Raw genomic sequence first — 121,896 nt, 5'->3', positions numbered from 1 at the left:
AATGTGACGTTATTTAATTTATAGAAGAAGCTTTCTGAATATGGAATTCTCTCTTCTTGGTCTGTCACCGCTGTCGACAGTTACAGATATTCGGATGCACTGGAAATAACAAACAGTTTTTTGATTCATCGATTGTCGCTTACTACATAAAAAAATTCACAATCACGAAATGAGGTTATAACACGTTTATTCTATCTAATTCCAATTTATGATTTATCACTTTTTGTAGTGGACGAAGAATGAGTTTGAAATTCGATTACAATTATTTGGTCGGTTCGTTAGTTCATCGATGTCACCAGTACGTTCAATTGGAATTGCACGTTATTAAAAAAATTCGTTGTTTCAGACCGTAACCAGCTGTTCCGTAGCTGAGGATCTCGAAAGGAAATATAGACATGTAAGTATTTGATCTTCGTGTTGGGATATATTAGACACTTTTCTCTCGCGTGCTGAGTCCCAGGGCTTCTGCATGCTTCTTTGCCTTCAGTCTGAGGTCCGCGATGCTGGAGTTCTTGGAGTGCAGTCGATCCTGATGAACCGCTGCAAGGGCCGCAAGACCAAGGGGGTACTGCGGGTGGCAGAACACCAGGGGAGACGAACTGGACGACATTGCGGCCGCCGCCGCAGCGTACTGAAAGCAGACAGTTGAAACCTGCAGGTCATAAAACATTTTCAATGTATTAGCGTGGCACGAACATCTTCGTTGTCTGCTCATGACAGCACAGGCAATTATATCATATGTGAGACGTAAGATAACATTCAAGGATCACACATATTCCAATACACCCGTAAGTTCTGCATAGGCTAGTGAATCAGTGACATACGGGAGGAGTGATAAACTAGAAAAGTTCGCGTCTTTGCAAGTATTCTTGGGACATATCTTAAGATCTATCTGAGTTCCTACACTAAATGTCACTGTCTCACCTCGAAAAATGGATGTAACAGCAGCGCGTGTTGAGAAGGGTGGGATAAAAATCAAGCGCAGACTTCCGGAAATGCAGACGTATCGACTACAGCAGTGTCCATCACAACGTCTGTCCAGGCTACGATACGGGGAAAGGTGAACAATGACCGCGTCAATATCAAATCTACATTACCAGACGGAGTAAAAACAGTAATTCGAAAATCCGAAAGAAATACGGGTGAAAAAGCAGGACCGTGACCCTTTCTTTGAGGACTCATTCCAATACTTTTCTTATAGCCTAATGGAAACGATGGGAAAATCTCAGACAGGATAGGAGGTTTCAATTAAATAAATAAATAAATAGACAAACACATAAATATATAAATGCATAAATAGATAAATAGTTAAGTAAATAAGTAGGCTAAATAAATAAATAAGTAGATAAATAAATAAATACATAATAAAAATAAACAGATAAGTTAATAAATAAGTAAATTAATAAATTAATATATAAATTAATTAATTAACAAATAAATAAATAAAAATAGAGAAAAAAACTAATTTAGAAGATAGAACTAGTTGACTACATAAAGATCCGGCCCTTCGCTTATTATTATTATTATTATTATTATTATTATTATTATTATTATTATTATTATTATTATTATTATTATTATTATTATTAGTAACCAGTTTACGTAAAGGAAGAATTATTAAGATTAAGTTATTGGTTATAAGACAGATGGGGCGGGCATGGTTGCTACTTTAGAACTGAAGTATGATGATTTATTTATGTGATAATGAATAATCAAGACTCGTGTAAATTTAATCAAAGATGTGTTGTTAAGGTAAAAAATTAAGAATCTCCGACAAAATGTTGGCTCTGTAGAAAAAAACATCTAGCCTATGGATAAAGAGTCTGTGTATATTTGTGCACTTTATTATTACTATTATTATTATTATTATTATATATATTATTATTATTATTATTATTATTATTATTATTATTATTATTATTATTATTATTATTATTATTATTTGTAACCAGTTTACGTAAAGGAAGAATTATTAAGATTAAGTTATTGGTTATAAGACAGATGGGGCGGGCATGGTTGCTACTTTAGAACTGAAGTATGATGATTTATTTATGTGATAATGAATAATCAAGACACGTGTAAATTTAATCAAAGATGTGTTGTTAAGGTAAAAAATTAAGAATCTCCGACAAAATGTTGGCTCTGTAGAAAAAAACATCTAGCCTATGGATAAAGAGTCTTTGTATATTTGTGCACTTTATTATTATTATTATTATTATTATTATTATATATTATTATTATTATTATTATTATTATTATTATTATTATTATTATTATTATTATTATTATTTGTAACCAGTTTACGTAAAGGAAGAATTATTAAGATTAAGTTATTGGTTATAAGACAGATGGGGCGGGCATGGTTGCTACTTTAGAACTGAAGTATGATGATTTATTTATGTGATAATGAATAATCAAGACACGTGTAAATTTAATCAAAGATGTGTTGTTAAGGTAAAAAATTAAGAATCTCCGACAAAATGTTGGCTCTGTAGAAAAAAAACATCTAGCCTATGGATAAAGAGTCTTTGTATATTTGTGCACTTTATTATTACTATTATTATTATTATATATTATTATTATTATTATTATTATTATTATTATTATTATTATTATTATTATTATTATTATTAGTAACCAGTTTACGTAAAGGAAGAATTATTAAGATTAAGTTATTGGTTATAAGACAGATGGGGCGGGCATGGTTGCTACTTTAGAACTGAAGTATGATGATTTATTTATGTAATAATGAATAATCAAGACTCGTGTAAATTTAATCAAAGATGTGTTGTTAAGGTAAAAAATTAAGAATCTCCGACAAAATGTTGGCTCTGTAGAAAAAAAAACATCTAGCCTATGGATAAAGAGTCTTTGTATATTTGTGTACTTTATTATTATTATTATTATTATTATTATTATTATTATTATTATTATTATTTCATTACTTGTTTATTGTAACCAGAATATACGGGTATAAGTAACCACACAAATGCAAAGTATTTTTCTGGACACACTCTCACAGATAAAGTTATCAATGTGGGTAACAGAGAAAATAAAATACATTCATCTAAAGTAATAAAATTGAACGTGTAAACTTAGCCGCCAACACATGATACATATCGATACAGAAAGAATTTCCGGTGGAGTAATGCACTTCAAACCTAGACTACGGGCTTCCGAGAAGTTGAACTCCCATTCATAACATAGAAGGATTCCTGCTGAGAATGAGCAGGTCGGCTGACCTATGATGTGGATGGTGGAGGTGGTAGTGATAACAATTAATCGATGATTATGATTATAATAATTACTTTAATATGACTACTAGCCCAGATCACATACAGATTGCTCATTCCTATGTTAAAATCGGTTGCACTTTGAAGATAACAACCGCTAGGATCGCCACCCGTCCTCCGTAAATGAACACGAGATGGCAGTACAGTCGCTAATGCAATTCAAATGGGAGTTATGACGTGACTCCTTATGTAACAACTAGATGGCAGCATAGAAAACCTGACAAAAGCTGTTAAAACCTATAAAACCTATAACGCCGAGCAATCTGGGTATATATATATATATATATATATATATATATATATATATATATATATATATATATATATATATATATATATGATCTAGGCTACTACTGTTGCACATCCATGTAAAAAGTACGCACTAGTCAAGACAAGATAAGAGACGATGTAAACAAATTCCTCTCTTTCTTCCCAAGAGCACGTGACACTCATAACCAGGGTTGAGAAGTTCATGAACTACAGAGTAGTATTTCTACTTAGTATATATTTAGCTACGCCCTCATACACGTTTGATATTAGATGTTTCTGGGTCTGTGGTGTGGGAAGCAATGCATATTGTGCCCGTTCACAGAAACCTTCAAAGAAGACAAAATAAATTTAAGCATACCATCTCTTGATAACCACCGTAACGGTAAGGAATTTTAAAATACTACATTTGTTCGGATCTAATTTCTGCACATTTAAAGGAAAAAAAAATTCTTTCAATCATATCTTACCATAATACATTGCTCTCTTAAATTGACATAGCATATTGGGAATTAAATCAATGTCCTTCCCAAAACACGCCATGAAATGTTTAATGTAAAACAATTTTTATCTCGAAAAGGAAGCAAAAACGAGCAAAGTTGTATCAAACTTGTTGTTTGAAATATTTCAAAGAACAACCCCCTGAAGTTAATGACGTTACATACGCTTCACTCTGTATATAAAATAGCAATACTATTCTGGAGTGCATGAGTTCACAACCCTCTTCATCACTGATAACGACCTGTCAAGCAAACATTGTTCGTTAAAGTATACAAAGAGTAAATAAGTACATTTTGTCTTTGTTTGATGGATAACAAAATACTTTAGCAATTAATATTTGAGGAGAAAAATTCGCTCCGGCGCCGGGGATCAACCCGGGTCCTTGGTTCTACGTACCAAGCGCTCTGACCACTGAGCTACGCCGAATTCAATCCACAGCACCGGACCGAATTCTCCTCCTTCAATGTTTCCCTTTGTGGCCTGACTCCAAGTTCGGCATAGGCCTATATGTTGACGTGTATGTCCAATGTCAACTGCCACAAAGGGAAACATTGAAGGAGGAGGGTTCGGTCCGGTGCTGTGGATTGAATTCGGCGTAGCTCAGTGGTCAGTGCGCTTGGTACGTACTGTAGAATCAAGGACCCGGGTTCGATCCCCGGCGCCGGAGCGAATTTTTCTCCTCAAATATTAATTGTCAATATTACAGATATTATTCTGTAGGACAAATTAATAAATCTATAATATTCTCACAGCTGCAGTGCATATATTTGTACAGATTACTGTGCACGTAACTGCGGAATCCCGGCCAAACAAGTCACTCAGTTGAGTGCGCTCCTAGTATAATGGCAGTTGTCAATATTACAGATATTACAGATATTATTCTGTAGGACAAATTAATAAATTTATAATAAAATACTTTAAGTTATATGAGGATCAACGTTTCAAAATGTGTTTTTTTTCTTGAAGTGAAAAAATCCGGTCTTCTCCGACCAACATGTCCTTGTTAACATCACACTAACACGGGAGAAAATTAGTTTTGATTCGTTATTGTTGGAGAGTTGAATTCTACGTTCATAGAATGTAGAAAAATACTACATATTTAATTTTTTAAGGCTAGAAAAAACACATTTTGAAACAATGTTCCTAACATGAGAACAAAAATTTAAAAAAGGAATTTCAAATAGGTGTGATGAAAAGTATTATTTCTCTAAAAAATAAGGGAGAACCACCAATTCTACATTAAAAAATAAAACCTGTAGCCAATTATCTTGCACTGAGATTGAATGAGAACTGTAAGGGGCCGTTACAATTTGCGTTTCAACCATTGAATTTCAATAATTGAAGTTGAAGTGGAAAGAAAAGAAAATCCACAAAACTTGAAGTATTTTTAACGAGGAGATTATTAGGGATGGTGATGTTCTGTATCACCTGGTGAGCGGCGGTGAGGATAGCCGGGTCAAAGGCCGAGAAGGCGGGGAAGGGCAGGCGGTCGTACGCTGTGGGCAGTCTGAGCGATGGCACGTTCACGTAGGGTGCGACCCTGCACGGCTCCAACGGGGTGGCGATCGGCGGACTGTGGCTTGTCAGCATCATTCCGGCAGCTGAAAACATTCAACATGGTAATAACATGTACGTACAAAATAGCACAAAAGATTATGTGAGCATGAATGCACCTCCTTGCTCTATCTACGTAACTGACAGATTTACATTAACGTTTAAACATGTATAATGCAATTATTTCGGCCTTAAAGTGATAGATAGGGTAAAGGTTGTTAATATTGTGATACTAATAATATTATGATAGTTCTTTTTGAGAATTTTTTACAATTTTACTGAGCGAGAGAAGGACCGGTTTTGTGCAGAAACTTGTCCACGAACATTCCCTTAATACGTTGACGCAAAAAACCGATCTTCCTCTCGCTCAGTAAAATTATAAAAAAAATCTCAAAAAGAACTATCACAATATTACTCATATTACAATATTACCAACCTTTACCCTAAATAAGTTTTCTATTGTAAATTTAGTTCTGCGCATAATAACTATCCACAATATCTGTGAGGAATGATACTAAAATTCTAGGGGGTTAAATTGGAGGAGATTGGAAAATATATCTGAAAATATACAGGGCTGCAGAGTTAGGAATGACCGTTAATATCTCAGAGACAAATATTTTTAGGAAGATACGCTTATATCCTTTTTTTTTCTCATTTTATTTAACCCTCTACTGCATACCCTTTTTTTGAAAGCTTTGGTTGTATACCTGATGTTACTAGTCACCCCACAAATTCTTTTGGGCTTATTGTGTACAGTGATTTTTATTTTGTATCATATTCTTTATGGATATGTTATGCAAGGATTTTTGGATTATAAAAAAATTAATTTGAAGTTGAAAAGACACATTAACTTCACAAAATTACTAAATTACAGAATATCTGAACTTAATGGCTATAATCTTTTCGCTGTAAGAAAAATCCTAATGTAAACAATAGCACGTGACTGAAGTGAGGCTTCATTGGCCGCTGTTTGGCGCCATAGATTCTCAGTACGTGTTCCCGCCTACTGTTGTACATTCTGTTTCATGTTAAACAATTCCCGTTCCTCGTCAAGTAGGTCTAACCTCACTACTATTCATTCGTTTGTTTAGGAAACATTTACTTTATAATTACTGCAATTAAATTATTTTTAAGTCATGTCTTCACAATGGAGGATACAGAAGCCATACTTCAGTACCACGTGCTTACGTGAACAACTACGAGCTCTAGTGACGCCAACTTGTTACAAGAACAGACTACCTCGGTATTACTGCTGGTATTCATCCGCGTTCATAGTGCATAACAAAATATAAAAGTAGCTTTTCTTTTACACAGCGTTTTACACATGAGTGAAGTTAAATGTTTCATCGTATTTAACAACTAGAATTCAATTTTTTATTTTCAAATAATTCCAAATACGAACTATATTTTCCTGCGTCGTGTGAGTGTTTCGACTGGGAGCCAATCACGGGCATGACAGCAACGTGCTTATGTTTACATTAGGATTTTTCTTACAGCGAAAACAGTATATAATAGAAATTTCAGTGCTTAAAAATTGCTGATAACTGATTAATTATAAAATTGTGTAATTATTTTTATATTTAAAACATAGACATTTCTGACAATAAACTGTTTTCACACATGAGTTTTAAAAATTTATAACAAATTGTTGGGATATATAATATAGGCCTATTACAGAATGTTTACAAATTGAATAGTCTACACTATTTTTAGAAGAGACATGTTTCTAACGCTATTACATAATTTGAAAATAATCTTAGTATTATTTTGAGGCTTACAGAATAAGAAGACCTTAATTTTGCACATTCAACGCAGATACCTCTCCTGTGCTCTGAGCATGTAAGTTTCGAGGGTGGATGAGTAACTTTGAGTATCTTCCAAGTTCAGTACCTGGCTATATCAGCCTCATCATCTTCTGATTCCTGGATGATCGGAGTCCACTTCCACACTATCTTCACACTTCTCGCCAATGTCATCACTATCATGAACTTCACAGTTCATATCTTCATCAAGCCATGCCCCGGCACGTACACCAGTGTTTATATCATCACTTCTTACAGCCATCACTAACACAATGACAAGAAACGGCTAAGAAACTTCGAAACGTGCCTGTATACAATACGATTATTTAGTCCTGACAGTCGCCGGCAATGTGCGCATAGGTCAGGAGAGTCCATTAAGTTACGCCAAGGGGTTTTCAGGTTAGTCTGTCGTTTGCTTTCAGAGCAATCGGCTGTCACGCATGCGGTAGAGCATTGTGTTTCCAGTACAGTTAAGCTGTACTGCATTTCTTTACTGACCGCTCGCTCCTATCTCTCCTCCGGAACTCTCCCCACTACTCCTATTACTTCCCCTCTTTCGTATCGCTGAGATGTCAGGACTAAATAATCGGTCTGTACCTGGGGTTACTGACCAGCCCACGAAGCTCGTGAAACGTGGTTTGAAGCCCACAGTCTACTGAGGAGTGGAAACTACTCTAAGTAATGAATGAATACCTGTGACTTGAGAACTTGAGAGAAATACAAAGATAAGGCTGGCCTCACGTTCATATTCCTCAGCAGAGTGAACGATCATCGAACCATTACGGAGGTAACGTTTTCAGTACAATGATACTCCCAGCTCTTATAGCTGTCTTGCGAAACCGGATTTCGCTACCTAGCGTGTGTGTGTGTGTGTGTCTGTGCGTGCGAGCATGCGTGCGTGTATGTATGTACGTACTTATGTAGGTCTATATATGCATGTATGTATGTATTTATTTTATTATTTTACGACGCTGTATCAACATCTAGGTTATTTAGCGTCTGAATGAAATGAAGGTGATAATGCCAATGAAATGAGTCCGGGGTCCAGCACCGAAAGTTGCCCAGCATTTGCTCATATTAGCATTTGATCATATGGGTCGAGGGAAAACCCTTGGAAAAAACCTTAACCAGGTAACTTGCCCCGACCGGGATTCGAACCCGGGCCACTTGGTTTCGCGGCCAGACGCGCTGACCGTTACTCCACAGGTGTGGACTGTATGTATGTATGTATGTATGTATGTATGTATGTATGTATGTATGTATGTATGTATGTATGTATGTACGTATGTAGGCCTATATATGAGCCGTATGGTGTAAGTCAAGAATGGGTAATGAGGGTTAAAGTAAACATTCTGTAAAATACAGCGCAAAGTAGCAATTAATATTCACTTTATTTAAACTAGCTTATTAGTAGTCAGTGAAAAACAAGAACGACATATTAATTGCTACTTTGCGCTGTATTTTACATAATTTTTACTTTAAACTTCATTATCCAATTTTGACTTACACCACTTTTGCTCTGAACGGCTCATATGTATGTATGTAAAGTTAAATTTGACGGGGAATGGAACGAGCCTAAAGATTGATGCCATGAAGTTAAGATGATAATTTAACTATTGCTTGAACGCTCGGTATTTGGCATAAATTCTCTAAATTTCTACGGGTACAAGCCTATACTGATGTATTGTATGTATGTATGTATGTATGTATGTATGTATGTATGTATGTATGTATGTATGTATGTATGTATGTAAAGTTAAATTCAATGGGGAATGGAACGAACCAGAAGACTCACGTCATGAAGTTAAGATGATGACTATTGCCTGAATGCTCAGAAGTTGGCATAAATTCTCTAAATTTCTACGGGTACAAGCCTATACTGATGCATTGTATGTATATAAGTACATTATAGCCTACCCAAAATAAGCAACGTTTCATCATAACTCCAAAGATGAATGAGATGTAAAGCTGTGCCGATGGTTTTAATGTAATTGCTAACAAGTTATCGCAGAAGGTGTTACGTTTTGTGTGCATGAGCGCGCATGCATATTTATGTGCGTGGGGGATGAATGTGGGGTGAACACAACGGTGGTCTCAGACAAAGAAATTCCCCCCGACATTTTAAACCTCTTCTTTTCATTCTGTCGACTAAAGTGTCGCCTATATTTTTATTCTACACGGTCAGGTTGAGGAATGCCTCGTGGGATTATAGAAATCCCCGGGCGTACAGTCCGCTACAAAAATGTATATATTCTTTTCATATACCTCCATAGAGAGAGGGGAAGAGAAAGAAAAGTGTCTTGTTCCTCGACTAACATTTGTCTACATCCTGAGTAAATAATGAGAATATTTGTGGTTTGATAGGAAGCATAAGAAGGAGTATAAAACTAAAGAAATACAAAACCACAATAATAAAAAAATAAACAATGTCTTCTGAAAACTAAACTCATATTTTACGTTTCACGATATACTGTAACTTGAAAAGAATATTTTAATTAGTGACAAACGGATTGCCTGCTATCATTTTACATTATACAGGATGTTCTGAAAAAAAGTTTCCAATATTTAGAGAGGAGGTATTATGCATCAACACAAGAAATGGAAGTCCCATAAACATGGGTCTTAAAATGAATATCTTCTGAATAATGACTAATGAGAAAATGTTTACCATTACTGCAAGAACAGCATATCTTCCACTGTGAGCTCTTTGGCAAGAAACAAATGAGGAAACAGAATATAACCGTTTGTCACTATGTGTTAGTTTCGTATCTGTTGAATAGGAGCATGTTTTGTTTCTTGCCAAAGAGCTCACAGTTGAAGACATGCTGCTCTTACAGCGATGGTAAACATTTGCTCATTTCTCAGAAGATATTAATTTTAGGACCCATGTTTGTAGGATTTTTATTTCTTGTTTTGATGCATATTATCTCCTCTCTAAATATTGGAACATTTTTCAGAACACTCTGTATTTATTCTCTTCCTAATGCATTGATTATACTCAGAATCCGAAATCTTATTAATTTTTTTTGTAGATCAATAAAATAATTTTTTGTAAAATCTGTGCAGGCTAATCCATATACGACTATCAGTATATGCTGATCCTGAAAATAAACGGGAGGGATAAATAATTGCGTAATTTATTATTGTTTAGTATTTATTGTCACGTTCAAAGCCATAATTATTCTTGTATTACAACTAGGGTTGGGTAAATTCCCGGCTATTTTGCCATCATCAGGAATATTCTCAGGGAATATTTTTTACGTTAAAAATAATATTTTTTCATTTCACCTGAAATTATACGGTGTCACAAACATCTAATATCTTTTCCAGAAGCTGCTACTAGTAAATAGTAGTAGAGCAAGTAATTTTTCAGCCATCAGCGTAACTCAATTGGCTAAGGTGCTTGCCTGACGATCCGGAGTTGCGCTTGGGCGTGGGTTCGATTCCCTCTTGAGCTGATTACCTGGTTGGATTCTCTCCGTTGTTTTTCTCCAACCGTAAGACGAATGTCAGGTAATTTATGGCGACTCCTCGGCCTCATCTCGCCGAATACCATCACGCTATCACCAATCCCATTGACACTAAATAAGCTAGTAGTTGATACAGCGTTGTTAAATAACCAACTAAAAAGAGGAAATTCTCGTCTGTTTAAGCGGAATTTGATAAAAATTGTTCACAAATCCAACAATAAGAATAAACACAGTTAAAAGCGAACACGATTTAAGTAATAAAATTATAAATGACAACCTGTGTGATACAGGGGTCAGCATGCTGGTCTCTTACGCAGAGGACCCGGGTTCGATTTCCGGTCGGATTGAAATTCCTGGTTTTTCAGGGTTTTCCCTCAACCTTGAGGCAAATGTCAGGAAATTCGGGCCTCAACATCCCTGAATATCACCGGCCTCATTCATCATCGAAATCATATTCGTAACAAATAAGTAGGCTAATACAAATACAGTCGCCATCTAGTTCACAACAGAACCAGTCTCAACAATAGTACACAGGCCTTCGGATTTCACACAGAAGATTAACTCGCGATATGACCAAAGATGTTAAAGCGAGTATAAATAACAGAGAGGAAAAAAAAGATAAATGAACAATTGAACCGAGCGAGGTGCTCAGACGGTTACGTTTGAGACTCACATTCGGGAGGTCCCGGGTTCAAATCTCGTGTGCGGTCAATCTGTCTGGAGTTTCATGGTTTCACTCAGTCACAATTGTAAATACCATATTGAAAATTGACATACCATAATTCACCACCGCCTTGTTCACCATAACATTTACTGTACATTAACACAATCAATTTATAACACACGACAATAGAAACTGAAACTCAACAATAGTAAACGGCCAACTGATATACCCAAAGATCCTACACACGCGATATGACCATGCATGTTAAGCGTGTATTTATGAACTTAACAAAACGGAAGTATTGGCGTTTATGAAGTTATGAAGGATTTAAACATTTTAGTCTTTCCGTCCTTACTTTTGTAACTATTTTGAATGAATGAACACTGAACAGTCATAAATTGCGAGATTTACTAGCCAAATGTCAATGTGGCACAAGAACGTTGCTCATGGCAACACTGTATATAGCCTAAATAATAGAACGAACACATCATGTCTAATCCCTGTGTGAGAGAGTCAAATTTCTACTTCTGTGCTGGAAATCGAACCCTGGTTCACTTGATTTGCAGCTATCACAAACAAGTACATTTTTATCATTACTATTCGTATTGTAATGGTCATTATTATTATTCCATGATTTCGACTGTGCATGCAAGCCACGCACGTCATGTTGACATTGGAGATCTTTTTCAGCTAACTACGTGAATTATGTCTGTTTACCAGTTGGACGTTAAGCAAGACAAATAGAAATTCGATTGGCGCGCAAAGTAATAATGTTATTTTTGACGACAGATGGGTCCAGCTACGATAATCTAATGTAACCAATTTAAATTTGGATAATTAGTTGCAGTTGATTTTACAAACAGACGAAATTCAATTGTCAGACAACAGTGCTGTGTAATCGAAATGGAAACTAATTTGGCCACCAATCCGATGGGTGATGAGTACGAAGCCTTACGATGAGTTATTTCGTTCCTACACAGACAAGTGCGATGTTTTCATGCAGCCCTGCACGTGTGGAATAGTTATGGCGCAACTATCCATACAGCCCGTGAGACTAGGTTCGATTACTATACAGACATAGGAATTTATCCCCCCCTCATGAGGATAAGGAGTGTATGATTTGTTGTAGTCCGTCCCGCTTTGTTTCGCGTAGGAACGTAATATCTTCCTGTGTTTCTCAGCCATTCCACCAAATCGTAAGTATTTTAAGTTTTTTTTAGTTGGTTAGTTGATTATGTAGAGTCATGGAATTGGTGATAGCGAGATGGTATTCACCATGAGATCATCTGACATTCGCCTTATAATTTACGAAAACCTCTGAAAAACTCAAACAAGTAATCAGCTCAATTGAGAGTTGAACCCACGCCCGAAAGCAGTTTCGGATTAGTAGGCGAACGCGCTACCATCTGAGCTACACTAGTGGTTAGAGTTGTCTTAAATAAAATCTCAAAGCCTTACTGATCTCTTCATCATGTCCAGTATCTCCACACCTGTGGAGTAACGGTTAGCGCGTCTGACCGCGAGATCAGGTGGCCCGGATTCGATTCCTGGTCGGGGCAAGTTACCTAGTTGAGGTTTTTCCGGGATTTTCCCTCAACCCAATATGAGAAAATGCTGGGTAACCTTCGGTGCTGACCCCGGACTCATTTCACCGGCATTATCACCTTCACCTCATTCAGACGCTAAATAACCTAAGATTTTGATAATGCGTCGTAAAATAACCTACTTGAAAAAGAAAAATATGTTCGTCTAGTGAGCAGAGCAAGTGAAATAAGAAAATTCTCACCACGGATATAAAATTGGATCCGAGATTGTGGGCTTTCATAGAGACTGTGTCGAGAAAAATAATAGTGGGTTTCCAATCGTGGATTAGTTATTTCAGTTAGTTAGAAGAGTAGGCGAACTTTCATGTCTTGGTTGACATAGCTCTGTTAATAAACTCTAAAGTAGCTCGATACATCGAAGATGTAATAAATTAAGATCGTTCAAGTCATTTCTCCAAATTCTCAAAAACACAAAAATCGCATAGGGATAAGTCTGGACTGTATGGGGTTGTAGTAATGTTTTCCAGCGAAGCTTTGAAACTCATCTCTTCTTGATCTTACAATGTGAGCTTGAGCATAGCCACTCTTCTTCTCGAGTGTACGTAGCCTATAGCTCTGGGCATTGATAATAATTAAATTTTTCCACTCTTCAGAAATTACATTAGCAATGGGCCTCGGTAATAAAAAAATAACATGACTATCGCTACATTCTTCTGCAACTTGAATTTTTCAGGGCGAGGAAATCAATGTGTTTCCACTCCATGCTAGACGGACGGGAGTATGGCTCGTAAAGTCATATTGGTGACACAATACATCACGGCTCGTCACCTGTCACATTGCGATGCAGGAACTGGTCACCTTCCTCCTGATATCGCCTGAGGTTCTGTTGGCAGATTCTCATACGTTCGGCTTTCTACTCAGCAGTTAAAGAGTGTAGGACTCACAACGCGCAAATTTTGTGAACTGCAGGTGTTTGTGAAGACTTTTATGGATTCTTTCCTGACCGATATTCAGTAATAAACTAAGTTCACTTATCGTTATCCTCCTATTCTTTCGAACAAGAGCATCAACATTCATTCATAGTGTTCTGCCAAAGGGCAGGTCTTTCACTGCAAACCCAGCTTTCTCTTGTTTTCTTCTTACTCTCCGCATATGATCCATATATCTTAATGACGTCTATCATCTGATTTTCTTCTGCTCCGATCTCTTCTTCAGTTCACCATTCCTTCCAGTGCGTCCTTAAGTAGGAAATTTCTTCTCAGCCAGTGCCCCAACCAATTCCTTTTTCTCTTTCTGGTCAGTTTCAGCATCATTCTTGCTTCACCCACTATTTCCAACACAGCTTCCTTTTTTATTCTGTCTGTCCATTTCACACGCTCCATTCTTCTCCATATTCACATTTCATATGCTTCTCTCTTCACTTCGTCGTAATGTCCATGTTTCTGCCCCATACAATGCCACACTCCACACAAAGCACTTCACCAGTCTCTTCCTTAATTCTTTCTCCAGAAGCATCAGCATCTTGGATTTAATTTAACATGATAGCCTTGAGCGCTTGTCTTGGTCGTGGATTGTCTTGTAGAGATGTTTGGTAGGAACGAAACCGTGCACACGGATCCTTTACATCTGATTTCTCTAGGCATGTCTCTCCATATACTGTAACCATTCTGCGATAGATTTTAATACATGTACGCCCTTTTGTAGTCAAAAAACAAACTGCAGCACGCTGTTCATTTTTGGACGCTTCCATCTTGCACCATTCGCTTTTCCTTCTTCATTTATTCGGAGTAACAATGACAGGTATGTCAACTGTCAACCACACCTACCAGTAGGAAGTTTATAACCACTGTTGCCAGTACCTCCAAAGCTAGTCGATATTCCTATTGCACATAGCAAGCCTAGGCCGACTTTCATTTGAACTAAAGATATAAAACACAAGTTGGAAACCGAAAATTCTTCAGAATAATTACATTTAGTTGTCAATTGACTACAAAACATATGTCTCAATGTACACAATAAGTTCAGGTGACAAATAAGGCACTTTTTTAAAGATAATTTCGCACGTATTCCTGTTTTTACAAGCACACTCACGCTATGTGTGAATAAGTACTATAAACGCTGCTCGCTGCTATAAATAAACTAAACCCATTATAATACAGAGAAGAGTAACTTCACGCTCTACCACGAGATGGCAATGCTATCTCGGGCCTTCACTTGATTACATTAAGTGACGTAGCCCATCTCTCATATTGCTAAATGACTTTAATCGAATTTAAAGGCTGCTGATGTATGTGAAACAGATTTAAACGACTGAAAAGTGCCGGCGGAATTGCTCCCGCGTGGATTCTAACGCCGTCATCTATTTTGCTACTGCTTTATAATAGAAGGCTTTGAACGACCCTCTAGGGAGTCGAGAGAACTCTAATTGTAGCGGTCAATGTAACAAGCAGATAAATCCATTTTTCAAATCTCCACGGTCATAAAATTATCGTAGGCAAGTGTCAATTTTATTTATTGGTAGTAAGCCCCCTGCACGGTATCCTTCACGCAATGCTTTTAGGGGTCTGCAGTGTTTGCATTCATACTCATTTCGCTACTTGGCTGTCAGCAGACTTGCAATGAAAATGAACGCGAGTTCGTTCTTGTGTGGAAGCAACGGGGCTTTGTGTTTGTCGTAACTTCCAGAATTTTACAATCAAAGTTTACTACAGTGGTAATGCAGCCGGAACGTGAATCTCACCATTCACTTTCTTTTTACGCCGCGGTTCTTGAACTGAATATATTTTCGGAGACAATACGAGAAATATTTTGTAGTACCGTAATTGCATCTCTGATAGGAAAATGAAGTCCTGTTATGTCAAAAGAAACTATATAATTTTTCCCTTTACTATAGGCACATCACATAGGTAAGTGTATAAACAAAAACCATAAGAAAATTCGAATAGGCCTAATATGTATGGATAAATATATGGATGTATGGTACACTAAAATTTCTACCAAGGGAACTATTAATGATCTTAAGTCGAAATCTCCCCTCGAACTGCGTGTAGAGTCAGATCTCCACATCATATGGACAATAAAATAATTCTTAAATTTACTAAAAGGGGAGATCTATAAAAAAGGGGAGATCTATAAAAAAGGGGAGATCTATAAAAAAGGGGAGATCTATAAAAATGGGGAGATCTATAAAAAAGGGGAGATCTATAAAAAGGGGAGATCTATAAAAAGGGGAGATCTATAAAAATGGGGAGATCTATAAAAAGGGGAGATCTATAAAAATGGGGAGATCTATAAAAAAGGGGAGATCTATAAAAATGGGGAGATCTATAAAAAAGGGGAGATCTATAAAAAGGGGAGATCTATAAAAATGGGGAGATCTATAAAAAAGGGGAGATCTATAAAAATGGGGAGATCTATAAAAAAGGGGTGATCTATAAAAAAGGGGAGATCTATAAAGATGGGGAGATCTATAAAAAAGGGGAGATCTATAAAAAAGGGGAGATCTATAAAAATTGGGAGATCTATAAAAAAGGGGAGATCTATAAAAATGGGGAGATCTGTAAAAAAAGGGAGATCTATAAAAAAGGGGAGATCTATAAAAAAGGGGAGATCTATAAAAATGGGGAGATCTGTAAAAAAGGGGAGATCTATAAAAAAGGGGAGATCTATAAAAATGGGGAGATCTATAAAAAAGGGGAGATCTATAAAAAAGGGGAGATCTATAAAAATAGGGAGATCTATAAAAAAGGGGAGATCAATAAAAAAGGGGAGATCTATAAAAAAAGGGGAGATCTATAACTTAAACTTGATTAATATATTTCAGTATTATTTGTATTTATCCTGGGAATAATGAACAGTTTGACTCGTAGACATTTCGTTTTTCAGCATTAACTTCCCATGATTGTATGAAAAGATTCGAAGAGAACGTCAGGATGTAGACCTTCGGCTCCCCCCTCCTACCAATAATGCATAACACAATGTCAATACGGCGATTGCTGTCGTCTGCGATACAACGAACTTTTTTGTTGATTTTCGAGTTTCGTTATTTTTTTCTGGTTATTATATGCTTATTTAAGTTGTGTTAAGTCTCGCTAAGTGGTTTTATATTTTATTTTATCAGTCTTAGTATTTATTTTATTATTGTTAATATTTTGTTTTATTATTATTATTATTATTATTATTATTATTATTATTATTATTAATTAATTTGTATTACTATCTTTGTATTATCTCCGTCACGGTTATTCTTATTCTTATTATTATTATTATTATTATTATTATTATTAATAATATTGTTACTGTTATTTCTATCATCAACATTATTATTGATATCTGTAAAATTTATGTAGACTCTACTGGACTGTACCCGAGCACGAGCATATGCTCATTTCGGGTATCTATTCATACGTACCATCTATTCATATGTACTATACTCCGTTCACTCTTAGAATGGATCCTAATGTAAACAAACAAATTGTATCCATCCGCCAAAACCGGACCTGTACATACCACACCAATAAGATTGTTTTCCATTTGTACGTGGAATTAGGCTGTGCACTGTGTCCTTCTCTATGAGTACAATGCCTTGCGGCCACTGACACGTAGTTAATGTTTAAATAAGGATCAAAGCTGAGAGCGAACAGATAATAGTTTTTCAATCAAACTTCAAGTTCACAACAGTACAGTTACTATGAAAGTCAAACAATGTGCGTAATGTACGGGGAGTTTTTAACATGAGTGCATTAACAGTTTTCTTGTGAGTGAGAAATAATGACTTCTGGATCTTCTTTTCATATATCGCACAGCAACGACCAAAAGTATCTTGTGGTTTGCTAAATTTGAAAGTGTAACATCTGTTCAACGGCAGTTTCAACGAGAGTATGGAGGTCGGAGGGCTCCGGGTTACAAGTCTAATATGAACTGGAACGGGCTAGTCCTAAAGTTAATGTTTGGTGCGCGGTAAGTCGCTATAATCTGTAGGGGCCGTTTATCTTCGCAGAGGAAACAATTCGATCAGGATCATACCTAGACATGTTGAAAAACTTCTTCGAATCACAACTGCAAGTGGAAAACAACAGGATGGTGCACCACATCATTGGGCAACAGACGTCCGTGATTATCTGATGACAAATTTGGTAACAACTGGTGTGGTCGAGGAGGGCCAATTATATGGCCTCCAAATTCCCCAGACCTGACACCATCCGATTTCTTTTATGGGGTTCGTGAAAAATGATATGTATGATCCCAGAGCAAAGATTTTCTCACCTTTTGAAAAAATTACCCCTGAGATGTTAGACCACACATGGGAGGAATTAGCATCAAGATATGAACTGTGTCGTATTCGCAATGGTGGACACTTGAGGTCTTATTTGGACAAAACTCCAGTTCTTCTAGAATGCATGTACACATTATTTAACAATAAATAGCAACATTTCTCATTTTATCACGTTTTTATTTTATGTCTTCCCAAACGGATCACCCTGTACTTCTGTGAAACGAGCCATTTACAAGGCTGAAAAGAAGCGTTATGAAGCAGGAATGATAGTTATTGTTCGTCTATGAACTCGTTCATTATTTCCAGTACCGGAGTCAGAATCAGGGCTAGAATCTTATTTCAGGGACTTTCAACTTGATTTAAACAATATTATGAATGAATAAAATATCTCACCTTTATCAACATAAGGGGTTTTTTCCTGGGGATTTAATATCATTTCATTTCAGGCATCTTTCTAATTTTGGTAATAGCAGGTCTTTAAATTATAACGATGGCATTAATATCTCTAAACATCTGAAATGACACTCACCTTTCTGCATTTGACTTTCGTGTTTTCTGCACTTTGCTCGCCTGTTCTGGAACCAAACCTAGCGAAACAAGAACAAAATATCAGAGTACTCACACTTGGAACATAGATATCAACATTATGGTTATACTCGTATCAACAAATTTCAACTCTATTACCGGTTTCTTAAACTTTCTTGACAATCCGTCTTAAGTTCTTCTTCCCTTTAAACATATTTTGTAGATCATCAGAATACTTTATAAGTCATAATTTTAAATACATCTGGCAGATTTTTAAAATAATATAAGAATAAATAAGGATCTACATATACAGTACTTAATTTACTATTTGCTGATTATCAAGTTGTGGTTAGGTACCTCGGATGTAGAAGACGCTAATTACGTGGGTAGAAAACTAGAGGATGAATATTCAAAATAGGGACTGAAAATTAATTATGGAAAAACAGAGTATCTAAGCTCTAGGGTTTTCAGCGCATATATAATCGTAAAATATATGTACTGGATATATATTGATGTTACAATAAGTTAAGTACAGAGACATTACTATGACGTGATGCGAGAAAACGGCGGGTTACTGGCGGCTCGCTCCCTGCGCGGTCTGCGATGCGCGGGCAGTTAAAGGTGCGGCTCAGTCGCCATATGGCATTCGCTGTAGTCACAAGTTGTGTTGTTACAAAAATCTTGATTTTTCAAGTGTACAAAGTTAGTATATAAAGTTTAGTGATTATTATGTAATGCCTACCAACAAATACTCATTGCGTGAACGTGTGTAGGATATGTACAATACGTATAAAAGGCAGAAGTTCGTTTGCGAAAACAAGACGTAAATTTCGAATAAAGTTTCCAAATAGACTACTTGTGCCTTCTGTCGAAATAATTAGAAGACTCGTTAAAAGATTTAAAGGAACAGACTCAGTGAACAATCGAAAATCAAACAGAAAACTTAGTGTTCTTACAGACGAAAATTAAATGAGATTGATGAAAGATTGAGGGCCATTTTCAGCAACGACTGTGAGCATGGTAAGTCCAAATTATTGAACATTTATTGTTAGTACTGTTATGTATTGTAGAAGTGCCGGAGAAATGGTTATGCGCTCGCCGGAAACCACGCTATAGTGAGGGTCACATAAGAACAGTTCCTAAACAGCAAATATTGCTGTCTTGTCAATGTTGCCAACTGTTACCAGATATCACACGATCCTACGTACTAAATGACTTATTTACTTACCATATTTTATGTTGGAAGGTTATTCTAAATAATTCAATAATTTATAACATATTTTCGTAGGCAAACTATACGAGAAAGGGATCAACAAATCAAGTATTTTGTCTGGCAATACGAAATTCATTAGTTTGGCTAAACAACTGACTCACGGGACCTAACCTAAAAGTATATTTTGTTTGACCACATGAAATTATTAATACTAACTCCGAAAACTTACCTGACTATAGTCTTGAATTATAACCACAACGCAACACATAAAATAACTATTATGTATTAATATTAATATATATAATTTATTTCCAAGAAATAGTCTGCCCAGGCATCCTGGGTTGCCAAAAACACAGAATAACACACATAAAAATAATAACGATTACAGTAAAATAGATGAGTCAAATTGAAATGTGAACTAGGAGCTTAAATTTAAGAAATAATAAATTTGTACATATATTGTAACAATCACACACTAACGGATAGAAAGAGGGGGGGGGGGATTATGATATTCAGTATAAATGATTTTTCAGAATCGCCACAGACCCTTTAATGCTAGAAGTTATTATTTTTGGAATGATGTCATGGATTCCAAATGTTTTGATAATGTTTACAGTTGATCGTGGGATGGTGCCCCTCGCTCCGATCATTAAACCATGTACTTCCCAGGTGCCTTCCATCTGATATTTTTCTCGAAAGTACGGAATAGTAGGCTGATAAATTTGTTGTTTCTCTTTGTTGACCTCAGATGGTTGGGTCTGGCTCATCTCAAATTTAACAGTATTAATTAATTACAATTATATTCAAATTTCACTAGCTTCTAGTAACCGGCTCAGAAATCTAGTTCAATTTTAATTTCATGGAACTCCAGTACCGACAAATACCAGTTACAAAATCACTACTATTTGTAGTATTTGTCAGTATCGAAATTCGAAACGAAGTTGGCAAAAGAAAATTCAACCTGCAAACTAGAAAATCACCACAATCCACTAGCATATGTAGTAATGGGGGAAAAATGGCTAGGTTTCACCCTTAGAGTATGAAGTAAGCCGCCCCGGACTATAGCAGTGGGCCACGAGTCATCCTCCGTTTTCTCGCATCACGTCATGCTAATGTCCCTGTATAAAGATTTTGGGTCATAAATGGTAGATTCTCCACGTGTCTTCATGATATGGCGTGTTCTTGGAAGCACGTTGAGATCCAATCATCTCAGATACTCCGATAGTAAAGACAAATATTTTGCTTCACAATTTCCTGTGAACAGAACAAATCTACTAAAGATGAAGCTCGATGTTGATTTGTAGTCCAGACAGTGAAATCGTTAATCTGTTAACTTCATCAAGGATTGTTATGCAAGTTACAGATAAGAGCAACAGAAAAAAGAAACTTCTTGAGACAATCATTATTTCTTGCTCTTACCATGAAGTTGTAGGTTAAAAGTTAGTAATCTCCTAGCATTCGAGGCTGTTACTTAGGTCGGGTCAAGCAAAGGGGACTAATTGAATCAATACAATGTATCACCCACTAATGGATCCATCCCCTGTACTCCATGTAAGTAGTTGGTGGTGAAACAATTAGGGATTAAATATATCCTGAGGGGGGATGAAGATCGCAAGCATGTTCCAAGGGAATCCCTGTGTATACTTCCCAATGTGACAAGAGTTCCTGAAAGGGTAATTTGCCTTCTAGGTATTGTGTCTTCCTTACTTTCAGAGATACTATTCTCTTGTGAGAAAGACGAAAGTTATTATTAACTTCATTATCCAGAGAAATTCCCCTCCAGAGATAAACGTGAACGTAAAGAGTTTCAAATTATAGAAAATATGCAAAGACTTTGCAAACAAAAATTATTTAATAACAATATTATAAGCTGACAACCGAGTAATAGCCTATATGTAAGATCAACTCAGAGAATTATATTTAAGTTAAACACAACACAATTTTTAAGATCTCTACTGAAAAGTCGAAGATAATATCAGTTCATGAGAAACAACAATTACGATCCGAAGTATTTGAAATAAGTTATTTAAGGGTATATGCACGTGAACGACTATAAATATTATCAGAAAATGAAGGCTCTAAATTTTTAAAATTTTGTAAGGAAATTAACTCACAATTAATTGGACAAAAATTGCAAGGTACCACAACAAGACTTATTAGAATTTCAATATCTGATAAAAGTATGAAAAAGGTTGGTAATAATATTTTTCAAACCAGTTTTATCAAAGTATGGGAAAAAAAAAAAAAAAAAAAAAAAAAAAAAAAAAAAAAAAAAAAAAAAAAAAAAAATCTGCAGTTACATCATTTGGTAACCATAACATTTTTATGGTCTCTCTGACATCTTTAATATTATTCCTGCATGTAATAAACACTTATTTCTGAAAATCAGACTACTCTCAGACATGTAGAGTTGTTCATTTTAATACAATTAATTTTTTATTTTTCCTATATAAAATATATTAAAATTTATATAATGTTTTGTGACCTAATTTTTCTATTTTCAAAGATATGGGCATTATTGTAGTCTACCTTTAGCATAAATGCATGTTAAATCAGTGTACATAATTTCAGAATTCTATCTCTAATGGTTGTGGAGTTATGAAATAATATGTGTGAAAATTTTCAAATTTTGGAAAATTTAATTTGAAGTAAAAAGTGAATTCTAAAAAATATTATCAGTAACCGTTTTTATACTTTTATCAGATATTTAAGTTCTAATAAGTCTTGTTGTGGTACCTTGTATTTTTTTCCAATTGCGAGTTCATTTCCGTATAAAATTTTAGAAATTTAGATCCTGCATTTTCTGATAATATTTGTGGTCGTTCACGCACATATCCCCTAAACAAAGGTATATCAAGTGAAAATTTATTTAAAGTCGATTGATTTCGCGACAGCGAGATGAGTTCAAGAATTCGCCATTAAATTACCTGCTATTCACCTTACAGTTGGATAAACTCGCGGAGAAAACGAACCAGGTAATCCGAACCCATGCTCGAACGCAGCCTCGGGTATATAGGCAAAACGCCCGACCTATGCCGATGGTCTCCAAAAATAACAATAAAAACAAAATAACAGAACAAGTGAGATATTTTAAATATCTAAGTTGCAATATATATATTTTTTCATTTGCGACAATTACACGCCTCTGGAACTCTCTCCCTGACTATGTCAGAGACTGTCAGACAATATCAAAATTCAAATTTAAATTAAAAAATCACATTCTACTTCATGGACTTGCTTTTTGAACACCTGTCAGGTTGCGCAACTTCGGCGTAACCCATGATATATAGTAAATATTGTAACTATGCTATTGTAAAATTGACAATTAATATGTAATGTAGTAATGTATTTATTATTATTATTATTATTATTATTATCATTATTATCATCATCATCATTATCAGTTATCACTATCATCATTGCTATCTTTGTTTATTTTCTTGTATTAGCTCGATGAGAGCTCTATAGTGTTCTTTTGACCCTGTCAACCCTCTATAGGGCTTTAATTTAATTTGTATTATTTTCACCAGCGTCTGTATTTCTTTTTTGTATTTATTTGTGCTATCTGGTAGGATGGAAGAGAAGGCCTTACGACCTTAATCCTGTCAGATTAAATAAATAAATAAATAAATAAATAAATAATAAGTAAGTAAGTAAATAAATAAATAAATAAATAAATGAATAAGTGAGTAAGTAAGTAAATAAATAAATAAAAATAAAATAATAAATGAGGTGCCTGTAATGTTCAAAGTATCTGTGGAATAATAAAAAATAGTAAGTAAAGAAATGAAGACAATTTTACTTGTAGAAAGCACGGCAGCAATGTTACTGCTTTAAGTTATAATGTAGTTCGGAATCCTGGATTCTAAGGGGACAAGATAAAAGCAAAACAAGAGCTGAAACTAAATTTCTACGTTCAATGAAAGGCTACACTAAGGAAGATAGAATTACTAGTGAAACTATTAGAAAAGCAAACATTTTGAAATGGATTGTTCAATCTATAACTTATCCTACTTTGAATTGACTATAAATCTTGTCAAACATTTAAAACATTACACCATTACGTCATTTTCAGATGCTGAATCGTGTAATATTTTATGAACACCTGTTTCATGAGGAAGGATTGAAAAGTGTGGTATACAAACTATTTAAAACAGTTTACAGTTTATTCAATTTACATAATGTGCGCTGAAGTTATAAAAGAGTTGATTTTTAAGCTTATGTGTTCACACTCTCGGTATACTCGTATTGTAGGATTAGTTGGACAACTTTAACGTGACATGCTATGAGGGTTATTCAGTCATGACATTACATGAATAATGATCAACAAATTGACATCATAAGGTAATGTATGTTAAGTAGAATTATGATTAAAAACAAATGTAAAAGTAAACCAAGGAAAAGATGGCATCAGTGAAGCAAAAAAAGGTTTTTCTGTTACCTAAGACAGGGGTTCCCAACCGGTGTGTCACGCAGCTCCATGGAGTATGTCGCGAAATTTTGGAATTAAAAAATAAATTTTATGCCATCCAGAAAGTCTCTTTACAACGCATTCTTTATTTGCAACGAAGCCCTTGATATGATACATTTTATTTTGAGACAGACTTTACCAATGAAACGTGAACACCTGCAACAATGCTGAGTTCAGTTTTTCAACCATAAGACCACGCATAGAGAAACTCTGTGCAACACACAGACTTCACATTAATTTAAATAGGCGAGTTTTCAAAAACGATAATAAAAATCTTCTATCGCACATCCAGCATAGATAAGTTGATATTTTTGACACATACCTTTGTTTTTTTTCTAATGCCACTCAAGTTGCTGCTTGTTCGTTTAGAACTCTCGATTGCGTGTTAACATCGATTTATCTACAATATTGGATGTCCGACATTACACAGAAGTTGTTATCAGTGCTCTTTTTCTGGCGGAACGCGCTGGAATGGCACCATTTTATTGTATTTTTCATCATGGAAGCGATATACTGTTCTCCAACCAGGAGATCAACCGTGAAAGGAATGTGCTTACTATTGCGTCATCTATTGGAGCGAAGTAGATAGATAATATTATCGTTATAACGTCAGTTTAAAAACCATGCGCTCTCCTGCATATGTTATTTCCTGTATGGAGGGATTAAAAGACCAGGAGTTTAACAGTGATCTAATTTTGTAACTAGGGTAGTATTAAATATGTGTGTATCAGTGTTATTGTTTGTGCTGTGAGAGTTAGCCAATAGAGATATGAGTACCCACGTGTGTGACCTTATGGCATCTTATGACATCAACATTCATTCACAGCATCACCCCGCTGTCTCTCATTCCCCAGAGACTTTCTCATGGTTGGAGTGCAGTATGTGTGAATAACTATGTTTTTAATATAATTCTTATTTGAATAATTTCAAGGGAAAAATTGTTCCGGGGCCGGGTATAGATCCCGGGACCTCTGGTTGAACGTACCAGCGCTCTGCCAACTGAGCTACCCGGGTCGGGTGGAGTTCCCAGGTAGCTCAGTTGGCAGAGCGCTGGTACGTTCAACCAGAGGTCCCGGGATCTATACCCGGCCCCGGAACAATTTTTCCCTTGAAATTATTCAAATCTGCTTTACAGGAAGCTTTACCTGAAAGATTAGATTTGCAATTCTTCTTTGAATTCCGCTTAGATCTTGGAAATCTTAGTTGGACGAAAAGGAGGTTATAGACGACAAAATTAGAGCAGAAGTTTAATATTTTCCACACAGTTCAGAACTAATTTTGAAAATTCTGACACCCTCTCTTTCCGTCCGTTATAAAATATTTTACACAGAGTTCGACCATCTTTTTCTCCAGAAGAAAAGTAGTGATTATTATTATTATTATTATTATTATTATTATTATTATTATTATTATTATTATTAAACTCAAATAAGTGTGTCGCGATATCATGGGCGTTCAGTAAAGTGTGTCGTCAGTCAAAAAATGTTGGGAACCACTGACCTAAGGTATGAAATTAGGTAGTGTTACTAAGATGAGTTGCAACTGACCTGAACCCTGGCTTCGCTGAGGCCCAGCCTCTGGCTGAGCTCCTCTCTCATGAAGGCGTCCGGGTAGTGCGTCTCGTCGAACAGCCTCTCCAGTTCGTTGAGCTGCTCCAGCGTGAAGTTGGTTCTACTGCGCCGCTGCTTGTTCTGCTTGGGGGTGCTAGTGCCGTTGTGGTGGTGATGGTGATGGTGGTGGTGAGTGTGGTTCATGTTCAGGTGGTCTCCCGTATTCTCCTTCCTTTGATTCTGTTCCAAAACTGTAACCAATGATTCAAGTGTTTGCAGAAAGAGTGGCGTAATCTGCTTTGCCGAAACTATCAATATAATGCAGCGATGAATTCCTTGCGCCAATGTAAAATCACTTTGTATAATGTCGGCTCTTACACCTGAAACGTTAATATATCGGTAATTCATGCTTATATTATGTGAAGAAACTGATACAGGTAAATCCTATTTATCTTCCTAACCAACTACTCCCGTCAAACGCTAGTTGAAGAGGGAGAGTACTTTTGCTTCTTTCCAACAGGATTCTGAGACAGCACTTACAGACGCCTAGGCTATTAGGTATATCGAATTACTTCATATAGTGTTCGAGGATAAAATTATCAGCAGGAATTTGTGACCCTCTAGATCAGAGGCGGGCAAAATGTAGGAAGCAATTGATGAAGTCTGCATGGACAACAAAATGACAAAGTGGGGAGAAAAAAAATACAGCACTGATATCTATGGTTGGTTTTGTTTTTTGCTTGGAGGATAGCCTGACTTCAGGGCGATCACAGAATTTGATTTTGCCTTAGATCTTCCTCTATGACTTTTATATTTCTTTGTAATTCTAAGTATCTTCAAAAAATAATTAATATACCAGAACTCTGGAAAAGCTTAAAAGTAGCATATGGATAAACATCGCCTCCATTTTTCAATGGGAACTGCAGCGAGTGACGTGTCAGTTCTTCAACAGGCGCGACAAATGTTCTTAACATGAAGCCAGACATTTTCAGTACTGATTTCTTAATTTTAGTGAACTCCTTCACTGCGTAACCGGAGCATGCAAACCTCTCGGCCGAGAGCTGGATTGCCGCATTACGGTTTGTCTACAATGTATTTACTCACTAGTTACTATCTATTCCAGCCGTAGCATGTAGCTAAAAGATTCTCACCATGCATGACGGAATTCTATTCCTGGCAGATTCTATCAGATTTTGGCGGACAATTGGGTTGTGAATCAGATTTTCTCAACGTATTTCGATATCTTTCTTGCAGTATTAGCTTCACTACAGTTCCATTACTGAAATTTTATTACACATCATCGTCTTGTCCACACCTGTAGAGTAACGGTTAGCACGGCTGGCCGCGAAACCAGGTGGCCCGGGTTCGAATGCGGCCCTGGCAAGTTACCTGGTTGAGGTTTTTTTCCGGGGTTTTCCCTCAACCCCAATTGAGCAAATGCTGAGTAAGTTTCGGTGCTGGACCCCGGACTCATTTCACCGGCATTATCACCTTCATATCATTCAGACGCTAAATAACCTAAGATGTTGATACAGCGTCGTAAAATAACCTACTTAAATAAATAGAAAAAATCGTCTTCTATAGTTCTGTTACACCATGTCCCAAAGTGACTTCTCCGATTTCACAATACTTTTTCTCTGTAACTATTAATGCAATCAGAGGCAGTAGACAGGTAATCTCTCCAAGTTTTGTCTGACATCTTACAAGCTCTCGAAATGTGATCCTTTGGTCCCGGCACACATCTACGCGGTATTCCAATTCCTAACACATTCTGTACACCATCCATCGTCTGCTCCGCCGTAGCTGTGATACTACGTCTTAGCTCTTGCAGGTTAGTGGCCTAAGGAGGAACGTAAACATTGTCCTTAACGTACCCCAGAGGAAAAAATCACGGCAGGATTGGGTCAGGAGAGTATACTTTATTTTTTTTCATGGAGTGCAGTTTCATAGAAAGGACTTTGCCGACAGACCTTCTACTGCCCCCTACTAATTGGTTGTCATAAATAAATGTCTTCCTTACTATGACGGAAATCTTGTCTTCTCTTGTTAGTAACCAATCACAACCCTCGTTCAGAAGAATTGACAGGTGCCCGTCAAATCCACGTGGAGGCAGAGTTGCCGCATCGTTTCCGAATTCAAAGAATCCCGTCAGTTTCACTGCATAATTTCGAAGGTCATCAGGATTGTGACAACTGTGCAATGTTGGGATTAGGGGACAGGATGGAATTGTCAGAGCTGTTGTGTAGAAAGTCATAAATCTGTAAATGGGTGTTCAAAGGAACCACCGAACTGCACTCCTTGAAATAAAATAAGGTATACGGAGGATACCTTATCAACCTTTGGTCTTTGGCAGTGGATTGATCAAGCCAAAATTCAGGGGTTGTGGAAGACAGATGGTGCACCATCTTGCTGAAAAATCAACTTGTCTTCCTGCATTCAGAACAGAATGATGATCTGCAAATTTCAGCACACAAAATGCCCTCTAATTTTTCGATAGTGTCATTTTCTTACATTTACATTTTTCAACAATAGCCAGCGCATGCGCATATAGTAGCCGTACGCTTAATAAACTAGGAGATATCAGCTGACAACTGAGATTGTGTCACTATAAAACCATATTAAAATCAGTGCAGTTATTTTGGCATACGTATACAAGGTGAACCGTAAGTAATGTCATTAATTTCATGGGACTATTCTTTGAGATATTTCAAATAAAAAAGTTTCATGAAATTTTTCTGGTTTTGCTTCATTTTTAGACAAAAATTGTTTTATACAAAACATTTCATAGCGTGTTTTGGGAAAGTCATTGATTGAATTCCCAGTATGCTCAGTCAATTTAAGAGAGCGGTGTATAATAATAGTTATATTACCGGTTGTTCTGTATGGTTGTGAAACTTGGACTATCACTTTCCGAGAGGAACAGAGGTTAAGGGTGTTTGAGAATAAGATTCTTAGGAAAATATTTGGGGCTAAGAGGGGTGAAGTTACAGGAGAATGCAGAAAGTTACACAACGCAGAACTGCACGCATTGGATACTTAACCTGACATAATTAGGACCATAAAATCCAGACTTTTTTTAGATGGGCAGGACATGTAGCACGTATGGGCGAATTCAGAAATGCATATAGAGTGTTAGTTGGAAGGCCGGAGGGCAAAAGACCTTTGGGGAGGCCGAGACGTAGATGGGAAGATAATATTAAAATGGATTTGAGGGAGGTAGGATATGATGGTAGAGAATGGATTAATCTTGCTCAAGATAGGGGCCAATGGCGGGCTTATGTGAGGGCGGCAATGAACCTCCGGGTTCCTTAAACGCCAGTAAGTAAGTAAGTAAGTAAGTGTATAATAATAGTAAATGATTGAAAGAACTTTAATTTTGTCCTTTAAATGTGCAGAAATTTGATCCGAACAAATGTACACTGAAAAATTCCTTTGCAGAATAAAATATTACATTTGTTCCGATCAAATTTCTACACATATAAAGGACAAAACTAAAATTCTTCAATCATTTATTATGATAATATTCTGCTCTCATAAACTGACTGAGCATATTCAATGTATGGCTTCCCCAAAACACGCTATGAAATATTTCATATAAGACAATTATATCGAAAATGAAGCAAAAACCAGCAAAACTGTATTAAACTTTTTTTCTTTGTAATATGTTAAAGATTAATCCCCTAAAAATAATGACATTACTTACGGTTCATCCTGTATAAAAGAGTTCGTCTCCATGGTTATTGCGGTTACCATGGTAGCCGTTGTCTCTGACTAGCGACGGAAAGCAGCATAAATTTACGAATTATTCGGTAAACGATCGAACAATTACTTCTTTAGTTCTCTCTATTCCTCCCTCAGTCACCCTCCTACCTTTCATTCTGTCTGTCTGACCCCCCTTTTCGTCCCCTATATACCCAAGAGATCTGTAGCGAGAAAACGACATTAGGTAGATTTTTCAAATTGCTTTCTTTCCCCAGTAAGTGTCATCTACATTTCCCGATATTCACCATACAATAAATACAACTAATCTACTATTCGTGTCCCAATTCTATAACTCTTGTAATGCCTATGTTGTATAACTTGATTATTTAAACTTTATTTGATCCACATAAAATACTGAATAATTTTATACATTCCAGTTCCTTTTTGTCCACTGAATATAATAGTATTTTTAAGAGTTTTGTCGTAAAGATGAGTATTTTCACTGGACGAAAAATACAGCACATATGAAGGGTACACGGGAATAACGATCAAGGTCCATTTTAGAAAGTTTCGAGAAAAATGACTTTTAAAGTTTGAGCACTTAATACTTTCTTATGTGTGTATTTAATACAAATTGACGTAGTGGAATGTCAAGAACGATGATTTCTTATTACTAGCTAGACCACATGATAGTACTTCCTTTCCACTATAAGATGGCATTATTAACTCAATTTCGATTTTTGATAGACCTTGATCGTTTTTCCCGTGTACCCTTCATATGGAGTAAAAATTAGTATTTTACCGTTGAGCTCATTGGAGCTGAGTTATTTTACAAAGTGTCACGAAATGGCGTTCTTGCGCTCATAATTTACCCATATTCGTTTTCTGTGTTTCTTAAAATAATATTTATGTACCACACTCATTTTCATTTTTTATTTAAATAAACAATGATGCACAACCGAGTGAGTTGACTCAGACGGTAGAATTTGAGACTCGCATTCGGGAGATCACGCGTTCAAACTCTGTGGCCGACCAATCTGTCTGGGATTTTTCATGATTTTCCTTAGTAATAAAGGCAAATGCCAGATTTGAAATTTACATGCCATGATTCATCACTGCCTCAATTACCAATACAATAAACATTAATCAATATCTATGATCAATTACATGAACACAAGCCGTCTACAACACACTATAGAAACGGGAACTCAACAAGAGTAAAAACGGTCTAATGGTATAGGTACCTACACATTCTAAACACGCGACATGACTACAGATGTTAAAGCATATATAAATAAACTTAACAAAGAAAGAAAAAGATGCACAGTGAGGTCAACATAAAAAATTATTTTCGTACACAATCCACTCTATATTGATATTAATTTGGAGTGATTTATTAAAGGATGCATTCAAGACTAATTTAGAAAAATGTTAAACGAAATATCTTTGCACCAAAAACGAATGTTTTCTAAACCAAATGATTCTATTTTAATTATTTGCATATAGGCCTAATAACAATTAATAAACATGTTAAAGGAATTATTCTTGCAACAAATGAGTGCTCTCTGGACCAAAATGATCGTATTTTATTTATTTAACTACAATTTCAATTAAGTAACTGAAGTTTTTAAAAATAAATTTATAAAATTATTTATGATATATAATATTAACAAATGTGTGTATTTTTATCCTTTATTTCTGTCGACTATGTTCATGTTTTTATTGAATATCACTGGCTTCTGTCTGATTGTCAATTTATATTAAATGTGTTTTTTTCTCTCTTTTTCTCTTTCTTCTTTTTTTTTTGCTCTTGTGTGTTATTTATTGATTTGAATTAAATTACTTACTGTATTTAGTAAACTGTCCTTGTAAATTTTATGTTATATTATTGACTAAGAATACACCGTACACGAACGAGCCTGGCTCTTACGGTAGTGGCTAGAAACATTTTTGTTTTATAATTTTAATTTGTACTCACTAGCTAGCTAGTTAAATAAACGATTTATCCTTCTATCAGACACGGATGCTCCCTGGACCAAATGTCCTATTTTAATTCTGTGGCCGGGAGGAAAAAGGTCTTAAGTCAATTTTTTGTGAAAATGAGATTTTTAGATATTCTGAAAGCAGAAACAGTTCTCTACAATCTGGTAAAATGGCTAAAGTCAAATAAGAATCCTGACTGGATTTATAGAGCGTTACCAAATGTCCTAAGTACTTTTTGAATCGAGCACCGCAGAATAAAGGCCTTAAGAATATTTAATACTTCATTCCTTACAGACCATCACATGTTTACTTTCCATGCTTCCCTATTAAAAAGGTCTAAATTGTATTTTAGCCATTTTATCACATACTGATATCCTTTCCTTTAATACTTTAAGCACCAGGGTAAACAGTCCTATAATTGTTTAAGACCCATTTTGCATTCCTAATAATTCACATTTCTCATTTATTTTGACATGAAAAAGGTCTTATGTTTAAATAGTCTCTTTTACTCAGTTTGGATTCTAGTCTTAAAAGGGCTTAAGTGCGGCTATTTTTGGAAATAACCAAGAAAATTGTTAAATGAGCAACATTACCTATTTTAGAAGAAATATAAACAAATAATATCCAGGAAAAACCTCTTAATTAAAAAACTCTATAATTGATACCAATTTCAATCTTTCTACTGCTTTCCTGAGAAGTATAAAATTGTTACTTAAGATCTTTTTCCTCCCGGCCACAGAATTATGTAATTACTTTATATTTATTTCTAACATGTGCAGCAAAGCTCACATGTATGGCTAGTGAACAATAAAATTGTTGTTGTTGTAGTGCTACTGTACAAAATAAATGAAAAAGTAGGCTACATAAAAAAATATGCTCTTTCAGATGATATTAAAAATGTGTAGAGTATCATTTAGAGATGTTCTCGATTACATCATAATTCGTAAGACAATAGTCGCAAAATATTTTGTTTTCATAAAAATATTCCTTTCTAAATACAAAGTTTGAAATGTCTGAACTTTTTTGCCCAAAAATCCCATTATTCAATTTTAATTGCAATTGTGGTCTACATTTCAAAAAAACCTGTATAATATAATTATTCTACTCAATCATAAAGCTGAAACCGGTCTTCGAGTCCAGACCTGGACTGTTGAAAGCCGCTCAAGACAAGCGCCGCTGCGTTACCTCGCCACACAACAAACAGACCGCGAGCGATATGGGTCCAGGGTGATATTATGCGAGCGGTCATGTGTATGAAGTGGGTACTTTCGGAAGTAGCGCCCTGCTGATTTATCGCGCCGCCGCCTAGCAGGGCCAGCCCATCAGTCACCCTCCCGGCCCGGCCGCCAGCCCGAGGCTCGCCCGCTCGCCCGCTGTACAATCGTCCTTGTTGTAATGAGATTTTTTCTCCACCAATGTAACGAGATTTTTTAGGGTGGGATGTTTTTTTAGGTTGAAATGTTAAAGGGGAGGAAAGGGAGATGCGCTGTTTTATTTCACTTGCAGTTCTCGTTTTCGTCCTCAAAGCATCCTGTGTAGAAAATGAATCTTAATGAGGGATTGTGGAAATGCACGGCGTCCTTCTTCTCTGTTAGAATTGTTATGTAACTATTCAATATACATTTCTGTTCCAAATCCGACTAATTTAAAGGCTTCATTTTATCATTTAATTATTTTGAGATACGTAATAGTACATTATGCAACGAGTCTATAATGGTAGTAATTAAGACGCGAGTATGTTTGTTTATGAAACGAGCGCAAGCGAGTTTCATAATTTTCATACGAGCGTCTTAATTACCATTATAGGCAAGTTTCATACGACTTTTTAGGCTCGATCACATTTCTAACTTGAAATTATTCATAAGTATTCATGTTATGGTTATGTAAATGAGGAGCGGAACTGACCTGAATTATGAGATGTGCGCAGACGCGAAAGTATTGATTTTTTCCGAGGCACGAATGTTATTGACCTTGAAATAATCTAGAGAATAACATGAAGATTAGTCTTGATATGAGCTGAAAATTGATTTAGTATTGAAAAACGAGATGACAAATTGAATTTATTTGAATATTATTTACAATTAACGCTAATTATTATAGTAACAGAACATAACCTTCTGCGACAGTATTGGATTTCCAGCCTCCGTGACTTTTCGCTAATTGTCTTTCGATTGCATATCCGAGAATAATCGATACTTGCGCTTTTATAATGGTACAATGGTGATTTCTCATTGGCTGAACAACTGAATTATAATGAATAGGTGTACTTTAATGGGGTGCATTAAAGGGCTCCTACCAGGTGTATAACTACTACATTTCGTCATGGTCGAGCATAAACCTGTTTAATTAATAGACGAAGAGGTACAAATATGGAATACCATTTTTTTTTTTCGTTTTCGAAACTACATGTTTTGAATACTGAACGTAAAGTATCGTCCTGTGTATTGCTAAATGTACCTGAGAATGGTACACCGGACTTAGAAGTTCGTAACATGTTATAAAATGTTATAAAAATTCTCAAAATTTAACATATTTCCTTCATAAAAATGGAGCTACAAATATGGAATATTATTAACAAGTTACAATATTACAAAATGAGCGCCGTCTTCAATCACATTCCGTCGGATCCCGGCCACTTTGTCACTCGTAATGAGTGCACCTCTGCACATAATGTGTTGGACATTGTGCCACTGTCACACATCTGTAACACAGTGCATGAGGGTTGGCCACTAAAGGGAAACTAAGAGGTGGAACTTAAACTGAGAGGATTCAATCCGGTATCGGAATTAGAATCCGGTGTGGCTTAGTGGATAAAGCGTCAGCACGTAGAGCTGAAAATCCGGGTTCGAGTCCCGGTGCCGGAGAGAATTTTTCTCCGCTCCACCCATCCTTCATCATATGGTAATACAGAATTCCTCCACGGAAATATCATATGTACTTCGGTACAGTAATATGTTAGGAATAGTTAATTACAATTCTAGACTAACAAAGAACTCAGCAAGCTGCAAGAAACGAGGAAAAGTAAAATGATAAAACGTGTAAGATAAACACAAATTAATTCAATTAACATATGCCACAGCAAGAATTCACCGCAGAAAATATCTTGAGAAGGTGAGGAAATCCAGACCAGCGTTTCTACATTGTTTATGTTCTAGGTTAAACCTTGAAAAGAAACCTCAATTAGGCAAACAATGCAATTTTTCCCAAACGGGATTTAAACCCAGGTTCCGTTACTTTTCCTGTCAGACGTGCTAACCATTACTCCATATCGATGGAATTAAAATAAACACTACTGGTATGAATCCTAAATAATATTATGATGAATCGATGTGATTGAATAGTATTCAGTTCACCAATCCGAGGCGTTGATAATTACGCCATATTTATGAACTTAACAGTAAACATTGCTTGTTTAGGTTATAAATTATATTATAAATCTATGTGATCGAAATATATGACGATCATTAATCCATATTTGTGGACTTAACAATAAACACTGCAGGTTTAATTTTTAAATTGCATTATCATGGGACGATGTGATCGAGAAATATGATCATCATTATTTTCTTATTTGTGAACTTAACAATAAGCATTACAAGTTTAATTTTTAATTGTATTATCCTGAGGCAATGTGATCGAAAAATATAATGATCATTACTCCATATTTGTGGACTTAATAATAAACACTGCAGGTTTAATTTTAAAATTGTACTAGCCGTACCCGTGCGCTCCGCTGCACCCGTTAGAAATAAATATAAAGTAATTACATAATTAAAATAGGACATTTGATCCAGGGAACATTCGTGTTTGATAGAAGGATAAATCGTTTAATATGTTACTTAATTTAAATTGTATTTAAAATATTAAAATGCGATCATTTTGATCCAGAGACCACTCATTTGGTGCAATGACAATTCCTTTAACATGTTCCTTAATTGTTATTACCAATTATCTTTGGAAAAGCGAAAATTAACAGAAAAATTTTGGCTACAGATTTATTATTATGTTTATATTATATTATATTATGAAAAAGTGTGTTGATAACGGATGTACTCGAATTAGAAAGTTTTTAATTTGTTGTGGGAGCTCTTGAATCTCAGGAGGAACAACTTTTACAACAGCGCAACATACTCTGCTTGGCTCATTACCCATTTTTTTTGCATTGCATTTATTGCATATGTATTTTATGTATTTTAACACGATTCAATTGAGCATAGTTAAAATTTGAATTATAAAATAATGGATTGCTAAGCTAACGTACTATTACTGCATACTAAATCAATACACTCTCGTTGTTCGTTAATTCTCTGAGATAAAAATGAATATGTTCATAAACATTATTATAAGAAATACAGGAAATGAATATACAGAATAACCTATCAAGTTTTCTGTACATAAGAAGCTATTTTAATCTTTCCTGTCCTCAATTCACTCACAAGTTACTGTAATAACATTATGGCATTATGTCCATCCAGAGAAACTACACTTTCCAATGATGAAATAATAATTAATTATATAAATCGGTTAATTTAGCTTCCGATATTACTTCATACAAACACAGAAACATTGTCTGTAGGCTATGTTTCATAGCTTTCGATTGTTGTGTCCAAGGCCCCTTATAGACGAAGTCATTTGTTTTTTATTTCAATACACCGCCTTAGATGGCAGTTATTTTAATTTTAAAACTCATTTATCTCATTAAATAGCAGTCCTATCAAAATTTTTCAGAGAATAAAACTTATCACAAATCATTTTTAAAGAAACGTTTGTTATGTAACATTTTTCACAAAAATCAATAATAAGCGAGATATTTCGATTTATTTAATTCAGGCCCCCTTATAACCCCCCTTTTAAATAATGTATTTTGAATGCAATGTAGCCTATAATCTAAGTTACAACGAACTTAATTTATATTCTAATTTTCATCGAAACCGGTTCAGCTATTATCGCGTGAAAAGGTAACAAACATACAGACAGACAGACAGACAGACAGACAAACAAAAATTTCAAAAAAGCGATTTTCGATTTCAGGGTGGTTAATTATATATGTTAGGACCAATTATTTTTGGAAAATCGAAAATTACCAGAAAAATTTCGGCTACAGATATATTATTATTATAGATTATCATGAGCCGATGTCATCAAAAAGTATAATGATCATTACTCCATATTTTTGGACTTAATAATAAACATTGCAGGTTTAATTTTTAAATTATATTATCATGAGCCGATGTCATCAAAAAGTATAATGATCATTACTCCATATTTGTGAAATTAATAATAAACACTGCAGGTTTAATTTTTAAATTATATTATCATGAGCCGATGTCATCAAGAACTATACTGATCATTACTCCATATTTGTGGACTTAACAATAAACAATGCGGGTGCTATTCATAGACATTTCGCTAGTCCGCGCTACAAGCATGCTAAACTAGCCCCGGCTATCGACTGGTTACTTGTACAGGATTTATATCACATCATACCGCTAAAACTGGTTTATGAATACGAAAAATGTTAGTTCGCTGATCATCCACCGGAAGCCCGCGTTAAGAATGTCTATGAATACGGCTCTGCAGGTTTAATTTTTAAATTGTATTTTCATGAGCCGATGTGATCGAAAAATATGTTGTCTACAAATGCCTTCGACAAAAGATATCTAAATGTGATACGGGGAATTGAACTCTAGTTCCTTTGGTTAAAATTAGGAAAGTAATAAATTGAAATGTGACTCTAACTTTTTTACACTGTTGAACTCAGGCCTACATAACTTGTTATTACCATCTTTAGTTCTAGTGGAGGATAAAATTCCGGATTTGGAACAATATTTCAAATTTATTTCTCTCAGGTATAAGTGTAACTACAGATTATGCTAAAGAAGAAATTGGGACGTAAATTCGATCCTCACTCGCCCTCGGTTCGCAACGGATAGGCTATGGCTTCGTCATGCAAATTTGAATGTAATAACGGATTCCATCCCATCTAATGGCTGATAGAGTACGCGTTACGAGTACTTCGCACCCCGATACTGTGGCGCTATCTCGAGTTAAGAAAACGCAATTAATTAATGAAGTGAAGTGCGCTTCTCTCCTCTATAAAAAAGAAGAACGAAAAAAAAAAATAAAACGTAGACCGGGAAGGTTGGAGTTAGTATGGGGAAGGAAAGGCCCCTCAGGGAGGTATTAGCTCCGACAACACCCGTATTTAACGTAATGTAATGGAGGAATAAGGTGCAAGGGGGAGAGCTATATCCTACTTCGTCTTGCTATGAATCCCAGATTAATTTAATTCCATTACGTTAATGAAGATACAAAATAGACTCGGGCAACGGTTTTATTTCCCTGAAGTGGCATTAGCGCATCACAACGCTCCTTCTTTTCCTCACACCGCTGATTCCAACGCCTGCTTCCAATCTCAGCGATCCACCATGCGCGTGCACAAGAAAAACTGACCGATAATCTAAACAAAGAAACATTATACACTCACTTTCACTTCGTCCTCTCGTTCTCTTTCCTCTGCATGTATCGACTACCAATTCGCAGACTGTGCGTGCATCATCCTTCCCTGCAATTTCTTTGGATGTATGAATTGAAGCATGAGAAAGTGCAAAATATTGGTTTATCAGTCCCAGAGGCCGAAAGTCACATAGTCTACTACGTAAAACACAATACAAATTTATCAATTATTGTGAATCATCTGTCCTTTCTCTATTCTTATTTACGTTGTAATGACATCTGCTTCCAGATGCATAAAAATCTCGAGTAATATATTAGACATATCTATTTCATTTGAATTTAATTTATAGTATTTCATACATCTTACATTGGAATTGAAGCTCTAAGACGTGGAACAAGTCAAGAGTTATATAATTACTTGGCGAGGTGAGGTGAGGCCGAGGATTCGTTATAGATAACCTAACATTTGTCTTACGGTTGGGAAAAACCTCCGAAAAAACCCTACCAGGTAATCAGCCCAAGTGGGAATCTAACCCAAGCCCGAACGCAGATCCGGATCAGTATGAAAGGAGTCTGCCGACTGAGCTACGCTGGTGGCTCCACAAAAATATGTAATACATAACAAGCAGATTGGTTCGATTTACAATGGAATACAATCCGTTAATTGAGATATAGAAAACTATAAGATACAAAGAAATCAGATTATTTAAATTTCCAAGCACAAAAAATTCATCAGTTGAGTTATACAAAAATACGCAATACATAGCAAGCAGATTAATTCAATTTACAAGCATATACAATTTACCAGTTAAGCTGCAAAAATATACAATACATAAGAAGCAGATTAATTCAATTTACAAGCAAAAAAAAATTATCAGTTGAGTTATACAAAAATACGCAATACATAAGAAGCAGATTAATTCAATTTACAAGCATATACAATTCATCAGTTAAGCTACAAAAATATACAAAACATAAGAAGCAGATTAATTCAATTTACAAGCAAAACAAATTCATCAGTCGAGTTATACAAAAATACGCAATACATAGCAAGCAGATTAATTCAATTTACAAGCATATACAATTCACCAGTTTAGCTACAAAAATGTGCAATACATAAGAAGCAGATTAATTCAATTTACAGGCATATACAATTCACCAGCTAAGCTACAAAAATGTACAATACATAAGAAATAGATTAATTCAATTTACAAGCATATACAATTCACCAGTTAAGCTACAAAAATATACAATACATAAGAAGTAGATTAATTCAATTTACAAGCATATACAATTCACCAGTTTAGCTACAAAAATATGCGATACATAAGAAGCAGATTAATTCAATTTACAAGCATATACAATTCACCAGTTAAGCTACAAAAATATACAATACATAAGAAGTAGATTAATTCAATTTACAAGCATATACAATTCACCAGTTTAGCTACAAAAATATGCGATACATAAGAAGCAGATTAATTCAATTTACAAGCATATACAATTCACCAGTTTAGCTACAAAAATATACAATACATAAGAAGTAGATTAATTCAATTTACAAGCATATACACCAGTTTAGCTACGAAAATATACAATACACAAGAAGCAGATTAATTCAATTTACAAGCATATACAATTCACCAGTTTAGCTACAAAAATATACAATACACAAGAAGCAGATTAATTCAATTTACAAGCATATACAATTCACCAGTTTAGCTACAAAAATTTACAATGCATAAGAAGTAGATTAATTCAATTTACAAGCATATACACCAGTTTAGCTACGAAAATATACAATACACAAGAAGCAGATTAATTCAATTTACAAGCATATACAATTCACCAGTTTAGCTACGAAAATATGCAATACACAAGAAGCAGATTAATTCAATTTACAAGCATATACAATTCACCAGTTTAGCTATAAAAATATACAATACATAAGAAGTAGATTAATTCAATTTACAAGCATATACAATTCACCAGTTTAGCTACGAAAATATACAATGCACAAGAAGCAGATTAATTCAATTTACAAGCATATACAATTCACTAGTTTAGCTACGAAAATATGCAATACACAAGAAGCAGATTAATTCAATTTACAAGCATATACAATTCACCAGTTTAGCTGTAAAAATATACAATACATAAGAAGTAGATTAATTCAATTTACAAGCATATACAATTCACCAGTTTAGCTACGAAAATATGCAATACATAAGAAGCAGATTAATTCAATTTACAAGCATATACAATTCACCAGTTTAGCTACGAAAATATGCAATACACAAGAAGCAGATTAATTCAATTTACAAGCATATACAATTCACCAGTTTAGCTATAAAAATATACAATACATAAGAAGTAGATTAATTCAATTTACAAGCATATACAATTCACCAGTTTAGCTACGAAAATATGCAATGCACAAGAAGCAGATTAATTCAATTTACAAGTAGGCCTAATGGCAGACAGGATAGTTACGAACCAAGCATTACCTTAATTGAAAAGACAAAATAAATAAATATAATAATAATAATGATAATAATAATAATAATAATAATAATAATAATAATAATATATTTATTTAACCTGACAGAGATAAGGCCGTAGGGCCTTCTCTTACACTCAACCAGGATTAAAACTTGCTTACATAGTTCAACTTACACTGAATCGGATTTAAGTAATTACATACAGATACAATAATTTACATAATGATATCAAAACAGGCAGTTAAATAAAAATTTACCTAATAAAATAAAAATAAATACAGTGGAATACATATTAATATTGTTAGAAACAAATACACGAAATCAGAAACAGATAATTCAATAAAATGTACTGGATAGAACAATAATAAACACATTGGAATACATATTGATATTAAATTACAAGCAAGTAGAATTCACATAATTAAACCAGAAACTGACAATTGAATAAAATGCACATAATAATAATAATAATAATAATAATAATAATAATAATAGTAATAATAATATAATATGAGTATATATAGTGAAATAAATATTGGTATTAGGTGTTAAATGAACACGATTTCCATAATAAATTCATGAACAGAGATTTGAATAAACAATACATAAAAATGAATGCTGCGGTAAACATATGAGCATTAAATTGGAAGAAAATACTATTTACATAATAACGTTAAAAAGACGATTGAATTAAGTATACACAGTAAAAATTAGAAACAAAAATAAATGAACACAGTGGAATAAATGTAAACATCATAGTTGTTGCTATTGCTTTATAAACTGCATTAAATAAGGCAAAAGATATTAAACTTAACGACATATCAAGCATTGAATAATAAATTAAATTCAGACACTCGGAGTTGCTTTAGTTTACTATTGGAAAAGGATATAATCCAGTCCGCGACTGGTAGATTTATTGCTTATTCCTAACTCACACCAGCCGACTACACTGAAGTTTGCTATGTATTCAGGTTTCGAGCAGGCAATCCCACTCGTTCCTAGACCAGCTCCCTCTGTGCGTCTCCAGCCGGTGATTGGGGTGATAAATAATCGGATGGAATGATATTGATACTTGGTGTGGGGGAACGGGAGAACTCCAAGAAAAATCGCCAACAGCGACATTTCCGTCACAAGTGTCATTACGGATTATTAAATGGAAAAACTTCAGACTTAACTGGGACTCGAACCCGGATCGCCTGTGTGACAAGTGGAATTTCTATAGACCACTCAGCCACTACAGGGACTCAGAGTTACAGCGATTCCAATAACTTTACCTGCTACAAGAATCATACCAAAGTGACTTAAACGTAATTGTAAAATTTGACCTAACCAAAGGCACCCTCACATTAAAATAACAGTAATATTAAAGACATCGCATTACAAGGAAGTTAAATCCTAACTTAAAGCCTAACCCTTTGCAGCATAGTGTTTGTTCAGAAGAAGCACTATTTTCTTTCTTTCTAAATTTTATGGCACAGATATTCCACCAAGGAACACCTCTTGAGTATACATAGAGGTGTCATCTATGTTTTGAAATTGTGTGCAGAGTTAAAATGTTGAAAAAAAAAATTGATCGAAGCTTTATTATGATCCATGAAATGGAAAACATAACAAACTAATTTGTGCTGCAAAGGGTTAAGTATCTCTGGTTAGGAACCCGAAGATGACGTCTGCAGAGCCTACAAGAGTCCAGCAATAACAATATCAATAATAATAGTAATAATAATAATAATAATAATAATAACAATACACTTTCAAAAGTTTGGGTTCTATGATTTCTTCTGTTCCCACTTCTCTGAGATTTTTTAAACTAACTAAATTCCACCTGCCAGAGGATGTGTCTTAGCATTTAATATGGAGAGAACACTATGACGTTGCATATTCAGTGAGTGTTGGCAAATATTCTTATTGTATGTGATTAGAGATCGTAATCTTAGGCATTACTCTTTGAAGTTAAGTGAGCAATGGGGTTTGTGCAATGAGCCAAATGACTTGACAAAGAGTAGAGACGCGTGGTGCTGTACGATTAAAACTGACTACTCCCGCATCAAGGACGGGGTTGTGTTATGTATTACAAAAGAATAAACATAGCCTTTGCTGTAAACTTTTAACTTAAAATGTTACTGTTTCACAGGCACTACTCTTAATGAAATGTTTAAGCCTAGGCTATATTACAACAATTTGTTACGTAAAATTTTAACTTAAAATGTTACTGTATCAGAGGCAGTACTCTTTCAGACTAAATTATAATAATATTTGATGTAAAATTTAAACTTAAAATGTTACTGTTTTATAGACGTACCGCTCTTAATGCAATGTTCAAGCCCATATTACGATAATCTTGAAAATTATAAACGAGCTATTCATTGTATAAGTATAAGATAGTTAAACGTCTGCATACGAGTTTTTATTAGTAAGAACGTACACATATATAAATATCATATTCAAATATTTTACACGAACACCTATTTCCATTGTTGTGGTACGTTTTTACATATTTTACTAAGTTATATGCCTACTTCCTGTTCATGGGCTCACATCGTTAAATGGACGCGACATAATGCAACAACAATAAAAAAAATCAACAAAAATGACCTGTAGGCCTATTTCAAGTCAGCTCATGAAATCATAAAGCAAGATACAGAAAAGCAACATCAAAAAACGGTACAAAATAGGTCCCGCGAGACATCTGAGCGAGACACAGGGCAAAGGTTCCAAATCGGTACTGTCCCACCAAAATCGGGACGTCTGGTATCAATAGCCCGACTGTTCTGGTATGGAGTTGTGCACTTCCACACGACAGTTCTTACGGCACTTAAAAAAAAAAAAACTATAATCCCGTCGCTCTTATTTCCGGCAGCCAATCACATTGCAGATCGGCTACATTTAAACGCGTGCGCATTGTGATTCGCTGATCATGGCGTTATGCATTTCCTAAGGCTCGATAAATACTTAATATAATCGCTCGCCATTTTGGCTCTTTCATTGGCGTTCGCAGAAAGCACACGTGGACATTATTTGCCGCCAAATTATTTTCTGAACTACAGTGTGTTTGATTTATTATCATAGGTGCTACGACACGATAATGTTTAACGGTGTGGCAATTAGATTCCTCGTCTGGTAGCTCGGCAACAAAAGAACAAAAATGGCGAACGATACTACCTATCTAAATTTTATAAAACCTTCACTTTCTAACACGTAAGAAAAAAGGAGTCACGCCGGGAATAATAGCGTCGTGACTATAGCGTGTGCACCATACAGAGTGTCCCAAAAGTCTCCGTACATATAGGAAATGTAAGTTAAAATAAAAATGTCACATAGTGTGTTCAATGTGGCCAACCCGCTACCCAGATCTCAAACCTCTTGATGTTACCTCTGGAGTCATCTTAAGTCTCTCAGGAGAAAACCCGAGATTCTCAACATCTGAAAATTGTCAGCAGAAAACAGAGAATGTCACGAAACATCATTATTGATAAAAACAAGTTTTAATACCTGAACATTCTGGTTTCTTTGAGTGTACCAAGTGTCCAACGTTACTTTACACGAACATTTCCACTTTTAATTTTTTTTCTGTGATTGGAAAGTTCTGTAATCCCAGTTGCCACATATAGAATGAGTTGTATACCATAAAATTGCTGAAAATTGTCATTTCTTGATTTCCCCAACACCTGTCATCTGCAAGTTCTTATCGTCGTTGCTTGTCATGTGACAACGGACATGTTGCAACTTTTGCATCGGAACAGGTTGGAACACATTCATCGACCTGTGCCTGACTCTCGAAATCCATTAAATTAAGCACATTATGTGACATTTCTATTTTGAACTGATATTCTCTATGTATGGAGACTTCTGTGACATCCTGTAGAATGTAAACAATTTATAAAAAAAGCTATAACAAGGAAATAATGCGTTTCCGAACCTGTGTTCATAGCCTACAATACATTTCCATTCTTCAGCTGTCAGGAATGCTCCCCAAAAGTTTTGACATATTTTTGTTACACTCTATATAGACCTACTCTACCGTTAGACTCCAACATCATAAACCAGAGGTCTCCAAAAAGCGTATCGTCATTCGTGCTCTCGATGCTGCCCGCCGAACACAGTGTCCTGTAAGGCTAAAGGGGAAGAGACTCGTACGTCAATAAATGGGAGCGGTCAGTGAGGGATCGCGGCAACGGTCTGCTTATGTTTACAAATAATAACATCAAAAGAATAAGAAATATCATACGTTTGTATATTATTTTGACATACTATGAAGCTGGAACCCCGTCTGTTGCTATTGACAAGCCATTGCAAATTCAACCTCTTCTATTCCATGGTGCCTTTCAGTGCCTGGAAAAGATCTTCTCCAGTTGTATTTTGTAATTACATCTAGAAGACATTCAGACACAGTAAAATGTCCATTAACTCTTCGGATGAAAATGGCTAGGTGAGCTTTGTCATTTCTATCTATGCTTTCGTCCAATGCGAGTAAGCTACAAGCTGGTTAGTTGTGGTTTCGACTTCAGATTTACATTTACAATCTTGAAATTACTTCTCTGAACTGTAATTGGAAACGATTTAATTTTCTTAAGCTTTGACTTTGTTCTGGACACAGTATTTTGTAACGTCCTGTATGCACGATTTTACAAATGGTGCTTCTGTAAAGGGTTTCATTGATTTTTCAATATTCCAAGCTAGAACATAGCTAGCAAGAAGCTTTTTTTGTTTAAGACTGAGGACACGTGTGTGATTTGTGTTTGTATTTTCTTGTTTTATATTTATCAAAATATTTTTAGGCCTACGCATTTCACCTAAAATTAAACGAAAAACTATATGTTTGTCCTGCCGAACTGAGTATAAACGTATTGTAATATACTGATTATTATGTATAACTAACAGCTATACAGATAGCCCCAAAATAAATTATTTTCACATGTCCAACATGCCTGTAATTGTATGATATCCATTGTGAAGAGTCGAGTAGTGTCGTCGCATGTTAAATTTTAACACACCGTTAAAAATTTTCGAACAAATTAAGCATTTCACATTCTCCCCACTAACACAAAAAAATTTCTCTTCCTATTCATCCTTGAATGTACTACGTCCATGATTAGAAGACATTGTGAAACGGTGGAACACTCCGACCAATACAATGATGATGACAGTCCGCCACTGCTCTTCGTTTGCGCATAAATTGAATAAAGTTGAGGATTTTTTGAAATCCATTTTAGGCCTACATTTGTTATTTTTTGAAATAAAAGTGACTCTGTAATCTTAAATGCATTGCTTCTTATCTGAAATACATTTGATACCATCTGAAATACAATTGACAAATCTGAAATAAATTTGATACCATCTGAAATATAATTGACAAATCTGAAACACAATTGATACTATCTTAAATTAAATTGACAAATCTGAAATACAATTGATAATTTCTGAAATTATATTGACTAATCTGAAATACATTTCATAATTTCTGAAATACAATTGATATTTTCTGAAATACAACTGGAAAAGGTGTAGTGTAATATTATGTAGCTAATCGGCGATACATCCAATAGAGGGGGGAAAGGATCTGGCCACTCTATCCCATTATCTCCTGGCCTAGATGCCTCATAAGTGGTGCCTTCTTGGTATCACGAGGTTCAGATCTGTCGTCGGAGAGTTGACAAAACAACATTCCCCTCTTAATTTCAATCATTCGAAATGAATTCAAAGCCCGTAAATTTCTTCAATTCATTGGCACAATTAAAAAATACCTTCAACAAAGTAATAAAAGAAACTACATACAGTTCCATGGATGTACGGAAGTGTCTATTCATTCTTGACGTAAAGGATGTTATTTATAGGGCCAAATAAAGATAGACTTGTATTAAGTGACATTTTTTCCAGTACAGGTGGAGATGGGTGAGGCGGAGCGCGCTCATTACGTACTGGCTTCGGTTCCGTTCAGGGGATTACTCGCGAGTACGCTTTTGGAGACGTCTGTCATAAACTAACTCTCTGGCCGACGGTACTTCAGACAATCACTAATATCGCATCTTAAGTTCATGAGATCACCATGTTGCAAGAAGTTTTTGATACAAAGCAGAAACAAAATAATACACACCCTGTTCGTATGGAAGGAAAGTATATCAAATCCAAGTCCACTAAATGTATTGTCACATGGTACCATGAATGCCACAGTACAGTGAAATTGAGGGTAATGCATTCATTTCTTAAGCGATAGTCGAACTCCTGTAATTTTAATTGCAAAGAATCCAGTTTATCGTCGAATCGTGGGCGAGATAATACTGTTTCCGGGGGCAGTGGTTCGGTTTCGCTGATTAAACCTGCACCTAATTCTGCAGTTATCGTAGTTCAGATGTTTAATAGTAGAGGCCCCTGCTCACCAACCGTGCAATTTGTCCTCTATAAAGCCGACATAATATAATTCGCAGATTTCTGCCGAATTAATCCTTCGAGAGGAATAAAACTCCCCCTCTCGGCTCGAAGCCAAATAATTACTGGCACGGATATCTGATGTTACGAACGGGCAACTATAAGACATGATCGCTTAATGTAAATTGTTTTCGGATGAATGAATTTCTGTATGACTTCTACACTCATGCTGTTTTTGTAGCACTGCACTTCGGTCAACTTTTTGTAATAAATATTGCAGTACGTTATTATTCACGAGGAAAGAGTTCTGGTGCAGAGCCAAAATGTTAACATTCAGATACAATGATGCAGTCAGAGATTTTTAAGGTTACCATGTAATATCAGCTGTGGATTTCCTCAGTTGTAACATAGTCATTTAATATATTAAACTGTAAATTGCTCAGTAAGTGAGATCTCCATTAATATCTCTAAAATCGTAAATTTAATTTGTCGATCGTGCTGATCACAACGGCTAGTGTTACAAGAAAAACAATCGTGGAATCACGCTTATGGCTATTGTAAATATGATGTTCTGTATTATGTTTAATGAAAACGCGAACTGCATAATCGGAATTGCACTTCTGATGTCTACGTTCGAAGTGCATTAATAGAAAAAAAAAATAAAAGCTTCATGGAACGAAAATTATATTGACTTCATTCGAATTAGGTTGCCATGAAAATGCTTACGCCATATCCGATGAAGTCAACAATATGAACGAGTCCATTTCTATATTCTTATACACAAAGGGAGTCCTCATACATGCATATGTATGTATGTATGTATGTATGTATGTATGTATGTATGTATGTATGTATGTATGTATGTATGTATGTATGTATGTATGTATGTATGTATGTATTTTTTGTATATCAGCATGCTCCATTACATTGGAGTAATACTACATGCTTTACATAAAATATTACAATAATTAGTTACATAATTTATGACATGAGAACAAGATATTTACAATTTTGATTGAGATCTTGAAATTCTTATAGATACAAGTGTTGCCTAATTGTACTTCTTCTATTTTAGGTTACCATCATTGTTAATATTATTTCTAATTATGTATGTATGTATGTATGTATGTATGTATGTATGTATGTATGTATGTATGTATGTATGTATGTATGTATGTATGTATGTATGTATGTATGTATGTATGTATGTATGTATGTATGTATGTATGTATGTATGTATTTATGTATAAGTTATCCTGCCTAGGACTCGCGTTACGGAATGCGCTGGTTCGAGTGCTCATGGAGGAAGAAATTTTCTCATGAAATTTCAGCCAGTGTATGGGACCGGTGCCCACCCAGCATCGTGATGCACTTTGGGAGCTACGATAGATAGCGAAATCTGGTTGCGAAAGCCAGCGATAACGACTGGGGGGATAATCGTGCTAATCACACGATACCTCCATTCTGGTTGGATGATCGTCCACCTCTGCTTCGGCATGTGGACATGATGCCAGCAGCCGGCTGGTCGGTTTTGGCCCTTCACGGGCTTTAGTGCCATGGATTATTATTATTAGGCCTATGTATAAGTTATATAACCTACTTGGAAAGATTCATTATAGCCTAATTCATGTTGGGGTTCAATTATATTTTTAAAAATAATGTTTCTCAGTTGTGCTTGGACACGAACTCGACACAGACATGTGCACAATACATATTAAGTAATTGTACACCGTCCAGTCAGTTTCTTCAAGTTATATTGTAGTACTCGCATGGTTTACGTGTCATGTTGGATGCATTTTGAAGATGTATCATAGGTGATTAGGTTTATTTCCTTTTAAACATTGGGCAATATTCATAGACATTCTTAGCGTGAGCTTCCGTGGATGATCAGCGAACTAACGTTCTTCGTATTCATAAACCAGTGTTAGCGATATGATATGATATGATATGATATGATATGATATGATATGATATGATATGATATGATATGATATGATATGATATGATATGATATGATATGATATATGATGCGATGCGATACGATACGATACGATATATGATATGATATGATATGATACGATACGATACGATACGATACGATACGATACGATACGATACGATACGATATGATATGATATGATATGATATGATATGATATGATATGATATGATATGATATGATATGATATGATATGATATGATATGATATGATATGATACGATACGATACGATACGATATATGATATGATATGATATGATATGATATGATATGATATGATATGATATGATATGATATGATATGATGCGATGCGATGCGATACGATATATATGATATGATGTGATATATATGATATGATGTGATATGATATGATATGATATGATATGATATGATATGATATGATATGAATCCTGTACAAGTAATCAGTCGATAGCCGGGGCTAAATTAGCACGCTCGTAGCGCGGGCCAGCGAAATGTCTATGCATAGCACCCAAAAAGTCGTCAGATCAGCATGTTTATCCATCCCCGATGACGTGATTTGGTTTGCCTATTAAAATTATGTGAAAGGCGTTTCAAGAATGATCTGTATAAAGTTAAATATAAAGTTGGAATTACTCACATACAGATGGATAAGTAATACTGACAACATTTACTAGGTGACCATTTTGTATACATACATACATACATACATACATACATACATACATACATACATACATACATACATACATACATACATACATACATAAGTGTTCTGCCTATGGGCGAGCCTTTCACTGCAAACCCAGCATTCTCCAATCTTTCCTATTTTCTGCCTTCCTCTTAGTCTCCGCATATGGTCCACATATCTTAACGTCGTCTATCATCTGATATATTTTTCTGCCTCAAACTCTTCTCCCGTTCACCATTCCTTCCAGTGCGTCCTTCAGTAGGCAGTTTCTTCTCAGCCAGTGGCCCAATCAATTCACTTCTCTCTTTCTGATCAGCTTCAGCATCTTTCTTTCTTCATCCACTCTTTACAACACAACTTCATTTCTTATTCTGTCTGTCACTTCACACGTTCCATTCTTCTCCATATCCACATTTCAAATGCTTCTATTCGTTTCTCTTCATTTCGTCGTAATGTTCATGTTTCTGCCCCATATAATGCCACCGTTTTGTATGTAGAACGTAAACAGTAGCGCTGCGATCTTATGTTATTACTCTGTACGAGAGAGAAATGCAAAGTCTATCCCTAGAATAAGAGAGCGATCGTACTGCAACAGCGACGTGCTGTATAGTACAAGCGTCTACCGTTTCACAAACAGAATGGTCGGGTAATGCGGGAAGTAATCATGTGTTTAAATACAATATATCAGTTAATTATTGTCAACTGTCTGTGGCTTAAAAACTGTTATTTACTTGCCTTCTTAATAGTACGATTCTGACTTAAATTCAACATTATTATTATTATTATTATTATTATTATTATTATTATTATTGACTACTATTTATAGTTTATTAAGTTATTTAATTTCAGTCATTAGACACACTTAAATCTTACAGGAACTTGTACTTATATATCCTAATTTCGTTACCCTAATTCCTGTATAGACGATGCATGCAATCAGACGAATTTCCTCAAAACCCTATCACTTTTTTTCGTCTAGTATTTTTAAGTCTGTTTTGTAATGACGTATCAACTACTAGATTATTTAACATCGACGAAATTGATGATAGCGAGATGGCATTTGGCGAAACAAGGGCAAGGTTTCACCATGTGATTACTTGACATTCGCCTTAGAGTTGGCGAAAACCTCGGAAAAAATTTAACCAGATAATCAGTTCAAGCGGAAATCGAACTCACACCCGAGTGCAGTTCCGGATCAGCAGGCAAACGTATCTGCTGCCTGAACTAGGCAAACTGCTAATAAGTCTTCAAAAAATCTATTTTTCCACAAATAAAAATACGAAACTTCATATTTTGTACGTGGTACATTTAGGCTACCTTTGTTGAAGTGGTAAAATAGAACATCGGTTTTATGTAAGGCTGAGAAAGAATATTTCACCCCATTTCCAATTTGTACTGGTCGCTCAGTCTGACGAATTTATGTATTATAGGATTAATTCTACTCTGGTTTGATTCCAAAATTTCTTATTATTGCTTGTTGCAGTTTCTCTTCCTTTGTTATTCTAATAATGGGTGCACACGTTACTGCAATCAAATTACAAATTTCATTCGTTTAGAAATAACACGAAGCAAGAGTCGGGGAGAGAGAAAGAGAGAACGATAGAGACCGAATCAGTTTTTAGATTTAATTTCATATTCTATCCCGTATAATTTTTTTTATTGCGTGGAATTTTCTTTTGTATTCATCCTACCACATCGTATTATATTTTTTTCCTATGTGTATATGTCATAACAAAATGCAAACATCTGCTATAGGTTTGTCGGTTTATGAAGTTAACCTGATTGGCTGACAGTATTAGCACGTCACATGTATGCTTATGGAGATGAATCCCCAGGGGAATTTCTCTCTCTCTCTCTGTCATTCTCTCTCTTTCTCTCTGTCTGTCTCTCTCTCTCGCTTCATCGTGCAGTATGAGGGGACCGGTTCAGTTTGTTGAATCTAATGAACCGTGTGTATGTTGCTTGGTTATACATATGTACAAAGCAAGCAGTAGAGGAGGCCATGCATGCATATATACAGCATCAAGGCCCCCGCCGACAACATGGAAATCTCTAATGCATGAACACCACGGACCCTCTCACGCCAATTGAATTATACTGCTACTGTCATTCCGGTATAGTCACGGCATATTGGACACTATGCAAGACAGAGCAATCAGGTTCGTTCCATTGATTCGTAATTCAGTTCAGCATCATATCAGAGAACATGAAGGCGTCCAGGTTTGCCGGTGTTAGGGAACACAGGCTAAAGAGATCGATGTTATCTTTGACTTCATTCACTACTGGATGCAAGAGTTCTTTATTTTACGACCATTTTGAACTATAGATATTATTCAAAAGTCGATGATATTAAATGAAGATAATGGAACAATGGCGAAAAGGGAATGACAAAGAATTTAAATACTAGGGGTAATATGCACCGCAATCATTTTATTCACCTCATAGTCTACATCAAAGTACCAGGTATGTATGTATGTATGTATGTATGTATGTATGTATGTATTTATGTATGTATGTATGTATGTATGTAGATTGGTTAAGATAGGTTAGTAAGTTATTTTATGACGCTGTGTCAAAATCTCTGAATGAGATGAAGCTGATAATGCCGGTGAAATGAATCCGGGGTCCAACACCGATAGTTACCCAGCATTTGCTCGTATTAGTTTGAGGGAAAACCACGGAAAAAACCTTAACCAGGTAACTTGTCCCTACCGGGATTCGAACCCGGGCCACCTGGTTTCGCTGCCAGACACGCTAACCGTTACTCCACAGGTGTGGCGTATGTATGTATGTATGCATGTATGCATGCATCGATGGATGGATGGATGGAAAAAATTTAAATTACGGTTTATTTAACGGCACTCGCAACTGCTGAGGTCATATCAGCGTCGCCGGTGTGCCGGAATTTTGTCCCGCAGGAGTTCTTTTACATGCTACTAAATCTACTGACATGAGCATGTCACATTTAAACACACTTAAGTGTTCACACAACTGTAATAATTATCTCCATTATTTTTAATCTTCACTTATGAACAATGTTGTATTTTGACCTTTTAAGTATTTAAACATAACATAAATTAGCAATAATCTACAGGCATAATCTTATCGAGAAGTATGTGAAATTTTTAAACGAGAAAACATAACATAAATTAGCAATAATCTACAGGAATAATCTCATCGAGAAGAATGTGAAGTTTTAAACAAGAAAGTATAACATAAATTAGCAATAATCTACAGGAATAATCTCATCGAGAAGAATGTGAAGTTTTAATCAAGAAAGTATAACATAAATTAGCAATAATCTACAGGAATAATCTCATCGAGAAGAATGTGAAGTTTTAAACAAGAAAGTATAACATAAATTAGCAATAATCTACAGGAATAATCTCACGAGGAGAATGTGAAGTTTTAAACAAGAAAGTATAACATAAATTAGCAATAATCTACAGGCATAATCTCATCGAGAAGAATGTGAAGTTTTAAACGAGAAAGTATAACATAAATTAGCAATAATCTACAGGAATAATCTCATCGAGAAGAATGTGAAGTTTTAAACAAGAAAGTATAACATAAATTAGCAATAATCTACAGGAATAATCTCATCGAGAAGAATGTGAAGTTTTAAACAAGAAAGTATAACATAAATTAGCAATAATCTACAGGCATAATCTCATCGAGAAGAATGTGAAGTTTTAAACGAGAAAGTATAACATAAATTAGCAATAATCTACAGGAATAATCTCATCGAGAAGAATGTGAAGTTTTAAACAAGAAAGTATAACATAAATTAGCAATAATCTACAGGAATAATCTCATCGAGAAGAATGTGAAGTTTTAAACAAGAAAGTATAACATAAATTAGCAATAATCTACAGGAATAATCTCATCGAGAAGAATGTGAAGTTTTAAACAAGAAAGTATAACATAAATTAGCAATAATCTACAGGAATAATCTCATCGAGAAGAATGTGAAGTTTTAAACGAGAAAGTATAACATAAATTAGCAATAATATACAGGAATAATCTCATCGAGAAGAATGTGAAGTTTTAAACAAGAAAGTATAACATAAATTAGCAATAATCTACAGGAATAATCTCATCGAGAAGAATGTGAAGTTTTAAACAAGAAAGTATAACATAAATTAGCAATAATCTACAGGAATAATCTCATCGAGAAGAATGTGAAGTTTTAAACGAGAAAGTATAACATAAATTAGCAATAATCTACAGGCATAATCTCATCGAGAAGAATGTGAAGTTTTAAACGAGAAAGTATAACATAAATTAGCAATAATCTACAGGCATAATCTCATCGAGAAGAATGTGAAGTTTTAAACGAGAAAGTATAACATAAATTAGCAATAATCTACAGGAATAATCTCATCGAGAAGAATGTGAAGTTTTAAACAAGAAAGTATAACATAAATTAGCAATAATCTACAGGCATAATCTCATCGAGAAGAATGTGAAGTTTTAAACGAGAAAGTATAACATAAATTAGCAATAATCTACAGGCATAATCTCATCGAGAAGAATGTGAAGTTTTAAACGAGAAAGTATAACATAAATTAGCAATAATCTACAGGCATAATCTCATCGAGAAGAATGTGAAGTTTTAAACAAGAAAGTATAACATAAATTAGCAATAATCTACAGGAATAATCTCATCGAGAAGAATGTGAAGTTTTAAACGAGAAAGTATAACATAAATTAGCAATAATCTACAGGCATAATCTTATCGAGAAGAATGTGAAGTTTTAAACGAGAAAGTATAACATAAATTAGCAATAATCTACAGGAATAATCTCATCGAGAAGAATGTGAAGTTTTAAACGAGAAAGTATAACATAAATTAGCAATAATCTACAGGCATAATCTCATCGAGAAGAATGTGAAGTTTTAAATGAGAAAGTATAACATAAATTAGCAATAATCTACAGGAATAATCTCATCGAGAAGAATGTGAAGTTTTAAACAAGAAAGTATAACATAAATTAGCAATAATCTACAGGCATAATCTCATCGAGAAGAATGTGAAGTTTTAAACGAGAAAGTATAACATAAATTAGCAATAATCTACAGGCATAATCTCATCGAGAAGAATGTGAAGTTTTAAACGAGAAAGTATAACATAAATTAGCAATAATCTACAGGCATAATCTTATCGAGAAGAATGTGAAGTTTTAAACGAGAAAGTATAACATAAATTAGCAATAATCTACAGGCATAATCTCATCGAGAAGAATGTGAAGTTTTAAACGAGAAAGTATAACATAAATTAGCAATAATCTACAGGAATAATGTCATCGAGAATAATGTGAAGTTTTAAACGAAAAAGTATAACATAAATTAGCAATAATCTACAGGAATAATCTCATCGAGAAGAATGTGAAGTTTTAAACGAGAAAGTATAACATAAATTAGCAATAATCTATAGGAATAATCTCATCGAGAAGAATGTGAAGTTGTAAACAAGAAAGTATAACATAAATTAGCAATAATCTACAGGAATAATCTCATCGAGAAGAATGTGAAGTTTTAAACGAGAAAGTATAACATAAATTAGCAATAATCTACAGGAATAATCTCATCGAGAAGAATGTGAAGTTTTAAACGAGAAAGTATAACATAAATTAGCAATAATCTACAGGAATAATCTCATCGAGAAGAATGTGAAGTTTTAAACGAGAAAGTATAACATAAATTAGCAGTAATCTACAGGAATAATCTCATCGAGATGAATGTGAAGTTTTAAACGAGAAAGTATAACATAAATTAGCAATAATCTACAGGCATAATCTCATCGAGAAGAATGTGAAGTTTTCTTTAATAAATTGTACATTCGAAGTATGACATATTAACTATGAGCAATGGAATATATTTAGTACGAGAGAACGCACTCAGTTTATTTCAGGACTGTAATTAATGCGTCTGGTTTAGAATAAGTTAATACTGTATGCGCTGCATTGCTGCTTTATTAAATTAGTGCTCTTTACGGGAATTTCAAAATCCAGTTGTGACGTGCAATTTGGACAAAATTGTTCAACAAAGTTAATTTCGTTGCTAAAGAAGAATCAACATGGGACTCAAAACTTGTCATGTTTTATTTAACTGGTTTACATTTGATAAACAAGAGAATGGAAATGGAACAAACAAAGTTGGAGGTAAGATTCTTTCATCATAAAAAATCCATGCATTTTCACACAACATCTCGTAAGCAATTGTGTGATACTGATGACTATATGCATGAGGTACAAGGGTCGATCCCCGAAAGATGTACATATTGACATGTGTCTCGCAGTTTTCTCCATTATTAGGCTATTTACTGGACACAACATGTTTTGTTAACAAATGAAGATACATCGAACACTGGCCTACATAACGGTCAAGGCCCATATTTTAGGTTACATGGTAGTAGCGGTAGTAAATTCGAATCCCGGATAATTGTTTGTTGTAAATGTAATGTCTTGTATTTTGTTACACGAACGCAGTCCTGTTTATGCCACGTCACGTCAATTTCACCAGATATCTGTTTAAAGTTTAAAATGAAATGAAATATGAAAACTTAGCACCGCAAGATAAAGAAGAACACAAAAATGGAGAAAAAGAGAACCAAGGAAAAGGAAAAGAAAATTAAATTGATTAATTAGAGCTATTTAAGAATACTACCTATTTCTAAAAAGACGAAAGCTGGATTTTAGGCACTAATACAGATCTCTTATTATCGGCCAATATATAACACTATTGTGTAATAATATAGTAGAAATTCATTAAATAAATGAGTCTACTTAATTTCTTATGCAATATTTCACTAATTATATCGCATTACAGAAGACTACTTTATTGATAGATCGAAAGAAATTAAAAATGATATTACTATTTTCTATTTATTATTATTATTATTATTATTATTATTATTATTATTATTATTAAGGATGAAGTTACAGGAGAATGGAGAAAGTTACACAACGCAGAACTGCACGCATTGTATTCTTCTTGACATATGGGCAGGGCATGTAGCACGTACGGGCGAATCCAGAAATGCATATAGAGTGTTAGTTGGGAGACCGGAGGGAAAAAGACCTTTGGGGAGGCCGATTTTTTTTTTATTTTAGTTGGTTATTTAACGACGCTGTATCAACTACTAGGTTATTTAGCGTCGATGAAATTGGTGATCGCGAGATGATATTTGGCGAGATGAGGCCGAGGATTCGCCATAGATTACCTTGCATTCACATTACGGTTGGGGAAAACCTCGGAAAAAACCCAACCAGGTAATCAGCCCAAGCGGGGATCGAACCCTCGCCCGAACGCAACTTCAGACCGGCAGGCAAGCGCCTTAACCGACTGAGCCACGCCGGTAGCTCCGAGGCGTAGATGGGAGGATAATATTAAAATGGATTTGAGGGAGGTGGGATATGATGATAGAGACTGAATTAATCTTGCACAGGATAGGGACCGATGGCGGGCTTATGTGAGGGCGGCAATGAACCTTCGGGTTCCTTAAAAGCCATTTGTAAGTAAGTAAGTAAGTATTATTATTATTATTGCAAACAATATGATAGGTTATAGCTATTTAAGAAATTACGAATTATTATACACGTCGAATGAAATATTCAGTATTATTATTATTATTATTATTATTATCATTATTATTATTATTATTATTATTATTATTATTATTATTATTATTATTATTACAAACAATATGGTAGGAGTATAGCTATTTCAGAAATCGCGAATTATCATACACTTCGAATGAAATATAAGTCTATGTTATTTATTATTATTATTATTATTATTATTATTATTATTATTATTATTATTATTATTATTATTGATTTTTTATATTTTTTTGGCTCCAAATTCTATTCTCAAGTTTTAATTACATATAGATTTTGCTTAGTTTACTGCTAAGAATCATGTCACCATAGTTTGAAAGGCATTAAGGAAAACATCTGAATTTTTTTCTTAAGAATCTATGTATACCTTAAGTTACGTTATTTTAGAACTCAGACATTTCATTTCAGAAGTCATCACTATGTAATTTCTATCTTGTGAGGATTTCGTATTTCTCTCTGTATATGCAAGCATTCGCAGATACTACATAGAATATCAGCTGTGTTTCTCTTTGTATCAATTCTCCCCTTATAATTACAGTAAATTCAAATCAACAACTACTAATTAATATGCAATGTTGAAGCGTAGCATATGAATACTGGTCATTAGATTCAAATGTAATTAATAATGCAAATGTCACATACAAATTGACTCTAAGAGATAATCCACTTGCTGCTGTATAGCATTAACACTTCACATTCAATTCGGCGCAAATATAATTGGCAGTAAGAATTAAATCAAAGGTCGCGCAAACATTGCAGCGCAATTTAAACATTCGCTATGGACATACTGGAACGAAGCTCAGCACGATTTGATTTCAAGATGTCAGTTTCATTTTCCATTTCCCAGAATATAGGGTAATACTGTGATACGAGTAATTTTGTGATAGTCTAGTTGTTTTTGAGAATTTATTACAATTTTACTGAGCGAAGGACCGATTTTGTGCAGAAACTTGTCCACGAACATTCCCTTAACACGCTGACGCAAAAACCCTCACACTGCAATATCGCCAAGATAATTCACCAGCAATTAGCAACAAATGCTAATACTAGAGGTAGCTTATTATTACATTGCATCAACGATAACAGAGAATCTCCAACGTGAACTCTATTAGAATGATAGATTAGTGGGTTCGTAACTGTCCAGCGGGCCTGATGTACCGTTATTGCATAACTATACCACCGATTTAAGCACAATTCAGAAGATCAAAATTTTTATTTATAAACATCAATATGCGGGATTAGTCACAGAAATCAAAGACATGTGGAAATTGGACGCAATTAATGTGTGTGGCAGGGACTGGAATTTTATCGTAGACTCCGATAATCCTGCAAAAAAACTAAAGCTTAGCCTAAATTTATTTTGCCTAAAATGCAAAACATCAGTTATCCTATAAAGGACAATTAACCTCCTGTGTCCTGAGACATTTGTTGTTTTATATTTAAAGATCAAAGATTAATTCTACACTTAAAAAAAATATATCTCATATCATACGTCATATAGTATAGTATACTATACTCTCAGGACTCGGGAGGATATAACATAGTTCGTAACTGCCTGTCAATTGAATAAAATGACATTTTAAGGTATTTTGAACTAAAATTCTTCGCCAATATCTAACGCCTTTTGTTATGTAAAAGAGATGAATTCAACAACATACAATAATAATAATAATAATAATAATAATAATAATAATAATAATAATAATAATAATAATACTTACTTACTACTGGCTTTTAAGGAACCCGGAAGTTCATTGCCGCCCTCACATAAGCCCGCCATCGGTCCCTATCCTGAGCAAGATTAATCCATTCTCTACCATCATATCCCACCTCCCTCAAATCCATTTTAATATTATCTTCCCATCTACGTCTCGGCCTCCCTAAAGGTCTTTTTCCCTCCGGCCTCCCAACTAACACTCTATATGCATTTCTGGATTCGCCCATACGTGCTACATACCCTGCCCATTTCAAACGTCTGGATTTAATGTTCCTAATTACGTCAGGTGAAGAATACAATGCGTGCAGTTCTGTGTTGTGTAACTTTCTCCATTCTCCTGTAACGTCATCCCTCTTAGCCCCAAATATTTTCCTAAGCACCTTATTCTCAAACACCCTTAATCTATGTTCCTCTCTCAAAGTGAAAGTCAAATTTCACGACCATAAAGAATAACCGGTAATATAACTGTTTTATAAATTCTAACTTTCAGATTTTTTGACAGCAGACTGGATGATAAAAGCTTCTCAACCGAATAATAACAGGCATTTCCCATATTTATTCTGTGTTTAATTTCCTCCCGAGTATCATTTATATTTGTTACTGTTGCTCCAAGATATTTGAACTTCTCTACCTCTTCAAAAGATAAATTTCCAATTTTTATATTTCTATTTGCCTAAAATGCAAACATCAGTTATCCTATAAAGGACAATTAACCTCCTGAGTCCTGAGACATTTGTTGTTTTATATTCAAAATCAAGGATTAATTCTACACTTAAAAAAAAGTCACTGACCTGAGGATAAATGCTAAAACAGTTCTGCAGGTTAGGGTTAGAGGACAAATGCAGGTATATTATACTATACTTCCAGTCTATGCACATACATCTCATATCATACATCATATAGTATAGTATACTATACTCTCAGGACTCGGGAGGATATAACATAGTTCGTAACTTCCTGTCAATTGAATAAAATTAAATTTTGACGTATTTCGAACTAAAATTCTTCGCCAATATCTAACGCCTTTTCTTATGTAAAAGAGATGAATTCAACAACATACGATAACGATAATAATAATAATAATAATAATAATAATAATAATAATAATTATTATTATTATTATTATTATTATTATTATTATTATTATTTATTTATTTATTTATTTATTCATTCATTTATTTCGAATATTAATGTGCAAAACAACAGCACAAAGCCAATTACAGTTTAGCACAAAATGAAAAACAAAACAAAACAGAACAAATGATTATGAGAATGAATGACAGAAATGGCAGTGAGATGAAATACAATCAATATAATGGTCAACATTAATCATTCACCAAATGCAAAAAAATAAATGGCAATATCTAACAATAATAAAAGATATTAAATAACAAGTAAGGATATATCATGCATAAGTAAAATAAAATCTGATCTTGCAAATTAGCACTTTTAATACACCTGGCTATTGGAGAAAGGGATCTAAATAATTTAGTGAAGAAAATTCTTTGACCACGAAAACCTTTCACGGGAATTCTAAGATTGGTGTTATGTATAAAAGAATCACAATCAATGACACCATTAATAGCATTATTAAAGAAAGTGTAATCAATATCCTGACGTCTCGAATACAGACTGGTACAGTTAAAATATTTACTAGATAATTCATAATTTAAAGAAGAGAAGTTAGGTACAAATCTGAACGCACAAAGAGAAATGAATTTTCTTAGGATATTTTCTAGTTTAGCTGAATCAGTAGAAGCAATAGAGTTCCACGCAACAGATGCATATTCTAATTTAGACCTTACTAAAGCATAATATAATGTAAGTAGTGTATCAGGAGAGGAAAAGGAATAAGTAATAGATCTAATGAGACCAAGCATTCTTAGTGAATGATTAAATAAATGATCAACATGTTCATGAAAGTACAATTTAGAATAATAATAATAATAATAATAATAATAATAATAATAATAATAATAATAATAATAATAATAATAATAATCTAATAAAATAATAATAATAATCTAATAATAAAATAATAATAATAATAATAATAATAATATTAATAATAATAATAATAATAATAATACTTGAAGGAAAAACTGAATGAGGTAGAAACAAATAGTAAGAATAAAAACATTCGAGATTTATATAAGGGTATAAAGGAATTTAAGAACGGATATCAGCCAAGGGTAAACGTGATCAAGGATGAGAATGGTGACTTGCTTGCAGACTCTCCATCAATCCTAAACAGATGGAAAAACTATTTTGCGCAACTACTAAATGTACATAGGCCAAATAGAAATGATCGGGACGAAATTGAAATACAAACTGCTGAGCCATTTATACCCGAACCCACGCTTTCAGAAGTCGAAATTGCGATAGAAAATCTGAAAAAGTACAAGTCTCCAGGTATCGATCAAATTCCAGCAGAATTAATACAAGAGGGTGGGAGTGCATTATATAGCGAAATTTATAAACTTGTACTTGCTATTTGGGAAAAGGAAATTGTACCAGAACAATGGAAAGAGTCCATAATTGTACCTATTTTTAATAAGGGGGACAAAACCAACTGTGGCAACTTTCGAGGAATATCACTTTTGTTGACGTCGTACAAAATTTTGTCCAATATTCTTTTGAGAAGATTAACTCCGTACGTAGATGAAATTATTGGGGATCATCAGTGCGGTTTTCGGCGTAATAGATCGACTATTGATCAGATTTTTTGTATTCGACAGATAATGGAGAAAAAAATGGGAGTATAAGGGTACAGTACATCAGTTATTCATAGATTTCAAAAAGGCGTATGACTCGGTTAAGAGGGAAGTATTATATGATATTCTTATTGAATTTGGTATTCCCAAGAAACTAGTTCGATTAATTAAAATGTGTCTCAGTGAAACATACAGCAGAGTCCGTATAGGTCAGTTTCTATCTGATGCTTTTCCAATTCACTGCGAGCTAAAGCAGGGAGATGCACTATCACCTTTACTTTTTAACTTCGCTCTAGAATATGCCATTAGGAAAGTTCAGGATAACAGGCAGGGTTTGGAATTGAACGGGTTACATCAGCTTCTTGTCTATGCGGATGACGTGAATATGTTAGGAGAAAATACACAAACGATTAGGGAAAACACGGAAATTTTACTTGAAGCAAGTAGAGCGATCGGTTTGGAAGTAAATCCCGAAAAGACAAAGTATATGATTATGTCTCGTGACCAGAATATTGTACGAAATGGAAATATAAAAATTGGAGATTTATCCTTCGAAGAGGTGGAAAAATTCAAATATCTTGGAGCAACAGTAACAAATATAAATGACACTCGGGAGGAAATTAAACGCAGAATAAATATGGGAAATGCGTGTTATTATTCGGTTGAGAAGCTCTTATCATCCAGTCTGCTGTCCAAAAATCTGAAAGTTAGAATTTATAAAACAGTTATATTACCGGTTGTTCTGTATGGTTGTGAAACTTGGACTCTCACTCTGAGAGAGGAACATAGGTTCAGGGTGTTTGAGAATAAGGTGCTTAGGAAAATATTTGGGGCTAAGCGGGATGAAGTTACAGGAGAATGGAGAAAGTTACACAACACAGAACTGCACGCATTGTATTCTTCACCTGACATAATTAGGAACATTAAATCCAGACGTTTGAGATGGGCAGGGCATGTAGCACGTATGGGCGAATCCAGAAATGCATATAGAGTGTTAGTTGGGAGACCGGAGGTAAAAAGACCTTTAGGGAGGCCCAGACGTAGATGGGAGGATAATATTAAAATGGATTTGAGGGAGTTGGGGTATGATGATAGAGACTGGATTAATCTTGCACAGGATAGGGACCACTGGCGGGCTTATGTGAGGGCGGCAATGAACCTTCGGGTTCCTTAAAAGCCATTTGTAAGTAAGTAAGTAAGTAAATAATAATAATAATAATAATAATAATAATAATAATAATAATAATAATAATAATAATAATAATCTAATAACATAATAGTAATAATAATAATCTAATAAAATAATAATTATTTATTTATTGATATTTATAATATAATAATAATAATAATAATAATAATAATAATAATAATAATAATCTAAAATAATAATAATAATAATAATCTAATAAAATAACAATTAATAATAATAATATAATAATAATAATAGTAATAATAATAATAATAATAATAATAATAATAATAATAATAATAACGCATATACAACATTTGAGAACAAAACTGTACGGAAATTGATTTCGCTAGCTTCAGTACAGGTAGTAGGCCTATAGGCCCTATATAAATAAGGTCTTGTAACCCGAAGATGGAGAGACTTAATTTATAATAGATGAAGCCAATACTCGTGTACGGTCAGTGGAAGCTGTCTCGGGTGTCAAATATCTGTGCCTGTGAGTGTCAGGAGACAAATAATCCTGAGTTGTATCCGTGAATAAATAAAAGCAAATTTGCTCTCCGCGGGGAACTGTGACGATATTGCTGCAGTGAACTCGCGGAAGGTCGCGACGTTTTCCCCAGATCACGATCATGGCCCCCTGCAGCAATTCCAGAGTCATGCAGTCCTGCCGAGGGACTCCGCAATGCCTTTGCTCAATGCAACGCTGTAAACCGATTGCGTCCGCCAAGACCGCACCAAACTGCCCCCCCCCCCCGCTTACCTCTTCTACCACCAATTGATATTTGGCAGAGATATCAATGACGTATAACTCTTAACTGTTGCTTTGATAGACCAAGGAAAATATGATTCAGAGGGAGAAAACAAACTATGTAATAAATAATTATGGATATGTTACACCAATATCATTGGCTATTAGAACTAAGATTTTTGTTAGTTATGAATCTAAAAAAGAGAGAGAAAAACTGTGAACTAGTATTTTAACGACAGAAAATCCTTATAAAGGCTTCATATAAACGCAATTATTATTTATTTTTGTAACAAAAGACATTTGCAATATTAAACACAACAAATAACACACTTGTATATAGGGTTTTCATTTCAAAACTTCCCAGTTTAAATAACTAATTATTTAAATTGAATTCAATTTAAACAAAAAACACGTCAATTTAGATATTGACGGGAAAGTCTGAAATCAAGCTTAATTGCATTTTAGATTTCACTCCCACCCCCAACCACCCCCATTTTGAAATTTCAAATGCCAACCTTATATTTTTATACTTAAATATGAAAGAGCCTTCAATTGTTTATGCACCTCATTCATTTGTTTTCGCATCTTTTGTTTTATATCGTCGCCTGGCAACCTGCATTGTTGTTATTGTTGATTAGAGCTGAAGAGAATAAAGCTACAAAAACTTATTGAGCATTTCATGTAGTAGTTGTGTTTGTGTATCAAATTATTTTAAAATGCTGTATACCCTTCAAGAGAGAACATGAATCATCTTTAATGATTAAATATAGAGAAATTACACGAAATAAGCTATGTTTTCATCCTACAATCAACTGATAATAACAAAAATATTTTTCTTGACGGAGCTTAGAAATCTCAGCCTACGTCTGTCGACTATTTTATTTATTTATTTATTTATTTTAAACAAATACAGAACAAACAAGATAAAATAATCGAAAAAGGAATACAATAAAACAAAACAATAATAATAACAAGAAAGAAAGAAATGAAGAAAAAGGAAAAAAATCCAAGAAATAACATGTAATAAAAAAAGAAATACAAAACATAAAAATAATAATAATAATATATAGGTATCTATATAGATAAATGACTAAGCCTAGTGCATTTACACACAGTATAGGTATGCAAAATATGGTATAGAGACATTTAATATTTACATTTGATCAATTATCCATACCGGTATATATTTATTAAGACATTTTAAAATTGGGTAGGCTATAATAATAACCGAAAACTAAACTAAAAACATCTTAACATGAAGAACACATTCTAAAAAGAGATGAACTTTTATGCTATGAAATATGTGGAGTTGTAAAAATCAGCAATTTATCTATTCATTAAATTTGATGTTTTCGTATTAAATTGTATTTGGCCAAGTAATTCACTGTTATTGAATGTTTTATAAAGGAACAATATTATTATTATTATTATTATTATTATTATTATTATTATTATTATTGGAGTTAGTGTTACTGGGTAAAACACGAACTGAAAACAATTTTATGGCATAGTTTCTTTCTTGCTTTATTGTTCAGTTGTTATCCTACGTCTGATAAGTGATGGTAATTTAAATCTAGAAATTAAATTATTATATGAAAGTTTGTACTGTAAAGATGAATGACTCTACATCTTAAAAATAAAAAAAAATCTCTGGAAACATTTCTTTATATAAAAGTATGATATACACGATGTAAACGATAAAAACTGCCGAAAAATACTGGCGGTAGAGTTTTAATAACTGAAGAAAAAAAGAATAATAATTCTTCCTACTGTCAAGATTTTCCCATAAAAAAGTAGTTTATATTCTGTGAGTCTAACTTGTTTGAAAAAGAGAATAGAGAAAATAGACGGTCATTATTATTTTGCCCGAAACGTACGCTGATCGGTTGTTTCTTACTCTGTTGTGTATTGGTATGTGTTGGATACAAGGTCATTGGCAATGGCATTCGCGTTCAGTCGAAATGTAAACAAATAATTAGACTACTATCAATCTTAAAAACATAGGATTTTACAAATTAAAAATAAAATTGTAACAGATAATTAAATTTCACTAGACATTTTGTTCAGTAGGCCGATATGTACTGTACATATAATTTTCGCAGTTTGTATAGTTTGCACTCTGTATAATAAAAGTAATATAAATAATAATAATAATAATAATAATAATAATAATAATAATAACAAAGAAATTTTTTAATTACATTAAAAGAATATCTTGCAATTCACAGCAAATTCGTTCTTCGATATACTTCATCCCCGTATACCATTATGCGTATTCTTAATAATTATACCTGTAATAAGTTCACATTTAAAGTTCGAGAAATATCGTTTCCCCCTCCAAAAAAAGTATCTACGGTAATGATAAATGAAGAGAAATTTTCTGTTGCCGTAAAGAAATTTTAATTCTCAAGGAATAGATGGAAGAAATTAAATGTGAGTGAATATTTCTACATATTAATTGATGGTACAATTTTATCTTTCAGAATACACTTATATTCAATTTTTTAAAAAAGCTTAGATCATTGTTAGGCCTACATTTTGCTTTTTCTGAGGACACTTACACGATTATGAAAATATTACAATTTCGCCCGTGCTATCATGAGTGAACGCAGAATTGTTTCGGAGGTGTTCAACAACAGAATATATATTTTTTCTTAAAGCATTATATGCGTGGATGGATATAAATCCATGGGGAGCGAGCGACTCCTGGGGATCGTGTAAGGGAATATTCACAGCGAATTTTTGGTAGGGTGCGTCAGTCCTCTCCTATCACTATCCTATCTAAGTCTTACTTCCCTTCATTAAACCTAAGGACCAATGCTATACATACTAAGGAATAATTCCTTGGTAGAGTCGAGAATCGAACCTGAAACTTCCTCGTTAGGAGCCAACGCCGCTAATCACTAGACCAAGAGGTTGACCATTACGGGTGCTATGCATAGACATTTCGCTAGCGTGCTAAACTAGCCCCGGCTATCGAGTGATTACTTGTACAGGATTCATATCATATCATATCATATCGCTAACACTGGTTTATGAATACGAATACGTTAGTTCGCTGATCATCCACCGGAAGCCCGCGCTAAGAATGCCTATGAATATGGCCCTTAATGTCTAGTAGGTAGTGTATTCTCCGAACCAATAAAGGAATTTCGAACAACTCCTTCTTTGTGTTCAGTAAATAAATTTTGATCGTAGGTGGAGGCAAATGTTCACTACAAAGGAAAATTTCAGCATCACGGAGGAGAGATATCACAAATATAATTTCGATACAATAGGTCCCTCAATTACTTAAAAATGTCTATTTACATTATTAAGTCTGAAAATTGAGCCAGTGATGAGTTGTCGAATTTGACTTATTTTCTTTGGAAGATGTGGGAATACATAAAGGAAGATGATATAGACCACAAAGTATGCATAAACAAATTTCAGAGAATGTGTGGAACAATAAAACTTTAAAAGAAACACAGATGAAGTTCTGCAAAACTTTAGCCGTTCCACTTTTAACTTATGGGTGCGAGAATTGGACTTAATGCGAAAAGAAAACTGTAAAGTAGTGAAAAGAAATTCCTCAGAAGTCTGGCAGGTTATTCATTATTAGACCATCAGAGAAACCAAGACATAAGATACCAACTAAATATTTACTACCTAGTCCGTCGAATAGAAGAACAAAAACAAAATTGGTACGAACACATTCAAAGAATGGAAGAATATCGATGATCGAAAATACTCCTTAACTATCAGCCGAAAGGACGAAGAAGTGTTGGAAGACCTAAAACACGATGGATAAACGACATAACCTTCTAGGCCTTGTGGTATAAACCCTGATGATGAAGAAGAAAAAGATTTTTGTCTGGCTAACATATTTCCCAAACAATTACTGATATTTTAATAGCCTACATCTTGAAACATTTACGGCAATGCGTGGCACAGTTGTAACAGAGAACTGTGAGTACAGACGTGCAACAAAGTCAATATTAATTCTACTGAAATGGATACTAATAACTGAATCTGAATTATCCCGTGTGTATTTACCGTTGGCCTACTAATATTCCATAGAGTATTAAGCTGGGCCATGAGGACGGGAATTTGGTCTGTCGTTGAACTTCTTTGGCCACTTGCTTCTTTCGAAAAGTGATGGTAATAAATGGCACAGAGATGAACGATTGAAAATATTATTCCGAGAATATCTATCTTGACACTGTCTTTATCTAGCAAAAATTGTCCCTGTTCTTGAAGTGAATTGACCTTTATTTCCGACTAGGTAAGCCGACAGTGATCTAAACTTATTTAAAAATATAATACATTTAAGAAGAAAATATTAGAGTCTTTATTAAATTATTTTAACGTGTTTTACAACTCAATATAGACAGGGCCTATATGTTTTTAGTATAAATATTTCATTCAGCACCGAAATGTCATTTCAGATGTTAAATATTACAGAATTTCTGTTTCAAAAGAGATTTAATTTAGATCTCTTCCTTTTGCTCGTGAAAAGAAAAAACAAAAATAATTAAATATTATGACGTTTCGAATGTTGTAGGTATATACCTACGTTTTCACGTAAAAAGAGGGAAGCTGAAAACGATATTCTTCTAGTTCAGGCCATTACAAATGGCTGAACCTAATTGACTGGACTAAAACTGAGATCAGGAAAGGCAAACGAACAGAAAATATAAAGTAATTCGAAAAAAAAAAAAACTTTATGAAAGAAGCGACTATAACTTTAAACAAAGCTCAGAAGGTGTTTAGAAGTCGAATCGAAAATACAACAGTTGCAGAAACCTCACTTAAATAATCGTCTATTGTTTGTCTCCTATTAAATATAGGCTAATGTCCTTATTGCTTCTGCTGGACTCGAAAAATTTCCTTCTAATTCTTTTGTTAATCTGTATAGACGTCAACATGCCTTAATATTTACAATTATTTACAATTCTTGTCATAGCCTATCACATAATAGATCTAATACGTAGAATATCGTTAATCCAGACTAATTGGGGTCCGAACTTGTTTGGATTAGTAAATGTCCCGATTATTATAAATTATATTTTCAGATTTATTTGGCTACTTTATAATAGGCCTATACCGTAGACTATATACTACCATAGAATACGAAATGACAGTGTAGAATACGGTAGTTTTCCTGGTAGCATTCGTAAAATACAATGCAACCACAGTCTAGTATATACAGTCACGAAGCTTGAGTTGTGAGGGTACTATGAACAATAGACTGTCCCGGTACTATTTCGTATTGTCTGTAATGAGGCGATAGTGGCGATCCTAGTGGTTAGCAACTATCTATGGATGCATATTTACTACGTATTGAGCTTCGTGACTGTATATACTAGATTGTGATGCAACCTTAGATACACTAAGGTTACAAACCAATGTGTATAAAACATAATGCACAGATCATTCTTACGAATTTTGTTTCATATTATGTTACGAGCCGAAATGAAGAAGAAATACGGGGAAATTTCTTAAGCGCTGAAATGGAAATGGAGCGGACTACCCAAATTAAAAATGGTGATGACAGTGATGATAGTGTTGACATACCAATAATGAGATAAATAATGACGGTATGGTGTTGATAATAACAACATTCTAGAGAGAGAGAGAATGTCATTTGTCTCTTTTATTAACTCGTAATTGAATGACAATTACCACTGAAGGTGTGTTGATATTGTTAATGGAAGTATATTGATTAAATTTTGTTTAATTAAATAACTATAATGTCATAATCTCCATACTGGAGCTTTTTGCGACGAACACATGGCAGACCTCCCATAAGAAGGATCGATATGATTACGGGCTTCCAATTAAAATAAAATATGACGTCACTTTACCAATGACATGGTTTGTTAAGCGAAAAATCAAACAGAATTACAAGACGATATTTTTCAAATGCTAGCACATTAAGGTAGCGGATGCATGTGTTTTTATGAAATTTGTCTCTGGTGCTAATTAGGTCTATGTGCATAAAACAAAATCTAAAGCGTTCTATTCGATAAATATTGTCGACCTATTTCTATAATTCAAGAGTGTGATCCCAAAACTCGCTCAATTTATTTGGCAATTTTAATTATTGATAGGCCTAAACGGGAATATATTATGTTTGAGACCTCTAGAACAATATTTTAAGCTTGTTTTCTTCCAAAACAACGCCAATCCTTGTCTAAAAGTTTGTGTTATTGTACACTAGCCGTACCCGTGCGCTCCGCTGCACCCATTAGAAATAAATATAAAGTAATTACATAATTAAAATAGGACATTTGATCCAGGGAACATTCGTGTTTGATAGAAGGATAAACCGCTTATTATGTTACTTAATTTAAATTATATTAAAAAATTAAAATGCGATCATTTTGATCCAGAGACCATTCATTTGGTCATAAAAATTATTTTAGGAAGTACAGGAAACGAATGTACAGAATAGCCTATCAAGTTTTCTGTGCATAAGAAGCTATTTTAATCTTACCTGTCCTCGATTCACTCAGAAGTTACTGTAATAACATTATAGCATTATGTCCATCTAGAGAAACTACACTTTCCAATGGTGAATCAATAATTAATTATACAAATCGGTTAATTTAGCTTCCGATATTACTTCATACAAACACAGAAACATTCTCTGTAGGCTATGTTTCATAGCTTTCGATTGTTGTTGTCCAAGGTCCCTTATAGGCGAAGTCATTTGTTTTTTATTTCATTATACGGCCATAGATGACAGTTATTTTAATTTTAAAACTCATTTATCTCATTAAATATCAGTCCTATCAAAATTTTTCAAGGAATAAAACTTATCGCAAATTATTTTTAAATAAACTTTTGTAATGTAACATTTTTCACAAAAATCAATAATAAGCGAGATATTTCGATTTATTTAATTCAGGCCCCCTTATAACCCCCCCTTTAAATAATGTATTTTGAATGCCATATAGCCTAAAATCTAAGTTACAACGAACATAATTTATATTCCAATTTTCATCGAAATCCGTTCATCCATTATCGCGTGAAAAGGTAACAAACATACAGACAGACAGACAGACATACAAAAATTTCAAAAAAGCAATTTTCGGTTTCAGGGCGGTTAATTATATATGTTAGGACCAATTATTTTTGGAAAATCGAAAATTACCAGAAAAATTTCGGCTACAGATTTATTATTAGTATAGATGTTACTTGAAAACTCAGTCCGTAGACCGGTGGATAAAAAAATTAGTCCAGTTCTTTCATAAAAATGTACTTAACGCGTTTTGGGATTACACTTATCACTTGTCCATAACTGTTTACTTAATACGTGTATGGAAAGAGGATTTAAAGTAAATAAGTTACGCATTAGACTTCAACACAGTAAAAACAAATAACCACTCCATGCATACAATTATCGGCCTCCTGCATAGAAAAATCTCAAAACCACACTCGTAATGTGGTTAATCCGAGCGAGGGAAAAAGAAAAGCTTAAAGGAAATTTGAGCCAACCTCGGCAAATTGCAATCATAGATTACTTTTAACAGTTAAGGAAAACTTTAAAAATAATAGGTCTACTTATAGGCCTAAGTTATGTTCAAACTTTCCACGCCTTGGTCTAGGCCAGCGGTGGCCAAAGCGAGTGTTGTGATTACACAGACATTCAAATGGATACGACGAGTTTCCTGTACATTGCTGTGTGTTTCATTCGCTTACTGAAGGCAAGCAGTGGCGGTATCATGTCGCTTTACAAACTCTGTCTCTACAAGCAGTAAGAGGTGGTTTCGTAAAGAATGAAAAGGAAAACTTTTTTGTTGTTTTGTCGGACAAAATGTAATATGTTTACTTTGCTCAACGGTTCAATTAGGAGTATATAGAAATATTAATTGCCACGCTGAATAATGTATTATTATTATTATTATTATTATTATTATTATTATTATTATCATTATTATTATTATTAGAAGGATAAAATTATTATGTTTTATCCCAATTTTAATCTTCTTAATCTTTAGATGAGGGCTAACTATTTATTAGTTATTCATTTAATAATAATAATTTTGTAGAAAAACTGATTCAATATTATGTCCAACGAACTGATAAACGCCAGGAATTGACATGTCTTAAATCATAGCCAGGAAGAGAAGATGAGATAAATAAATCTAACGAAGTCAGATACCTAATGGGGTTTGAAATATCTCGTGCTCTAAAGCCTTTTAATAGAACCAATTTCTCAAAAGAGTAATGATTAAAATAGCTTAAATAACTTGTCCGTAAAAAATTTTTAATTTTGAAAAACTACGAATTTCTCAACCAAGTATCGAGAGAAGAATTTAGAAAATTCTTGATTATATTCAAGAGGAAGGTTAAAAAAAAAAAAGCAGGAAAAATCGTATAAGCTTATTATTCACTGCCTCTTGATGACACCAGTGACATTACTGATACAGCAAAGCTTGAGATTCTATCCGCGGGATTGTTCAAGATGTTAGTACAGGAACCACCACTGGTTGTAGTTTTCATGCCAAGTACCTTTCCTCCGTCTCCTTACTTCACAGGCTGTCTGTCGCATGTAATCACTGCAGCTCGAGTTTTGGTCACCGCTGGTCTAGGCCCATATGAAGTTAGAATAACAAACTGGAAAATAGAATTTCGGGGATACTCTGAACATGTGTAAATTCGAACAGTTTCCGACCCCAATTAGTTAGGATTAGCGAGGTTCTACTGTAGACTATCTCGTATAATACTGTAAGTAGAAGAAGATGTGATAGGCCTACTATTTTAAGTTCGAGTCGGATCTCTCCATACAGGCCTAGGCCTAGGCTACCTATATTTTTTTTAAATAAAATTGACTTTAAGTTACATACATTTTCTGGTAGACTACATCTCAAATCCGCCACTTATTTTCATGTGTAAACTAAAAGCATCTCTCTATTGAAGTTCCTGGGATGTTCAGTACTCCTTTTCATCCCGTATGTGCGCAATAACTCCTTGTAAAGTTGTGATTTATTTAAAATTTTACTAATTTCTTGCACACTCCTTCCAAGATTCTTATGGGATAATGTTATTACTCACCCAAACTAACGTTTGACCATTTTGACGTCTCATTTTATTTTTAATCTAGCTTACTTCACCCACACACGGAAAACTAACGAAGATAGTCTAGGTAGCCTTTTAGGCTATATTTTGTAGCAGTCCTAGTTAGACTGCATTTCTGCATGTTAAGAGTATGGTTTTGAGATTTTTCCATGCAGGAAGCCGATAATTGCTAGGTCTATTTGTCTCATATAGGTCTACACATTATGTTTAATTCTGCCGTTCTTAATATCAACCTTAGCAGGCTGCGAAATATGCAAGGTCTAAGACACAGATTTAACATTGCGCGGAAGTCACTATAACTATCCCTCGTCAGAATCCCACGTAGAGAATGAATTTTGATGTGGTGTATTGTATTAGATGGGAAACTGAACCCCACTTTTCTGGAATCCCACCAAAGAGATTGCATATAAGTCGCTAGTTCGTCCAGTAATGGAATATGGTGCTGCATGTTGCGATCCTTACAGATTAGAACATATAAAGACACTGGAAAAGTTTCAGAAAAAACGGGCTCTCAAGCGTTGTCGTAAAAATTCAACATTAAAATGGGACACACTCACGGACAGGAGAACGCGAATTCTATTATGCGCAATGTTCAAAACATATAGAGGTGAGCCTGCCTGGAGAGAAATAAAAAATAGGTTGCAGTCGCCAAATTACTCTTCAAGGAACGACCACTCATATAAATTGAGGGAAAGAAGACAAAGGACGGACACTGGAAAGTTTTCTTTTCTCAATCGTACTATCAGGGACTGGAATGCTTTATCTGCAGACTTACTAAAGGCTTTACCAATAACTAAAATGTATTTAAAAATAGGCTTAAGGACTTTACTAACAGACGGTAGTATATTATGCACACTATTTAAAGTGTGTAATTGATGTTTTGTTATTTGAAGTGTTGCATCAGTGAAGAAGTGTGTTGTGTCAGTGAAGTTTTATAGTTTATAGTGGCAGTGCAAAGTATTTGAACAGTGAAATGTTTTTGAAGTGATAGTGAAATCAGGATAGTATCAGTGAAATGTGTCGTAATTCCAGTGCAGTGATTGAGTTGTCAGCGAAATGAGCGTAATGCTGAAAGCTACTTGTGCATGTATGAACATGTCATACGAGTGGGTTTTAGTTCGAACTTAGGGTTAAGATACAAATTAGATTTATTTTAAATGTTGTTTTAAGTGATCGTGCTTCATTTATTTTAGGATGCTCCTTGTTAATATTATTATACTAGCTATTGTTATTTATTATCATTAATATTATTATTTATTATTATTAATTTATTATTAATTGTATTTGTTATTAGTTGTGTTTATTATTAATTGTCATTATTAAGTGTAATTACTTACTATTGCCACAGAATAATATTACCCATTTGCATTGTGAATAAATACGTATATATATGCGTCCGTTAAATTTGTGGATCAAATAATATTATGATCTTGATATCGTACGGACAGGAAATAAATAGTCTAAAATAATAACCCTTAAGTAACTTACCCACATGTGCTAAAGTTAAAGACATAGCCTAAGAACACATAGAGATAGCCTATTTTATTATATATTTTCAAACTCTTAAAATTTGCTGATGTAAAAGTTTGACTTTTGTCCTTTGCATGATTAATAACGAAATATTATTTCCCATGCTTTCACTTTTTCTATCATTGAAACAGCTCTGTTTAATGTTTACTGAGCCATAGTTCCAAAAGCAATTAAGCCAATTAAAATAATCTTCTGAAAACAATAAAATATGCCGTAAAAGTGAGAAGCTATTGTAAGATACGTTTCAATTCGTGCTATTTTCAGTTCGTTTGTCATCAAATTAGCGCATCGCTCTCGGGTTTCTTTTCCAAAGTCGAGAAATCAACTGGTTAAGAACCGCTGTTCTAAAAATCTGAACTGTATGGAATCGTGGGTTAAAATCACAACTATAGTATGGAACTTTATTTACTGTTAGGCCTATTGTGATGTGAAATAGGCCTACCTATTACTATTTTGAATGGAAGGGATTTCTGCCAGGTATCCGAAGCCGGCCCTGGCGCTTCTTTGACTGGCATCATGGAGTTCAGTTTTCCTCTCTGCAATCAGGTCAAAGAAGTGACGGGTAATTTGAGGACATCCCTATGCTTACGTGTACCGCCTTTACAGGAATTAGGGTAATGGAATTAGTTTGTTAAAATTTTATTTTTTTAAGTTTTGATTTATTGGTATTTAATTATTTTATTGGAATTTTTTATCAAATTATTATTTATTTGTAATAATGATAGAATTAGCAATTTTTTATTTACTTTATTTAATTTTTGTTAAAATTTTAAAAGGAACTGGGCAAAATCTTTAGTTCTCGCATGTTTATAAAGTATAAGCAGCACTAAAAAAAGATAAAAAAAATTAAAGTAAATATAGTTAATCATGATCAACCAATTAAACTATTTAATAATCTAATTTCTTAGGATAGGCCTACATACATGCATTGTGTCCCGGATAATTTGGACTTTCGGATAGGCTAATCGAGATTGTACTTTACTTCGATTTTCTCTGTTAAATTAGGCTAATTTCAGTATTCTTACAAAAAAGTCATTGTCTCTCAGTAGTTTCACAAAATTGAAAGAGATGTTATATAGATCCATAAAAATGTTATATTCTCCAATTTATAAATCATGCCTGGACACGACAGATCCTGAAGAAACTCTGCAGCTAGAAACTATTTTTAATTAAATGCAAGAAATAGACTATAGGCCTATTAGTCTAATACACAAAGATCTAAATAAACCTACTGTAGCAGTTTATTAGAATAAGTTTACGCAACTTATCGTACTTTGCAAGGCTACATTCATCATCATGACCTGAGGGGGCGTACCTGATTTGTTTTCGTCGTCGCTGCGCGCAATGAGGAGGGCCTTACTGCCCGCGGCGCTTACGACCACGGGCCTCTCCTCCGCCCCGGGACCCGGACTCCGGGGCTCGGCTCCGGGCGAGTTCAATAACAGGGGATTGCCACTACTTCCGGGCGACGACCTGGAGTCGTCGGGGTCGACGATGGGGGAGACGGAAGATCCTCGGCTGGGAGGCTGCTCTCCCCCGACGGAAGACGAGCCCGTGGTGTCGGGGCACGGAGACAGCGGAGAGGACTTCTTCTGCAGCTGCGACAGCGACAAGCCGGACGGAGCCGCTGTCGCCCATTCCGGATGCGGATGGTGTGACGACGTCTCCTCCGCGATCCCTGCTCCGCGGCTATTTGAGCACCGCCCCGGTTCAAACGACTTGGACACGAACTGAGTTAGCTGCTCCATCTGTCCACGGCGTCTATCATAAATGATTTAGTCCATTATTTGTGTATGCCGGAGTGTTGGAAGACGTTGAAATTGTGTAGCTAACAACTATTCACAAACAGCAAAAATCTCTTTCATTTCCCGTTCACTTATGTCTTTTATCCCTCGTTCACCAAAGCGTGCGATTTGCTTAAATTGAATCGTAGTAAAATCGTACCTAGAGTTCAATTCGAGTTTCTGACCTTCCAGTAATTTCTCGCGTAATTGAATACATATTCACTTATGTTCCACACAATAATTATATTACTTAACTAATTATAAAGATATATCGTTGAAAGTGAGCGCTCCGAAACACATTCTAGCACAATTTTTTTTATTACAAATTGTTATATTGAAGTATGTTTTTTACACAATAATTTTATAAGAGAATTTTCGTATACATTCTTGATATTTATAAGATTCCTCCTTGTTTCAGTACACATAATAAATCAGTTCACTATTCACAAATAGCCATGTTTATATCGTAAACTACATAATTGTGATTACACTGTTATTAAAGTATTTACCCCCAACACTGTAGCAGTACGTAACATTGTACTACCTTCCGCTGCTTATACCTGACAGTTCTTATAATTCACTTCAATACAGCACCACAGACAATACTAATACTGTATTTGACACTTTTCGAGCAGGCGGTGATAACATCTTAAACTTTGCAACATCCCCCGTCGCCATAGTCAAATTATCATGGGAGATTCGCGGTGGGGGTAGGCACGATGCGCGCGCAGTTCCAGTGGGCGTACCTACGGGAGGTTACCTCCCACTTATACTATTAATGGTTTCAACTCCATTGGTGGAACTTTTAATGCTATATACTAGTGCGAAGGGGGTGAGGGAGGGAAGAGACTTGATATAATGATTCTATATACTGTTCACAAATAAACATATGCAAAGTGAACAGGGATAGGGAATCAGTGTTTTAAAATTTCAAAATTGGAACGGATCAGGTTATATTGATATAGATGACAGTGTAATTATATGAGCAGAATGCTCGCTGCAATGTGTAACCCCAGACAGGTGCAGGTGGCGGGGCTGGCGGGAACAACGGCACACGTCACGGACGGGAAAATTACTGCCGGCAAGTCCACGATCGGCCAGCTTTTTCACACAGTGAGCACGGGAATGAATTCTTAAAGGACGTCACTTCTTTGTCACCATGCAACATGCTTCCGAATCTAGTTCTAGGTTCAACTCCGAATGGATGCGCAAGATTTTTTAGCCGTCCTTGTCGGAGTTTCAGTCTTCGTCACTTTTGAATCCTTTTAACTTCACATTAATTTATTGCCAAACTTGTCAGTCTTGGACACTTTCGAAAATCTTACAACCTTGTTATACAGCAAAAAAAAAAAAAAAGTTTAATTAACGACGCTCGCAACTATAGAGGTTCTATCAGCGTCGCCGGTATGCCGCAATTTTGATCCGCAGGAGTTCTTTTACATGCCAGTAAATCTACTGACATGAGCCTGTCGCATTTAAATACACTTAAATGCCATCGACCTGGGTCGGGATCCAACCCGCAACCTCGAGCACAGAAAGCCAGCGCTATGCCAACTACATTACCGAGGCAGACGCAAAAAATAAATGAAATTTAGAGCAAAAAATAAATTAAATAATAACTTTCTAATATCTTCTTTTTGTATTGTTTAAACCAGCTTTAGAATACAAAGGTCTCCATTGTTCGTAAATAGTTATAAGGCTATAGTGGAACCATTGCCTACTCTATTCTCTGATGGCATATTTTATGTTCAGTTGAAGATTCTAAACCAGGGGTTCTTAATCTTGTTTAGTAAAAACACAAAGTCAACTCGGCGACCAACTGATCAACTTGCGAGACCCAGGGGAGTTCTAAAGTAATAGCAATGTATAAGGGCTAAATTAGTATAGAAATTTATTATTATTATTATTATTATTATTATTATTATTATTATTATTATTATTATTATTATTATTATTATACCAATACCCTAAGCCTGCTCTTCAATGTTTCATGGTGGAAACATAAAATACTGAGTAATCTAAATTGTATTCTACAAATAGTGTCACAAACGTAGGTATATAGGCCTATTTATTATATGATCTGAATTGTAAAAATCAAACTGTACGTTTTGTAATAGTTTCATGTAATGTTACTACTGTAACGGGGCATGCAGATGTATTCTCAATAAAAAAACACATACACACATACACACACATACATACATACATAGGCCTACATACATACATAGAGACATACATACATACATATATAACTTACATACATACGTACGTACGTACATACATACATACATACACATACATACATACACACATACATACATACATACACACATAAGATACATACATACACAGACACACACAGACACATACATACATAAGTTACATACATACATACATACATACACACATACAGTCGACCTGGTTGGCGAGTTGGTATAGCGCTGACCTTCTATGCCCAAGGTTGCGGGTTCGATCCCGGGCCAGGTCGATGGGATTTAAGTGTGCTTAAATGCGACAGGCTCATGTCAGTAGATTTACTGGCATGTAAAAGAACTCCTGCGGGACAAAATTCCGGCACATCCGGCGACGCTGATATAATCTCTGCAGTTGCGAGCGTCGTTAAATAGATCATAACATTTACACACATACATACACAGACACACACAGACACATACATACATAAGTTACATACATACATAGATAAGTAGGCATACATACATACATACATACATACATACATACATACATAAGTACGTACGTACGTACATACATACACACAGACAGGCACATACATACAAACATACATACATACATACATACATACATACATACATACATACATACGTACATACGTACGTACATACATACACAGACAGACACACACACATACATACATACATACATAGACACATACATACATAAGTTACATACATACATAGATAAGTACATATACACATACATAGGCTACATACACACAGACACACAGGCACACATACACACATACATATATACATACACACAGACACACATGCACACATACATACATACACACAGACACACACACATACATACATACATACATACATACATACATACATACATACATACATACATACATACATACATACATACATACATACATACATACATACATACATACATACATACATACATACATACATACATACTTACTTATAATTCCTTCTTTGTAAGAATTAATAAAATTAATATTATACTCAGACTGAAGATTTAGCGGGTATTGAGGTTTTACATTTTTAATAATTAGGAATTACATAGCCCCGTTACCGTATACGGTGGTAACCAAAAAGTCTACTTTTAAACACCATGTCATTGTGTCGCGGCCGCACAACGTGAACTGCGCTTGCAAGGAAGTGCTTAATGTGTTTAGGTCAACTCTAAATATATTGTGCATTGACTGTAGTGTTGGATAAAATAGGGCTATAGCGAGTTGTATTGTGCAAATGCAGTCAAAATAGACCTGTGCACAACAGTCGTGATACATTCTATTGTCGATTATTATGATTTACACTAACGCCAGAAAGGCCTGTCCGTAATGCTACCTGATCATTGTAAGAGTAGGCTATTTTATTGTGTCATAGTTAAGTAACCATGAGTGTTTCATGCATTATCATTTATATTGACAAATAGATGACCTGCAAATATTAATTACAAGTGAAACTGCATCGTGCGACACATAATGGTTATCATAGCTGCCAGATGCAGTATCAATTAGGCCTATATAGTTAGAAGTATCTAACTTTATAAGAATAATAATCCGTGGCGCTACAGCCCGTGAAGGGCCCAGACCGACCAGCCGGCTGCTGGCCTCACGCCCACATGCCGAAGCAGAGGTGGACGATCACCCAACCAGAATGGAGGTATCGTGTGGTTAGCACGATGATCCCCCAGCCGCTATAGCTGGCTTTCGCAACCGGATTTCGCTACCTATCGTAGCTCCCTAACTGCATCACAATGCTGGGTGGGCACCGGTCCCATACACTGGCCGAAATTTCATGAGAAAATTTCTTCCCCGATGGGGACTCGAACCAGCGCGCATTCCGTAACGCGAGTCCTAGGCAGGATGCCTTAGACCACGACGCCACGGCGCGGGAAATCTAACTTTATACTTCCATTTTTTAACTGAAAGTCTCCGATTTATGTTTTCCTCGCCTTTAATCTAAATTCATGCCTGAACTTCTCCTGAACTGCATTAGTAGATTAGACAGGATCTTCATACCATGGTGTCAACATGATGCCAGGCACCCACTTCAAAAAATGTAGGACACAAAATAAAAATATTGATGCCCTAAATGAGATTCAACTCAAATTGAAATCGTTGACTTCGAAGCAAGGTTCGGTAACACAAAGAGCAGAGCTGTCTTATTATAAAGGAACCTACGAATGCGAGGAGACGCGATGTAATAAATTGCACTTAATCTAAACGTAATTAATTAAAATGGTTTGGCCTTTCAGTTCTCCAGCAAGCCTCATCTTCCTGTTTTGCTGTTGTAAGAAAACGTTAAGCAAGTGAAATTATCCTCCGGGCTCAAAACGAGTAGGCAGGGCTGTAACGAATAAATTACGCAGAACGCTATTTTAATCTCTGCAACAGTTTGACAACAGTGCACGCTAATGAAGTGAGCCATGACACGAAAATATTTCTCTGATGTAATGACGACTAATTAAGTTAAATGTGATAGCAGGTCTATACGAGATGGTTGTGACTTGCGCCGCGGTTAAATCTGTGCCCAAAAACGTTACACATTCACGTAATCTTATGATAAGGAATACAAAAAGAGAGATAGGCCTATGAGGTCTTTCTGTTACATTCAAATTGTAACGGGTGCGAAGATTGACCGGAAAATTTTAATTCATATGCAGGGTTCTTTTATGTGTTGCAAATTGATGAAGCGGGGCCACCGGCTTTGCTAGTCAACTGTCCAAAGACAGGTCTGAACCTCATAAGTGATACCAATAAGGGATCACTCATGACTGAGACAACTAGGCCAGGAGATAATGGGGTAGGTTGGCCAGTTCCTTTCCGCCGAAGTTGACTTTGTTCCCTTATCAGTGAAGATGATTACGTATCCACTTTTCGTATTATCTTTGCTGTGTTTGTAGCTGAAACGCTTGCGAGTTGATCTTCCATTCAGGTGGCCCGGGTTCGGTCTCCAGCCAGGTGGTGACGAAATTTCTGGTGGACGGAAAAGATTTTACATAGAGGTTTACTCGGCGTAATCCCGTTTTCCTATCTTCCTGAGTCCTGAGACATTTGTTTTATTTTTAAAGTTCAGTATACCTACACTCTGATTGAGGTTCTGGCTGATATTTATACCTATTATCAGGTAGTACAGTACGATTATTTAGTCGCCGGCAATGTGCGCCTAGATCCATTAAGTTACGCCAAGGGATGTTCAGGTTAGTCTGTCGCCTGCAGTCAGAGCGATCGGATGTCACGCATGCAGTATAGCGTTGTGTTTCCAGTACAGCTAAGCTGTACTGCATTTCTTTACCGACCTCTCGCCCTTATCTCTACTCCGGAACTCTCCCCACTACTCCTATTACTTCCCCTCTTTCGCGCTGCTGAGCTGTCAGGACTAAATAATCGGTCTGTATGTCTCAATTGACGGTATGTGTCAGAGAAAGAGCAATTGTTTGTATGCATCTGAAGTCTGACTAGTGCAATATGTAGCTGATCGGCGATGTATCCAGTGGAGGGGGAAAGGAACTGACCACCCTACTCCATTATCTCCTAGCTTAGTTGCTTCATAAGTGGTGCCTTCTTGGTATCACTTATGAGGTTCAGACTGTCTTCGGACAGTTAACTAAACAACAACAACAATATAAGCTATAATTCTACACTTAAAAAAAAGTCACTGATGCGAGGAAAAATGGTGAAAAAATTCTGCAGGTTACAATTAGGGCACAAATGCAGGTATATTATACTATACTTCAGGTCTCTGCACATACATTTTATATGGAGTATAGTATAGGCTACTATTCTCTCAGACTCAGGAGGCTATATACTTTCCATCAACACTCTCTACTTTGCCCTCTTTCATAGATAGACTACTTAGAAATAGTTTGGGGTAGAGGATGGAGGATTGTGAGGTTACATAAAATACAGGTTGGAATGGAATGGAATGGAATTTACAGAAGAGGGACACTATGGCCCAACACTGCGACCTGTTACGATCTATTGCGCTAACCCTCAGGCTAGACACATTCCCAAACCCACACCGACTGCATATCCAGGTTTCGAGCAGGCGACCCCCCTCGTCCCCAGGCCAGCCCCCTCCGTGCGTCGCCGTCGGCGATCGAGGAATGCTATGGAATGTTAACGAATTGGAGAATTTATGTCGAGATGATGATGTAAAGAGAACCCCGAGAGACCTGGTTGGCGAGTTGGTATAGCGCTGGCCTTATATGCCCAAGGTTGCGGGTTCGATCCCGGGCCAGGTCGATGGCATTTAAGTGTGCTTAAATGCGACAGGCTCATGTCAGTAGATTTACTGGCATGTAAAAGAACTCCTACGGGACAAAATTCCGGCACATCCGGCGACGTTGATATAACCTTTGCAGTTGCGAGCGTAGTTAAATAAACCATAACATTAAACCCCAACTACGACCTTGTCCGCCACAAGTGTCACTACAAATCCCAGACCTGACCGGGACTCGAACCCGGGCCGCCTGCGTGACAGGCCGGAGGTCTGACCACTCAGCTACCGCAGGAGTTGCAATACAGGTTACTTTGGCATGAAGTATGGGTGACGTCACAGATAGACCTACATCCTAGACATCGAAAATATTCCACAAGGAAATATAAGTAGATACAGATCGTCATGTTGTAATCGTGCGGAGAAACGAAGCCAGTGTTGTTTATCGTGGTGAACAGATGTGCAGTGGTGCCGTGGTACAGTTTTGTGTTCAAGCCATTTAAAATGCCGAAACATAAGGATTCACTATTAAACAATCTGTTAACTAAATATGGAAGAAATGTTTTGAGTTTCCAAGAGAAGAATAGGTTATGTTCTGTACCGTGTAAATGTGAAATTAAAATTACTAGGAAGTAGGTCTACTGCATAGAACGATATTGTAACAGCGTGAAACACAGCGAAAATACACAGGGTGTTAAAAAAAGTACCCAATATTTTAAGAGGTGCTAGTATGCATCAAAACAAGAAAACAATGTCTAATAAACATGGGTTCTACAACACATATTTTCTGAGATCTGAACACTTGTTCATAGGAGGTGCTCAATGTGACGTCCATTCATGGCATTGCAATCTTCTGCCCCTCGGCGTAAGGAATCACGCACGTTTTGAAATTTGTTTTAATACGCTAATAAGAAAGTCCTGATAACGAACCCCAGTTAATCTCTGTGGTAGCACGTATGGCCCTAATAATCTATCACCAAGAACGCCTGCCCGTAAGTTGATTGAGAATCGGTGCTGATGCCTTGTTTCTTCAACTGCATGGGGATTTTTATCAGCGTACACATGCTGATTACGAAAATTCACAACACCAACTCTGCTGAACCCCGCTCATATCCGCAACCAGACTTTTGTTTTCAGTATTCCTTGCGACGTATCATTATTCCATGCCAGGGGTGTCAACTATGGTATGTTTTTTTATTTTATTAGGTTATTTTACGACGCTTTATCAATATCTCAGGTTATTTAGCGTCTGAATGAGATGAAGGTGATAATGCTGGTGAAATGAGTCCGGGGTCCAGCACCGAAAGTTACCCAGCCCAACTATGGTATGATTGTCTGGTAGTCTCCTGTATTGTAGGGCAGAAAAATGCATTGCCGTAAATGTACGTCACATTGAACACCTTCTATGAACAGGTGTTCAGATCTTAGAAAGCATGTGTTGTAGGACCCATGTTTATTAGACATTATTTTCTTATTTTGATGCATACTATCACCTCCTAAAATATTGGATGCTTTTTTTTTAACACTCTGTAGACAAAGAAGGTTTCAACGTATAACAGACCTAGGCCTACTGAAATAAATTTAAACCCATAATTTGAAAGAGTTTAAGCTATTTATTATGAGTGAGAAAAAGAAAAACTTAAACAAATTGATACCGTACTTAAAATTTTTATCATGTACTTCTTTCCGAAAAATAACATGATACAACATTCGTACAAACCCAAAACGAATAAAAGAATACTTTTGCTAGAACAAAAAGCGATTACCTTATTCATATGTGGGACGGCGTACTGTGTCCTTCTCATTCTCAAAGTAACAATAAACATGCTGTATTAATTAAAACAGTGATATTTGTATGAAATTGGGCTAAAAAATAGCGACAGTGACATTTTATATTAGGCCTATTAGAAAATAATGGAATGGGATTGATAGACCAACAGTGGACTGAAAATATAACCGCTACTGTAAAGTGCGGTAAACTTTACTACAAAACAAAAAAAATAATAATAAACTATGATATTAGACCTATTTATAACATAAAATAATAAAAAATATTTGAGAAATGGAAAAAAAAATTATGAACTTTAAAACATGTTCAATGCTCTGATATAGTTTAAACTTTTTACGGTCAAGTTTACCTCAGTTAGTTAATTTCAGAGGGAAATGGAAGGGAATACGCCACACGATATAGGCTAGGCCTACCCAATATGGTCTTCACTAAAAATCTTGCCCCTCTCCAGGCTAAAGCCGAAATGACGCCCCTGCATAGATCTATTCCAAGATAGACTCAAATTCACGCTTAATGTCTTCCATGCGGTGTAAAGCTACAATTCACACGACGCGCTCGTCGCGGGCGAGATACAGAATTTAATCAGCTGAATGAGGTTTTTAGGGTCTGTAATGAGGTTTACAAGTCACGGCGCCAGGTAGCCCACATTGTGCACCCCTACACTTGCGAGTTGTCTTCATTTCACACTATCCGTTTGTAGGTTTGTGCGTGGCAGTGTATCGGATGCTGAGCCGGTATTAGCCCATTTCAAGTCGCAATTAATTAGACGAGTAATTACTGAAATGGAACCACGCGGAGTCGGGCTGAGCTGCGGGCTGGCCTGATCAAAAGGCGCTGCTTCTACAATATTACACGCTTAAAACAAACAGAGATAAGTATGAAATAGGGATTTATTACCTGCGAAAATTACGAGCATAACAAACCCTGCTTCTTAAAATGGAAGATATGATTTATAGAGCAAAATAAAGAACAGCAGTGCAACTGTGATCGCATCTACTGGTGTCACTCAAAAGTTAAAAAATCATACGTGAATACTTATTTACAAATGGCTTTTAGAGAACCCGGAGGTTCATTGCTGCCCTAACATAAGCCCGCCATCGGTCCCTATCCCGAGCAAGATTAATTCAGTCCCACCTCCCTCAAATCCATTTTAATTTTATCTTCCCATGTACGTCTCGGCATCCCCAAAGGTCTTTTTCCCTCAGGTCTTCCAACTAAAGCCTTGGTTTTTCTGAATCGACGCATGCGACATGCGAGGTGCGAGGCCCGCCTCGCACAAATCTGGGCTACACGAGAGATAGTGAGTGGTTTCTATAACTGCGAGGTGCGTAGACCTCACATCTTGCAGTTAGAGAAACCACTCACTATCTCTCATGTAGTCCTGATTTGTGCGAGGCGGGCTTCGCACCTCGCACGTCGCATGCGTCGGTTCAGAAAAACCAAGGCTTTACATTCATTTCTTATGTGTCTATGATAAGACAATTAATTGAAAGGCTGTAAGTACAAAAAAAACCGTAGAAAACAGAGCTTTCTTGTGGGACTAGTAATGTGTGTGTGTGTGTGTGTGTGTGTGTGTGTGTATCCAATGCCCACCCACTTCACTTGCGTGATTCGGGTTCCTCATACTGCGGGTAGATGGCAGAACTGTGACCCATTTTCTAGTTGTACACCACTTCGGCGGGTCACACTGTACATGGTGTGTGTCTGTGGAGAGTTACGTCGTGTGTATATGTATGTGGGGTGTATGTGTATGTGTAAGTGTAGTGTCTGGAATGAGTAATGATGATGAAGGTGAGGAAGGGAGAAGGGGAAACCCCGGTCCGGAACGTAGCCTAGCCTACTTCTGTCGAATAGCACCAAGGTGGCCGCCAGGCTTAACGTCCCCATCCGACGGACGAATCACTATCAACAGTGACCTCTTCATATGCATTGCGGAGAGATTTGGGATTTAACCCAGGCATATTGGTGCACAATCTAGTGATTAGAAGTTGTGCACCGCCATCTCTCCTAGTCCCGAGGTAGAAATTTTATATGAAAATTTCTGACCCCGCTGCGAACCGACTAGTCTGGAGGCAGACATGCTACCACAGAGCTAACTCGGCGGACGTCGACTAGTAATGTAATATCATACATTTTGCACATATATGGGAGAAGCTAAGGCCTACATAAAATCACAATGGGATTTATCATTTTTCTTAGAGGATCGAGCCAGAGATATAGATTTTTTAAAACTAATTTTCAACTTACAGCCTTTTTACATCCAATCTTCAATTAATGAAGGTCATGCAATATATTAGTTTCTCTTCATGTGAAACAACATTCCGAAATTACTCCCAGTTCACAACAAATTTTTCACTATGATCCATTCAAAATGTATCATAATTATCATAAGTAGTGCCTGTTATACGTTAATATTGTAGAACTCGCGATTACAAATCAAAAGAGTGGTCGCACAGGTCTGTAGCTGCTCTCGTTGCAAATATAGCTCTATTACTGAGGGAGTCCGCGGGGCACGGTTAATTTTATACGAAACTTCGGCGCCCTCATGCCCGTAGCGATGGGAGATGGCGTCATTGGTTACATTGGTTCATGACATTGGTTATGGCTTATATAGTGTTGTTACAGTTAATACGCATTTTAAATTCTAAGGGTGCTATTCATAGATATTTCGCTAGCTCGCGCTACGAGCGTGCTAAACTAGCCCCGGCTATCGACTGGTTACTTGTACGGGATTCATATCATATCATATCATATCATATCATATCATATCATATCATATCATATCATATCATATCATATCATATCATATCATAAATCATATTCTATCATATCGTATCGTATCATACCGTACCGTACCATATCATATCATATAATATCATATCATATCATATCATATCATATCATATCATATCATATCATATCATATCATATCATATCATATCATAAATCATATTCTATCATATCGTATCGTATCATACCGTACCGTACCATACCATATCATATCATATCATATCATATCATATCATATCATATCATATCATATCATATCATATCATATCATAAATCATATTCTATCATATCGTATCGTATCATACCGTACCGTACCATATCATATCATATAATATCATATCATATCATATCATATCATATCATAAATCATATTCTATCATATCGTATCGTATCATACCGTACCGTACCATACCATATCATATCATATCATATCATATCATATCATATCATATCATATCATATCATATCATATCATATCATATATCATAAATCATATTCTATCATATCGTATCGTATCGTATCATACCGTACCGTACCATACCATATCATATAGCCTATCATATCATAGGATCATATCATAAATCATATTCTATCATATCGTATCGTATCGTATCATACCGTACCGTACCCTACCATATCATATCATATCATATCATATCATATCATATCATATCATATCATATCATATCATATCATATCATATCATATCATATCATATCATATCGCTAATACTGGTTTATAAATACGAAAAACGTTAGTTCGCTTATCATCCACCGAAAGCCCGTGCTAAGAATGTTTATGAATTTTTTGTTTCACCACGGATTCCGGAACGGGTGACCATATTCGGTGCGTATAAGACGTAGTGTTCTACGTAAAAAAAGAGAGAGAGAGAGAGAGAGAGAAAAAAAACAAGAAATGAACAGTTGAAAGACAGATTTTCCTTTACACAATTTTGATTGCGTCTTGTTTGTTGATCATGCGTTGGCGTTTATAGTCTAAGCACCTGTTCTGTAAACTACCGTGCTGTGCACGAGAAATTGTGTCGGTTATTCGATTTTCTCGCGTGGGTGATGCGGAAAAGGGGAGAATAGAGGGATGCCTCGGAAGGAATACGGGAATGAAGGACTGAACTGAGAGTTACAGAAGCGACATATGAGGCGCCACATTCAAAACACACTTACTGCTGTGATCGTCACTGCTATCACACGCAGCTTAGAAAATGCTTTCTTCTTTCGTAACAATTACGGTAAGCTGTGTGTGATATTAATGAATAACAATAAACCACATTGAGAAACAAGTGTTAGTGTTTATAGCAGTAGCGGCTGGTGACCGAAATCCTCGGTGAGGCCTTAGTAGTTTAAGCAGGCTACCTTCCGTACAAAATGTTTATTATTGATGATACTTTATTATGATTGACATTATTGCTATATTATTATTATTATTATTATTATTATTATTATTATTATTATTATTATTATTAGTCTATTATTATTATTGAAAAATAATATGACAATCTTAAACTAAGTTGCTATGCTGTGAGTTGATTTCAGTAGGCTTAACTATTTAATTTTTATAAAGCAACGAATATTATGCTCAACTGAAGAAGCATGTGTTGAAATTCCCCTAGAAATATTTTTCAGATCGCTGATGTTTCAGTGCACACACTGTTCTCTCTTTTTTGCTTGTTTTTGTTTTGTTTTTTGACAGAAACAAGCACGACCAACAGAAAAGTTTATTTCGCACCACATTATCTAAGATCCATTTATGTTACTTACACCAGTATGCATTGAAAGCTCGCGTTTTAAAATTATCCTTCTGAAAAATTGTCAGTCATGGCGAAGATCTGTCTTAATTTAAAACTTTCCTTTTTTCAGTACTATTTCCTATCGATAACGATACTCTAACAATGAATTTATTACAATTATCATTATTTCTCGCATTTCTTTCGATTTCTAATTTCCCGAAACACATAACCACAGTGGACCACACGACGATTCACCACTGTTATTCTCATCCCAACCGACACTGGAGACCGGCATTGGCAAAAGACCGGGTTCTGAATGGGAGAAGTGAATGCTGATGGGTGGGGGAATACCTGCTAGGCCACAAGAAATGTGCCTCAGTTTCAGCTTTCCGAGTACAGCCTTAAAACTCGTGGAAACATACGAAATGTAGAAGCCAGACCCGGCACGAGCGATCCTGGCCTCAGGAACAAATTTTACTGCAAGACAGGTCTATATACGTACATCACAAAGTTCTCTCTTCTACAAGTCTATACGCTTCCTTTAAATAACTAATATAATATGTATAGGCCTATACGACTAAAAACCACTAAAATTTTGAGTTTAAGGAAGCAAAGTGACTGAGGCCTGGCCTCACGTGCCTCAGCCAATCAGCCGCCACTGGTTTATAGCTTAAAATCCAGTGAACCCGGGTTCAAATCGCAGCAAGAAAGTCGAACTTTATATTTTTTGTATCAGGACTGAAGGGGGATTTTTCATCTCGCCGTAATTTAAAACACGACTCTAGTGCCCACGCAGCCTCTTATAAAACCGAGTGCTGGTTCTCCCCTGGGACTAAGACAGTCGGAGCGTGACGCCGACCACATCATCTCCTTCTAACGTCCAAGTCCAGAAAGCTTGGAGCTCTAGTTCCCTGTCTCTCAACTGCTCAATGTTGTGCCCATGGACTCTTCACTTTTACCATCGGAACTGGATGTAGGCCTATGTCGAATATCTTGTATTTATCCTGTCGTCTTTCGGGACGGATTTGTGTCATGTAGACCATTTTCGCTATTGTATGTATGTATGTATGTATGTATGTATGTATGTATGTATGTATGTATGTATGTATGTATGTATGTATGTATGTATGTATGTAACTTATGTATGTATGTGTATATGTATGTATGTAACTTATGTATGTAGGCTATGTATGTATAGCGTCGTAAAATAACCTACTTAAATAAAATAAAAATATGTATCTTGATTACACAACTTTTAAAACTGTATCACTTCGGATTTTTATGTATGGTAAGACTTTCCTGTGTTAAATTTCAACGTACCTCGTTTACATGTTTCGACCCATTTATGGGTCATCTTCAGAACTGATCGTTGTTGGTCTTGGCGCCACTTGTTCTGTTTCCTGTGAGGGTGTGTTCCTGTGGTATAGTGTAGAGTCAAAGAGTGTGTATGTTTTGAAGTTGAGTTGTGTGTTGAGGATTTCGTTGGGGTGTTTTTTTGTGTGTCTGTATATTTCATATTGTTCCAGTGTGTTTAGTTTCTGGCTTTTTGGTTGGATATGTAGTATTTCCATGTCTGTGTTGATGTCTCTGTAGATGTGGTTAGCATTTTTGATATGTTCTGCATATGTGGAAGTGTTTTGTAATTTTGTTACGGCTGTGATGTGTTCTTTGTAACGTGTTTGAAACGATCTGCCTGTCTGTCCTATGTAGAAGTTGTTGCAGGTGTTACATTTGAGTTTGTATACGCCTGTGTGGTTGTATTTGTTTGTTTGTGTTGTTTGTGTGTTGAGATGTTTTTGTAGAGTGTTATTTATTCTGTATGCGATGTTGTAATTTAATTTCTTGAATGAGATTGCAATTTTGTGTGTGTTTTTGACTCACACTCTTTGACTCTACACTATACCACAGCAACACACCCTCACAGGAAACAGTACAAGTGGCGCCAAGACCAACAACGACCAGTTCTGAAGATGACCCATAAATAGATCGAAACATTTAAACGAGGTACGTTGAAATTTAACACAGGAAAGTCTTACCATACATATTCCGAAATAAAAATACTTACGCACATACATAGTCTACGTTATTTTCTTTAGATGTGGTAAGTTACTGCTTGTACAGTAGAAACTGTATATAGTGCCAAAAATGAATTTACTTTAAAAATACAAAAAGATTAATGATTCGTCATAAACGGTCATATCTAACTACATTTCCTTGGGATCGACTTCGACTCTAAGTAGCAGGTGGAAATAGGCCTACATGTTATTCCCAATAGAACTGTTTGTAAGTTTTGTGTTCATTGTACTTAATTTGTTCTGTATTTTCTGAATTTGTCTTGCGCTAATTTTACCACGTAGTCATAGCGTCGTGCCAGTCGAAGAGAACGGAACTGGTCACAGAGCCACCACAGTCTACTATATACAGTCGCGAAGCTCAATATGTAGTAAAAATGCAAACATGGGTAGTTGCCGACCACTAGGATCGCTACTATCGCCTCATCATCGCAGATCTCTCTCCTAGCAGCCGACAAAATATGTTACACTTTCGTTGTCGTGTTCTTTAGGAAAAAATTAACACCTTCCTTCCATTATTGAAATATTAAATGCATAAAGTTAATTTATTATTTTAATGAATGCATATTAAATTCCACCATAAACTCGAAGATACCTGCAAGAAATAAGTTAATATCATTTTTGTTTGTGCAAAACGAACTGAAATTTACTATAATAGCTTCACTCATTCAAGATTATAGCGATAGCGATAATTAACTATGAAACCAATAAATATTAATTTGCATTTCTCTTTACAACAATAATAATGGAAATATGAATTAATGGAGTAACTTACGTGTACCGGTATTTGTAGTGTATGCTTACGTAGTTAAAGTGGGATGAGGTTAAGCAATAATAATCACACCAGAATTGGAAATAAAACGTGATCAATAAATTTTATTGTAACAGACTTTTTCTACGTCTCTAGTACAGCAACAAATAAAAATAACAACAAAATTAACAGCTATAATTCAAAACATATCCTTTGAAGAAAAAAGTAGGCCTAAGCAATAATAATCCCACCAGAATTGAAAATAAAACGTGATCAATAAATGTCATTAAAACAAACTTAATTTTTCTACGTCTTTAGTAAAATCACACATAAAAATAATAACAAAATTAATAGCTACAATTAAAAATATATCCTCTGAAAAAAAAGCAGACCTAACCTTTATTTCTCTGGAAATTTAGCAGCCTAAGTGACACAACTTTAACCGGTATCTAATGTCCTTTCGGTTAGACTGAAACATTTCATTGTGAAATTTAAGGATATAATGTATTCTAACAGTCACAAAGAACTTCAAATTGACAGTTTTGTTTCTGCACAGCATTCTTGTGGAAACCCAGGAACCTTTCTGAATCTTTCGGAAATCGGAAAAAGGGTAAGTCTGGCCTCTTTCTCTTACTGTTGCTACAATTTATAGCACTACAAACGTCTCCTCCTTGTCCCATATTATTATTCCAATTATTATATTTTAGCCATTAACATTTTCATTATAACCAATAACGAACATTCCACAAGCATCAATGTGAAATACGCAACGAGCTAGCACTCGATAGAAATACGACACAGTCCAAAGTCGACCATGGACAGTCTATTGTTTCTAGTTGCTAACCGCTTGGAGCGCTTTATCACGAGATTTGCAAAAAAACACCTCAAGCTTCGCGACTGTATATAGTAGACTGTGGAGCCACGGTGATGATGACGGTTCATCGTAAGAATCCTCGGAGCAAAATACGGCATTATTCTTCCACACGGTGTTCGTAGGTCTGAGGCTGTACATAGCTGTTAAAGAACTTGGAGTTTTATTGCCAGCATTAGACTTTCATGTTTTATATTTAAATGTATGCAACGTCAATCAGTTATATATTCGTATTTTGTAGCGTAGTAATTAGCATTCTGGTATTTGTGCCTCGAGCGCGTGTTTTATTGCAGCTGCAGGTTCCTCCAACCGTGCGTACGGTACTTTGTTTTCCGGCGCGCTCGACGAGGGAATTCGCTCTTCGCCCAATAGCACATTTCCTTTACTTTATGGCCCCATAACAGTCACATTGATGTTTTATATGTTTAGGGAGAAATTGCTACTTCTCTAAGACTTCTTCAAATTTCTAAATCAAATCGAATCTTGCAGAACAGCGGACGTAAAGTGAAAAGTCTGGATAAAAAACAGATGAGCTTAACTCAATCTTACGCTCTTCTATACAAGTTTTTGCAGTGGGCATAGGCAGTGTTTGTTATGCTCGACGGTATATTAGTACTCCATTTTAAAACAAGATTAATATTTTGTATAAGACTATTTATACAGAGTCATTCACGAGGATTTACCGTCCCTTACTGAGCTTATTTCCGAAGTTTCAGTTTCATTTTTGGTGATACCGATAAGCTTATATTATTTAACTATAGCAATTTTATTTAATGTTATTAATAACATTAAGATAATAACATTAAGATGGAAAATAAAATCGCTATAGTTAAAAAATTATTTCCGAAGATATTCTGAGCAAAAAATGTCATATAAACATTTGTCCTAATCTCAATATTTTCAAAGTTACACTAATTTGAAGTTGTTAGTAAAATATATTTTTCTTTAGTTTTAAGGGTAAAAAAATTACAAATAGAGAATGAAGTATTCAGAAGTGTCATTTCTTTAATTGGCTAGTGTTCTGAAGCTAAGAATGTCTTGTTAATTGCTTTGTACAGATTTTGTTTTTCAATTTTTAACTGAAAATGACATCATTCTTACGCACTTATCACAAAAATTGTTACAAATCATACGACTTTAGAAACTTGATTCTTTATAGTTTAATTATGCATCCTAATGTACAGTCTTAAAAAATTTACAAGAATGGCGTGATTTGTAACAATTGTTGTGATAAATGCGTAAGAAAATGTAATTTTGTAGTTAAAAAAAAAAAAAAAAAAAAAAAAATCTGTACGAAGCAACTATGGAATTCACAACACATTTCTAGCTTCAGAATATTAGGTAATTAAAGAAATTATACTTCTGAATAGTTCATTCTTTCTCTGTAATATTCTTTTACCCTTAAAACTCAAGAATAATGGTATTTTACAAACAACTTCAAATTAGTGTAATTCTGAAAATATTGAGATTAGGACAAACGTTTATATGACTTTTTTTGCTCAGAATGTCTTTGTAAATAAGCTCCGTAAGGGACGGTAAATCCCCGTGAATCACCCTGTATGTGTCTTCAGTTCATTTTCAGTTGTTCTATTTTTTTAGATAGATTTTAATAACAAGAAAATAAACTAGAAATGGAAACGGAATAAACCAGGTAAAAAGAGAGAGAAGAATGTGGCCTACCGCTAATGATAAATCTAGGAAAAAAGCATAAGAAATAAAGGATTACAGGAACATATTATAAAAGAAATAAGTTACTACAAGCAAGAAAAATAGAAAGAATGCAGACTTAAAAATTATAAAGGAGTGTGGCTGAAAGTAAGCTGTAGATCAGCGATTCTCAACCTATGATACACGTACCACTGGTGGTACACTAGTCACTGCTGAATGGTACTAACAATTTGAAAAAAGAAAAAATATCACAAAATATAAACATTGGATGGTACTAACAATTTGAAATAAAAATTATCATAAAATATAAACATATGGTATATAGCTGTTTGCTGTACATTTTTCAGAACACTCCATTGAATAAATCCATAGTAACTGTTTCTTAATTAAATAGGTCCTGGGAGCGACACGTAACGTTTTCCCATAATAACTTTGGTTGTGGTACAGCAAATTTCCTGAATTAAAATATTGATACGCCATTAAGAATGGTTGAGAACCGCTGCTATAGATAAAGAAATAAGGAAAAACAATGGAAGGTGTGTTCATTATGAATAAAATGTAGAAGAAAGCGGTAAAATATTCAGAATTATGCGAGATATCAGCGAAACCAAATTATCTACACAAATTGCACCCCGCAATTAAAAATACAATTACACTTAATTATTTATTAATCTCGAAGTACTGTCTAATGACTATATTAAATTCCAGCGCAAAATTAATTCAGGATATGAAGAAATTAGGTTGTAAATTTTACTAAATTTATACTAGCGAAATGTGTACGTACCCCTTCAAGAGGGAATTGAAAACTGAAATTCCAAGGGAGGAATTAAGAGAGAAATAAGAAAAAATGGTGCAAAGAAATTTTAAAATGTTACATTTGTTCTATCAAATTTCTACAGATTTAAACGACAAAACTAAAATTAATTCAATCATTCATTATCACAAAACACTGCTCTCTTAAATTGACTAAGCATATTGGGAATTAAATCAATGGCTTTCCCAAAACATACTATGTAGTGTTTCATATAAAACAATTTTTATCTCGGAAAGGAAGCAAAAACAAGCAAAATTGTATTCAACTTGTTTGTTTGAAATATCTCAAAGAATAACCTCTTGAAATTAATGCCACTTACGGTTCACCCTGTATAATAATAATAATAATAATAATAATAATAATAATAATAATAATAATAATAATAATAATAATGTTTTATTTTCGCTGGCAGAGTTAAGGCCATAAGACCTTCTCTTCCACTCAACCAGCCTTAATCAATACAATAAATATTTTAATTACGAATATTTACACTACACTTAAAAGGTTCTCCAGCAATATTCTTCAGTTAAGTTTTAACAACTAGTAGACTACATATTTATTTAAATTTAGATAAACCTATAAGGTGAAGTAGTAACTTAATTTATGAGCTAATTTAATCCAATCAATTATAATTAATTTGAGATTTGAGATAGCTAGTAAAATGATGAAAATTAATTTAATATAAGCTTACTAGAACTATGTTACAGGGAGAAAAAAAAATATATATATAAATCTAAAATATATTTCTATAATGAGAATATTAATGTAATTGCCATTAGAGGATTTGTAAATCTATTTAAAGAAATCAATGATAATAATAAGAATGGAAGATGTTAGTTTCATTATATGTAATAAATATCAATCAGTAATTAATCTGTTAAGTAAGAATTTATGTAATTTTGACCTAAATGAAGTTATTGTCCAACAACCCCTTACATCACTCGGTAGCGAGTTCCAATATTGAATATATTGAATATTGAATTAATAAATAAAGCAAAAATAATAATTAACAATATAACACATAAATTGGATTAAATTTATTTCACTGTCAATCATATTCATAGTCCTTATAAATAAGAACGAATTCCTTAAAAATTCTAAAAATCGCAATGACACTCAGCTGAAAACACATGAAACGTAGCACGCAATTACAGGGGTCCTATGAATCCCCTGTCAATTTTTCATACCCATTAATAGAGCAACGACTGCTTTATAAAATGTTAATAAAGCTTATTTTATTTCTCGTAACAGTATGGATTTCAATCTGTGAGCGAAATAGGATTAAATTATACCTACCTACTTTTTTTCTGCAGTAACTGCGACATTGCAATATCATAAATGAATTAGAATGGAAATACATTTTATCCTTCCTTTCAGTGAATACAACATGAGGACTGGCATTTTGAAAACCGTTCAGAGATAGGAAGCATATTTCAGAGCGACTGCTGCTCTATAAATTCAGATAAGTGGAGATTACATGCACAAGTTGAATGTAGCAGCGTCGCGAGTCTGCTTCATATCGCAGCGGCCTTTTCTTTTCCGCCAAGTTTACGGCTATGACGAGAAGTTGCGACATGAGTGATGGTCAGGGCAGATCTTCATATGAATTGAACATCAAGGCCCGGCCCCGAGCCATATTCACAGCACTCAGTCTTCCTGCATGATGGACGCCAAGTCAGCACATGGAGAGGGCGAGTTTCCCCGAAGTGGGAGCTACTTTTGTGTCCTCCGTACAGGGTGAATGTCCATTCTCGGAAGTGAACTTGTTGGTGTAGTGGCACATTACTGCTACTACAGCACTACTACTATTGTCACCAACATTACTAATATGACTCACTGCTCTAACGCAACTACTAACATCATAAGTAGGGCTAGGATATTGATGACCTATAATTCATGAAAAAATGTCCTAAAACAATGCATTTATGAATACATCTTGATTACACAACTTTTAACACTATATCACTTCGGAATGTGTATTATATGTCTTTCTCGTGTTAAATTCTATCGTACCTGGTTGACATGTTTCGGTCTTGTATGAGCCTTCTTCAGAACTGGTTGTTGCTAGTCTTGGAGCCTTTTGTTTTGTTTCCTGTGGGGTGTGTTTGTGTAGTGTAATGTGGAGTCAAAGAGTGTGTGTGTTCTGAAATTGAGTTGTGTGTTAAGAATTTCATTTGGATGTGTTTTTGTGTGTCTGAACAAAAATCATTTATGAACTAAAAATCTTTCAAAAATGCCCTTAAAATGCCTTAAAATTGACCTTACATAATTAGCTTAGTAGGAATATTAATATTTAGACTTGTAATTAAATTAAATCCTAGTACCAGCATTCAAGTTTATTTAATTTTACATAATTTTTCTAAGTACTACACTTTAATTAATTATTTTACCTGATGTAGTTCCATATAGTCCACCACAAGGCCACTCTTATCCGGAACTAGCAGGTATAGAGGAGTTTATTGAAGGGGTGGTTGGACTGATCCATTGCATGGGGCTGTACTACGTTAAAATGACAATATTTGTGTAGAAAAACGATTAAAATAATATACAAAATAATGTATATTAATTGAAAAAATATGTAGAGAAAATATCAAAGGAAATAAATAATATTTTACATTAATAATGGGGATTTATGGTCAAAATTAAATGAAAATACTCCAAAAATGACCAAATAAAACAAAAAATGCTCTTATGAGTTGTAAGAGGTAAAAAAATGCAAAAATAATGTCCTAACAAATATGTTTTAAAACACTCAGTTTATCACATAACATATAAATACTAAAGCAGCAATGTTTCTGGCTTACTAGAAAAAGATGCAATTTCATCAAAATCATCAGTCATCACTAGGGCTGGAAAGTTGAAATATCACCTTTTTGTGAGACTTCACAGACAATACAGGATGCAATATAAAATCGTTTCACTTCAACAAGAACCAATAGCCTATAACCAAGTTTTATTTTGAATTTTTTTTTTTTTTTTTTTTTTGCATTTTTCGATCTTTTATCATCTGGCGGTCATTTTTATGAAATGGTCTACTTTTTCTTACATTTTTTTCCCTTTCCTGCTTTCGAACGGACTTTTCTTTACGGTGTAACTTAGTCGTAGTCTATTCGACAGCTTACTACAGATTGCTTACGCAATTCGTTTCGTTATGCAGGAATTTTCCTTATGGTTATGGTTGCTCTCATGGTTAACATTCGGCAGGTCTTTGAGCGGCCTCATGTACAACATTCGGCAGGTCTTTGAAATGTAATTGCATTATTGTTTTCAACTTCTTATGTCGCCGCTCCAATCACTCGCCTCAATTTCAATATTGCAACCAATAAGCTGCTTCCATTATTAAATGACACCTACTTGTCTAATCCACGTGGACTAAAACCGAGATTGCAATGTCTTGTGCTGAGGACGAACATTAAGGTAGACCTATGTGATTAAAAATTATTATAAAAGAGTTATTATTAAGAGTTAAGAATGCCAACGTACTCGTATATGAAATAATAATAATTATAATAATAATTATAATAATAAAAGCCATTTAACAATATAACAAACTAGTGCTTATTCTTATCGAGGAAGTAGACGTGACAACGTGACGCTTAGAGTGAAACCTACAGAGCAACAATCGGTCGGCAAAATTGTTTTAAAAGCACACCGCATGTTATTGTATGATGCCGACATGTTAACCATGAGAGCGCGGCGATAATATACCAGCCTTGACTCCTGATCACTTGTGTTACGTGCTTCCCCAATTCAACGCAGCAGAACAAATACTGCAGCCACAGTGCCCGCAGTCAGTATATTGTATCTCACAAGTGAAGACGTGAAATTGCCGAAAGTAAAGCAACCGGCGATTCTTCAAACCCGAGGCCGTAAGAATGGTGATGGGTCTTTACTGCAATGCTGAATAGCCTATGTCTGGGGAATTTCAGTTCCTCCTAATATTTAAATGTGCATTGGCGTAATTTCATCCATATGAAGCCAGTTATGTAAATCAATTTACCGACAGAGTCGTTACCCAGGGTGAGCAATAGAAGGCTGGTCTACACTACACCCACTATGAGATGAGATGATGGAGATTTGTTGGAATGCCACAGGGGAACCGGAGCTCCCGGAGAAAACAGGCTTGTCCAATACAAGCTATAAAACAGGGGTACAACGTGATCGAACTCGGGTCCACAGGCCTAGCCACTAGATCACCATGGCGGCTCCATGCAGGGATAAAAAGTTTCCCTGATAACTCAGGAGTATACATGCAAATTCATTTAAAACAACGCGCTAATTACCTTTTCTCTTGCTTTAATAATTTTTCCATAAATATGTCAAGTATGTTACGGTATGATGTTTTATGAATGATCGTACTATGAAACGCCAATTTAGACTAAACTCACGTCTATCGATCACATTTTTACTCCAGTATAAACACTGTTCTTAGTTAAGGACCATTAACCTTGCAGGAGCTTACTCATCAATATTTGACGTACTAGCATATACATCTTGATTACACAACTTTTAACAATGTATCACTTCTGAATATGTATGATAAGAACTTTCTTGTGTTAAATATTATTAACGTACCTTGTTAACATGTTTCGACCTATTTTCGGTCATCTTCGGAACTGATCGTTGTTGGTAAGACAAAACAAAACCACAAAAAACAGAAGAATACAACAAAAAAACAGGAACACAAAAAAATACATCACACTAACATACGAAAACAAAAACACACATAAAATTGCAACCTCATTCAAGAAATTAAACTACAATATCGCATATAGAACAAACAACACTCTACAAAAACATCTCAACACACAAACAACACAAACAAATAAAATACAACCACACAGGCGTATACAAACTCAAATGTAACACCTGCAACAACTTCTACATAGGACAGACAGGCAGATCATTTCAAACACGTTACAAAGAACACATCACAGCCATAACAAAATTACAAAACACCTCCACATATGCAGAACACATCACAAATGCCAACAACACCTACAGAGACATCAACACAGACATGGAAATACTGCACATCCAACCAAAAAGCCAGAAACTCAACACACTAGAACAATACGAAATTGTACAGACACACGAAAACACACCCCAACGATATTCTCAACACACAACTCAATTTCAAAACACACAATCTGTTTGACTCTACACTTCAAACACACCCACACAGGAAACAAGAGGCGCCAAGACCAACAACGACCAGTGCCGAAGATGACCGAAAATAGGTCGAAACATGTTAACAAGGTACGTTAATAATATTTAACACAAGAAAGTTCTTATCATACATATTCCGAAGTACCAGTATACTTGGAGAGTACTATAAGCAGTAACATGAGCTGCTGCCAGGAAGTCAAAAGGAGAATAGCAATGGCCAAGGAAGCTTTTAATAGAAAAAGGAGTATCTTCTGCGGACCTCTGGAAAAATAACTAAGGAAGAGACTAGTGAAGTGCTTTGTGTGAAGTGTAGCATTGTATTCTTCACCTGACATAATTAGGAACATTAAACCAGATGTTTGAGATGGGCAGGGCATGTATCACGTACGGGTGAATTCAGAAATGCATATAGAGCGTTAGTTGGAAGACCTGAGGGGAAAAGATCTTTGGGGAAGCCGAGACGTAAATGGGAGGATAATATTAAAATGGATTTGAGGGAAGAGAGAGGATATGATGGTAGAGACTGGATTAGGCTACTCTTGCTCAGGATAGGGACCGATGGCGGGCTTATGTGAGGGCGGCAATAGAACTCCGGGTTCTCAAAAAGCTATTTGTAAGTATTGTAAGTATATTCTGTAATCACCCTCATCTAACTTCATATGAGTTTCTTTTGTGAGAGATCGTGCTTGGTTTCCGCACAAAACCAATCCGCGGAAAGTCTAAAATTCCACATTCAGTATTCCCAACCTAACACACGTAACAATTTCCCTCTTCTTACCGCTTAAGTGACATATTGATTTTACTGCTTTAGGCTTTTAAAATTATTTTTAGAGACGTTCAATATAGTAGGGGAGAGTCGGGTAGTATCGGACATCGGGTAATATCGGACAGCGAGTTCCTTTCATCTACCACACGATGATAGTACCTGATTGACATGGGTACGTTTCTGTGATGTCGCATAGAGAAACGTAACCATGTCATTCAGGTACTACCATATGGTGGTAGATGAAAGAAACGCACTGTCCGATATTACCCGATGTCCGATGCTACCCGACTCTCCCCTAATAATTATAAATTGGAAACTTACCACTGCAATTTCACCTAAATTGCACTGTTAATGATTGTTTTTAAATATTTGCAAAAATTAAGTAAACTCTACAACTCCACTAAAGTTACTGCATTCGTGATGCAAGTAACATTAAGGAAGCCGTGAAAAAATCAACAAGATTCCAGACTCATCATGGCGTCTACTTAGAACGAAGGAGATTTGGATCTTGAAGTTGCTCTAAACATCTCCTTGATCGGCAAAATTAAACTTGCCGATGTTATTACTGCAATATGTTATATAAATAATATTGTTAAAATATTAAAATGAAAAATAAATCATTACATAACCTTACCGTTTGTTTTAAGTTCGCATTTAGAGAATGGGGGGAAAAAAAAGACAGACGTATATCACGGCTTGCTGGAGTATAGTAAACACAGAAAACATTTTAAAGCAACAATGTTGAAGATAGATATTTTTGTTTTGCAAATTTGCCGTCATTGAACAGAAACCAAGATGGAGATTTCATTGCAACTAATTAGAAATTCGTCTTTCAGGTATGTAATAAACGATCTTCGCAAAAAATAATGTACGATACACTAGCGGTATGTTTTCTATCAATTCTCGGAAATTAAAAAAGCTCAACTACGTTTCGCTTTTTCAGACTTCTCCTCAACATGAAAACTTCAACATACCGCTCTTGTAACGCATATTACTATTATTCCATCCTAGCATCTCATTCTTCTTGTTACTTTTATCTTCTTTGAAAATGTATTTCCCTCGGCTAGATTTGAACTTTTGAACTTCACATCTAGTGGAACTCGAACAAATAGTGGTCATACATGGAGTGAAAATAAATACATTTACTTTACAAAACAGTACAACTACTGACAGACAGAAACTGAATTAGAAAGAAATGCCTCCAAGTCTATGGATAAAGGACGCAAGTATAGACTGCATGAGTCATGGCGTCATAAATTTACTCCACGACCCGTCGCAACTTAGCCGTTAAAAACAAAAACACGCTCTAAAACACTGACTAAATGTAATATAACATTGTGTGATATTCGGTCTCTTCAGAAATTGTCTCGGAGAGTAATTGACCCGAAGAATCTCGAAATTGTCGGCTATACTACATATCGCCCCACAAAAAGTGTGAGACTGTGTACTTCTCACAATGAGTGCACTACAAATTCGATTCAGCAGTGCAATATGGCGCCCAGCGACGCTGTAACATTTCTTGTTGTTAGACAGGTCTCGTGACGTATTAGGGTATAGCGTGAACAAAAAGTCTGGAAGTTCAGTGGCGTCACTGCAGCTCAGTGGACAGTATGAATTTGGAAAAGATTGAAAAGTACATCCAACTTACGAATTAAATTACGAATAACAGTGGCATTTTTATAAAGCACCAAGTTATCGATCACGTCACTAATATTTCATTCCGACAAGGAGATAAAATAACTTTAACCTTTAAATGAGAACAAATGAATGAGATATATACAGTACTTTTTCATATTTAAGTTAAATAATATGAATACATAAATAGACAAATCATTATTTACAGTAAAATCTTAAAGAAATTAATATCTAATTATATATACCATAATAATAAAGATAAAGTGAAACGAGGCAATTTAATTGGCAATTAAATTTAAATCTGCAAAACTTCATTTCTCACACTAGTTTATTAAACCGTGTCGGACTGTAAAGAAAACAACTATCGCAATGTCCATATTTTATATGTTCTATATGGCGGCCAGGTAGCACAGCTAGCTACGGACTAGAAGGTCCGGGGTTCGATCCCAGGTGGTGACAGGATTTTTTCTCGTTGCCAAACTTTCAGAACGGCCCCGAGGTTCACTCAGCCTCCTATAAAATTGAGTACCGGGTCTTTCCCGGGGGTAAAAGGCGTGGTGCCGACCACACCACCTCATTCTAGTGCCGAGGTCATGGAAAGCATGGGGCTCTACCTCCATGCCCCCTCCATGGCATGTTACGGGGATACCTTTACCTTTACCTTTTTACGTACAATATTATAGTATTGTGAAATTTAATTTTTCTACCATTTTTTACCATATGCTAAAAATGATGGTTCTCTCCCTGATCGCCCTGCAGGCACAACCCACTGTAGGCACTGCAGTGAGTATGAAACTTTACCACATGTGCTTGGGAGTTGCCCACAGGGAGAAGTACTTAGAAACGTCACAACATCATACGTTCTATGATCGCAGATGCACTTCGATCCAAAAGACGTTCACGAGGAAGTTCATTGTATTGCTGATGGTGGAAGCAATCGTAAGATCGATATCATAGCTATAAATAGAAATAAACAGACAGCAGAAATAATTGATCCTACAATCAGATTTGAAATCTCAGCCACTCAACCATCTGAAGTGAACGAAGAGAAAAAGAAAATCTACGAGCCCACGATTCAGTACCTATCGGCGAAATGCAACATAGAAAAATCACAGTTACCGGTCTGTTCTTCGGAGCGAGAGGCACCATTCCGAAAGCCTTTGTAAAGTGGAGGGAAAAATACAAGCTGACGAGAGATCTTCAATATGCCATCGTCACCACCATAATAAAATTTTCTGTAGCGATATTTCGTCAGCATCTTTATGGTGTACATTCAATTTAAATTATATTTGGTTCTATTTTTTTTCTTATGTCTTAATCAATTTTGTCTGAAACCTGATTATATAATTTTTCATTTTAAATGAGGAAAATATATCAAAGTTTTCATCTGAAGTGTATTTTTTATATTTGATATTTATTTGTCAACCAACTTTATAATCCACAGTTATGGCGAACCTTTTCTGCTTTTCGATTCACCGTCCCTTTTATACATAACGCCCTTTTATGTTAATATATTCATTTGCCAGTAGCCTATTTCCTGATTACTTCCTATCCTTCTGTTTTAACTGAATTATTATCTATCCCTCCCTATCTATCTTCTTCTATTTTCTCTCATACTTAGAGTGTCTCCCTTCCATTTCCCGCTTTCCTATTAAATACTGCATATTCCTTTCCTTAATAATTTACATTATTTATTTATATATTTATTCATTTATTTATTTCATTTATTTTTCTATGGACATGTACTAGACCGAAAAACTTCATAAACCCAAAGCAAATAATTTTTAACAGCTGCTTGTCTATGTGGATGACGTGAATATGTTAGGAGAAAATCCACAAACGATTAGGGAAAAAACGGGAATTTTACTTGAAGCAAGTAAAGAGATAGATTTGGAAGTGAATCCCGAAAAGACAAAGTATATGATTATGTCTCGTGACCAGAATATTGTACGAAATGGAAATATAAAAATTGGAAATTTATCTTTTGAAGAGGTGGAAAAATTAAAAAACCTGGGAGCAACAGTAACAAATATAAATGATACTCGGGAGGAAATTAAACACAGAATAAATATGGAAAATGCCTGTTATTATTCGGTTGAGAAGCTTTTATCATCCAGTCTGCTGTCAAAAAATCTGAAAGTTAGAATGTATAAAACAGCTATATCACCGGTTGTTCTGTATGGTTGTGAAACTTGGACTCTCACTTTGAGAGAGGAACATAGGTTAAGGGTGTTTGAGAATAAGGATTTTAGGAAAATATTTGGGGCTGAGAGGGATGAAGTTACAGGAGAATGGAGAAAGTTACACAACACAGAACTGCACGCATTGTATTCATCTGACAGAATTAGGAACATTAAATCGAGACGCTTTGAGATGGGCAGGGCATGTAGCACGTATGGGCGAATCCAGAAATGCATAGAGTGTTAGTTGGGAGGCCGGAGGGAAAAAGACCTTTGGGGAGACCGAGACGTAGATGGGAAGATAATATTAAAATGGATTTGAGGGAGGTGGGATATGATGATAGAGACTGGATTGGTCTTGCTCAGGATAGAGACCAATGGCGGGCTTATGTGAGGGCGACAATGAACCTCCGTGTTCCTTAAAAGCCAATAAGTAAGTCAGTAAGTAAGTAAACCATCTGTAGGAAATGTCGCCTTTCGTCGCTTGACCATATAAATAGGCAACCCGTTGCGCATTGTATTGTACTCTGTGTCTAAGATATAATTTTAACTTAATCATAACTGTTTGTGTGAAAATTCATTGAGAGTTTCACTTGGACTGAAAATATGAATATGCAACTCGTGGCCTTGTGTACTTCGACGTGTTGGTATATTCATTTTACCTGTCATTCATGCACTCTATGGAAATGAGCGATTTTGTTTTCAATAAGATGGCGCACCACCATGCTATCACCAAGACCATATCAGGTCAATGGATCGGACGAAGAGGTGCCATTGAGTACCCTCCACGCTCACCCGATTTAACTCCACTCAACTTTTACTTATGAGGGACCTTGAAGGATCTGATGTAGATGTATCGGAAAACGAAATATATCAGTGGAGCTACATATTAGTGGCGTGTGCAATTATCATAATGTACACATTGATTAATGTTGCACATGAAATATTTAATCGAATCTAGAAGTGTCTGGGGAGCACTTCGAGTACTTGTGATGGTAGTTGTTAAACGTGTCTCACAGGCATCCTTTGATGTGAGTAACGATTTTGTTATAAACTTTTACTCGGATATTTTGCATCTTGAAGCGTGTGTAACTTTTGGGCCTCTCTTTATACAGGGTGTTTCCGAGGTGGTGTTACAAACTTTCAGGGATGATGGCGAAAGGCACATGTATCTTTTTGAGATCAGAAACCCTGGTCCGGAAATGACCGAGTCGAAAGTTACAAGCAAAATTAGTTGTGTGGAAATGAAATAATTTTATTCCTCTGTACACCTTATTTATGCGTATTTATCTGTACATCTTACACATACTGTATTCATCTGACGTTGTTTACGTTGTCTACTTACAGTATTCCATTCAGTGCGCTGTCTGAGGGATGGGGACAGGAAACTACACTAAAGCAATGCAGATAGCGTAATGTGTAACGGACATGGTCGGTCCTGATATGCATGTCTGTTGTAGACAGCAGTGTATGTGTACAAGTTGCAGTGTCCAGTCGATCAGTCCTAGTGAAATGGAGGAGTACACGAGAGCAGAATAAGCAGACGTGATTTTCGAATACGGATGAGCCAATGGGAACAGTAGACAAGCTCACAGGTTGTATCGGTCCAAGCACCCACGTAGGAAACATCTGGCCCATACCATCTTTCCACGACTGTTCCAAAGGTTAAGGGAAGGAGGGTACGTGGTGCCAAATTACAATTCCATTTCCACACAACTATTTTTGGTTGTAACTTTCGACTTGGTCATTTCCGGACCAGGGTTCCTTATCTAAAATTGATACATGTGCCCTTCGCCATCATCCCTGAAAGTTTGTAACACCACCTCGTAAACACCTTGTATAAAAACATTTCGGTACGAATAAAATAACTACGATATAGCTTTTCATATTGGAAGTACTGCATATTAAATGAAGTGTTCTACTATATTGTCCTCTATTACTTATATTTTTCACTATATACATGGAATTCAATGCTTTTACAGTAGCTCTTTATTTTAAAAAAATATACTAGAGCAAAAATGACGATTTACTCGAAATCAGATCTACTGTATTTATTACATAATTTCATAGGCCTATCTTATATAAAATAAAGTCGTATATAAATAGTATAGACAGTATAAAAGAAAATCTATACCCCGAAAAGTCCTTAGAGAAACTGGATGTCAAAGATTGCACCCTACAAGACAATCGGCACTGCAATAGAAACGTCAGTCCTACGTGTTGGTCACCTTTGCTCTCAAGGAAACCCCTTAGCACTCATTTATATTAAATGCTGAGTGAAGCCAGACTCATAAAGGGGCGGAAAAAGTAGATCAAAAGAGAAAGCCCATGACTCCATCGGGAATCGAGATGCGAAATTCCGACTTACAACGCAATGCTTTAGCAGCGACGCTACTGTTCGCCCCATAGACAACTTTCTTTTTCTTCATCAATTTTATAACAGACGTTGCGTGTAGGGGAGGGTATTATTTCTTGACTAACACTGACAGGTATATAGGTATATATTGTGGCCTCCCACATCGGAAATCAAACCGAGGACCATTTGGTTAGGAAATCCATGCGCTATTCACATAGCTAAAGCGACGAACCTCCATAAACAGTATGACGTCTAAATAATATCCCCTCCCAAAAATTATACATATATATATATAGTTAAATGTTCATCCAATCGAAAATTTTTACAATAATTAATATAGAATTTAAAGATATGTATACAAACTTTGTTACGAAAATAAAACAAAAAAGACTTTAACATTATTTAAGAGTGAATTAATATCTACAAAATTATGCCTCGAATTCGAAACGTTAACGTAACCTTTGCCCTTACGGAAGTAGAGTAATAATAGCGATATGGTATTTGGTGAGATGAGGTCGAGGATTCACCACACATTACCTGACATTCGCCTTACGGTTGGAGAAAACTTCGGAAAAAATCAAACCAGGTAATCAGCCCAAGTGGGAATAGAATCCAAGCCGAGCGCAACTCCGGACCGGCAGGCAAGCGCCTTAGCCGACTGAACTACACCGATGGCTAATATATTAGATATATTAAAGAACTTTCTTCTATTCCGGAATATTTTATTTTAATTTATGTTTCAAATAAGCATTTCTTTATTTTGTTTTATTTTTAAATGTGCTGACATTTTAGATCCAGTTGAGATATTTAAAATTATAAAAATGCATATGGTATAAATTATTTCATGGTTTAAACAACCAAACCTACTTATTATATACATGATTTGTTTGCCCTATCGAAAGAACTTGCTAATAAATCCTTAGCAGTAATAGTAGTAATGAGAGACTAGGGGCAGGTTAGGGACGACCTTTCAGCACGTCAGTTCGATAGTGGCCTATTTTGCACCCCGAATTATGGGATGAATGAGAATGAGGCACACCAGCCCACTGGCCGCATGAGACCCTTCACCCGTTCACCCAATGTGTCCCCTACATCCCCCGTCTTAAGGTCATACCGCAAGATGACCAACCAGCACAGAATCCATTCCGACAGCACTTATAAGGTTTCGAATCGTGCTCGGGAGTGCTCTTAAGGAAGGAATCCTAGCAGAGATATTGCGAAACCCAGAGAAGACGCGCCTCCTGCAAGAGGACAAAGACATGCGTCATGACCTGAAAATGTCTATGGAATGAGATGAAGATGAATAATAGCATATGACATCTAAATTCTTTTTATACAGGGGAGAAGAAGGGAAATGGACCGTGGCAATGAAAATTCCAACCCGGCATTTGCCTAAATACTGTTGAAAATCACGGAAAAACCATAGTCAGGTTAGTCGGTTCGGGGATTTGAACTGCGGACCTCCCGATTGTGGGTCCTGTGCGGAACGCATGAGCCACCTCGTTCTGTTTATTAATTCGTAACCCATCCTCACAGTTTCGCCTCAGTACCGGTCCGCTGTGCATGGAATATGCACTGGGCCTGCGTTACGCGAAGATGGCGCCATATGCGTTTTGTTGAAGTTAGCCTACCGGTAATTACATAAAAGAGAATTAATAATGCTTCAGAAAATAGTATAAGTGTGCTCAACAACGGCATACGAGCATTGAATTCACGTTCACGTTAAGCTTCTAAAATATATTTTGCAATTCATTTTTATAGTTTTCAGAGAAGTCTGTATTGTATATTAAAAGTATTTATTTCAGTCACTGACTTCACAGCATATGTTTAAGGTGTTAAACCTTTGCACTACATGTTTAAAAGATGTATGAACGTTTTCGTTGGACTACGCCAACATCATCAGATACGACGTGCATTTCAGCAATATCAATAATCTATACATAATCTCTACAAATACAAAACATATTTAGTGACATACAAAATAAAATATACTAAAACCAATATGGTTATGATACGCATTGACATTCTTGTATGACTGGCCTTATTGTCAATTAATTAAAATACACGTGTAAGTTGCAAAATATATATCTTTGCAAGTCTTCACACATGGAATAATGAAGTAACATGATATAAAAGGAATAAAAATAATAAAATATAAAACTAAGGTAATTATGTATTATGAGTGTGAAGAGTTGCAAATTACAGTATTTAATTACATTTATTATATTCATATTTCTGTTTCCCAATAATGCACATATTTCAACCATTCAGAACGTGTGTATCATGGTGTGTGTCGTAATTTGTCTTGAATGTTTTTCAAATTAATATGGTTGTCTTACAAATGCCAATATATTATAAGTTGGGTTGTTTAATGTTGATAGTAATGTATGTAATATGCATTATTGGGAAACAGAAATATGAATATAATAGTACATTATGCAACGAGCCTATAATGATAGTAATTAAGAAGCGAGTATGGGTGTTTATGAAACGAGCGCAAGCGAGTTTCATAATTTTCATACGAGCTTCTTAATTACCATTATAGGCGAGTTTCATACGACTTTTTATGCTCGACCATATTTCTAACTTGAAATTATTCAGATGTATACATTTTATTTGTATCTGACAAGATCGGAAGTGACCTTGTTCTAGGTCGTGAATTGTGAGATGTGCGCAGACGCGAAAGTATTGATTTTTTTTTCGAGGAACAATAATGTCATTGACCTTGGTGTAATCCCGTTAAACTCGGTATAACCTTGATTATTGAATTCGACATTGAAAAACGAGATGAAAAATTGTATTTATTTGAATATTATTTACATTTAACGCTAATTATTATAGTAACAGAACATAACCTTCTGCGACAGAATTGGATTTCCAGCCTCCGTGACTTTTCGCTAATTCTCTTTCGATTGCATATCCGAGAATAATCGATACTTGCGGTTTTATAACGGTACAAAGCTGACTTGTCATTGGCTGAACATATGTAAGCTGAGTTGTCATTGGCTGAAAACACCTGTACTTTAATGAGTAGGTGTACTTTAATGACATGCATTAAAGGACTGCCACCAGGTGTATAATTACTACATTTCGGCATGGCCGAGCATAAATGTAATTAAATACTGTAATTTGCAACTCTTCACATTCATAATACATAATTACCTTAGTTTTATATTTTATTATTTTTATTCCTTTTATATCATGTTACTTCATTATTCCATATGTGAAGACTTGCAAACATATATATTTTGCAACTTACACGTGTATTTTAATTAATTGACAATAAGGGCAGTCATACAAAAATGTCAATGCGTATCATAACCACGTTGGTTTCAGTATGTTTTATTTTGCATGTCACTAAATATGTTTTGTATTTGTAAAGATTATGTATAGATTATTGATATTGCTGAAATGCACGTCGTATCTGATGATGTTGGCGTAGTCCAACGAAAACGTTCATACGTCTTTTAAACATGTAATGCAAAGTTTCAACACATTAAATATATGCTGTGAAGTCAGTGACTGAAATAAATACTTTTAATATATTCTAAAATATAGCCTGAAAACTGGAAGAGATAGAATCTCTAAGCATTGCAACGCCACTGACGCAGCTGGACGGCCGAGTCTGGTTATGGAGCGTTCCTCGAACAGAGTTGGCCATAGCAGAAACAGTGGCAGTAGATCTTCATTACGAGGCTGACCTCCTACATTCTGCGCCTCTGTAACGGATAGAGAGAAGTACATATCAGAGAGGGCCATGATTCATCCTTACGATTTACAACCAGTGCCTGGCCATAATTAAAGTCGCCATGTTTCTGCCACCACCACGTGCCTCCCGTTCGGCAATTCACGGGCCTTCGTTCATTCACAGCGTGTCCTGCAATTCCTGTCATCCGCAGCACAACATTTTCTGAGGCTCTATACTCTCAATTTCTATATGTAGGTTCACAATACAGTTCCGTACTGACTCAATCTTTCAACATAATTTCAGCTTCAAAGAAAAAGTTGTTGTAAATAATTAGGATAGGGGTGAAGAAATGACTAGGCACCGTGAAGGAGAACAGGACAAAGGGCAAACAAACAAATAACTTATATATGCATGCGAATGATAATCTATACTAATAATAAATCTGTAGCCAAAATTTTTCTGGTAATGTTCGATTTTACAAAAATAATTGGTGTTAACATGTACAGGGACATCATTTTATTTTTACTTCAATTTTTATTGTACCTGAGTTTTTTTAATGTACTTCACTCTCACCCCTTCTACTAAGGAAGTTCCAACTCCACACAGAACCAAGACCGCAGATAGTAAGCAGTACTGAGTTACTGAGTATAGTACGTTCCAGAAATATGTTCGCGTTTTCCAGTGACGAAAGAGCTTTCAATATTGAATCATATTTCCGCACAGGTACTGTCCGTTTGCCTACGTCGCATCCCGATTTCCCCCACCTGCTTCTGCTCGCCCCTCTGTAATAGCTGGGCTGTCTTAGCTCTTTTCTGAAAACATTAATTTCTCTTAGGAATTGGAAGTTTACGTAATATTATACAGCTGTTTAATTTAACTTAAATAAAAGGGGCTCGTTAAGTAATTAACTGTCACGTGATTTCCTCCCTTTCTACAATCCTGCGGCATAACCACTTGGACGGACAGTAGATAGCATGTCTGAGTAATTTTATATTTTCGGGTCGGGCAGAAGTGAAGATTGAATTTACAGTACGTAGAGTAGGTACAGAATTATTTCAACATGAGTTACTAGTACGAAGGACGAAACTGGCAATTGGAATTAGATGCAATAGTCTATAGTGCGATAATATGCACAAAAGAACTGAAGCCTGTATCGAAATGAACGGCCACCATTTTCAAAATTGTGTTTAAATATTCATATTATGATTATTTTTCAATTTAACTTCTTTCTCTATATTGTACGCTAATGTGCTGTAGACAGTATAATATACACTGCATAATGAATACGTTCGCATGGATAACTCACTTCGTGAGTAAAAACACTTATTCTTAATACAGTACTGTACTTTTATTAAAGAAAAACCTAATGAAAATTATCAAACTCAAAATCGCGATATTTCCTAGTTTACGTAAATGGATGAACTACTTTTCTTCCTTCCTATACCTAGTAGAGTGATTTGTGTTTTACGCCAGTATCATCGAACTCCAGTCTTGGAGGGGGGAGCAAGCGGTGTTTCCGGTTCTCTAAAGGTATAGTCAGGTTAATATTAAAAATGTTAGTAAAAATAAAATGATGTCCCTGTATAATTAACCATCCTGAAAACGAAAATCTCTTTTTTGAAATGTTTGTTTGTATGTCTGTCTGTCTCTCTGGATGTTTGTTACCTTTTCACGCGATAATGGCTGAACTGATTTATATGAAAATTGTAATATAAATTAAGTTCGTTGTAACTTAGATTTTAGGCTATATGGAATTAAAAATGCTTTATTTAAAAGGGGGGGTTATAAGGGAACTTGAATTAAATAAATCGAAATATCTCCCTTATTATTAATTTTCGTGAAAAATGTTGCATAAAAGTTTTTTTTTTAATTATTTCCGATAAGTTTTATTCTATATAAAATGTTGATAGGACTGATATTTAATGAGATAAATGAGTTTTAAAATTTATATAACAACGCCATCTAAGGCGCTGTAATGAAATAAAAAACAAATGATTTCGTCTATAAGGGGCCTTGGACAACAACAAACGAAAGCTATTAAACATAGCCTACAGAGAATGTTTCTGTGTTTGTATGAAGTAATATCGATTAAAGAATATACAAGACTTTTAAAATAACAATATAATACATTTTCACCGCCGTCTCAGATTATAGCGTCGTTGTTCCTGCAATAACTCCTATGTGCAAAATATAAAATTTTTGAGTAGGAAGAAAAAACACATTTATTCATTCCATGGCAATGGTACATAGGAGATCATGAATTCTTACATTTTGGAAAGAAAGAAATATAATTACATATCACTATATATGCTGCATCACTATTTAAGTTATTTGAAGGGTTCAGAACCATAGTGACCAAGCGCCATTTACTGAAGACGTAGAAAACAAGGGTTAAAATTAAGTTATTACCATAATTCAATGGAAACATATAGCAAGTGATATAAAGTATACACAATAAATATAAACGTGTCAATCTTCATTAAACTATGGTTGCATGTAGGCCTAATAACAATTAAGAAACATGTTAAAGGAATTGTTATTGCACCAAATGAGTGATCTCTGGACCAAAATGATCGCATTTTAATTATTTAAACACAATTTAAATTAAGTAACATATTAAACGATTTATTCTTCTATCAAACACGAATGTTCCCTGGATCAAATGTCCTATTTTAATTATGTAATTACTTTATATTTATTTCTAACACGTGAAGCGGAGCGCACGGGTACGGCTAGTACAGAATAAGACAATAGTAGGCCTAAGAAGTTACCATCATCCAAATGATGCGTGGTATTATTCGTCGAACAACAAAAAATAAAACAACAAGAGAAAATAAACCAAAGTTTTATAAAGCAATGGCTGTACCATTCTATTCTAGTCTATAGTTCCGAAACATGGGTACAGTTTGTAACACAAAAAAGTACTTACAGTAAAATATAGAGTGCAGAAATGAGATTTATGAGAAGCACAAAGGGATGTACAGGGACATCATTTTATTTTTACTTGCATTTTTATTTTACCTGCATTTCTGAATGTACTTCACTCCCACCCCTTCACTAATGTCCTTGCTCCCGTCAGACACACAAACTTACGGCCGCTGTTGCATTCGAAGTCTTCAAGCAGTGAAGTAAACACTGCAGTGTATAGTGTGTTTCATAAATATGATTGCGTTTTCTATAGAAGAAAGAACCTATATTAATAATATCGTACTAAAAATTATATTCAAGAAACGATAAATTCAATTTCATAGAATATGCTTCAAAATGTTTTTAATAATATGCGTACTGAATTGAAGCCTGCATTGTAATGAACGGCAACCATTTTCAGCAACTTGTTTAAAAATTCAGATTAGCTTTTTTTGAATTGAGGTGGCTAGAAGCAAAGGAATGCTAGTGACATTTGTAATAACACGAGTTAAGTGCATCCAATGTAAGAAAAAATATCTAAAATTTTAGTGGCAAAGGGATATTTTAATTGCATCACACATTATAATTTAAATAAAAATTTCACCGATTTTACGAAAGCTTAAATATTTAAACCCCATTTTCTCAAAAGTAACTTAAGTGCACTTACAGCCCTTTACTTATGACCCCCTCAATTTAAATGCACTTTCTATATTGTATGTTAACATCAATAATTAATATGCTAAATAAAGTAGACATTACATAACGAACATAGCCGCCTGAAAAGTTGAGTTTTTGAAAAAAAAAATGTTACTACTCTACTGTATTTTGATAAATTCCGTAAAAGTGATGATCAAACTGAAAATCGTAATATCGTATTTCCCTACAACATAAATGGATACACTACTTTTCTCTCCTCCTATACCTAGTAAAATGATTTGTTTACATATTGCACTAGTAACATCAAACTCCTGTAATGGAAGGGGGCAACAGTGTTTCCGAGTATAGCCAGGTTAATGTTAAAAATGTTGGTAAAAATAAAGTGATGTCCCTGTATAATATTAGACATGAAAAAATAAACTCAGAAGCTCTATCGGGGGTACGTTCGCAACGTAGAATAGTCTTGTCACATGCATGCTTACAAATAAAAGAAGGGTTTACAAAAGAATTAAAATATTATTTTTTATTTATATTTAATCATTCAGACTCTTCTTCGCTAACATATGCCCTATTCTGAAGTCGTGTTTTGAATCCTTAGCCGGCAAGGTTATACCCACAGTCTTCCGAGATTCTGAAGGAGCAATTCTGATTAACACATTGTCAGCTCGTGAAACAATAAACTCAGAGGTTTACATCAAGACTCTGAAGAAGATGAAGAGACGATTTAGGCGTGTTCGTCCCCATAAATGTCAACAAAATTCTCCTTCTCCATGACAATGCGACGCCGCACACAAGCGTGCGCACTCGTCAAGAAATCACAAAACTTGGATGGCCTGTCCTTCCTCATCCGCCTTACAGTCCGGATCTCGCACCATTTTCTTTTATTTGTTTGGTCCCCTGAAGGATGCAACCAGTGGGAAGTGATATGATGACGATGAGTAGGTCATAGGAGACGTCAGGACATGGCTGAGAGAGACTAGCTGAATGGTACTGAGATGGCATGCAGGCTCTAACATCTAAGAGGCCTAGGCCCATAGATTTGAATGGAGACCACGTGGCAAAATAGGTTTTGTAGCCAATTAATTGGAGAATAACATGGTATATTTGGATTTGTAATAAAACTAACTTGAATGAGAAAAAAATGTGCATTACTTACTGAACCGCCTATTAAACGAATGTATAAACTAATATAATAATTAATAAGATACTGAATCTATCAATAAAAGACTATATCTACTAGTATATTAAATCGAATGAAAAATAAACCAATATTATAGTATATTCAGAATGTTCCATAACCTATGGAACACTCCCATAATTAGTGTATTGTAGTATATACCTAAAATTAGTTATACATTACGTTATAGGGTTGTCGTTTGGAGTAGTTGGGAATTATACAGCGTGTTCCAGAAATTCGAAGTAATACAAAGGTATGCTTTTAAAATGAGAATAATAGGTTATAATATATTCCATTTATAAATCTGTTGCATTCATCATCCTGATTAAAATTATGTAGGGGAGAGTCGGGTAGTATCGGACATCGGGTAGTATCGGACAGTGCGTTTCTTTCATCTACCACCATATGGTGGAACCTAAATGACATGGTTACGTTTCTCTATGCGACATCACAGAAACGTAACCATGTCAATCAGGTACTATCATCGTGTGGTAGATGAAAGAAACTCACTGTCCGATATTACCCGATGTCCGATACTACCCAACTCTCCCCTACACATGTAGGCTAGTACCTTAACTTTGTATTTAGATTATTAACAAAACAAAAACAATTTAAAGATCGGGAAAAACCCAATCAAGTACCTAATCAACTCAAGTGGGAATCGAATTCAAGCCAACTGTAGCTTCGGATTAGTAAGCAAACACGCCTGCCTGATAGGCTACATACGAGTACGTACATACATACATACATACATACATACATACATACATACATACATACATACATACATACATACATATGTACTGAAATGTATATATATATATATATACCATATATATAATATACATAGTACATTCATACACAGTTATTATGAAGAGTCCACTGCAAGAATGATGGATGTCATTTGGAATACATTTTGCAGGAGAAGCGATTGAAAGTTTGAAATGTTTAGCGCTCAAAGCTTAACTGTGATTTTCCGATCATTACTGCACAATGACTATCAGTGTTAATGCCATATAACTCTCCATGTATATTCTATATGTCTTAAGCTATGCATTGACAGTCTTGGTTCATTTTCGACAAGAAAGTGACATCCATCATTCTTGCAGTGGACTCTTCATATGTAGCCTATACATATAAACCAACACTTAGCTATAGTCTATTATTTCGTTAAGTCCAAGTAATGTGAGAAATTCTGGTATTAAATATTTCGTAACTAGGGCCAAAAGCTTTAAATAAAATACGTGAAACATAACAGAGATAGTCATTTAATGTTCATGTTTTTTTTTTGCGCTCAAAATTTTTAATTTCTAGTATTTCAACTAACGTAAAAAAAGTGGAAATATACATGCGATATCTGAAAGAAATATGGAGTGCATGTATGTAATGTAATTCACTTCTTTGAATCCTGTACAATTAGAATACAAAGGAAAATTAAAATGAAGTTTCATGAAAGAAGAAATTCAATTTTAAGAAATTTATTATACCTCAACAATAAGACTTATGGCATGCACTGCAGCACGGATCCTCTCTCATTCGGCGATACTGGGTTGTTCGTTAAGTCTGTCGGAAAGTTATATTCTAATTAACAAGAGACCTTGCCGTAGGCCGCGCTCAGGCTCATCTCGCTAATGAAATGAATACTACCTTCGGCTGCGAAGCAACGTCTGCATTCCGTTTCCCACAACTCAAAGGAGTCATTTCTTAGCGGCAGGGGCACAACTGAAAGTTAAAAACAAATACATACCAGGCTGCTGTAGACTACAGAAAGCTAGAAGAATATAGCTCTAAAACGAACAATCTCGGATTCCGATTATGAAAGAGAAATATGAGCTATAAATGCAGTAGGTATATAATTTATGAGAAATTAATTCCAAAGTGTATTATCACAAGATAAGATCTTATGCCATGCATATACTGCAATTATGGTATCGTTTGAAATATTATTATTTGTTTCATACAATCGAAGAACCTCACAATTGGTGAATACTTGGCGTTGCTACACGTTATTCAAAACGCACTATAAAAATTACGCCTTATTTGAAAGTAGTTTGCAAAGACTACTATTATTATTATTATTACTACTACTACTATTCTTACTATTATTATTATTGTTATTATTATTATTATTATTATTATTATTATTATTATCATAAATTGTTTTATAATAAGAATCCTAAATCTCTCTCTCCGGTCTGCAGATGCATTAAATATGCTAATTTGCATGGATTCAAGTTGTATCCATTTAATGTGTAGTATATCTTTGAGTTTTTAACTCACTGATCTTATTTTAATAATTATTTGTCCATTTTATTTCTTGCATTTGGTCAATTGATTAATGTAGACTATTCCATTATTTCAATTATCTCATTGGACTAATTTTATAATTTTATAATTATTATTTGATCATTGATTATGTAGACCATTATATTGTTTGTATTTCATCTCATTGCCATTTTCTATCATTCATTCTCATCATCATTTGTTGTTTTGTTCTGTTTTGTATCGTGCAAAACTGTAATTGGCCTTGTGCTGTTGTTTTTGCACGTTAATATTCTAAATAAATAAATAAATAAATTATTATTATTATTATTATTATTATTATTATTATTATTATTATTATTATTATTATTATTATTATTATTATTTGCCGATTGCCAAACTCTTCAAAATGATATTAACTCTATTGAACTTTGGTCTGACGATAATGGAATGAAAATTAACCAAACAAAAACTTTTGTCATTTCGTGCTCACGAAAAACTACTTCCATAAAATTTAATTATTCACTTAATAAAATCTGTATTATTAGGGAAAATGCTATTAAAGATCTTGGTGTATTACTCGATTCTAAATTATATTTTCATGATCATGTTCAATATATTTATAATCATTCAACAAGAATGCTTGGTTTAATAAGATCTATAACTTATTCTTTTTCTACTCCAGAGTCTCTATTAATTCTATACTTCGCTTTGGTTCGATCTAAACTTGAATATGCATCTGTAGCCTGGAATTCCATTACTTCAACTGATTCGGTTAAATTGGAAAATAGTCAAGAAAATTTATTTCCTTATGTGCTTTTCGATTTATACCCAATTCCTCTGACTTCAATTATGAGATTACCTGTAAATATTTTAACTGTTGTAGCCTTTATTCTAGACGTCAAAATCTAGTAGTGCCGGGTTCACAAAAAGCTTATTTGTGCTTAAGGGTGCTCCATGTTCCGACCGATAAGCACCTCTATAAATCAACAGATAGAATCTCAAAAAATGAAGTACAAAAGTATCTACTCGAAAATAATAGAGGGAGTGTTACAAATATATAATAGTGTGATACACGGCCTGAGACGAGTTGTAGTCTAGCGAAAACCTTCCAAATTACTACGCACTGATACTCTCTTTCGCGGGACTGAGCTACTTTACAGTTACAAGCTGAACTGTTGAAACGTTCGTCATTATTACGTTTTCCAGGGAAGTAAAAATTTTGGCGGTAAGTTCTTTTCTTGAATACACATTGTTATTCCTCAATGTTAGAAATATTAATGATGATTTATCTATATTATATAGGTCTATTCTTAAAGAGAAATAGTCTACGTTTATAGCAATGTAGGCCTATGTTTAATTAGTTTCGTTTTTAAATTATGATTTATTTTGAGCTTATGACTTCAGCGTGTCACAAATATGAAATAGTGTCATTAGTATTCCATCTTTATACCCTGGTTTTCAGTTTCGTTACTAGTGTTGGCACCTGTAGGAGGAGAGAAAATCTTACCTTCCAACAAACTCTGAAAACAATGGAATGTAAAGACAATGCAAGAAGCCAGAAAAACAAGTTCGAGAAAAGACGTGAGAGACGATTCATCTGGATTCAGTATTAAGGTTAGAAAACACTTTCTACTGAAGATGCTGATGCTTGTTCTGTGCTTTCCTTAGTAGACACCATTTTGACTTTGCAATTTTATTAATCTTGTAACTTGTTAAGAGTATTCCATATTTTGTACCTCCATTTTTATGAAGGAAATATGCTAGGTTTTGAAAAAAAAAATTTTTTTTTCAAGCATTTTATATGTTATGAATTTCTAAGTCTGGTGGACATTCACATGGACTTTCAGCAATAAACAGAAAGATACAATATTCAAAATAAAAAAAAACGAAATAGTAGTATTCCATATTTGTACCTCTTTCTCTATATAAAATAATGGCTTCCCATAACTACCATCACATATTAAGGAAGGAGGCAACCAAAATAGAAGCAATGTAAATGAGACAACTGCGAGCAATGAATGGATGTCTAAAAGAGAAAGAGACTCAGAAATGATGATCATAGTTGGATGCATGGATGGATGAATTTCAATTATATTTAATTAAGAAGTGAGCGCACATACAAATCCTTTGCACTATACAACGTGAAAAAGAAATGGCCCTTTTTCTTCCTGAACCCCTCTCATTCATGGATAGTTCTCTTACGCACCATAAATCCACGGTAGACTTACATTTGACTTTCCATTGGGAGGAAAGCAGGTTAAAGTTTATTGTCACAGTCTTCGAACAAAAAAATTAAGTAAGAAATAAAAAAGAAATGAATGAAAAGAATTTGGTTCATTTGACTCTAAATTAATATGACCACAAGATTACTCCCTCAAACACATAATTACAAAAATGGTAGGTCTATATATATATATATATATATATATATATATATATATATATATATATATATATATATATATCAGTGGCGTAGCATGAAATTTTGAGCAGGGGAAGCTAACTCAAGTTGTCTTTCATGCAATATGAGAAAACGTATTACAAAAATACAGTCTTAAAATAAACAGTAGTCAATTTCAAGTCAGCAGTCGAAGATTGGTTGGAACATCGTAAGTAACACCAATAAGGCATGACCTCAAATGATACGTAGTAAAATATGATTTCACGGTTTACGCATATCTCTTAACAAATAGACACGTATACGTATAACATTAGCTCACTCCCTGTCATACTTAGAGAAATCACAATATCAGTATCATTACGTAAGATGTCTGTCTTTTGGTTGTGTCCTTCATTGACACAAGGGAGTCGGTCAATTGTTTTTTAAATCACATTTTTGTTCGTAAGTCAGTCTTGATAATACAATTATCCTAAAAAAATTCAAGTAAATTCGTGTCAGGAACTATTATTTCGCTCATTATTTATTATATCAGCCACAATGCACACTAACACTTCAACTGAACACAACTGACGAAAAGGGATAACTCGGAAACTACTTATTTTCAATGTTAAAGCTAGCTTCTTGCGATCCTTGCGACTAGGGTAGTTTAGTTGGATAGGGATGGGAAATCTGCGGGGTGGATTACACAGAAGAAACCAGTCTGCTTGGATGCTGGTGTGTGCAGGCTTCTTGTTTACTGCTGCATCACAAATCATCCTGAGCTGCCGCATCACAATATGTAACGCGTAAATATAAATTCTATTAAAATTAATAAATAATTTTCTCCATAAACTGCAGGTTTATTTTGAAATTATTATTAACTGGGAAAGCTAAGCTTTTCAGCTTACATTGACGCTACGCCACTGATATATATATATATATATATATATATATATATGTATGTTCAGGAGATCTTGAACCATTTACTTGTGTAGAAAACTAAATTTAGCATGATCACTGTAGTTGGCCACACTGCGGCTTTGCTTATGTTCCGATGTAGCTGGAAGCCAACAAAAGGGTCTACTATTAAAACTAATTGAAAACAATTGCACGTAGTTTGTTCCAAAAACCCCACGAAGATGGCAACACTTAACTTCCTGCACTATAAAAACTCCGCTCTCCTTAACGCAATTTAACACTTGCAGTTATACCAACCTTCCTTTAAATGTGCATAATCGTATTAGAATAATGATACTGCTGTTCCCCTTCTTTCTGTACATGAGGAAGAAAATGCGGGATTATTTTATGCGTTCCGTTCCGTTCCGTTCGCCTTCATAACCCCCACGCTCTCTACATGGTGCTGTTAAACTAACTGGAAGGGATCTAATTTGCGACTAATTCCAAGCATGGGACCGGTTTTAATTGCAAGTACAAATGCTCTTGCCTCATTTAACCTTCATTTTGCGGGATTCCTGTCGACTGAAAGGAAAGTAACAGATTTTAGCATGAGGGTTGCTAGTGGAAAAGTTTTAGTTAAAAGTCAAGCGTAAATTTTAAATCAGTGTATAGGACGTAACTCCA

The 121,896-nt window shown here is 35.1% G+C and overlaps 1 protein-coding gene across 1 annotated transcript; it reads right to left on the bottom strand.

The window, feature by feature from the left end:
• Positions 1-272: 272 nt before the first annotated feature.
• LOC138711609 (short stature homeobox protein 2-like) lies at positions 273-76,520 on the bottom strand. Its single transcript, XM_069842747.1, has 5 exons — positions 75,710-76,520; positions 26,127-26,380; positions 18,900-18,957; positions 5,490-5,662; positions 273-631 (listed from the first exon to the last, which is right to left on the bottom strand). The coding sequence occupies exons 1-5, from the start codon at positions 76,140-76,142 to the stop codon at positions 428-430; spliced, it is 1,122 nt and encodes a 373-aa protein (XP_069698848.1). The 5' UTR covers positions 76,143-76,520; the 3' UTR covers positions 273-427.
• Positions 76,521-121,896: the final 45,376 nt, after the last annotated feature.

The sequence above is a fragment of the Periplaneta americana genome, chromosome 13 (assembly GCF_040183065.1).
Source record: "Periplaneta americana isolate PAMFEO1 chromosome 13, P.americana_PAMFEO1_priV1, whole genome shotgun sequence".
NCBI lineage: Eukaryota > Metazoa > Arthropoda > Insecta > Blattodea > Blattidae > Periplaneta > Periplaneta americana.
This window is presented reverse-complemented; position numbering and strand designations above follow the sequence as displayed.

Excerpts from the sequence above, each read along its gene's own strand:
- LOC138711609 (XM_069842747.1), bottom strand. The coding sequence starts at position 76,142 with ATGGAGCAGCTAACTCAGTTCGTGTCCAAGTCGTTTGAACCGGGGCGG. Across the intron at positions 26,381-75,709 it reads CGACGACGAAAACAAATCAG|TTTTGGAACAGAATCAAAGG; the intron begins GTACGCCCCCTC and ends CATTGGTTACAG. Across the intron at positions 5,663-18,899 it reads CGAAAGTCAAATGCAGAAAG|CTGCCGGAATGATGCTGACA; the intron begins GTGAGTGTCATT and ends GAATGTTTTCAG.